The sequence below is a fragment of the Aulonocara sp. 'chitande type north' Nkhata Bay genome, linkage group LG2, assembly GCF_057382095.1.
Source record: "Aulonocara sp. 'chitande type north' Nkhata Bay isolate Kocher_YH1m ecotype deep benthic linkage group LG2, A_spYH_male_GT1.1, whole genome shotgun sequence".
NCBI lineage: Eukaryota > Metazoa > Chordata > Actinopteri > Cichliformes > Cichlidae > Aulonocara > Aulonocara sp. 'chitande type north' Nkhata Bay.
In genome coordinates this window covers 25107747-25223921 of record NC_141345.1, presented here as the reverse complement: position 1 = coordinate 25223921, position 116175 = coordinate 25107747, and the positions used below count along the sequence as shown (strand labels likewise).

General features: G+C 40.2%; 7 protein-coding genes and 3 long non-coding RNA genes across 14 annotated transcripts; 6 read left to right on the top strand and 4 right to left on the bottom strand.

Annotated features, from left to right (window-relative positions):
- The first annotated feature begins 2133 nt into the window (after window positions 1–2133).
- Window positions 2134–5520, top strand: LOC147337907 (uncharacterized). Of its 2 annotated transcripts, XR_015125001.1 has the most exons (6): window positions 2134–2590; window positions 2824–2938; window positions 3029–3148; window positions 3680–4365; window positions 5010–5142; window positions 5314–5520. It is a non-coding gene; the product is annotated as an uncharacterized LOC147337907 (long non-coding RNA). The 2 variants fall into 2 exon arrangements; XR_015124999.1 differs by having other exon boundaries at window positions 3680–5142.
- A 6163-nt stretch (window positions 5521–11683) lies between these two features.
- On the bottom strand, window positions 11684–16941 carry arl3l1 (ADP ribosylation factor like GTPase 3, like 1). Its single transcript, XM_086312705.1, has 6 exons — window positions 16678–16941; window positions 14184–14327; window positions 12979–13095; window positions 12669–12719; window positions 12384–12569; window positions 11684–12161 (listed from the first exon to the last, which is right to left on the bottom strand). The coding sequence occupies exons 1-6, from the start codon at window positions 16693–16695 to the stop codon at window positions 12114–12116; spliced, it is 564 nt and encodes a 187-aa protein (XP_086168831.1). The 5' UTR covers window positions 16696–16941; the 3' UTR covers window positions 11684–12113.
- Window positions 16942–17614: 673 nt separating this feature from the next.
- On the bottom strand, window positions 17615–19746 carry LOC147337905 (uncharacterized). Its single transcript, XM_086263713.1, has 6 exons — window positions 19670–19746; window positions 19438–19543; window positions 19082–19120; window positions 18399–18647; window positions 18165–18263; window positions 17615–17790 (listed from the first exon to the last, which is right to left on the bottom strand). The coding sequence occupies exons 2-6, from the start codon at window positions 19475–19477 to the stop codon at window positions 17708–17710; spliced, it is 510 nt and encodes a 169-aa protein (XP_086119839.1). The 5' UTR covers window positions 19478–19543; window positions 19670–19746; the 3' UTR covers window positions 17615–17707.
- A 2055-nt stretch (window positions 19747–21801) lies between these two features.
- Window positions 21802–35974, top strand: rgs14b (regulator of G protein signaling 14b). Of its 3 annotated transcripts, XM_086312682.1 has the most exons (16): window positions 21802–21828; window positions 21952–22088; window positions 25437–25458; window positions 25618–25769; window positions 25888–25980; window positions 27417–27560; window positions 27657–27830; window positions 28677–28758; window positions 28889–28953; window positions 29135–29353; window positions 29591–29667; window positions 30024–30150; window positions 31113–31194; window positions 32021–32070; window positions 34008–34107; window positions 34822–35974. In XM_086312682.1, the coding sequence occupies exons 2-16, from the start codon at window positions 21963–21965 to the stop codon at window positions 35094–35096; spliced, it is 1788 nt and encodes a 595-aa protein (XP_086168808.1). In that variant the 5' UTR covers window positions 21802–21828; window positions 21952–21962; the 3' UTR covers window positions 35097–35974. The 3 variants fall into 3 exon arrangements, with proteins under 3 accessions (XP_086168808.1, XP_086168798.1, XP_086168817.1); XM_086312672.1 differs by lacking the exon at window positions 21802–21828 and having other exon boundaries at window positions 21916–22088; XM_086312691.1 differs by lacking the exons at window positions 21802–21828; window positions 21952–22088 and adding an exon at window positions 22718–22834.
- A 790-nt stretch (window positions 35975–36764) lies between these two features.
- LOC147337903 (uncharacterized) lies at window positions 36765–43247 on the top strand. Its single transcript, XR_015131609.1, has 5 exons — window positions 36765–36917; window positions 42334–42444; window positions 42521–42598; window positions 42684–42737; window positions 42822–43247. It is a non-coding gene; the product is annotated as an uncharacterized LOC147337903 (long non-coding RNA).
- Window positions 43248–45528: 2281 nt separating this feature from the next.
- On the top strand, window positions 45529–61115 carry slc34a1b (solute carrier family 34 member 1b). Of its 2 annotated transcripts, none has more exons than XM_086263699.1 (13): window positions 45529–45599; window positions 46493–46566; window positions 46641–46820; window positions 47176–47322; window positions 47602–47745; window positions 50432–50543; window positions 50926–51121; window positions 51793–51888; window positions 52349–52412; window positions 52790–52957; window positions 54384–54500; window positions 58873–58997; window positions 59645–61115. In XM_086263699.1, the coding sequence occupies exons 2-13, from the start codon at window positions 46506–46508 to the stop codon at window positions 60221–60223; spliced, it is 1989 nt and encodes a 662-aa protein (XP_086119825.1). In that variant the 5' UTR covers window positions 45529–45599; window positions 46493–46505; the 3' UTR covers window positions 60224–61115. The 2 variants fall into 2 exon arrangements, with proteins under 2 accessions (XP_086119825.1, XP_086119816.1); XM_086263690.1 differs by having other exon boundaries at window positions 45564–45599; window positions 46405–46566.
- Window positions 61116–78980: 17865 nt separating this feature from the next.
- On the bottom strand, window positions 78981–79723 carry LOC147337901 (uncharacterized). The gene is made up of 3 exons (XR_015124997.1): window positions 79564–79723; window positions 79320–79490; window positions 78981–79240 (listed from the first exon to the last, which is right to left on the bottom strand). It is a non-coding gene; the product is annotated as an uncharacterized LOC147337901 (long non-coding RNA).
- Window positions 79724–88667: 8944 nt separating this feature from the next.
- On the top strand, window positions 88668–90012 carry LOC147337900 (uncharacterized). The gene is made up of 4 exons (XM_086263667.1): window positions 88668–88707; window positions 88741–88930; window positions 89165–89447; window positions 89629–90012. The coding sequence occupies exons 1-4, from the start codon at window positions 88668–88670 to the stop codon at window positions 89995–89997; spliced, it is 882 nt and encodes a 293-aa protein (XP_086119793.1). The 3' UTR covers window positions 89998–90012.
- A 2236-nt stretch (window positions 90013–92248) lies between these two features.
- On the top strand, window positions 92249–98059 carry LOC147337899 (uncharacterized). The gene is made up of 4 exons (XM_086309188.1): window positions 92249–92505; window positions 92650–92923; window positions 93051–93449; window positions 97925–98059. Exons 1-4 carry the CDS (start codon window positions 92249–92251, stop codon window positions 98057–98059), a joined length of 1065 nt encoding a protein of 354 aa, XP_086165314.1.
- Window positions 98060–109225: 11166 nt separating this feature from the next.
- On the bottom strand, window positions 109226–111619 carry adra2db (adrenergic, alpha-2D-, receptor b). Its single transcript, XM_086263642.1, has one exon. The coding sequence runs from the start codon at window positions 111241–111243 to the stop codon at window positions 109972–109974; it is 1272 nt and encodes a 423-aa protein (XP_086119768.1). The 5' UTR covers window positions 111244–111619; the 3' UTR covers window positions 109226–109971.
- Between the last annotated feature and the right edge of the window lie 4556 nt (window positions 111620–116175).

The following is a 116175-nucleotide window of genomic DNA, read 5'->3' as shown; positions in this document are numbered from 1 at the left end:
AGCTGAAGAGTTTCTGCCCATTAAAGGTTTATTTAAGAGTGTTTGTTTAGTAGAAAAAGCAATTTTGCTTTTTTTTAAAAAGAAAAACCCCCTCATAAAGGTTTAAACATTAAAAGAAAAAATAAATCTGCTTTGTGTGGTTCAGTCACATGTCGGGAACAGTGAAAACAGTTCATAACTCAAGTCTACTCTGAGCTAGATAAAGTAATAAATAAATAACACACACATACACATTCAGATTTTGTGCATTGATAATTTTATTGCAAACAAGAGGATGATAAAATGAAGGCAGAAGTTTCTCAAATTGGTCTCATCTGTGTTCGAGAGGCGTCTTCCGCAGGGAGTTTGTGTCACATTGAGAGGTGCACAGCCACCAGGCACTGACAGCTGACACAAGAACAAAAGAGTCCCATTCAGACTCAAGGGTTTTGTGCAATTAGGGCGCCTTTAAAATCGTTTGCCCCGCTGGCCTTCAGATGAATCCTTATTGGCAGAGTGAAGAGCTGGAGAAAGCAAAAGCAGCAGTATAAGTACACGTCTTTTTATAGCTTCCCGCTAAAAGCTAAATGCATTAATATTCAGCTTGCAGCCCTGAAAAAGTCATCATTCTGAACTTTTCTTATCGCTTGCAGGTGCCTTGGGGAGGACTGTTGCAAGTCAGTCAGCTGGGGAGGCGTCTTGCTATATAGTGCTAGTCAGTCTGAGCTTCAATCCAGTGAGAAATAATGTATGGGCTTCTGTGTGAGAGTCATGACTTCATCAAGGAGTCTTACGGAGACGATGTGTGGAAGCTGGTCAGAGAGAGCAGATGTCAGGTGGGTACACTGGCATGGCTTTATGCTTTATAGTCATCCATGGACTAATAATATATTTTAGGTCTGTAGTGTGTGACTGCATCCAAGTCAACATGATAGCACTTTTATTCATTGCTCTGTCACTTTTGTCTGAAAGGTCATAGTCAACAGGCCAGAACAGCTTCTTCACCTAAGTCAGAGCGTTTGCATTTGCAGGTCTATATTGAGAGTTTCATTCCCCGGATTGCAAAGGCAGCATGTAGAGTGACAGCAACACCCCACAAGAGGCTGATGAACTCCTGGGGTGTCTGCTTCCTGGGTTTTGTTGAGAAATATGGTTATGACAGGATCCTTGAGGTGAGAAAAGATACAGATGACAAAACTGTCACGGCTGTTGTTCTGCTAGTGGGTGTTACATGAGTGTAATACCATGCAGCTTCTTCCATATCCAGAAGATATCGGTGGGTTTGGAATAGCTTGTGTAACTGCAATAAAGGACTAATAACACTTAGATATAGCTGGCGGACTAAAACATGGACTGTAAATGAAAGATATTCAGAGATAAGATGAAATAACATCAGATTGGATTATTTTTAAAATGGATGAAATATTCTGCATTAAACATCTTAAATGACTTTGTCCCTGTATGATTACTTTATTAAAAAAGTCAGAGTAACATGTGACTAAAGGTGTAATTTCTCTGTAGTTAAATTGCATTTCACTGTATTTTATCAGCTCTTTAGATTTTCCCCCACCTTATGGTAGAGATGTAGTAGGGATTCAGAACAGTGATGGTGAAAGGAAGAAAAAAAAGTTAGGCTTTGTTTCATCATTTTACGATTATTTAGGGATGCAACTTTGATGATTTGTTTTTTCTTGTAAGGCGGTGAGGGAGAACAATCCTCAGAGGGTTTATATTCATATGATAAAGGGACAATCCATCATGCACATCAACATAGTCAGGATTAAATAAAGCTAAAAAAATAAAGATGTAAAAAGGCTAAATTAATCCAGTCCATAATACGGCCTGTGCTCTGAGAATTACAGCTTACTTATGATGTACGATGAGGAAATCTTGTTTTTCAGCAAAATTACCATGAAATTATGCATCACTTAAAACAACCTAGAATGTACTTAAATGTAATTACACTCTAATTTGTTTCCAGAAAAACCTGACTTGTCACCCCCTTATTCTAGTGTACCTACCTTAAAGTATTTGTAGGTAAATATAATTACATTAAAATTCAAATAAAATACAATGAATTTCCAGTTACTTACAAAGGGATTACACGCTTTGTTGCAGGGCACATTACAAAGGGTTTCCAAAGTCATTCTCTCTCCATCCAAGTGCTGTGCCGACACATACGTGACTTTGTCAATGGCCTTGATAACTTTCACGAATACCTGCTACCCCAAGGTGCAGCCGCCGACCTTCTTCTGCCAGGAGGAGGAGTGACCCTCCACTACAGGTCTGCTACAGCAGGGGTGGGGAGGTGGTTGGGGACTGACTGCAGCGTTGGGCTGGGGCAGACAGGAGACATAACAGACATAAAAGCTGGAGTAGAGACAAGGAAATGCTGCGTGGTTAATCTCTTTAGAAAGACATTAGATTTTCTTTGTCTGTCCCCTGCAGGAGTAAGCGATAGGACACTTTGCTAGGGGTCAGCTGAGGCAGATGTGGAAACAATTTTATGACACTGACATCCATGTGGAGGTGCTCTGTGAGCAGATGACTGGGGACTACTCCCATGTTACCATGAGGTGTGGAAACAGAGAAAAACATAGAAGATCAAGTGGTGGGAAGAACTCTTTATTTTCATTTATTGCAACTGGATACTTTTTTTTTTCTGCATGTATTTTGGAAGTGACAGTTAAGATATAATATAAAAACATGAAATCAGTGGTTACCAAATCCTCATGCCCCGCTGCCTTTTTCTAAAGTTAAGATCTTCATGCTTCTTTCAACACAGTTTTTTGAAAACTTAACTTTAAACTTTTAAAAGAAGCACTCATCTGCTTCACTACACAGGCTGAACTTTGATAACTCAGCCTACCGGCACATCATGAAAGGGGATGAGGAAAAGCAGAAAACCTTTCCCATTACTTCTGACTTCTTCTTTGAGGTCTTCCCCTTTAACAGACAGGTAATTATTTTAAATTGCCCCCTCTTTATATAACCGCTGGCAGTCTGGAATGAAATGAAGACACACTCACTGATCCTTTAAATGATTTAGGACATGGTGGTGCAAAATGTTGGCTCGAGCCTGGCTACAGTCTTCCCTGATCTGGATGGAAAGAAGTTCAATGAAACCTTCTTGGTGGCTCGCCCCCTTGTGGAGTTCACCTGGAACATGGTGAGAAATTTCAGACGGCAACAATGTTCTTGTTAACAGCAAATAAAGTTCAGACTAGACACTAGTTAGATTACAATGTAGTCTTTAAAATATGAGCTATTCAGAATACTGATCTAGTATTGTGTAAACAGATAATCTCCAATCCCAAAAATCTGTTTCAGATCATATTCAAGCAGCTAGCTAAGCGAGAGGAACCATCAAACCAAGACCGAAGCTTGTAAACAGTCACAGGGGTGTGTGTCTGATTTAGAGGACTTGTGGTTTAATCAGATATACTGTAGTCAGACACAAAGTAGTGCCTGGCTATTTAAATTTCATTCTTTTAAAGAAGTGTGCAGTTAAACTGTTAAACTGTCTGTTCTTGTGCAAGGGAATGAATATTTCACCTAGAGTGGAATCAAATTTTTGAGGTCCTGCAGTTGCAGAAATTCAACTCTTTGATGTTTTCAATTGACTGAATTTATTTGACCTGATCCAAGCCCGGGTAAAACACGTTCATGAGTCTCAGTGCTTCAGCTTGTTTATCCGCAGATTCTGACTATGAAAATGTCAGCTGCTCTGCTGATGTACATGTGGAGATCATGGCCTACCAGTCTGTCATCGGAGATGATTATAAAGGTCAAGTCCTCTCTGTTATTCGCAAAAATGTATGGCGAGACTCGTTGGGTTCTTCAAAATATTTATATATATTTTCAATACCTCTTTCTTTTCTTTTCAACATGAAACTGGAGCCAGTAGAAAGTTTCTGAAGTCCAAAGGCAGCCCAGAACAAAAGCTGAGACAGAGTCAGGCAAGCTTTCTCTCAGTTAGCGCTTCCTATGCCAAGCTGTTGTATCCAGCTTCACTCTGAACACACAGATATGAGGGTATTATCTGTTTTCATCAAACTGCCATCAAGAAAATTAATAAAACTACTTCCCCAAATGTCAAACTACTCTTTTAAAAAATGCTAAGTCCATTAAATTAAGATGACATTGTTATCACAGTGTGCAAACCATTATCCCCCGCTGAAATGTACTGCTGAGTATCTACAGTTAAAATCTAACCTAAAACACCTCTCTGAATGTTTGCTTTCTCACCGTTTGATTGCCCCTCTTTTAGGCGGTAACAGTGCTAATGCAATGGAGAGCTGGAGTGATGGGAGCTGCTGCCTCAAACTAAAAGGACAAATGAGATACATGCCAGAGTGGGAGTCCATCATCTTCCTGGGAACCCCTGTATAAAGCCTCACGTTCACCTCCAAAGACACACACACACACACACACACACACACACACACACACACACACACACACACACACACACACACACACACACACACACACACACACACAGAAAGAGAACTTTATTAAAAGGCTGCAGTTGAAAAGTAAAACATTCTAAAAAGCAGCAAGAGCTAAAGTGAATTACGAGTGAGAAATAAAAGCCCGGGCAGTGAATCAAATCAGAGGCCCATTCTAACAGCACTTACCATGCATGAAATGAGCTGCTAATTAGCTTGTAATCAGACAGTGCAGCTCTTGTGAGCCTAATGGGAACCCATTTGCAATTGAGAGTGTTTTCCACTGAGTACATTACAAAAACACCCCCCTCCTCTTCTAAAACATTTTGTTTTCCAAGCAAAATGCCCTTATCCCTGTATTGACAAAGCTAGTGAAATATCAAATGCCACACCACACTGCTTACATTATTAATGTTGCAGGAAACTGAAAAAAATAAAAATAATAATGCATCCCATGATCACAGTTTTTATAATTTTATAAGTAATGATAGTATAATTTGATTTTATTACACATAACTACCACTATCATTGTTAATTAATGTATTTTTCCACCTCCACTGTCTTTCACTGCATGTGGAGGTTGGAGAGCCTCAATGTGATGTTTAAGACCGGCTTGTACATCAACGACCTGAGGCTGCACGACTCGAGCAGAGACCTGGTGCTGGAGGGAACGCAACAACAGTGAGAGGAGCTAAAGAGAGCTCTCATACAGGTACTTGGTGCTAAAGTGCAGCTGTATTCTGTATGAGTGATCGGCTCGCTTGTCAACCTGTATTATGCAAAGTTGCTCTAAAGCCCAGCTTTCAGTCTAGCAGAACCAGTTTACCAACCTTTTGCACAAACTAATACTTTTTCTCTCTTTCTTCTCACTGGGGAAAACCAGGAGCAAAGGCAGTCGAGTAAGCTGGAGGAGAGCGTGAAGTTGCTGGACTATGAGATGAAGAAGACTGAAGACCTTCTTTACAGGATGATGCAGAAAGGAGAGCTGGCTGTGAACACTTCGGCTGTTAGAAAATGCTGTTTTTCTACTGTCTGTACCAAGCTAAGCTAACTATTATTGCACACAGGTGGTACTGTCTTTGTACAACATGCTGGGAAAGAAACCTTGAAGGTAATAAAAGGTCATTTGTTTACAAATGTTCTGGTGAAAAATGTGGCTCCATGTCAAAGAAATGTTTCTTCTTCTTCCACAGAAAAAGGCAAGTGAATATATATTACCAGCATAACTTTGATAAATTTTACAATGTCTTCAGCGGACTCAGTTTGCCTCATCAATATTAGGATACAGACGCTGCCCTTAAATACTTGCCTTTAATTGGCTCTAATTAACTCTAAAAGAAATTGAGATGAAAGAAAATGGTCCATCTATAATGAAGAGGGGAGTACTGAGGGTAGCTGTCATAACAGCATGATTTGCTGTGGCTGCGCTAGGGAGTGAAGAAGGCCCCGAGACATGTGTGCTCTGTGCACTTACTCTAACTCACACGCATGTATGAAGCACTTAAAAAAGTCAATTTTTTTTTTCATTACATCTCCAATCTAGCATTTACTAAAGCATAAACTGAGCTGTTTATATTGTGAAGAGTTCCCAGACACTTTGTGTCTTTTCTCCCAGGTTTTCCGTGATGTGACCTTCCGCTTCAGTGATGCAGGGATTTACTCGCATTTGTAGCCACATCACACTGAGGCAGGTGGTCTCCATGCTCAACACCATGTACACCCTATTTGACACGCTCAGTGTGACACAACACATCTTTAACTTTTTTCTTTCTTATTGTAAAGCACTTTATACCCAAGTGTGTTTGGGTAAGAACACTTGTCCTTTATTATGCAGGTTGAGTACAGTGGAGATGCAGACACGGTAGTTGCTGTGACATGGCCTTAGACATGATGCACTCCATAGATCACCTCAAAGACCAATCTAACAGCAAAAACATACCATTTTTTCTTGGTGGGTAGAAGCTGCGTAAACTCCGGTGACAACAATCAAATACAATTTAATACAAGTTATGCTAACTTAAAATAAAGAAATTCTGTAATATTAATTATGGTAGTAGACATATTTATTTATTAATTTTAGGAAGCTTAGGGTAGTTAAAGGAAATATTATTGGAAAATTAAGGGAGAGGCGATAGAATCCCTCTTACATACACCGCACAGCTTTCTAAAGAATGCTTTAATGAATGTATGACAAGCAACTGGAAATGGGTCATTGGCTAGAAGCTATTCATCACTGCAGGTGTCTCAGTCATGGTGGATTGTTGCTAGCCAACTCTTGCAAAAAAAAGATCCACAAAAATAAAAGTCTGTGCATGATAATAATAACTGAAAAAAATACACAAATCAGGTTTAGACTGTACCAGTCCCACAACTTGTCAGTGTGGAAATGTTCCTTGCTCAGTATGTATGTATAGTCAGAATGTCTTTATTTAGTTATTGTTGGTAATTTGGGGGATTTTCTGGGGACTGATGACTCTGTCAATCAGGAGCTGCACATTCAGCGAAGCAGTGCCTCCTACAAGCACCTGAAAGGAAGCCACCTCATGTCTGAAAGGAGGGGCATCGTTAGCATCAAGGTCAGCGATCAAAACTCTCCCCATAGCAACGACACCTACTTCATTTGTTGCGCATAACGAGCCATTACAGAAACATGTAATCCATTATCTATTGCTGTGGAACAAATACGCATCATAGTTTAAATCAATTCAATACAATTTACCTCAAGAAATTGTTTAAAGTAGCAAATGACAGAAATAAGAACACAGGTCTCAAAAAACAGAGGATGAGGCAACGACGTAACAGTATTAAATAGTCTGAATGTTTAGAAAAGTATAACGGGCATGCCTGGATATTGTGGACAGGCCTTATGAGACCCAAAGACTGAGGGTTTCATTTGTGTTAATGGATGCCTACCAGCAAACAGAAAGGATAAACATTTCTGAACCTCAGAAACACATGAAATAATAATAACTGACAATGTTTTGGCTCTGGGGAGTCAGCACACTCAGTATTCACAGCTGGTAATTGCAGTTTGCTTCTTGATTTACTGCTTTATCAGTGAGCCCGACTTTGAGGCTGTACATTCAGCGATAATACCGGCAAAGTGACTCCCAGAGGTTTCTGAGGCACCTGATTACACACACCAATCTCAAGAAAGCAACAGCAATTCATTTTTCATCAGGGAACTAAGAATCTGGCAGCTGCCATTTCACTTCCAAAGCAGAAATTGTGCCTGTGAATCTCTGTCTTTGAATATAAGTTTGTATGTTAGGTACATTTATGGTAGAAACCCCCCCCAAAAAACAACAAAAACCATCAAATTTCTCTTCTTTTTTCTTCCCTTTGTACATTTACAAGGCAATGTTGAAATAGAAACATAGTGGCTGAAAGGCAAAATGGACAAGCATTGTAATGCTCAGGCAGCGTGTCCTCAGTTTGAGACAAGGACCATCAGTAAAGCCATCAGCAAGGCCACCATATTGGACCCTGAGGCCACAGGGGATGAGCAGGGACCGGTAAAGGTTCGGCTGAGACACGCTTGAATGGTGCGCACTCTCATTTGCTTTATTGCCACAGTCATTATCTCTGATTCCTCGAGGCTCTTTCTGTCTCTGCGCTCAGGTTTTCCCACTGGTACCAGGGGAAGGCAAGGATGATGTCAAGTATGTTCGCTCTCATCGTATGAAAATGGAGATTTCAGGCCATTTTCTGGGGACTCGTTGAAGGAAAGCAGGATGGAGGAGATAACTGTTCATGAGTTGAGAGAAAAACTGTGGTGCAGGAATTTTTAAATTGCTGAATTAAATAAAAAGATTTTTTTCTTTTGCTTTTCATATATACACAGTTGAGTCAACCTTGCTGTTTTGTTATTAGGATGATTAAATAACGTCTTCCTTCTCCAGTCTTACTATAATGATGGTCTCCAGGACTCTCACCTTGATTGGGACTCGCGTGGGTCAGAGGACAGAGACGACACTGTGGTTCCCGCTGCTCCAAAAGTGCCATGTGCTCTTTATCATGAATCATAAGATAGTAATGCAATCGAAGCTAAAATGCAGTCACGTAGAATTCAGAATGCTGAATATTAGCCTATAAATGACAGATAATGAAGATCATCTTGTGTTGATGTCTGTATATAAGCTGTAATGCTCAGAATTACTAGTGACCTCATGTGGTGTTGAATTTCCAATATGGAAATAATTCATTAAGCTCCAAAAGTGCACAAATTGATTTTATTATTAGTGTTAATTTGCTTCACGACTGAACAGACAAGTCTCAGTTTCAGCCACTAAAGCTCTGTAAGCTTGTGTCTTCCAGCCAGACACAAGCTCAGTAATTTCCTGCACTCCTTGTTTTTGCTGCATCCAAATGTGATGTCTTGATTCACCCTTTAAACAACCTCTCTCCCCCACCCTGTCCCTTCTCCTTTCTCTCTTTCATTTGTTAGAAACACACAGCAGTGGCACAATAAAATCACCTGTCACCTCAGTGAAAATAAAGCACGATGGCTGCTGGGCTGGGTGCCAATGCATTTATTATTGTTTTTCTTGTGATTCAGTGGCATTCAGACTCATGTGCACATATATTATACATATATTCAACAGATTTTTATTGGACACAATAGCTATGGATCTATGACATTTAAGTGCATTTGGATTCGTCTTACCTAAACTCATGTGAGCTTAGGAGGAATCCTACTAACAATACTGTTTTGGAATTATGCTTTCATTGCACTGCTACTGCAGGAAATTCCCAAGAAAGCTTAATCACAACCACATGACAATTATCTTGGTCTGGCATCACAGTCAGACAACATTCCCTACTGACTGGTTATCAGATGAGCTGCACTTATATGTGGCGTCCTCATGATCTAGGCTGCATCCGTTATCTGCATGCGAGTCTTTAAGCGACGTACTGATGGAGCAATGGAAGCAGAAGGCGTAGAAAAAGGCTGAAAGGAGCAGGACAAAGACCACGCAAAAAATGACCACAATCAGGAGGGTGGATCCTTCTATGTGAAAGCGCTCACGTGGCAGAAGTGCTGTGGTGGTCAGGAGGCTGAAAGCTGTCGGGCTCGCGTCAAACCTGGGATGGGGAGTGAGTGTTGGGAAGGGCGGCTTCATGGAAGACAGGTAGGCGTCTTCTGGCATGATGGATATGTTCCGTCAGTGGGTTTTGGAAGGTTTTGTTGTGGCCTTAAACAAACCAACCAACAAACAAACAACAAAACATTTTAACTAGCGTAAAATGAATGAATCCAAGTGGAGTTTAAAAGCAAGATAAGCATACAGTATATGCAGTGATAAGCCAACCTGTTGAAAAGACAACATTTGGCAATAGAAACAGTTATTTTGAATCTCTATTAATGTAATGACATTTTGTAAATTGTTAACCCTTTCAAATGTAAACATTAGCTTTCTGTTCTGTATTTTTAAACTGGCAGGTTAATGAACACACAGACAACCAAACACAGAAAAAGTTTTTTGATTCCTACCTGCAGTGTGTAGTTGCAGTGTTGTGGTCCAGTTTCTGTGCAGGATTCAGGATTTCCTTGGTAAAGGAGGTAAGGCGAGCTTTGGGGAAATGAAAGAAATGAAGGAAGGGAGAGAGAGAAAGGGCTATACCGAGGAAGAGCGGCAGCTGCTTCTGGACCAGGGATAACAGGGATGGTTGCTATGGCAACACTTGCCAAGGGGCTACTTGCATGAGAGTGACATCATGTCTCTTTAAGATTAAAACACGTTTTATTGTATAGAAATTAGGAGATTTTTACATTTTAAACAATCCAGAGGTAAAGCCACTAAATTGTTGCCCAGTAACCTGAATGAAATACACAATTTATTTTGTATTTACAGAAAGCAATAAAAGCATATGCTCAATCACACTTGACCTTTCAAACAGCAAACAAAATCAGAGGAATTAGAGAGTGTCAGATCACTTATGTGCAAATAGAGGACTCCCCGTCTGCCACAAGAGTGATCCGACCCTCTAATGCTGCCACCTGTGGGCGAAAGAAGCAGCACTGAAAAGTCCATTGCAAACCTCATTTCTCCACCAAAGACTGTACATGAAAAGAACTCAACGCCCTCCCAGCCCCTGCACTGTCTGGTCCCTTTCAGACTGCCATAAGGTTCTTTAGTACAACTTGTAATTGGTCCCACACACCCCTGCTGTGCTCCCTCAAAAGACATTGAATGTTTTAAGGCTTGCTCCAGTATTAGTCACCATGGAGATGACTCACTTAATCAGCCAACATCTAGCGTTTTGTTAACACTTACCAAGTAAACAAACATACATTTAATTTTTCAGAACTACTCAAAAATGTCAGACTAAAAAAAACAAAACAAAAAAAAGGGGTGGGTGGGGGATATTAATTTGCATAATTTAATGCAGAGCAGAACACACGGAGTAAAGCCTGCCAGCTGATGTGATTTTAGAGTGCTTTCAGATGGCTAATTGCAGCTCCAAACAATAGAAACAAAAGATCCATTAAATCCAACTGCAGCAAAAGCAGGGCCAAAATGGCTGAATAGAGGACTTAGCTTACACCAAGGTCAGCGTAAAGGACAAATATGTGGAGAATGACCACAGGGGTAACTGCTCGAGTACCAGGACAGATTAACTGATTCAGGAAGTACCTTTTTTTTTTAACACATCTCAAGACAGAACTTGAATAGTAGATGAGACTATATGCATTTCTGCTTGAATGCCGTGCATTCACAGCTGGATGTGAGATGTGTCATATGACCAACCACCACCGTTAGAGCAGCTAGACAGGTCGCACGCTAATACAAAAGTCTTGGAATTAACATAGAAAACATCTGAAGAAAAAGAATCCCTGCCGAAAATGTAGACAACCCCTCTCTGTGTAATTTCCTTCTCTCTGTTGTTCCGCTGTGACTCAAAGATTTGATATCTTCTTCTGCCACGCAATGTGAGTGTGTAATTGTAAACCCTCTTCCCTCCAACTTCTCGCTTTTCAATGAGCCCCTCACTCACTGTACGGTGTAAGTGCTTGTCATCGTAGAGTGGAAATAAAAGCAAGATGACAGCTGAGCAGGGGCAGATCAGCTCGTTATTGTTCCTCTTGTCACTCAGGAGATGATTTACAGTCACATTTGTGTGTTTCTGTCACTGACAGCTATTATCTGACCCGTAAATGCCTTTATTGTCTGTGCATGCATGCATTCGTGCTTGGACAATCTGATTACTGATGGCTACATTTGATTTGAAAACAAGGAAACACAATGGCAGAAATGACTAATTGTTTTATTTGTTAAAAATCTCATGACACATACATTACACTCACACTGAGCTGGTGTTTGTGTAACTGACAGACCACTACATAACTACACACTCAGCTTTTCCTTCCCCCAAGAAAGCACACAGTTTGAAGAGACGAGGATAAAAGAGGGAACAAAAATATATTTTTTAAGGACGGAAGAATGACCAATGTATGCCTAATTGACTTACTGGGGCTAAAATGTGTCTTTATATTGGCTAATTTTGCATAAAAATGTCAGAAATTGTAAAAATAAACTTGTTTTTTAAATCTGTAAGGGGAGCTGAATCTGTTATAAGTGAAGTCTGGAGATATTACATGAAACATATATATTTTTTAAAAATTCCCTTATGTGATCTCTGCACTGTTTCACTCCGATCGGTTTTGCTTGGGATGATGATTCACTTCTTCTTATTCACAATGTTGTTACAAATCCAGTCCATCCCATCCTAATGGAGAAATGAAGACAAAAGAAAATGATCCAAACGATCCAAGCATGGAAAACAACACAAAACCATCAAATTAATCACGTTAAAGACTTCACTGAAAGAAACAGGGTCTCTGTTTCAATTGATTGTGGGCCCAGTGAATAAAGGAGGGACATGCAAAGCATTTGTTGCCAATTAGATTCCATATGAGGGAGAAATCAATAAATCAAAGTCAGGTCTGACCTGAACTCCCTCGCCAGAAACAGCAGAGCAGGCCTGAATCTGCCACTCGCGGTCCCGATACGTGTGCAGGTTGAGCCCCTCGGCGATCTCGCTGGCCGGTGATGCTGTGGCCAGATCCTGCTTATTGGCAAAGATGAGCAGCGGAACGCCCTTCAAATTCTCCTCGTCAGTCAGCTCGGACAGCTCCTGCACATACACACATAGGTGCAACTTTTGATTCTATTTTGTGCACAATAGCATTACCGTTAGTAATAAGGCTGTTAGTAAAAGGGTTTAGACACTCACCAGCCCCGTCTCTTCAAAACGCTTCTTGTCCGCACTGTCAATAACATAAATCTAAAAGAAGAGACATGTTACAGTGTTATCACATCCACATTTTCTGAAAGTTTACATTTTATTATCTGCAAGAAATTATTGTTAAAAAATACTAGAGAAGAATGTGGTCACATCATGTCCAAAACATCCTTAAAGAAGTGTTTAATCTCTGCTTATATGTGGGATAGTGTCCTGAGGGTTAAAAAGATATTAAAATAACATAAAACTTCTCTACTTTACTGTGTTATTGATTTAAAATGGCTTAAAGTGACCTACTCACCAACAAGTCTGTGTTTTCCAGATACTTTTTCCAGAAGGGCCTGATCTTTCTTTGTCCTCCGATGTCCCAAACGTTAAGTTTCATCCCATGGGAGGCAACACTCTTTATGTTGAAGCCCTTAAGAAAAAACACAGCACCTAGAGTCACTGCCCTGCCTTCAATTTAAAAGCTGTTTCCACCTGATAAGGTAATTCATGAAGTGTCACTGTACTTGATCAGTGGTTACACTCAGTTGTTTATAAGGATATGGTTGCTCTTCATAACACAACACCTCTGTTTCAGTTGGCAAAGTTGTATAACAACTTTATCCCGAGGGCCATCCGAGGAGCAAATCTGAGGATAAGACTCGAAGGATCAAGGTAAGTGTATGTGTTCATGTGTCACGTCTGATTTAGCTTTGTGTCGACTATTGCCATACTGGACTGCGTCCTCCCTCCCTGGTGTCTGATGAGCTTTCACACTTGCCCAGTACCGGACCTGGCAGTACATCAACTCAGTGTTGGCTTGTCTCGGTAGAGTAATACAAGGTCATTAGATAACGACATTAGAGCTTAGATAAATACATCAGAGGGAGATGAGAGAAAAAAAAGAGAAAAGGAGAGAGAGAAGCAGTCATAACGCCAACCAGGATGTTCTCAGAAAATGTGTGGAGAGCATGCAAATCAACAAGGTCATGTCGGGCTACAGTTTATCTCGCGATGAAGGGTTATTTAACAGTGTAACAGCGTGATCTGACAAATCTGGTTAAAGCATGTGTGGTGTGAGGCCAATGATTGCATTTTACTGTGTGGGTCAGGAAAACAAGGGTCATCTGAGTCTCATTACTTCAAATGTGCTCTGATTTAGCAGATATTGCAAGGTTAGACACGATCCTCTCACCTGTTATGATGCTTGGCTACAGTATCATGAAAATACAAACCATCTTCCAATGTTTTGTATTTTTAATTACATTTTATTACATTTATTACATTATATTTAGTATTCAGAAGAGCTTTAATGGTAAACTGCTTATTAACAAAGTATTGATGGAAAACTGCTCACAGACGGACCTTTTTTCACTTGATATACATATAATAATGAGCATCGACTGTTTATGTTAAAATTGAATTGATTTAAACAAGGAGATGAAAACACAATGATCAGCATGTCTTCTAATGTTATAGAGCGGATGCACACTGCTTTTTGAACACATAACTTCCTCTCACCTGCGTTGGCGTGATAGTGTTCACATCCTCAGAGGCAAGGCTTTTCAGCAGGGTGGTCTTGCCAGCGTTGTCCAATCCTAGAAGCACTATCCTGACCTCCTGCTCTGTGGATCCCTTCAGTTTCTCTACGACAGAGAGTAAGCCCTGTGGAGAGGCATGGGGGCAGGAGGGGCAGGCAGAGCAATAAGGCAAAGAAACTGTCAAGCATCGACTCCCTCAGAACTGAATAATAATTAAATTAAAGCATAAAGCCAGCCAACTTTGTATGTAAATGTGAGTAATTAATACAGTCAGGTTATTGAGAACTAAACACAATCTGAGAGTGCATCTTTAGCCTGGGCCAATGAACTGCTTTGTAATTTAAAAGAAAGTAATCCAGACTAAAGTCTAATGGCTTATTCCTTTTCTCCTTTTTCTTCTTTTTTTTTACGAAGTTTGTGAAAATTCAGCTCTGTAGTCTTTACATAATCCTTCTGAAAAACAGGAACCAAATGGCAGCCGTCACATTATTTTGTCCCAGCTCTAACCTTTGGAGGCAAACAGAAAATACTTATGTACAATGCATCCTTTTTTCTTGGGTGCATTGTTTCTCTCATAAAAAACAACAACACTAATCACACTATTACTATCCAAAAAACAAAATTACATGAATAGACAAAAATAGCTTTAGCCTCTCAAAACAAAATCCCACTGACCTCTTTCTGATTTGAGGTCAAAGCTCCCCTCACAGAGGCCTACTTGTTTTTCTTCCTCAGTTTTTGAAAAGACTGTATTGTATGGGCTCAAAATGTGGTCATAAATATTTTGTACTTGTAAATCGGTTTTGTACTTGTAAAAAAGATTTGTATGTGTAAAAAACATTTGTGCATGCGTAGAAAAGATTTGTATGTGTAAAAAAGATTTGTGTGTGTAAAAAAGATTTGTGTGTGTGTAAAAAAGGTTTGTGTGTGGACTTAGCCAAAAAAACCCTGCAAGTTACAAGTACGGATTTTGACCCTATTTTTCTTCCTTTCATCTGATTGGTGAATGTCATGTCAATCACAAATGTAACAATCCAATCAGAGAACAGATGGGTTTGGCTGTCGGAGGGGCACTTTTTTGAACTGCAGGTCCTTGAAGGGTAATTTCTATATAAATACCCGATAGCAGTTAGGTCCCCTTACTTTCAGCAGCTGTTGAAAGGATAAAGTTGTGGTATATCAGTGGTTAGAAATACCATTATTACTTTAAGATTAGTTTAACACAAAGTCAGGGCTGACCCAGGACCATTGCTGTGAGTCACAGCGCGCAGCATAAAAGTCCTTTCACATCGGATGCAGGATACGCTGCTAATGCTAATTGCTGACTAAAAGCAAAGGATCCAGAATTTGTTACGCTGGCTGCTGGGCTCTGTGGGTTTTTGCAGCAGCTCTACCTGTACTAGATGCACCTGCTCCTTGTCGTTTTTATCGCTGACTTTATGTGAACTACAAGAGTTTCTGGTTTTTTTGCTAGTTCTTCAAATGTTCAATAAAAACATGTATGCTAATTCATAACGAAGAAAGCTTTGTAATGAAGACTGTCATTTCCAAAACACTGCCCCCCCCCCCGTGTCCGCAGCGCTGTTGAAAAGGCTGTGGAAGTCCCTGTATTAAACACGTAGACCTGTGACACAAAAATCATCAAACTCGGACGACCACAGACTGTTTTCCTTCGTGGTGATGAAGGAAAACGCTGGGTTGGCATGTAAAAGGGTATTTATTCCCTTCAAAGACCTGCAGTTCAAAAAAAGCGCCCCTCCGACAGCCAAAGCCATCTGTTCTCTGATTGGATTGTTACATTTGTGATTGACATGACATTCACCAATCAGATGAAAGGAAGAAAAATAGGGTCAAAATTCGTAGTTGTAACTTGCAGGGTTTTTTTTGGCTAAGTCCACACACAAATCTTTTTTACGCACGTACAAATTTTTTTTACACATACAAATCTTTTTTACAAGTACAAAACCAATTTACAAGTACAAAATATTTATGACCACATTTTGAGCTCATAGTATTGCTACCACAGACACCCTGTGAGGATCACTGTGTTGCTTTATTTAGAGAAGCACTGGTGTAAAAAATAGCTCCATTCATATAGCTGTACATTAATGTGATTAGTCTGCAGGGTTGCACAACTGCAGACAGTGCAGCAAGGCTGCCATATTGTTGACTACAGGCACCATAGTTTTCAACATTTCATTTGCATTTCTGGTTAACTGTACAATAAAGAGATTCCATTCCATTCCAAGAGATTCAGGAGTAAAATCTTAGTTACTGTTCTGTATTAACACAAGGAGTTCAGATAATCCATCGTGTCTGTGAGCTGCAAAGACACACAACACAACCGCAAAATACTTTATGTCTCATGGCCCACTGTTCAGGTCACAGCTACTTGTAAAACCTCTTTTTTATGCAGACTCATAAGGTTATCATTTGAGTTTGTAAGTCTTGCTGCTCCAAATCAGGTCACCTACCTTTTGAGCTTCTCCCATGTTGGTGTGTTTCCTGTGGCGTGGCTGGAGGGCTACAGCTCCATTCTCCAGTGAAGCTCACACACAGGTGTGTTAGCTATCCAGTCACCCAGCTATCCAGGAAAGGGACCAGCAGCCTCTGTCTTTTTCCCTTCCTTCTCAGTAAACCTGGGTGGGTTACGTGATGCGTTTATGTGATAGTAATGTCTACCTGGACATGAACTGCTCCTCAATGTAACTGTAGAGTTACAAGAAGGAAGAGAGGCAGGGCGTATGGGACTGGGATTAAGAGGCCAGAATTAGCCCTAGGCATCCATGCAAAGGCAACCCCATCCCCCTCCTCCCCCTTCCTCTGTCCATCCCTCCGTCTCCACTTTGCAGTGGCTTTACCTGGATTATCCCTTAGCCACCTGTTATAGAAGGAAACTGAATAAACAGTCCTTCCTGACCCACTCATACATGCGGATAAATAAGTTTTTGCCATATGGCCGGGAGGGGAACCCCCCCAAAACACTGCTAATGCCAGGCACTCTGGCAGCATGAAGACCGAGCTTAACACTTAAACTTCAAATCATTGCATCCTGACATTGAATCGAGGCACCTAACGCTATTACTATGTTCATAAGTCAATCTTCAAATCCCACATTCATCCCTCTCATGGATAGGAGTAGACAGCATTACACTCCCATATATCCATTACATGCAAGCCACTGTAAAGCTGAGCAGTGTGTGCCACTGTGAGTGGAGCATTCAGCAGGATTAGTGCGAGCATGCCAATCCTGTGTGTGGATTAAAACATTTCTAGGTTCTTTTTTTTTTAAACTGAGCAAACTAACAGAAATGCAACGCTACATTGTGGAAAAGTGTGACTTTAACTGATTAAACACGCACACATGCACTCAAAAACAGAGATTAAAGAGTATTTATTCAATTTGTGAGCATTCAAAAGTCTGAAATATCAAAAAGATAAATATATATTATGTTGCATAAGATCAGAATTTATTATATCAAAACATGATAGAATGTTTTCTTTTTAGGACTCTCTGGGTGTGACAGGATATGGCCCACCAGCAGCCTGTCCAGCCTGTCTCTGTCTCACCCTCTCCCTGTGTTTATCTGCAGAGAGAGAGCATTCAAATCAGTCAGATGTGTCATTCTGAGTTCTGATGTGTAGATAGATTCAAGATCATCAACGATATTGTTCAAAGTTGTAACTGAAGGCACCAGCCTGTTAGCTTAGCCTCGCACAATTACTTGTAATGCGGCAAAAACAGCCTGTTTTCACCCAGACATTCATAATAAGCATCAAAATTTGTTGTATTTTATTGATAGTCATATCATGATAGTTAAGTTAGTTAAAACTAGAAAAACTTCTTTCTTTCTTTCTTTCTTTCTTTCTTTCTTTCTTTCTTTCTTTCTTTCTTTCTTTCTTTCTTTCTTTCCTTCTTATTGTTGTCTAATACCACAGACATCTTAAAATGAGCTCTTACCACTGTCTCTTTTCAGCTTACACTTCATAATCAGTCCCATAATCAAAACAAGGGCCAAAGCTGCAACACCACAGACCACCAAGATGATCACAGTGTTGTCTGGACAATGACACACACATAGACAAATACACAGGAAGTGAAGACACATGGTATCAAGGGCTGTTGATAGCATGCCATTATACACATTTCTAAAATCATAACATATAACAGAAGTATACAGATGGATGGACTTACTTTTTACAGACAGTGTGTATGGTTTAGAATCACAACAGTAACGGGAGCAGTTTACTGAGCAGATGTATATGTCAGAAATTGAAAGGGCACTTTGGATAAGAAAGGTCTTATTATTTTCTTTTTGTTCGACCACCTTATTTTTCTTCCACTGAAAAGTCACAGTTGAATTTTCACATTTTTCATTGCATGTGAGAGTGACGTCGTCACCCTCATTTGGGCTGGATGGCTTGCTGCTGATGAACACTTCATCTGATGGGCAGAGTAAACATGAAAAGCGAGGAAAGCAACAATAAATAATGTTAGGTAATTAGAGTGTGCTCTGTTATAATCCATTGCTTCAGACAAAGGTATTCTCAAATGTTACATTCAGTGCATTGTTTAAATGTTGCTCCTAAAGAGAAAAAAAATGAAGAAGAATGAACACTGTCACATTCAGCATTATTAAAAAAAAGAAATTTAAACGTAATCTGGTCGACTTTCTTTACTCTTAAAGATTTAATTTTAGAGATACACAATTATCAAAGAAAAAAAAAGCTTATCAATATTTAATTTATATTTCATTTTAGTGTCAGACACAACCTTAGGCTGTTATCACACCTCTCTACCAGTTGCAGTCTATTCAAGTTCACAGGATTTATAAAAAACAAACAAACAAAACAAATAAAAACAAAGTGAGGACTAACCATTACACAAAGTGCTGTTTTCACATTTCGCATAAGTATCTATGAGAAAAACAGATGAAAAAAAATAACGTCAGGAACATTTTTCCAATGCATCTCATTTTGCATTTTATTGGCAGGCAATGTTCAGGCACATTAGCTGCGACATGACATTTCCAGATGTACAATTTTCCTTTTCCCCCATCTGCCATAGTTTACCCTGTGATGGTACATTTCAAAAACTCAACAGTAACACAGGCAGTCAGTACCAGCTACGATATCAGAATATAGAGCGAATTATTTAGAGCTAAACTGGCACATATACAAACAGAGAACAAGAAAATATAGACATATATACATAAATGTAGGTGAGTGCTTACCAGAGAGGAGATAACCAAGCATGAGATAAATGATAACCATTCTCTACTAGAACAGACTGGATTCACAACCGTTAAGAACAGTCTGAGAAATTAATGTCATTAATATCTAAAAAAAAAGAGCATATAGAAAAATAGGAAGAACAAGTTTCATAGCAATGAAATACTTTAAAACTTTTAGACAAAGCATTAAATATATTTTTAAAGTTATACATATAATACGTAATGCTCTTACCTGGATTGCCTCTGACACACAGACCAGAGTGATGACCCGCTCTGCTTTGCTTAACTGAATAGTCTTTGCATCAGAAGAGGCACGGCAAAACTGATTCTAAACACTGATAGCAATGCAAATATATTCATCCCTGGAATATTATAGCATGAACAAAGCAGCTGTTTGTTGTGAAGGTGCATGTGACGACAACGATGACGGTAAAGCCGCCGCTGCTGCTTTCATGTAACATTGAGTGACGTTTAGGTCAAAATGATGAGATTTCTTCAGCTCTGATCAAAACACCCAAAACATAAGGACACATGCTGAGAGATGGAGCTGTGCTCTAATATAGCCTGTTATCAGGGAAACATTGGTTTACTTAGGCAAACTACCCTCTGCCTCTGTGCACACAGTTTATTATGACACATACTAAGATGAACTTTTCTAAGAATTTGGAAGAATAAATCCAAAATGATTTAGTTTAAAAGGCACCTCAAAAATACATTACTGCCTTTTACTGAAATCATGCATTACTTTAAACAGTGACTTATTCAAACAGTGGCCACTAGAGAGTGCTGCTCATCACAAAATCGTATTCATTTTTTTCTGAAGGGCTCCCGTGCAGCTAAATGGTCTACCATTGCCAAAACATGTTACACACTGCTAAAGCTAAATGCTTTACAGCACATTCAGAGACTGAATTGAATAAAACCTCTGTTTTGGAAAATGCATGCATACAAACCCACACACACACGCTGGACATGCAAATTCCACACAGAAATAGAATGACTGGCTTTGCATTCAAATTCTCTCTGGGCCACCTTAACCAAAGTGACCAGACGGTAAATAAGATGAATATGGTTGAGTAATGTGGCCCGTTGCTGTTTACATTCAATTTGTTTAGTCAGCTTATCGTTAATCAAAAATTTCCCTTACTGTGGCCAGTCTCGATAGATACCTAAACTCATCAAACACAACAACAGAAAACAATAGTTCACGGAATGATGACACAAGGCTACAATTTTGCTATTCCATTTGCCATCAAGCTCTTTATAGTTGCTGATAAGAAATAACAATGAAACGGATTAAGCCACACTCTAATTTTCTTGGCCTTGTACCAAGTGATTAAAGAGAAAACTGACTTGTTAAAAGGAAGCGATGTAGGAGAATGTGAGCAAACTGGTATTTTCCCAGATGTGCTCAGGCTGCTATTTGTGCAAAGTGAGTCCATTCTACATGGACCTCAACAACCTTTCAAATCAAACAGCTTTGGAAATAGTTTTAAATGAATTTACAACTGTTTTTGAGGCAAATATCAGCCTGCAATCTGTGCTCATTAAAGCACTTAAGCAGCTCTAGTTAAAGTCATAACTTTCTGTTTTTGAGTGTAAATTCAGGAAGCGTTACAAACTAACCTTTGTTTCCTCTGCTTATAAATTGCATAGTGAGACCACATGGCTTTAGAAATGTGTACGTTTCCTTTCAGTTTTAATTCTTCCACCAATCAGTTTCACTTAATACATCTCTACTGAAGTTGATCCTTTGCTTTTTATATACTACACATTCACTTAACATGCTTAACGTGATCAAGCTACTGTATAATCCTCAACATTAACATGGTACTTCGGGAAAATTATCTATCTATCTATCTATCTATCTATCTATCTATCTATCTATCTATCTATCTATCTATCTATCTATCTATCTATCTATCTATCACTGGCTGCCTAATGATTCATACACTGACGGCCTACGACATCCTGTAGCGTTTCACAAAAATGCCCTGTGGGACCAGGAGGTGCCAAATGCATGAAATATGCATGAAATTCTCGTGCTAGTTAGTGTAGCATGTTTTTTTGGTATCAATATTGTCTCTTTTATTATATAGCATATATGCTAACATGTTGAGTTGTTTTTCGATAAACCACTCTCATGAGTTTTGCAAAACACTTAAGTGAAGAGTTTTTTTCATGTTATTGTAGCATTTAATGTGTTAATTTAACAGCACTACTAAAACATTACAACTCAAATGTACTATTAGCTACTAAGTACTAATAATTAGTATAGCTAAGTACTATCAATTAGTATGGCTAATGTGATATCATAGCTAAGTAATATAAATTCCAAGCTGCCAAAAAACTATCCCGGGGTAGAGGGCCGCTGATTGTCCAGGGCTGCTTGTGAGCATGTCAGGGCTTAATTAGTTGTTAAGTAGCACCCAATTGGCTGTAGAAAACATTTATACAGTCACGGTAGCGCCTGGCTAATGTTGTCTACACTGTGTTCTGTTCTGTATTTTCTAGTATCGTGAACCATGGTTACTTTCAGCGGAGTGTATAACAGGTTTTCTCGCCTGGCAAAAGTTGCAGCCCAAAAGCAGCAACGGAAATATAACAAACTGTGCGCCATAGCCAGCAACATCTTGGGCAACAACAAGAAGGTATGCCACATACAGTGTGAGCTTTCGGTGCATGTGTGACTGTGCAGTTTTAGCCTGAGCGTTATCTTGAGTCATCTGTTTGCAATAGCGAGAGAGTGGTACTGTGATGATTTTTATCTCTTATCATTTCATTTGAATCTGCGCAAAGCCATGTAACGAGTTTTGCTTTCAGATGATCCAGAAACGTGTTAAATGATACCCTATAGCAAAATTGGGCTTATAGCAAAGAAAGGCTTCTTTCACGAGGCCCGTTTGAAGGGTAAGACTTGAAATGTGTGTGCTTTAGGCCGCAATGAGTTAAAAGTAAAACCGACAGATTCTGAAACTAAGGTCTAACACTAAATCTGCAAAATTGTCATGTTTATTTAGAAAGATAGAAAGCCAAAATAACCAAGCGTTTCATTGACTGCGCATAAAAAAAGCAGAATGACAGTCTGGCTGCCTGTGTACCCACATCACAGTGTTTCTCAAGATGTAGGCTGAGAGCAGTTTGATCATAGTAACCATACTTCCTCTTTTGTGGCTTGTTGCTATGGTAAGACTTCCCTTCCAGGCAGGAAGTGACAGGAAGACCCAAGTGATGAGTTTTGTGTGTGAGTGTGTAAGGAGTGTGCATCAAGTTTGGGTGGAGCACTCTGCTGCGTCCCCTGACAGTGTGCACATCGTAGGACTTCAGCTCTGAAACTGGTGTCTGGGCCATCATGGCGAAGAACAGCAATTCTTTAGAGATCCCTATTGGCCACATGGTGAGTTGGCACCATTCTTGTTAGGTCTTACTTGGTTCTGTGGCCGTCCTTTGGGTAGTAGTTCTTTGATACGCTTGTTACATATACGATAGGAGGCTTTGACCGGCCTTCCACAGTGACTAGTCAAGGCATTTTAGTGTTGAGTGTGTTGACTACGCTTCTTGTAGCTGTGCAGGCACTCTAAATCTCCCTGTATGCTGTTTTGATCTGCTTTTAACGGTGCTGTTACTATTAAGCTGACTTCGAATCCAGAGTATCAAGAGTACGGTTTGAGCAGTTGTCTCGTGCTGGCTTGTGTTTTGCCTCCAGTCTTTGATAGTGCCAGAATCAGCCTGTGTGGCTACACTTGGTTGCTACTGAGAACAGGCTGGGCCATTCTGAGCCAGAAGGAGAAACTGAGCCATGCCTGTTGTCCAATCTGTCATGTGTAGGCTGAGTTGGCTTCAGTGTTCTCGGTGTGAGACCATTGCATTTCTTGAAATGGTTCAGTTCTGCCAAAAAAAGGTGTGAAAATGTATCAACGGATATTAAGTCACAAGAGCAGGATGTTGCCGTAGTCTTAAAAAAAGGGGCTTTCTGTGGCTTGCGTTTGATGTCTGCATTTTGATATCGCTCCTTTAATAGATTTTTCAGAGAGTTAAAAGTGCATTTTACGAGAATGCAAGGTTTACAGCTAAGACAGTGACGAATCGATTGTTTTCATTAGTGTTTAGAAAATGTACTATTGACTATGAAAGCAGTATTTGCATAGCAGAGCAAATAACTGAAGAGGTGGAGTCAGAGAGACTCACACCTGCAGAGATAGACAGCCCATTTCAACCGTATATGGTCAAAATGTAACAATAGACAGGGGCTGTTGTCAAGATCAGTTATTTTTGGTTACAACAACGCACTCTCTGCTTAGAGTGCGTCGATTTATAGATATATCTATATAGATGTATAGATTTATCTCAAATGTAAGCTTGTAGCAAATGTCAAGCATAAAAGGATACAGTGACGTATTAGGAAAAATAAAATGCTAATTTTTTATTGTATCGACACATGAGGAGCTCTACAGCGAAACCCATTGATTCTGTTTTGGGAATTGAGCAAACTGACCTTTGATTAGTGGATGATTTTCTCCTCTTCCTCAGCCTGTGTTGCCTTGGTTATGTATCTGAATTTCACTTTAACTATACAATGTAGATGACCAGTTTGGTTTGTGTTGCACTAATGTAGCTGGGTTACTTTGCAAATTGTACCTTGCAGGACTTCCTAATCAGAGCTAGTTTTAGGATGACAGATAACTTTATCTAGTTATCTATATCCAGTTATATAGATTATAAGTAATGTAACTTCATGATTTAACATTTGACTAAAATTCTGAACTGAAATCAAGATTAACTGGCCATGTTGTCAAAACCTTGATGTTTACATGGCCTTCATTAACAAAATAAACAAATAATTAAGAAGCTTGCCTCAATGACTTAAAAAGCTAGAATATCAAGTACAGATCAGGTCACAAAGGTAATATTAAACACAGAATGAAAATGAAAGTAATCTATTCATAAAAAGTTAAATGCTCTACTTTAAAAGCAACAGTTACTGTGCAGGGTTGTGAAGATATTTGCCTTCTGTAATGTAAAGGATTCCGTTACATTAGTATTATCAGTTAAAAACAACGTGTACTGTTGCTTAATAGTACACTTAATAGTACATTGATTAAAATGGCACTCACAGCTGTCAGTTCTGAAAATGGTACTTTATTTAAAAGACCTATATCCTCCACACACTCTGGGCAAGTTGCTACCACACAGACTATACAGACATGTAGACACACACACATTCACACCTTTGGGCAATTTTAGAATCAGAGCCCACACGTCTGTGAACTGTGGGAGGAAACCAGAGCATGAAGAGGAAACCTTGACAAAGCTCATAAATGTATCCATCGACGGTCTCCTATGGATTAAAACCAAAAATTCTGCTGTGAGCTAATTTGCTGCTGTTTAAACAATATTTCCATAAGCTGAAGCTTTTCTGTGTATACGTCAGATCAGTATCTTGGTGACTTGAAAACATGTTTGTGATCACAGCTTGTAGGTTACAGGTGTTTAAATAGTCTGCAGATTTCATTCAGTTTCTGTAAAAAAAAAAAATGTGTCGGTTGAAGCGAACATTTACAAGATGTGCATTTTGTGTGCTCTGAAAGCTGAATGAGGCTTATTGTCACCAGTTTTGCAACCACTTCCTGTAAAAACAGTCTTGGCTGATTGCGCTACAGAGTTACAGGTTGGAAAAAAAAACAAGAAGAGAAAAATAATGTGCAGCTGCTGTTCGTGTTTCCCTTCCTAAAGGCTTTTATCGTAGTGCTGTATAGTTGTTGCAGTAATATTGAGTTGTAGTGAGAATCTCCACAATCCTGTGTAAACGGGGCCAAAGTAAACTTTCTTCTTTCCTTTTGACTGTGCAGCCTGAAGAAAATATACGTAGGATAAATTTGAATAATATTATCAGTATTATACAGACAATAACAAAGAGTATTCAGTATTAGGCTTTTTCTCAGTTTTAGTTTTAACTGTTGAAGTAAAGTTCTTTGACAGATTGCTCTCTCTGTTCACAGAGCCAGGCAGTGTCAGATGGAGGTAAGCATGAGCAGCCAACTTGCATGCTGCTAATCCTGTACATATCTCAGTTCTACAACGTGAACATGTCTGTGCATGAAAATATCTGTTTCAGTCTCACTCTTGGTCATGCTTTTCTGTGCTGATAAATGGGTGTGTTTGTGCCTGGATATGCTTTAGATTTGAACATGTCCGCACGCGGCTGTGGCGGCAGCAGCACCAGCCTTCCTGGGACTCCAGCCGGAGAGCATGGCCCAGCCAACAGTGTCATGAGCTGGGCCGTGTCATTTGAGAAACTGCTGGAGGACCCCCTTGGGGTCCGTTACTTTACGGTGAGGCAAACTAATGTTGGAATTTTTCAGTTAGGAAAAAGTTCAGGCAGAGTTCAAGTGTTGACATTAACTAATCATTACCCATACCTAATAATGCTGTGTGTGTGTTTGTCTGCAGGACTTCTTAAAGTCTGAGGTGAGTGCGGAGAACATTTTATTCTGGCAGGCTTGTGAAAAGTTCAAGAAGATTCCGGCCACTTCCTTGGATGAGGTACAAACTCTCTCTAAACTTTTCTTTTATGTATTTATCTTTAATTAATACTTTATTGCAGTAGTTCTTGTACTATGGGAGACAGAACTACTGCAGGACCAGATGTAAAGTATGGAGTGAAGTAAATATGATTCTTAAAGGGAAAATTAACAAGAGTTCGATCATGAAGTTGTGATGGCCTTCAACTTGGATCATATTTGATGGGTGTGGAGTGTGAATTTTCCTGCCTTCTGAAGTGGGATATGGCAGGAAAAATATTTGTAAACCACTACCCTGATAACACACATTTGTTAAAACACATGTTTTGTAGAAAAGAAGTGGACTGTTTAGTGGGAATAGGGTTGCCTTGTTGCTGTAACTATGGGTGTCTCCAGCAATCGGAGGATGGCAGTGCGTCAGTAATTCAGTAATATTTTAGTTGCTTTTCAAGTAACATAAGCATTTTTCTGTTGTAATTTTGAGATGATCCCTCCAATAAGTCATTTGGTGCACTTTAACTGCTGACACTAACTTTTAATTGCATCAACCACAGTCAAACAGCCAGAAGCTGTGCATTGTTGGCAAAAAATAGATCTGCCATATGATAATTTTTATGGCTGTTTTTGGAGATTTACTTTGTGAAACAATGTGCAGAAATTGTAAGTATTCAGTTATTAAAAATGAAGAACAGGTTTGGTGGGAACTACTTAATTTTCCATTTTACAGAATGGTTGTTACAGTTACCAGCTGTTGCAGTTTGCTCTATAAACTTCTTTTGGCAAATATATTGGAAAGCAAAGTTATGTAATGCAAGCAAATGCATCATAATTTGGAGGACATTTGTATTCCTCTATAACAGTTTATATTTAGTGGTTACAATGAAAACCTGTGTAAACCCCATCACCAGGACCAATGTGTTAATATCCACAGTAGCTCATAATTTAGAGTATTCAATGGGATATAGTATTGTGTTACACAAGTAAACTAACTTTTACCATTTGACTGTGGCTGACCTGAATCTTTCTTTCACCTCCTGTGGAGATTATTTCCATTGGAGATTGACTGAGGAAATTAAAAAAAAAAAAGTATTGAAAGGATCCAAATAGATCATACATCAGCCATAATTATGTAGGTGAAAGGTTTACCTTATCCTTTAGAAATCTGTATGATTTACATCAGAGAGCCACAGAAAGGTTTCCTTTAATTTATGCTACATAGAGTGTGCTTAACGCTTAAAGTAATACCACCATGTAATTTGGGAGCTTTGCAAACAATAAGTGACTTACTAGAGGATTTAAGAAGGTGAACATTCAAATGAAATCCACAGGGAAATTAACAGAGTGTCTGATCTTACTTGTGCCTCAGCACTTCATGAACTGTAATTAAGAAACAAAGTTTAGCTGATTGCTGACCTTCAGAATAGTTCAATCTGACAGAGCTCTTGCTGTTTTTTCCAGCTGAAAGCAGAAGCTCTCTCAATCTACAGCACCTACCTGTCTGAGAGTGCTCCCTACTCGGTGAACATTGATGACACAGCAAAGACGGAGGAGAAGGACCTTCAGCAGCCTACACCTGACATGTTTAACAAAGCTCAAGCGCAGGTTGGTATGAATCAACCCTACTACTTCTGCTTAGTAATTATGACTCATTTTTGACACACAGATGACTGGGTGCCCCCTCTTGTTGCTTTGCTTCAGATATTTAAGCTGATGAAAATGGACAGCTACAGGCGCTTTGTACGGTCCCCTCTTTATCAGAGCTGCACTTTGGCAACAGTAGAAGGCAAAGGCCTACCTCGGCTCTCCAATGAGTCTCCGCGCATGGGATCCTGGGAGGATATGGCCTCCAAAGTCCCCTTAAGGGAAAAGAAGGTACCGTATTTTCCACACTATAAGGCGCACCTAAAAACCTTTAAATTTCTCAAAAATTGACAGTGTGCCTTATAATCATGGTGTGCCTTATGTATGAATTCTGGTTGTGTTTACTGACCTAGAACCGAATTTACCGAACCGAAGTTAGCAGGAAGTTAGCTTGCTAGTTTCCACCTAAACATGATATAGCATGTTCTGACTGAGAGATTTCTGAAAAAATAAAATGTACAGCTCTGCTATCACTTCTAACATAAATGAAAACACAAAACTAAACAGCAGTGACTTTTATAGGGTTGCTGAAGTTGGGCTAGCTGGTATATAATGCTGTGCTACATGATCGCTAGCGACACAGCTATGTTAGCATAACATAAACACAGTGAAGCTGGAGGATGAACGCTAACTGTTTTCCACTTGATAAAAGTTAATGTGAGGGTTCTCGGTGGTTGGGGACAAATGCAATCGCATGGCAGGACGGACCAAACTTCAGTCAGGAGAACAACTCAGATAATCCATCCACAATACGAGGTTAGTCATTAGTATACTGCAACAACATGGGGATAGAGGAGCTGCAAGAGAATTCAACATTAATGAATCAATGGTACGGAAGTGGAGGATCAAGAAGGATGAGTTGAGTAAAGTTTGACTTATCGGACTGTTTTGTTTCGCTTAATGCGCCTTATAATCCAGTGTGCCTTATGTATGAAAACAGACCCATTCATTGACAGTGCACCTTATAATCCGGTGTTCCTTATGGTCCGAAAAATACGGTAGATGGACTGAAGGTCGAGATGAAGAATACCTGTTTTATTATTCGTTTGACATTTATTTCATCGCTGCCTCCAACAGAGCAAGAAGTCAGACCCTAACAGCTTTCTAGGTGGTAAGAGTGCCTCAGAGAAACAGCGACAGAAACGAGGATCCTGGGGAGGTAATGTGTGCCAAATGACACATCTCATGCTTCTGTGATATCTTATGTACATCTTCTGACTTTATTTATTTATTTTTAAATCTCATCAATAACAATGATTCCAACTCCTATGGCGTGGTTTCCTGGAAAGAGTCCCATTTGTCCATCAAGTCGACCAGTAGTGTGGAGCTTGGCTCCATCTGCAGGCATATGGAGGTCAGTACATTTATAAAGCATTTAGAGTTGGTTGGAATTATGGGAAATGAATGTTAATTTACAATTTATATGATTGGAGGTATACAGTTAACAAAACTAATATTTGAGGTGACAAGTATTAGTATAGAGGAAAATGTGTGATTGGGATTACACTTTTCTCATTTCTCTGTCTGTGATGTAGAATGGTGGCTCGAGTCCCCGCTCCCCTGAGCTGGGGGGTGGAGGTGGGAGTCGTGTAGGGTTGGAGGGGGGATACTGCTGTGTCTACTTGCCTGATGGCAGTGCCTCCTTGGCACCCACGCCTAATGGCCAGCCAATCAAAGACTTGCTGACTAGCCTTTGTGAGAAAAGAGGCTTCCCACTGAAAGATGTTATCATTTACCTTCATGGCAAGGACAAGGTGAGCACGTTTGCTGTGCTTCAGCTGCAACTTTAAATCAGGAGGCATTTTTGAGGAACTTGAGCCACACTGTAAAGTTGTTTACAACAGTGAGCATGACCGACGACTGCCTCCTTCCTGTTCTGACATTTTCGTGCTGTGTTATCTCACCCCCTCAAAGTAACCCATGTTGATGTTCACATCTATAGAAATCCCTCTTGTTTCTTACTGTTTGAAACATAATTTCTCTCTCTACAGCAACCATTATCGCTGGACCAAGACTGCTCCGTACTGAGAAATCAGCAGGTCTCTTTAGAGCTCAGAGTGACGTTTGCGTGAGTCAACTGAATGACTTCCTTCACTTCCTATTTTCTCCTGTCTTTGACACCATAGCAGGCTTGCACACCCCCACTACATGTCCCTTCTTACCATATTAGAGGGAAGTCCTTGTGGTAATATGCACACAAAGTCTAGCTCTCTGAGCATTAATCTTTGTACTCTTCCTTCACATTGACTAAATAAAATTCAAAATGTAATCAGAAATGGGTTTCCTGCTAAGATATCCCTTGCCAGCTGCCCTCGTGACTACAGACATTGTCTGACAGTAATTCTGTACTTCTGTTCCATTGCATTTGATTCAGTGTGAGTCACAGTGTGAGAGGAAAGTTATAGAAATAAGTGTGTGTTTCAGGGTGGACATTGCCTTCACTGGTAAAACTGTGGGGATCATGGTGAAGTCTAGTAAGACACTGCAGGAAGCTCTCTCTGTGGTGCTGCAGAAGCACAATATTAAGCCACAAGAGGCCTTGGTCACCATGGTGAGTGTTGCATATGAGTAGGATTATAATATGTTACCTTTTCTTTGAGTCATTTCCATATAAAGATTAACAATAATGTCACTTTTAAATGAATGATTGATTTTCTGTGGTTGAATTCTACCGACAAAAATATGTGAAATGCCTTTTAACCTTTAATCTATTAGGAAAAATCAATGTGCATGTTTACCTATGTAAACATGTAATTTCAAAGTGTTACACCAGTGATTCTTTTCAATATTATAATATCAATATCTATTTTACATATTTTTCAGCCATGTATAGTCTAGGATTATTTTGAACTATAGGTCTTGCAAAGATACTCAGTAGAGCAAAAAAGCTGGAAATGAGCGTCACTTTTAAGGATGGATTTCAAAATCTGTCACTAAATGAATGGCACACCCTTGTTGGCATTGTCATTGTAGCTGCATTGAAATGAGTCACACACTTGAATGTTTCTCACGTTTCAAAGTTTCACATTACATTTTTTGAAAACTTGCTTTACTTAAAACCTTTATCTTTCTCAGTAATGGGAAGCCAGCTGCACAGAAAACATTTTCCAGCCACGGTTTCTTTCATTTCTTATTACAGGAAAGAAGGCCTCTGTTTGCAAAGCTGCTACATTTTAATGAGTCATCTTCTTTATTTGTCAACTTTCACAGACACAAGTTTAGCTTATTGTTTTAATGAAATTGCTTTAGTAAAATTACTCATTTTAGAAATAATGCATGGTTCAGATTATTAAGATATCATTTTGAAACTAATGTAAGCAGCTTCTGTGTGTCCTTAAGATGCTGGTTCTACTTTTAATAAACGTTACACTAGTTTGTAGTGAGTAATGAGATTATTTTAGTAATGCATTGTCTTTTCTAAGTTATGCACAACCCATTTACTGCAGAGATGATTGATTCTCATAGTACTGTTCAGCTAAGTATGTCTGCATGTGTGTATGCTTTGTGTTTCAGGTTGGAAGTGATGAGCCTCTGAATGTGAGCACCAATGTGTTTAGTCTGGCCAATAAGACGCTCCGACTTGACAAAATCAAAGGTTAATATACTTGACCTTTTTAGAAACCCATAAATTTACCTCAATATGAAACAGGCTGATTAATGTTTATAACATTTATTGTAATACAGCATGCAGCTACCAGAGGAGCACAATAAGCCACAGGATGAAAACAAACCTACTTAGCTGATAAGTAAATGAAAACAGTCTTCAGTGAAATCAGATAACAGCACATTTCATCTCTCCATCAGCTGATTATGTTGACGATACATTGGCCATTATTGTGTGTTCTCTGGTGCTGTCTGTGGCTCCTTATTGATTTAATCGTTTCTTAATGGCTCGTACAAAGTGTTTTTCAGCTCGTGGTGCTCTCTCCCTTGAGGCTGTCTGAAGAGTCTTTTCACTGTCCATTTTGCGGTCATGTTTTTTCTGCATCACTGTTTGCATGTTTCTTTCTTTACTTTGCTTTCCTCTTTGTACATTTCTCTTTTAGCCGCTTTTTTTTTTCTTTTCTTTTAAATTGAAGTTAAAATGTCTGAGTCCATTTGGTTTGTTGAATGCTGTGCCACTTTCAGTTCACTCACCTCTTTTCCTGACTGCTGAGGCTAGATCTGACTTCAGTTTGGATCAGTGCTCTCGGCCTCAGATTCTTTTTATTTTGTTCAGGAGGAACTAAGTAGATTCAATTAGAGTGGTTGTATCCCAGGAGGACCATTTTAATACTTAAGATGTTTTATCTGCCTAATGTCAGTGTTTAACGTAATGGGTATGCTAAAGTTCTGTAGCATCGTCAGCTTTTTGTTGACTACTTGTACACTGAAAATAAGAGTTCTGTTAGAAACTCATTTCCATCTTTGTGTGTATACAGGCAAAGAGCAGACCAGCATTTCCAGAGGCGGCAGTTCTGCAGCCAACCAGGTGAGGCAGTGTTTATTGAAGCGTCAATAAAACGGCAACAAAAATAATTTTACCATCATGAAGAAACTTTGAATTGCTGCTTTGTGATTCTTAGGCATAAATATTCTTTTGTGACTTTTGGGTAACTTATTTTGGAAAAATAACAACTCAAATGAGAATTTTTGTATGAAGCCAAGGCTGAACATGAATAGTGTTAAACAACCTTCATTACCTTCTTAGACAAGTCCCTATGTTGCCCTTTTTTGTCTATTTTATGGGACCAGTCATTTCCCTTTAACAGTATCTATATAAACATGCATTATATAAATCTATGAAAAGTGGTATGTTGCAGTGTGTAAATGGGCCTCATTCACAAACTACATTATGTCAAATCTATATAATCTTTCTGTACAAATGTTTAATGGACTAGTGTAAGCATATACATGCTGGTACTCTGCAAAGAAGACTTAAAACCTCCTGATCACCAGATGGTTTTGGGTAATTTTAACGGACATCTTTGTATTCAAGGTAAAATAAGAATATTGTCAGAAATGATCGTTTATAGTTTTCCAACTTGGTATCACAAAATGTTTACAAAATTAAATGACTATAAGGAATATGTTAGCTAAAATGATTTAGGCCTTAGCCTACATTTTTATCCTTTCAATATGAGGTCTCACCAGTTCAAAAACAATACAGAAGGCAAAGTCTGAGACATTTCAGGCTATATTGCTTTAATGATTTATTTATTCTTATAACTTTTATCCAGCGCACTCCTTCTGGGAAGGCTTTCTACAAGTTTTAGGAGTGTGTTTATTGGAATTTTTGATCATTCTTCCAGAAGCGCGTTTGTGAGGTCAGACGGTAATATTGGACGAGAAAGCCTGGCTCACAGTCTCTGCTCTAATTCATCCCAAAGGTGTTCTATCAGGTTGAGGTCAGGACTCTGTGCAGGCCAGTCAAGTTCTTCCACACCAAACACGCTCAACCGCTGTCTTTATAGACCTTGATTTGTGTACTGGTGCGCAAGTCATGTTGGAACAAGAAGGGGCTGTCCCCAAACTGTTCCTACAAAGTTGGGAGCATGAAATAGTCCAAAATGTCTTGGTATGCTGGAGCATAAAGAGTTCCTTTTACTGGAACTAAGGGGCTGAGCCCAAGTCCTGTAAAGCAATATGCCAAAACCCCCTCCCCCAGACTGTACAATGCAGTCAGACTACCACTCCTCTGGCAACCAGCAAACCCAGACTTGTTCAACAGATTGCCAGATGGAGAAGTGCGATTTGTCATGTTTCCACTTCTCTAGTCCAGTGGCAGCGTGCTTTAAGACTCTGGCGTTTGAATTGCACTTGTTGATGTAAGGGTTGAATGCAGCTACTTTGCCATGGGAACCACTCCATGAAGCTCTTTACACACTCACTCTTGAGCTACTCTAAAGGGTACAAAAGTTAGAAGGGGTGTGTGACCTCTATGCGCTATGCTGCTGAGGTCTCAATAAACAAAAAACATGTCTTTTTATTTGCCATTCTGCCCTTCAGGTGTTGGTCTTGTGCACTTTTGAATTATTTTTGGCACTGCTGCAATTTTAAATTGCTCCCTAGATGTCTTTTTCTAGCCACCTGTATGCTTCAAATATGCCATAAATATACCTCAAACTCCAGCTGATCTAATCCTTATGTTGAGGAGCATCCCTAGTAATAAGAGTTGGGTCTCTGACTGTGAGCCACACACCTTTTCTTCAAGATAAAATGTAAGTTGAAGTGAGACACACTAAAGGAGGTTCGTTTGTACTGCAAGGAGGAGCGATCTCAAACTAAGTCTGGAAATGGTATATGGCTGCACAAGACGCCGTCAGATTCAATGATTAAAACTAGAAATGAAAACTTACTAAGTGTTACTGAGATTTAAACCTTGTGAGCTGAGAAATGGTTTGTTGATGATGCTGAAATCTGTTTTAGTCCCAGGGAGGAGCAGCAAGTACAGGTCCAGAAGCCAGATCACTGAGCCAAGACAGAGCTAAGGCTCAGCCAAGGTCTACCAAGAACCGCGAGATGGACGGTAGGATGACTTGGCAATATCTAGTGTGGTTTGGTTTAAGGTTATTGAATTAGCTGAGTTGTTTTCAATGTGGGGAAATAATTTTGTTATATCAGTCTTTATCTGCATGCCAAAATATATACATGTAGGTAATACTTCATTAGAATATACATGATTGTTGCATCGTGAAGTTGTATGACTATCTTTATTAGCCAACCCATCTAAAAAGGATGGGCATTTTGAGGCGTATGCGTTTTAGCTTTTTACCCCTCAGCTTTAAAAGGCTGATGGGGTATTGTGGTCACTTGCTGGATGGGTGGCATGGACACAGGTTTGGGTATCTGATATCTTGAAAACAATGCCTTGTAGAATTTTTTATAACTGATACCATAGATGCATCCCCTAAAAGTCTTGGATGAGTTTGAATCGGTGACCTCGACCAATAGAATGCAATGGGTACTTCTGCCAGGAGGCTTGGGCGGGGTAGGTAGCACCACTGGCAGGTGACAGTATTGAGGGTTTTTTTTTTTTTTTTCTCAGATGTTTTATATTATTATTGAAATTCTGTTCAATATCAAGATTATTGTCAATATATCAACTATTTAGATTACAAATTAGATTGGATGAAACTTTATTAATCCCTTGGGTTGGTTCCTCCGGGAAATTCAGATTATATTACATTTATCTGATTATCAGAACAAGAGGGCAACAATAACAATGATTTGTCCATGCCAGGGTTCCTGGACATGCTGACGAGGGCTCAGAACTCCAGGGTGGATGATCAGCGAGGTCTTCTCACCAAAGAGCAGCTGGAGGTTCCTTCCTTCCTCCAGCTGCCCACAGAGCAGGTGCAGGAACCAGAGGATCCCAGTATAGCCAGCTCTTCCACTACTGACTCCAAAGCAAAATCTGAGGATAAGAATTCAGCTGAAAATTCAGCCGAAGCAGCGAAGGAAGCCCCCGACTCTGCTAAATCGAAATCCCCAGACATGAGGGAAACAACAGTTTGAAAGACAATCATGTGTTGGATGAACGAAGATGTGATCAAAAAAACTACGACGAACATTTCACAAAACTGTGATATGATTAATTTAAGAAAATTAATGCAAGAAAAAATTAGTCCTATAGCACTTTTTTCTAATTGTTCGCAGTATAAGCTCTGAGAAAGCGGTGTGCTACCACACGCTGCTCTATACTTTTGAATGACCTTCTTTTAAGCCAATTTGTAAATAAGGCAGATCATGGCAAGCATTTATGGTGTCGTTCTAAAACACTACACATCCTTATGGGGAAAATGTTTGCTATGAAATGATTAATTCAACCTTATATGAAAAAGTTATAGGTCAGAATGTCACCCTGAAACTTTAAATGTTTTAGTATACATTTTATTCATCCCCTGATTTGTAATACTGTACAGATTTTGATATATCGTTCACATTTCTTCTGTTTTTTCACAGCTGTACTTTGCAGTAATGTTTTCTTTAAAGTAAGCACAGGAAGGAGTGACTGTCCAAAATGGGTTTCAATGTTTTTGCACGGTTTCTTTGCTTCAACATGCATGGAATATTTGATGCAGATTTATTATTTAATATATTCTTTTTAAATTTGTGTGTTGCATGCTTTAGGTGTGTTGTGTTTTCTTTTTTTTGTGTTTTTTTTTTTTTTTTCTTTTTTCTCTTCCCTTTTTTTTATTTTTATTTTTTTTATTTTTTTAAATTATCCCTATGTTTGCTGTGACTGCACTTTGCAAAGCCCTGGTCATGTCCTGTATTCCTGTTCTCTACATCTCAGACTACAGATCTAGTTCATTAAATGAGTAATGTGATAATAAAAATGAAATGGTTGCAATGATTCTAACGATAATCCACAGGGTGTATTGAAAAAAATTAAAGTGTTTTATAAGAAATTGTTATCCTGTCTGTCTGCATTTATTTATTTATTTATTTTTTTGGGGGGGGGGGTGATGAATCACTGAGGTCAGTTTCTGGCTTGAGAAATGCTACGTGATTGGGTTTTATATGCAGTGCAGTCAGACCCCACAACCCCTGTGGACCAACTGTGTGATTCATACAGGGTAAAGCAAGTCTTTACACATGTAACTAGCATTGATTACATTATTCATTCTTGAGTCTTCTGGTGTATCTTGGTTAAAGGAAAGCTCTTCGAAAATGCTGTCACATAATGATGTCCTTTTTCTTTTTTTTTTAAAAAGAACCAATCACAGCACTGCAATGCTATGATTGGCTCTTTAAGTTGGTTTTGTGGCCAATGACCAGCTTAATCTGTCTGCAGACTTGTTGCTGGAAGGTGGCTTCCTGTTGTATTTGGCTATTGTATGGGTTACAAAACAATCTGGATGAGTCATAGATGGTCTCATCAACATGAATGATGTCAGCATTATGCATATTTCAGAGTACATGTTTTGAAAGTATCTCAGTCAAGCCATCTTACATGCATCATCATCTGGTATAATGTGATTGTCATTGAAATAACCTAAAGTAATGATGAGAGCTGTGGACGTCAGCATTGATGTGCAGTGTACAATACCTGTCTGTCACACCCACAGCTTCCCACTGCCAGCCTGGAGACATTAGCACACAGAGCTTTGAGTGACACGCCTGGTGGTAGTCTTGGATGTGCGTGTGTGAGGGGGGAGGGGGGGGAGCTGGCTGGCTGGCTACTGACTCCATCCGTGAGTGGTGCGTCAGCGGAGCTATGAATGGGCAGAGAGGGGTGTACTCTCACAGACACCATAGCAGCAGTGAGATGAGGAGTGTCATTTACTCCACTGCACGCCTACTGTACTGAGAGGAGAAAAGAGAGGGAAGGAGGTGAGTGTATGAATTAACCCCAGGCATTTCATTTGTCTCATTTGCGATGATTGCAGGGCTCGTTCAGTCAGTAGATGTGGGTGCCTTTTTTTCTCCTCTTTCCATCACCCGCATCATTCATCCTCCACTCCCTTCTGTCACTCAGTGCTTTACTGTGCTTGATGAAAAGTACTGTGCCTCCTTCATTTCCTCATTCATGGAAAAGCACGTTTTCATTCAGACTGTGCTAGCGCTCTGTCTTGTCTCTGTTTTGTTGTTTACAGCTTTCAGTTTGAGCTAAGCTTCATGTCCATTGTACATCTGGATGAATAACAAGCAGGTTCTGGATTTCTAAAATAGTTCTTCTAATGGGAGCTCACACCGCCTTAGAGAGTCCTGCAAAATATGTGTAAGTGCTGTAAAACAAAACCTGTCCAGCCGATCGATGCAGGCACATTAATGTGGATTGAAAGACTGTGCACAGTTGAAGGGCAGTCTTCAATCAGTCTTCAGTGGGTTAAGAATGAAAAGATTATGGAGTCATAACCATGACTCGGGTATCAGGTGAGATACACATGGCTCAGCTGTGATTCCGACAGAGGGCAGTTGTGCTGGTCAGCTACTGACTTAATACATCCAGCTGGGTGTAGTTGGGATGTGTGCATGTCCCACCTGAGTGTGACAAAACAGACAGCACATCATCATCAATTACACGGCATAATGTCCTTGACACTGAGCCATTTTCATGTGCTCTCTTCCATCACTGCTCACATGCTGACCTTGGTGCTCCAGCCATCTCGCTGTGTGTTGTCTGTGGTAAAACAGCCCATTTTATTACACAAATCCTGGCCACGTGAAGATTTGCGATCAGCATGTTTGCAGACACTTGTGTGGTGGCTGAGAAATGTCAGACACTGATTTTTAACTCCTGGTTTGAATCCCTCCCAAAAGACTTGAAACCATCAACACATGGCTGAAGCGATACAGGCATCCAGTGTCATCACTGTTTGACTAAATCAGCGAATGAAACTAATGACTTCTTATTGTGTTTCCAGGAGGGAGTGATTTGGCAGACCTTTAGGTTGAGCAGGAAGAAGGCAGGAGTGACAGTGTAGAGGCAGAACACACATCCACAGGAAACTTATGCTTAAGGAGCTCTTGTCATGTTCTGTTTCTCAGTTAGGGAGTTAATTAATGTTGACCCGGACGCAAAGATAGGCTCTGTGTGAGGTTCTTTCAGGGTTATGGATTCAAACCTCCGGAATAGATTTGCTTCTTACGTAACGCAGATGTGAACAGCAGCGTTTATTAAGGATCGTAAAGGCTACGTAGTCATTAAACTTTTCTGCCTTATCTTTTTCCTTCTGCTGCATCTCAAATTGAGTCTGTTTGTTCATCCCTGCAGAACAAAACTTATTCAGTAGCTTTAAATGGTAAAGATTGCTTTGCATGTGTATGCTCCCATCTGTAGGGGCATGTAAAAGCTTTATGCATGTACATTTCTTTTTATCTATATCAAAAAACGAGACGTGATGATTTCGATGTGCCACCTTGATTGTTGCTCATGTGGACTAATCGTTGGCGAAGTGTTTCTAAAAGCCACAGGGGTTTTTATCTCTGCTACAAAGGAGCTGGACTTCCACCCGCCTCAGTCTAACCTATACGATCCTCCACTTCTTGGCTTCGTCTGCAGTGGAAGAATTTCTCTTCTACACAAAGATGAAAAGACGGTAACAGAGGAAAGCAGGGGTTGACAGAGTGAGGCAAGCAAGCAAATCATTCACATTTAGGTCATTTCCTTCAGCGAGTTGGTCAGAAAGAGCACTCAGGACTCTTTGAATGCCTGCCCTGCCATCAAGCCTCAGATTATCCTCAGCTGTCCCTCAAAGGACTATAATGCACATTTTAAAGTAAGTGCAGAGAGTTCATCATCCCTCCTGGCTGTACCTACCGAACAAACATACATGTTCTGCGGTAATGGAACTTGTATAAAAGAAAGCAGAAACTCCACTGGTACTGACCAAGTGGAGTATTTCTGGCCTCACTGAATATCACATATATTCCACTTCAGGTAGGACTTTGTACCAGAGTTCCCTGCAGCATCAAAAGTGATGCCACCATGATGTCAGCCATCACAGCGAGTGAGTGCGCTCCCGTTGATCATTTCCTATTCATTCTTTATGAGCCCTGGGCTAAATGCTTCCTGTAAGCTTAGGCAGAACTGGAGCCCAGAATAGTAGACTGTTTGACTTCAGTCAGAGTGTGTATGTATATATGTGTGTATATGTATATATGTGTGTATATGTGTATATATATATATATGTGTGTGTGTGTGTGTGTGTGTGTGTGTGTGTGTGTGTGTGTGTGTGTGTGTGTGTGTGTGTGTGTGTGTGTGTGTTTGGCATTCTAGCCTCATCAGTAAGTAATAAGTAAATTGTAATTCCATGCATCTTGGAAAGAGATAAGCTGTCTGTTAGATGTGCTACATTTTGAAAACTCAGCAATGATTGACGCTTTAAAGGCTCTGAAAAAAAAAACACAGCTTTTTGTGAAATGACTCAGTTGCCTCAGTTACATAATGGTAATGTTGCATATGTCTCTGCACCAATCAGGATTTAGAAACAGGTATTTTTTTAATGTAGAAACATCAAGGATATGAAGTTATTTCTGTTACTATCACATCATTTTTCATATTTATTAGGTTGCAATATGCCAAATTACATTATTAATTCAATTTACAGTTATTTTTATACTATTCATTCACAACAGCAGTCACCTCAAGTTCATTTATATTATACCATACCATACCATACCAACTTTATTTCTAAAGCACTTTAACATAAAACCAGAGTTTCACAAAGTGCTGTACATGTTAATAGCATACGTAAAGAAAATTAAAATGAGATACAATAAAATAAATAGATACAATAAATTGAAACATGTTAAAACAAATTGAGTCAACCCCTCTAATCAATGCCAAAGGCTTCAGCGAATAAATATGTTTTAAGAAGACTTTTAAATTCAGAGAGAGAAGAGGCCTGCCTAACATGCAAGGGCAGATCATTCCACAACTTTGGAGCAGCTACAGCAAAAGCACGATCACCTTTAAGTTTATACTTAGTTTTCGGTACCTTAAGGAGTTGCTGATTGGCGGACCTAAGGGAACGGGCAGGTGTATATGGTTGTAGTAGCTCCGAGAGGTAGGGGGGGGCCAGGCCATTAAGAGATTTAAAAGCAAATAAGAGAATTTTAAAAACAATCCTAAAATGTACAGGTAGCCAGTGGAGTGAAATTAAAATAGGGGTAATGTGCTCAAACTTTTTTGTTCCAGTTAAAAGACGTGCTGCAGCATTTTGCACAACCTGCAGGCGCCTAATGGACGCATCACTAACCCCAAAATAAAGTGCGTTACAATAATCCAGCCTAGAAGTAACAAAGGCATGGATTACTGTCTGAAAATGCTGTTTCGATAAGATAGGCTTTATTTTGGCTAATTCCCTCAAATGAAAAAAGCTAGATCTTACAACAGCTCTGACCTGGCTTTCAAGTTTAAGATTTGCCTCTATTTTAACTCCCAGATTAGTGATGACTGGTTTAACATACTGTGCCAGTGAACCAAGATCTATAATAGTGGCCTCAGAAGCGCCACCAAAAACCATCACTTCTGTTTTCTGTTCATTAAAATGTAAAAAGTTCAAAGCCATCCAAGTCCTTATTTCATCAAGGCATCTGAGCAGCGGGTCTACTGAGAAGCCATTTATCTTTTTAAGTGGGAAATAAATCTGGGAGTCATCGGCATAGCAGTGGAAAGAAATCCCATGTTTCCTGAAAATAGACCCAAGGGGTAGGAGATATAGAGAGAAAAGAAGCGGGCCTAAAACTGAAAAACTGAACCCTGTGGAACCCCACATTGAAGAGAAGCAGTAGAGGATACAAACTCCCCTAGTTTCACAGAGAAAGTTCGCTCTGCCAAATAGGATCTGAGCCACTGCAGTGCGGTACTCCGCATACCCACCAACTGCTCTAAACGGGAAATTAAAATATTATGATCCACTGTATCAAAAGCAGCAGTTAAATCTAACAGCACAATAATAACACAGTCACCTGAGTCATTTGCCAAAAACACATCATTAAAAACTCTTAAAAGGGCAGATATAAGGTAAAGACCCTACAATATTAAAGAAACCCCAAGAATTACACAACCTCCTCCGAGCAAGCACCTGGTGACAGTGGGAAGGAAAAACTCCCTATTAACAGGAACAGACCTTCAGCAGAACCAGGCTCAGGGTGGGACACCCATCTGCGGTGACTGGTTGGGGGGGAGGGGAAGGAGAATAGAGGACAGAGCGACAGAACAAATGGCAAATCATAGGAAAAAGAGCCAGAAAAAAAAAATACTGGCAAAAGTGATAGATCCACTTAGATGGTGTTTCTGCTATTCTCTGCAGGATGTAGACAAAAGCATCAGAAAACTACAATAACTTCCTAATTTTAAAGTTTCCGCTTTCAATAATGTTGGTTCCCATGTTCAACCAAGAGCTTTTAAGCTCAAGTCTTTTGTTTGAAATACCTATGACATATTTTATTTCTTCTTTTTGAACAGCAGCACTGAACCACCCCTTCATACCATTAGAATCTCATCGGTGTGCCTGACAGAGAGAAGCAGACATCAAAAGGGAGGCTGATGGACTGTTAAAAAAAGAAAGGGAAAAAAAGTCTCTTGTTCACTGAACCAGACCCAGTGGTGTTTTGTCCCTCAGCCAACAGGGCTCATGACTCCAGCTGTGGCCCTGGCTGTGACTGTTGCCTAGTGTTCTCTGTGGTCTTTCAGTTCTCGAGGAATCACTGTTTGAGTAACTGTGTGTGTCCTTGTTCAGAGCAGTTCTTTTCACGATTTTATTTGCTGTGACTTGCTGTTTTGCTTTCATCCTCTGAGCTAAAGTTGAGCTTCTGTTATGTCAACCGTTAGGGCTCCAACAAGCAATGTTTATATACTGAAATACAATTTTAAAAAAAATATTTGGTGGATTTATGTATAATCAAACAAGGTCAGAAGAATTACCACCCCTTCTTCCCCCCCACCGCTCCTTTTTTTTTTTAAAGTATGCCTGTTTTGCCAGTAGAGAAAATTGAGCCAAGCTAACCTGTAATCAGTCATAATTTTTGCTTCTAGTGAATCCCAAAGCTAAAAACAAACAACAGGACACTGAAATCTGCAGTAGTGTATCTCTGAGTCAGAGACACCCTCTAGTGAGAAGAGCTCATAACTGCACACTCTCTTGCTCCACTTGGATCTCTTGCAGTGGATCAGACCGCTTAGGGCAAGATTAATTGTTTGCATTTTACTGGATATATTAATGACTTTCCCTTGTCTGTTGTTGTTGCGTGCAGTCACGCTTTTTGAAAGTTTCTCTCGTTTTTTCTCCTAACCTTTTAGTTGCACAGCCAAAGTTTGCAAGAAAAACAGAGTGATCCATCCTAAGTCCCCACAGCCCCGAACTTCTAAGGAAAAACTTTCAAGTCAGCCATGGAGCAGAAGACAAATGAGGTACTTAAGAACCCGATACTCTGATACACTAAATTTTAATCATTTGCCGTCTAATGCGACCCTTCCCTCTGCCTAGTGTCCCACCAGCACCTCTCCTCAGAAACACATGAAAAATAGGTCTAAGTCCACAGAGGAGGTACAGCAGTCAAAGAAGGTGAGCCTGCAGCAGCCTGATGTTCACCCTAGCACACTATTTCTTCCCTCACCCTATGAGTCAACCTAACTGTCTTTCCTCACAGGCCTTTTCCTCACAAAAATCACTCCCAGGCAGACCAGAGCTGGAGAGAGTGAAGGTGAGATGTATCACTGTTCTACTGTATTGGCATTAAAGCCTAAAGCTATGTTTAAAACCAGAGTTTTATTTTTATTTGTTGCAGGAATGTCCTGATGGCTCTGAGACACCGTCATCCTCCAGCGAAGAACTGAAATGATGAACAAAGCCAAAAAAAGATGCCATAAAGCTACATCATCATAAACCTGAGACATAAAATGTGCAGATGTACACAGCGGAACATGCAGAATAGTATATGAAAAAAATGCAAGCCGTGAATTGATTAAAAGGAGAGAATTGGACTAAAACACACACACACACACACACACACACACACACACACACACACACACACACACACACACACACACACACACACACACACACACACACACACAAATTCACCCTACCGCTGAAACAACATGTATGTGAACAAAAGGACACCTGTGATGATATTGTTTCATTGTACTGTGAGTGGTGTATACATGCCACCTGAATGTGTAGTAACAATAAAGTGATGTTGCTGAGTGAATCTGTGTTTACTAACCTCCACTAAGCCAACTGCCAAATAATAAGGCTGTCGGAAACAATACAGATAGATGATGGTGTGCAGCAGAGGATGAAAGAAGCACAGCTTAAAATCGAAATCTTTATGAAATCACCCAATAATATGTAAGATTATCCCATCGATGCATTCAATGGCAGTCTCAGTGTATTTTTAAATAAAAATAAATAAAGGTGCTGATGTTTAAGGACGGAAGAGCTGCTTCATCACACATAAATATATGTATCATTAGTTTCAAATGTTCTTTTCACCCTGCAATGTCTCCTGCAGTTTTTTTTTTTTTTTTTTACAAACTTGCAAGGTCCGAAGCCCAATTTGAAATCTGGCAACCTTCTGCCACCCACGCAATCCTTTAATCATAACTCTGATTACTGCATGAAACTACGATGGAGTGTTTTCTTCTCGGTGATTTATTTTGATTTGCTTGTTGAAGTTCTGTTGATTGATTTGCTCGTTAAAGCCGATTCTCTCTTATGAGCTTTACGTCTGCCACCTACGATAAGAAGTCATTTAAATTCCATGGGTTTTATTTTAATAGTTGTGATTGCTTTTTGTTTTTAATTGTAAAATGCGCCTCCTTGGCCAGCAAGCCTGCAGGCCTAACTTCAGCACCCACTAGGGGGCTGCAGCAACCACTTTGGGAATCGCATAATCTGAAACGGAGGCCGTACATGTGGCAGGATTGACGCTTGTTCCTAAACCAGCAGCTTAGGTGCTCAAATCCTGAAATCGAGTTGATTATTTGAGTCTGATTGTTTCAGTTCTGTGAATGTGAAGCTCCAGTTAAGATTTTAGCTCTTGTGTTAACAACAGACATGAAAAACACACAGATCTATATAAAATATCAGAGTGCTTTTTCTTTTTCTCAAAGCGTCATTACTCCCTTCGTGTAGATGACAACAGTGATCAAGATAAAAGAGATTAGTATTAATCTGAATGACTTGTGCTGATTAGTGTCACCTAGCCAGTCAAAACAAGAACAGAGTCTTTAGAATAAGACACACACCTGTGTAGAGATAATTAACTGACGTTTTGTTCATAGTGTTATGGGCCCCTTTGTTAAAAACCCAGAGGCTTTGCTTTATTTATTTTTTAATATTAGATAAACCAAGCAGGACGCCTTGCGTGGCAGAATTTAGCCCCCGTCTGGTTCGGCATGCTGTGCAGTAGCAGCAGCCACCCTGTGACTCGCACATCTGGAGATGGGATTAACTGCAACGTGGAGTGTTTCTTAACCAAAGAGCTCTAGAGCTGCTCAGTGTGTGTTTACGTGATTACATGTGTGTGTGTGCGCGCGCGCGCGTCCATGTGCGCTGGTACATCTGTGCTTCGTTTTTTTTTCTCTCTCTGTATAATTCTGCTCCAAATCTCAAGGATTTCTCCTCCAGTTGCCACCTACAGCAGCAAACCCAGCTCCCTGAAAAACAACAAGGCTGTTATTTCTCTCAGGCTCCCAGATCTCATAACAGATTGGAAAGCAACAACTTAGTCTAAAGGGTTTATTAAGTTCATAGATGCAAGTCTGGCGTCAGCAGGCTTGGGAGATTTGGTTGAGAGCACTGCTGATATGACAGAACCGCGGCTGCACTAATCATTAACAATTACCCCCACAACAACACAGGCGGGCGCTGCGTGTGGATAGTGGTGCATGCGTGTCAAGAGGCTCTCAGAAAATCTCCTTGATAGTCTATTTCCAATCAAAACAGGCTTGATGCTGAGTGCTGGCAAAGTACCTAAGTACCTGAACATTCTGTACAAGTCAAACAGATTACGCTTTGCGTGTCTGAAATACTTCCACTGACTTATCTCGTGGAAGAAGTGATCATTTAATACCCCGGCTTTAATCTTTGCCAAGACTACGAAATGTGATGGAAACAGCCGCATGAGAATGTGAGCGGACTTAAGAAAACAGGAGCAATCTCCCAGGTTTATCTAAAACACGCCACTAGATGTCAGGTTTCTCCTGCATTGCTACCTAAAAACCTCAAGTGAGAAGGGCTGATAAATCACATCAAACAGGCCACTTCATCTTGCAATCTTTATCTGGGGCCCAAATCAGGTGAAAATAGCTGGCTGAACAAACATCATTTATTACCTAATACACAACAGGCATTTAAGACCTATGCATCATTAACTTAAGACATTGTGTAACTAATTAACAATGCTGTCTCTGATGAGAGAGCAAGTTAATAACCGAGAGATCACGTAGATGTTTCCCCCCTGATACCTCCACACTCGGTCTATTTAAAGATGTTTTAGTCTTCAGTTTGATACCTTCCTTTAGCGGGGTCATGAGCAACACCTAAGCCTTTGGACAAGGTAAGAGGCAACACTATTTTACTATATACACTTTTTTTTTTTTTAAATTCCAGCTTTTATTTCGATGTCTCATACATACTTTTAGAAAATCTTGCCAAGTAAGCTGACTCACACTGACAACATTGGCTAAATGCTTGAGAAAAGCCTGCATTTTTCTACAAAGCAAAACAAAATTGCAGCAACACTAATTGAGAAATTATCCATGTGAGTCACAGAGACAGCCTTAAACACAAACTTGCACGTAACGGCACAAGAGCTGAGACGGGAACGGTGGCAGACTGACAAACAGACGAACGGGGCAGTTAGATTAGAGGATAACATTCAGTACACACGCTCACAAAATCAGCTCAGATACATTCAGAGTTTATCCTGCTGCAGTGGGCTGTTTCTCCCACATACAGACAGATGTACATATGTTAACGCAGGCCTCTGCGCGCATCTGAAACCTGCAGCAGGATGACACGCGCGGTGAGGATGATGCAGTGACTGTAATTACTGTAATTTCGGCTGCTGTAATTACTTCCATCCTCTTTGCTTTTAAGAGACATTGGTACTCCCTCCTCCACTGGAGTCCCCGAAGTGGAAGACAGAAAAAAAAGAAGGGTGGGATGGGGGTGGGGGTTTGGGGCGGTGGGGTGGGGGGTGGGGGGGTGGGGGATCTCTTCATAGCTGCCAATTACATAACCACGTGGGCTGCCTTCGCTCTCTTCTAATTGCTTGTCTGTTGATCCCTGTACCTCTGTGAGAGATGGGCTCATATACACACTTGTTGGTCTCTGTTGGCTTCTTTTTCTTACTGCTGCAGGTGGCTGATAAATACATCCACTATCAGATCTGTTCCCTCCACGGTGGTAACATCCTGCGATTTTAATTGCTTGCCTATCTCCACACAGCACTCACAGCGCCATGTCCTCTCGATCTATAACCATAGTGTCCTCTGGACGGAGCACGGAGCTCGGCTTCAGTGGTAACTCATTAGTTTAAATTCCCACCATTCTTGTTTTATGTCTTTGAATTGCCTGACTCCTCTTCTGCTACCAGGGGTGAGAATACACTCGGCTCAGCTCCCCTCACATCCCAAACTCCCACTGGCAGAGGAGGACAGGGAGTCTGGCATCGGCTCCACCCTTGACCTCACTGGCATGGGCTGTAACCAACATACCAATCACCACTCCGACAAACCCTCACTGATGGAGGCAGGCACATTCCCCGGGGAGAAAGGTACAAGAGAGGCATAAAGAGGAGAGTGACACATACATCTCCCACGCTGGCAGCAGGTTTAACCTCTTTGAGGCGGTAAATTACAACAGCAGAAGCGAGCCACAGGCTCATTAGATAAGGACATGCTCAGGAGACACACAGTGCCAGTGGGATCATGTGGCCTCTCACTCAGCAGTGTTTGGCTGCATATGGGTTATGAATGTACTTTGTCAGATGGCTTCTATCTCTACATGTGAGAGGACACAGCTATCAGAGAGTCGAGCAGTGGCCAAAAACATGCTGCCGTTTTGTTTCATCAGATAAAATCCCTTAAAAAAAGATTTCAGTCTAACCGTCTCTTTGCTGTTTTCTCCAGACAGATCTCCTCAGACCTCAGCAGCGAGTCCAAACAAGATCAAGAAGGTCCTTATCAATCTATCCAAGATCCCTCTCCTCTTCCTCCTCCTCTTCCTCTTTGTTTGCTCCTTGGACACTCTGAGCTCTGCCTTCCAGTTAGCAGGTGGTAAGCGCTCTGACCCTCACTGCCCCATCAGCAGGTTCATAGTGACTCAGTCTGTTGATATTTGACAAATAAGTGAGTCACCGAGCACCAGTTCACACCATCCTACTGGGCCCTGCTGCTGTATAATTTACTGCCGAGTTTGATCTGTGACCTTCTTGAAATTGGGGAGACAAACAGTTTGATTTTTGTTTAACATTGCTCTTGGCAACCTTGTGATTCCTAAGACTGGTATTTTTTTATGTGTGTGTTTCTGTGTATGTGGGCGGCATATCTAACCAGGTAAAGTGGCAGGGGACATTTTCCAGGACAATGCAGTGCTGTCTAACCCCGTGGCAGGGCTCGTGGTGGGGATCTTGGTTACTGTGCTGGTTCAGAGCTCATCAACCTCCACCTCCATTGTAGTCAGTCTGGTGGCCTCCGGACGTGAGTAGGCACATAAACGCATGTGCAAATGTGTGAGTGCCAGAATTCAGGTGTGTGCGCGTGTGTGTTTATTGTACTGTCTGCACAGTAGGCTTATGTCTCTGCAGGTTATTATTTTGCATATATAGATAAGTTAATAAACAGAAAACAAAATCCATTACCGTAGCAATAAAACCAGAGAAAATAACACCCCCATGGCGCCTTATTGGCAGCAAAATCAATTTGCAGTCTATAGTTCAAATCGAAATTTTCTGCCTCAAAGTCCTATAACAACCCGTATTCCCTGTGGAGGGTTGAATCCATTATGATCAGTTTGTTATTTGGCATTAAGGATCAAATTAGCAAAAAAAGTTTGGGTTACATTAACAAACTATACCAGAGGATTGTTCTTCAGAGAACAGGAAGATTTGCTTGCACACATTTCTCCACTAACTAAACTAGCAGATGAACAGCTAAGAGTGATGTTTCCTGTCATCTAGCATCTAAACAACCCCTTGAAAAATATTAAAACGAGCATTGTGCTAACTTTTCGCTCCATAACTCACATTCACGGGTTTATTAATCTCCTGAAAGTGCTAGGAAAGTCTATTGTAAATGATTTATTTGTTGCGTGCTACTTTTGGCTGCAGATTAATGCACCGTTGTTGCTTTTATTTTATTTTATTTTTAGCTTTCCACTATTTAGATGTTTATGTCAGTTTTCAAACTTGTATAATGAAAGAATGATTAATGTATAGTACTGTACACAAGTCTTGAGTTGCCCCTCATTTCATTACATTTTGATTCCAAAGATCTACATGTGGTCTTGAGCAATAGTTCTCCAGGTTTTCTGAAGGTCTCTCAAAGCATTTCATTGACTTTTCACTTACTTTCAGGTCAGTCCCCATACCTGACTGTTCTCAAAAGGACATTTTTTTGAACCACTGAACACTGACCTATGAATCATTCAAGTTTAAAAAACACCACCTAACTGAAGGGGTGAACCAGTGTTATGTCTACGCAAATAGAAAGAAACAAATTGCACTTTGTTACAGACTGTCGCAAAAACATTTGTTCTTTTCATTTTTGAATCCACAAAAAACAAAAAATGCCAAAGATAATACAGCTGGACAGGATAAAATAGTAGTTTTCTGCCAACAAAGTAGTTTCCAAAGAGCTGTTAGCTGAAAACTCAGTGTGTCCTTAAAAATTGAGTAACCTGGACACGTGAAGGACAAAAGAAGAAGGCAGACCTAAAAAAAAAAACCCTATATACAGCAGACAAACAGTATCTGAAAATCATGGCCTTAAGAAATAGGAATGTAATCAATCAAAGATCTGACACAGGACCCGAGAGATGCATCTGGCCCTTCACCTGATCCAGCTACTGTTCAATGATGCCTCATCAGTAATGGTCTCAGTGGAAGGGTGGCTGTCAAGAAGCCATTTCAGAAGAAAGGAAAACAAGCAGAAAAGGCTGAGGTATGCAAGATTACACAAGAACTGGACTAAAAATGAGTGGCAACAGCTCGTACGGAGTAATTAATCCAAATTTGACATTTTTGGTTCAAATCCTCATCATTATATCCAGATGAGGTCAGGAGAGAAGCACAAAGATAGAGATTAAAACACAGTAAATGCTATGTGATGGTTTGGGGCTGATGGAGATCTTTTTTTTTTTTAAAACTGATGCAATAATAAACAAAGTATTGTTGATTTTGATCCAACTCAACATTATTGAAGCAGTCTGAGAACATCATGACAGACCAACATCCAAAGAAGAGCTTTAAATGTCCTGCAAGAGCCCAGAGAACTATTCCTGAAGACTGCTTAAAGAAAGAAACTCTGTTTTTGCCTTATATGTGTATATTTGCATGTTTCAATTAAACACTGCACCCATTTTCTATTTTCCTTGCAAAATATAAATAAATGAGAGGTGGCTCAAGACGCTAACTGAGACCCATTTCGAGATTCCAGTACTGCAGTTGCAATTTGTAAAAATGATGTAAAATAAGTGTAGTCTGACAGGGTGAAGTAAGATTAGAGGGGCAATCAAATCCAACCTTTCTTACTCTGGGTAATGTCTCATCATCTCAGTCAGCCTTGTGTAAGACCATTATGTGGTAAGGTTACAAGAAAATGTCCAGGCTTTTGCATGTAGGTCTTCCACGTTTGCTCTGGGTAGTTAAAGTGAATTACATCAGTATGCAGGAGTTGCTGCTCTGCTTCCAAAGATTTGTTTTAAATAAGAGAGCCATGAGGATGATTAGAGGTAATTACTGGAGACTGAAAGATATGGAAAGGCATAAATGTTTGTCTTCCTGACGTCTGCCCTCTGGGTCATCGCCATTAAAGGCGTATTCAAAAATAACCCATCTCCAAAGCCGTCTCACTTAGCCTAGAATTACAATCACCTCTCATTTCCATTAAAACACGTTGCATCAAAAAAGTACAAGGCCATTTTCATTTCCATTAAAACACATGTTGCATCAAAAAAGTACAAGGCCATTTTCTGTAATTATGTATATATATATATATATATATATATATATATATATATATATATATATATATATATATATATATATATATATATATATATATATATATACATATATGATGCATTACCATTTGCAATGGTGTTTATGCATTTATAATGTTTAGTTTTTTTTGTAACATGCTTCTTCATTTTCGCCTCATCTCATAGTTTTAGAAGTCAGGTCGGCTGTTCCAGTCATCATGGGGACCAATATTGGGACTTCGGTTACAAACACCATAGTGGCCATGATGCAAGCGGCAGAACGAACCGAGTTTCAACGGTGAGTGACAAAACACAGCAAGACCGAGGAGGAGAGTGGAGGTAGAATAGGGTGGGGGTTGAGGCAAGAAGACACTGAAATGGAAAAGTGAAGTGGATAAGTGGTTAGATGGAGGGAAGAGGGAAAAAGTGTTAAGAGAGCAGAGGAGAAAGTAGAGGAGGATGATGAGAAAGCATCAGCAGCTGTAGCTGCAGCTTCACACTATAATAATGGCACCAGTCCACACTAATCCTATACCAGTAACCAGTGCCCCATTACATCACTGCCAAAGACCAAAAAAGCAAAAGTTGAGCTGTGAAAAGGAGATTAACAAGCAATCACTCTGAGTAGTTTATGATGCTCCTGGATAGCTAACACAGAAAATGACTGTGATCCACGATAGTGCTTTTGCCGGAGCAACAATCCATGACTGCTTCAACTGGCTGTCAGTCCTGGTTCTGTTGCCCCTGGAGGTGGCGAGCGGGTTCATGACTCGGCTGTCTCACCTGCTGGTCACCACTCTGAGGCTCGAGCCAGGGGAGGAAGCACCCGAGCTACTCAAGGTCATCACGGAGCCAGTCACCAAGCTTATCATACAGGTAAAACCATCAGACGCCATTTTTTCTAATTTACTGTTTACTAAGCCCCTTCATTGGACTGCAGCCCTCTATGATCTCAGCTTAGTAACTGTGATGTTACTCACAGCAGGTCAGCAATGTTGTGATTTATTTGTAATTTATATTTATTTTCTTTTTCTGTCCAAAACCAAACATCACAGAAACCAAAATGTAAGAAATAGATTAAACACAACATGGTAGAAGGCAATTCTGAGCACATAATTGATGGGTGTCTCTGTCGAAACACCATAACTCAAAAATCTTCAAATAAATTCTGATTAAGCTTTGTAGGGGTGTAGAGTCAGGTCATCAGCAACCCGTTAAAATTTGGCTTATCACAATTTTTCTTCTACTTATAATGCCTGAACTTGACACTACACAGCAAAACAATGGTAAGGTTATTTCAACATCATGAAAAAGTAAAGTATAAAATAAATGATGCACGTCATATTTAGAAATATCTGGAACATGTTTTCAAGTAAATAGTGAAAAATGTCACCTCAAAACCATCTCATGTATCATCTAACTCGTTAGCTGAGGTCACTGCTGAAAACTGATAAACTCGATCAGCAATTCAGCTGCCAAGCAAAAAAAACAAAACAAAACAAAAAAATTGTGGTGAAAAATGAATGTACATCTTCTTTCACCCTCAGCTGGACAAGTGTGTGATCACAGGGATCGCCATGGGGAAGGAGGGCATGAGGAACAGGAGCTTGGTGAAAGAATGGTGCCAGACCAACCTTGTTATGGTAATGTCTCATCTCTAGCCCTGTCTCCTTCACATCGTGGGGCGATCGTGGCTCAAGATTTGGGAGTTCGCCTTGTAATCGGAAGGTTGCCGGTTCGAGCCCCTGCTTGGACAGTCTCGGTCGTTGTGTCCTTGGGCAAGACACTTCTTTGCCTACTGGTGGTGACAGAGGGCCCGGTGGCGCCAGGCAGCCTCGCCTCTATCAGTGCGCCCTAGGGTGGCTATGGCTACAATGTAGCTTGCCATCACCAGTGTGTGAATGTGTGTGTGAATGGGTGGATGACTGGTTGTGTAAAGCGCTTTGGGGTCCTTAGGGACTAGTAAAGCACTATACAAATACAGGCCATTTACCATACTGTGTCACTGTGTACTGGCGCCAAATGGAGCTTGTCACTGATGCCAGTAAAAATGGCCTGGCTAATGTCTTTCTTTCTTTCTTTTATCTATCCATAAATCCATAGTCTCATCACAACGTGAGCACTGAAAGCTGTGACTCCAGCCATGACTTGCAAACACACGTGAAGTGTAAGTTAACCTAAAGTCCTATCTGAATCTGAATCAATCATATAGTAAGCCGGAACCAATCTGTACAACCTCATATCCAAAGAAGTTAACATAATGCCATAATGTTGGAATACAAGCAGTGTGTTCTGGATAAAAGGCTTCCCTTATTTCAACAAGAGAAGGCCAAAACTGAACTTGTCTTCTCAAGAAATTTTTATTTACATAGCAAAACAGTCGATACAAGTATAACTAAACAGTAAGAGAACATTATCAAAAAATATGGCAAACTAAATGGTGGTAAATTGAACTTCAAGTTTTGTCACTTTCCATAGTGTCTCAACTCATTTGGTAAGGTATAAATGCAGTCAAATATCCTGTTATTGTGGCTTTCTTTGTAGGTAGACATTTGTTTGCATCTGCTGAGATGTCAGACCTCACAGTGGGCCTCATCCTACTCGCCACCTCGCTGGCTGTCCTGTGCACATGTTTGCTGCTTCTAGTCAAACTGCTCAACTCTCTTCTTAAAGGCCAAGTAGCAAAGGCCATCCATAAAGTCATCAACACAGGTTAGTCTAAATTTGAGCTACCAAATGAATAAATAAAAAATGAATATCTTGACTTGTTAGGAAACAAATAATGGATTGCATTTATATAGCGCTTTTCAAGATCCTCAAAGCACTTTACGATTCCACTATTCATTCACACACTGGTGGAAGGCAAACCACAGTTGTAGCCACAGCTGCCCTGAGGCAGACTGACAGAAGCAAGGCTGCCATATTGCGCCATCGGCCCCTCTGGCCATCACCAGCAGGCGGTAGGTGAAGCGTCTTGCCCAAGGACACAACGACCGAGACTGTCCGAGCCGGGGCTCGAACCGGCAACCTTCCGATCACAAGATGAACTGCCAACTCTTGAGCCAGGATAAACCCATCAACCCATCAGCACTAAGTAATACAGATAACCCATCGTGTGTTATTTGTATTACTTAGTGCTATGTGTAGCTCCAGGAAGTCACTGTACTGAACACTGTACTGTAGTTGAAAAAAAATGCTCTTTTCTCTCTTTCCACCCACCTCTTTATAAAGTGAGAACCAATATAACTGTTACTGCAATGTTATTACTGAAATTAACACACTAATACATTCCATTATTGCATCACATAAAAATGTAATGTGATTGCATGAAGATGTACTTTCCAACACTCATAATAACCCAGGTTAAACTGCTACAGTTACTAAAGGAGAAAAGGCCAGTGTAACTAAGCTGGAAGAAACTGGTGTGAGAAGGCACTTGGAAAAGGTGCAATGGGAGTGGAAACCTCTGCAGGGATATACTAACAATGGGCAAATTTACATATGCACATGGATCGTGTTCAATTCAGTAATGACCAAAATCTCTATCAAGAGAAGTGCAGATTGGAAGTGCAAATTTTCACCCAGATTGCTGATGAATTTTTGAGAAACACCATCAGCAATCTGGGCAAGCATTGTGAGCTGTCCATGGTACTGAAATGCTAAACACAATGGTGAATTTAAGCTTTTTTTTTATTTTATTTTTTTTAATTCTTATTATGTGTCAGTATATTATAATTATTTGTTTTATATGTGTGAGGGATGTTGTGAAGCCTTACAAAATTCACACAAAAATCATTTGAGAGTTTATTGAAGCCCTGCCTGACTTCTTGATTTGAAAAGCTTCAGAGCTCAAGTGAAACTTCCAGCTCATATTGGCCAGCTCCAAATATGCGTTTCCTTGCCTTGTTAACCCATAAGAGGGAGTTCTCAGAATGAGCTTTCAGGGTCCTGGTAGGTGTTTATGACTGCCTTTGATCAGCAATTCTTCTTAGTTTTAGCATCAACGGGCAGATGAGTGTAGAACTGACATTTTAGTTTTTAACATAGATTTTTAACTGAAGGGGGTTACATGGAAAATGTAAGCACTTTATTCTTTAAAGTTAAAAATGATTCAAGTTTCTCTTGTGCATCACTGCAGACCTTCCCTATCCATTTGGGTGGCTGGCAGGATACATCGCCATGTTTGTGGGTGCAGGTGTGACATTTGTGGTGCAGAGTAGCTCTGTCTTTACTTCAGCCATGACTCCTCTTATAGGTGAGTGATGTATGTTTTTGCTCTTTTGAATGTCAAAGTCTGCACACCATGTGCACAAATCTTTGCCAAGCTTCGTGGATTTTATCTGTTTATTCTTTTTTAACTTTAGTCGCCTCAATCAATTCGGGCTGCATGATTATAGGCAAAAATCACAATTAATTTGTTCAATATTGGTATCTATCTATCTATCTATCTATCTATCTATCTATCTATCTATCTATCTATCTATCTATCTATCTATCTATCTATCTATCTATCTATCTATCTATCTATCTATCTATCTATCTATCTATCTATCTATCTATCTATCTATCTATCTATCTGTCTGTCTGTCTGTCTATCTATCTGTCTGTCTGTCTTTGAGAACAGAGTTTACAAAATGCTTTAGCAGATAGTTAAAGGTCATTCAAGGGTCAAAATCCATGCATATTTACAGGCCATATTCTATTGAAAAAGCTTCCTTTACTCTGCCAGCTAATGGAGAGGGCCAGCAGTGCCCACAAATCCTCTTACAAAGCTCCTATAATAAGAGGCTTGGCCTATGAAACTCTAAACTTCCATTTGATTTGTTGGAACAGGCCACTCTTAAATTGTCTCCTTCTACAGAGATTGTTTAGGTTTATCTCACTCATGCTGACCTACAATGAGCCACTTGTTTGGTTTAATTGGATGATATAATTGTATTTGGTCATACTTTATAAATAGAGTATACTTAAAATATATAAAAAATGCTTTATTGTTGGTGATCAGCTTTAACCTTGTAGGAGCAGCTTGCTAAATTAAGTGCTGAGGAACGGCATGACTAACGCTATAAAGAAAACGATCAATCCTAGAATGGGGACATGAATGTTTTCCAGTGATCATCACTAAATTTCCTATAGATGGCACATAAAATAATCCTCACCTCACTAACTTGACACAAAAAACCTTGAGTCACCATGAAGCAACTGAAGGACAGATTATGACAATAAAAACACGTGTTTTCAGTAAGTGGCTGTTGCATTGGTGTCAGTTTCATTTTCAAGTGAATCCTGCCTAAGTCAGTGTCACCCTAACCCTGGCGCAATAACTGTCTCTGGCTCAAAAATATATCAGGAAGGTTACGTAATGTCCCTTTGTCCACTCTTTGCTCAGAGATTCGCAGATCATACAAAAGGAGATGTAACAGTCTGAAGACATTCTTTGAGGCTTTGATGCAGGAAAAAACGGATTTGTTTGCCTCCAGTTTTGACTTGACGCCTCATATGCAGCAATAATGTGGAAGTTTTGTCTGGGTGGCAACATGCTATTTATTATAAACAATTAATGTTTCATAGTACTCAGACATTTTTTCCCCATGAGAAGATATTAACATTTTCCAGAACAATCAATAATTTCCTGTAAGTTAGTGCTGCTGCAACCCACACAAACAGTTATACAGGATACTTACACATGGCAAATCACTCCAAAAGCCAAGCCACCCACATGAACAGACCTGCAATTAACCCATGCAATATAATAGAAACTTTAAAGTTGTCCCTCCTGCTAAATTACATTCCTGGCTATCGACCTTTCCCACATATTAAAGCACATACACATAATATATAGCTTGGGTATCATGGAGATACAGTGTTAGACAACAGGAGAGCAATACAGGCAACCTTACTGGTCTTAAATGTCTTCAGGAGGCAACAGATCGCCCTTCCTAACAGTGGAATAACTAACTGTCTTCATTGCCACTGACTCTAAACAGCAGTGGATACTACCATCCCTCCGGACCACACAGCACAGCCTTTAACTCCCCAATGACCCACTTTTAACTCTTTTTAGTGTCTCCCCCTCACCCTCAATTGCCCACACCTGTCCCCCCATCAGATTGTCTTTCTCATGAAACCAATCACCTCGATATCTGTCATGTTTTAGCCTTCAATTACATCACAGAGCTTATGCCATACTGTGAATAGATTAAAGTGTATAGAAGGAAATCTAAAACATTTTATAAAAATACCAGCATTTCATGGCAGACCTATTACTTTAACTTCCGTCATTTTGACCATTTGGAGGTCAGGAACAAGCAGCTTGTTAATTGCTGACTTTTTACATACCTTTCCTTTTAAGTGGGTGTGGAGGAATAAAATCACAGTTCAGAGGTTTTTGAAAGTGGCCAAAGCTTTTTGAATGGCCAGAATAGTGAAAAAGCAGAACATTGTCCATACAACTGAGAAAAAACCCTTTAAAAATAAACCTTCTAACAGTGGTGTTAATAGACGACACATTTGTAGTATTTCCTCCAAGTGGAACTCCCATCAGTGGAGCTTGAATTAGATGCAACCAAAGACACTCTAACCACTGAAACTTACTGAAACAAACTTTCCAATAAACAAATAAAGGTATGCATGAAATACATGTTGCAAGAGAGGTTTAGGAGAGGTTAAAACTGAGCAGTGTTTGTTTTTTTAAGATTGAGGAACTGCTGAAAATTACTTTTTATCCACAAATATGCCAGAACAGTGTACCAGTGTAAAGTTTTTACACAACTTTGTTTTTCAGTTGTCACAACAGGGGACACATACAGAGAACTCCACTGATAACAACACATAAGAATTACTGTTGTGTTCTTGCCATAAACTGCACTCTCCCCCCCAAGGCCAGTGGTTTCTCTACAATATAAATTCTAACACTGCAACCTCTATCCACATGTTTATGGTTATCCTGATAAACTATTAATAAAGGAACAAAAGGTTTGCTGTATTGCTGTTTAATTTGTTTAATTTTGTTTAATTAGCCATGTTATTACCTCTGTGGCTGCTTAAATTCATTTATCTTCTACTTGTCTTTCCTGTGGTATGCCACAAGGTTTCAGTTATATCTATCTACCTATCTATCTATATACATATATATAGCCCCAAGATATTTCCTAGTTACCTAGTTGCGCATCTTGTTTTCGTCCATAGACTGTTAAAAGTTGGACAGCAGACTGTTTCCTTCAATTTTATGAGACAACAGAAGCCCTAACAGATTTGTGGTCAGGGTAAGGGTAATTCTAGGTTCTTTTCCCTTTTTGCTAAGTCTTCTGTGAGAAGCTTTGGTAACCCTTGAGTCGCATTAAATCTCTGGTTTGCTTTTGTTTTTTCAGATAAGAAATGTTGTGAAGTTGAGTTCTATTGTCTCATGCACTAAATTCCAAATTCTTATTCATACCTTCTGGATTATTTTAATTTATTATTTGCTTGCTTTAACAAAGCTTTTTTGCATTCTTGGCAGATTGTTCAGAATGCCACTATGAGACTTACATATCAGTCTGATGCTCATTCATTTCCGGCTTTCAAGTAAATTCAGTGTCCACTGACTACCAAGATTTTGTTTTTGACTTTTAGAGCACTACATGAACAAGCGACAGCATAGATCACTGAACATTTACATCCATACATCTTGGGGGTCCTTGAGGACCTGCTGGCTGTCCATCATACTAGACAGAGAACTATAAAAAAAAGCCCATATGGAAAAGATATATATAAATCTTATAAAGTTTTTATCTGTCTTGTATGAAACTTGTATGAAAAGCATACAAGAGTGAAAACACATATAAGATCCCTTGAAAAATTATATAATGAAACTTGTATGTTTTGTATACTTACTAAAAAATATATGAAAGTAATGAGAAAGTGGCTACTTTCATGAGTAAATCATGTAAGCCTTATATGATTTATATATGATTTACTCATGAAAGTGGCCACTTTCTTGAGTAAATCATATATGTTTTTACTATTTCTTTTCCATATGGGAGAGTTCACGGCAATGGCCTCCATAGACTCTGGAATGCTTTCCTCTTAGCCTGACAACTGGTTTCTTTCTAAAGGCAGCTAAAGCTTTTTGTCTTTATATTTTTAGCATTTTTGTTGTGGAATTTTGGTGCTTTATGAGTACAATTTTTATTTACTTGCTTTACTTATATAAATGTCTTCAGCTTTCAGTTGTGACCTTCTTTTGGCAGTCACTAATCATCCTATCAGCCAAAGATGTAGTTTAACCTTTATGAGAAGGATTTCTTTAAAAAATTAAAATACTATCTGGTGTTCTCAAATGGCACGTACAAAAATATCTTTCTTTCTTTATATCCGCGATGTTTCCCTTCGACTATCTCAATAAGTATTACGCCACCTGGAGAACAATTTTCATAACTTATTGGGTTATTACTGCTAGTATATAAACAGGGCTAATTTCTGAGATCTATCATAGATGGCATTTGTATTTGTCACAAAACATCTTAAGAACTCTCCGTATAGCTTAGTGGTGCTCTATAAATATTTCAACAGGAACAAAACACTAATTATATTTTCTGGTAAACCAATACGATATGCTTTACAGCATTTGGCTTTGTCATCTTCATCAGGTATTGGTGTAATCAGTTTGGAGCGAGCCTATCCTCTCACTCTTGGGTCCAACATTGGCACAACTGCCACAGCCCTGCTGGCAGCTTTGGCCAGTCCTGGGAACAAACTTGCTGCTGCCATACAGGTAGGTTTTGTTTGTTTTTCTGGATACAAAGGACATATAATAATAATAATGATGATGATAATGATAATGAAAATGATAATGATAATGATAATGATAATGATAATGATAATGATAATGAAAATGATAATGATAATGATAATGATAATGATAATGATAATGATAATGATAATGATAATAATAATAATAATAACAACAAAAATTTCCAGAGGGTTGCTGTGGAAAATGTAATTTAAAACAAAACAAACATCACATGTTTAAACTGAAAACTTTGATTTTGCTTTGTATTTGCTGTGTTTTGACTTCATGGCCATAACCTGCTGAATCTGAGCTTTGTATAAGTAATCAAAATCAGCCATATACTGCCAAAATAACCCTCTTTTTGCCTAACATATGGTAGCCGTTTGAAACATGTAACCAAAACATAGCAAGCTATAGCTAGGCTGTAGACTCCGCAGTGTGAGGTATTTTGTAATGTAGTGTTACAATAAGCTACTCATGAAAGCTGCGTTGCATAATTGGAATATATTTATGATATCAGTGTGACATTATAAGAAATCAGTAGACGCTTTCTACTGGTATGACTTTGAGTTGACATCAATACACATTAAGCATTTGAATTCTTAATTATTAGGTCTCTTGTCTTCTAGATTGCTCTGTGTCACCTTTTCTTCAATGTTTTTGGCATTCTGTTGTGGTATCCTTTCCCATTCATGCGTCTACCGATAAGGATGGCTCGTGTTCTCGGTGAGCGCACTGCCAAGTACCGCTGGTTTGCAATCTTGTACCTACTCCTCTGCTTCCTGTTGCTTCCATCACTGGTGCTGGGCCTCTCACTGGCTGGTTGGCAGGTGATGGCTGGAGTTGGGGCTCCTTTCTTGGGTGTAACCATCTTCATTACCATGGTGAATGTAATGCAGTCCCGCAGCCCCCATCACCTGCCAAACAAGCTCAAGAACTGGGACTTCCTGCCCAAATGGATGCACTCTCTCAAACCACTGGACCACCTAATTGCCAAAACAGTTCTCTGCTGCAGCTTCTCTTGTGAAGACAGACAAGAGGAAGAAGAAGCACCAATATCTCCAAGTACAACCTCTTGCAACAAACACACGGAGTTTGCTCAGCTTGCTTACAACAACCCAGTCATGGATTACCTGCATGAGAGAAGACCAGATGTACCAGTTCTTAAATTAAAAGGTTTAGAGAGGTGCAACAGCACTCCTCTGTAATTCATCCAATAATGAGGGTTTTTGACAAAATGGAAGAAAAATTCCATTTTGTCAAAAGAGTAGGTTTTAGAAAAGTAACTTTTAATTTTTTGGAAATAAACTGATTTGTGATTCCTGACTGACTGACTTCGTTTGAAATGGAAAGCAATTTTAGGATGAGATGTGAGTTCAGACTAAGAATCAATGAGGAGAACAATTTTTTTTTGTTTTTTGTTTTTGCCAATTTTTAACCAACGATTCCCTCATAATGAATGTCTATACTGACCTTTTAAATACAAATCTATACAAAATGTATGACTAGCCTAACTGACGTTAATAAATGGATGATTAATCCTTAAAAAAGGTTTCATAGAAGAGATAGTGTTTTTTTTTTAAATTTTACACTCATTTCTTGTAAATTAGTGTTTGTAAAATCTACATTATGATGCAATGCCATGGCCTCTCTTACCTATTAAAACATAATGATTTAAATATAAATTATTTGAGGTAAAACTGGGAAAAACATTGTGAAAGTGTTGGTATTTATTATGTAATCATGCATAACTATTTAGACAGACACTTTCATCATAAAAATCAACCTTATAATAAGATTGCATAATTATCCATATCTAGATTATTATAACAAAGCACAAAACTTAAAAAAAATGCTTACTGCAAACTAGTTACTGCATTCAAAGCAGTGGTAGGAAACTCCTACAATCCCTCTTTTGATCTCTGTTTTAATTGGAGTTTTTAAAAAAATGATTCGTATTTCATTATTTTGAGAATTTCCTACATTTCTATGACATGTTCCTGGTCTTGTTGACCACAAAAATCACTTTTTTACTACAAGTAACATTGTCTGTGTCTCAGTCATCCAAGTCATGGTCATTTTAGGAGCGACCTGACTTCTTCATGTCATGAAGACATTTCACCCAAGAGGCTTCTTCATTTCCTGAAGAAATTAGGTGGAAATACAGACAGTCTCAAGGTCCCTCTTCAACTCTGTCACAACTGTCCCACAAAAAATACACACAGATATGATATGTACAGTTTCACAGTTTGAAGATTCCCTAAAACTAAGATTTTTCTTGTGCATCTAAAATCCAGCCTCCATGTAGCACCTGTACCTGTTTTCTTTTTTTGGGTCATATTTACTGCTGTCAAATGTCAACCTGTGTTAAATTTGACCCAAACAGTGAGGATTTACACACAAACATCAAGGATTCCACAAAGAAACCAAATAATTTTATCCAGTTTAAGAATATTTAATAAATTCATTAAAAATAAACACCACCATGTGTAGGAATGCCAGAATGAGTACATAACAATAACAATTATTAGGCCTTATTTCCCACAGAATGCAGAAATGGTTGAGGAAGATATTTATTTTATCTTCTAGTTTTTGTAGAAAAATCAAGAAAAAGAAATGAGCGCTGTTTAGTCCAGAGTTTAATAAAACAATCATATTACCAAGTGGAGAAATGTTTGATCATTAAGTGAAAATACCATGTACTCACTGGTTATATAAGTCTTAGTGGGCGACTGAATACACAGAGACTCTACAAGGAATTCAAAGAATCACCACATTAGCTGCTTGATGTTGTCTACAAAGAAGTGCATGAATGTGGCATGAACGTGTTGCGGGCTGTGTGTGTGTTGTAGTTTTTGTGTGTGTATGCTTTTCCAAGTGGGTGAGTATGCACACTCGGGAGGTGTTGCTGAAAGTGTGAATATGTGGAGCAACCATTAGCCTGCCAATAACTTTTGTTCAGAATTGTCTAAAATAAGAGTTTGTTTATTAAGATTAGTCATCTTTGGTTTCACAGCTCACCTTTTCTTTAACGAAAAGCATCGTCTTGTCTTCATGTCTCTCTGATAGTGTTTCGCTTTGATGTTCAAAAGTCGCCAATACACATGCCAGTCTGCACTGAGTTTACACTGTCTTGCTGATTCATTTGAACCTTGAAGGCATCGAAGAGCAGCATGAGAAGAGAAACTACCACGAGTCCTTGAACCTCATTCTTACATCCACTCATTATAAAATACACCCAGCTCTGTTCCTTCTCGTGAGAGGTGATGTGAGTGCTGATAATCATTTGTGTGGGTGCAGTTTGGATCAATGCTGGAGTCCAGCAGGGCAGGGTCACTCCAGCCAAGCCTTTTTGAGTCCAAGGATTCACAGTGAGGACCTGGAGCTGCTAGGACTTTCTGCTGTTTTTTGTTCAGTCTCTACAATATTGCAGAGAAAATAACACGATCGTTCACACATTCACGCCTCTGAGTGCCCTTTCTCTTCACTCATCCACGATGTGTAAAGTGTTTCAATCGTTTTTCCATTTCTCCCAGTGCGATCATTGTGATCCCATTAACATGGAATCTGTTACTTCCTACCTTATGCTCTCTCACACTTATTTACTCTCTATGCTCTGTGCGAGCAAAGCAAAAGAAGAAACCAGTCCACCAGACTCAATTAAATTCTGTTTTATTTAGCGTCAAATCACTGCAGCAGTAGCCTTAAGGCACTTTATATTGTAAGATCAGTGGGAGACCTGTGCAGCGCCAGTGTGAAGAAAAAACTCCCTTTTAACATGCAGAAATCAGACAGAACCAAGAAACACTGGAAGAGAGCCAGAGATTAATAATAACAAATGATCAATTGCAGATTGGTGTATAAACACATGGTGTGTGATGATGAAGTCATGCCACACACATTTCAGCAACTGTGTTCATGAACCCTTTCAACCCTCAATCCTTCCAATTTTGCTTGCAAGGCATTATGCTTCACCGCCCAAGTGCTGATTTAGCAATAATCTGTCATCAGCCTTCTCTCACTGTGTGATGAGAAGGCATTACAACATACTTATTCCACATAATCATCCAGGGACATCATTACTGAAAAGGTGAGGGCAGAAGAGGTGTAAGGAAATAATGATTCTGAAGTCATCTGGTGTTTTGGGTTCTGAAGCAGCAGTCAATATATTATTATTATTATATCAGAGTGTATGAAGTTAAAACGAATGAGTGATCTTTTTTGATTCCACAACATTTCCGGTGGTGTTAAAATTGCCTCTTTGATTTCTGATACTCAAGCGCAGAGTTTCAGTTTAGCATTTAGCTTTGGTTCATGCCTTGAGTTCTATTTGTTAGCAATAGTCGGTTTAGCATTCAGCTTTACCCTGTGAGTCTTGTTGCCTCTGGATTAGAAAAGTATCTTTTGGGTGTTTCCTTTTTTACCTTGACAGCTGGTTTAGGCTGTTTGTCTGATAGTCTTACCTTTGCCTGTGTCTTGCTCCCAAGCAGTTATCAATGTGTGTGTGTGTGTGTACATATATATATATACATATATATTTCTGAGTTTTTATATGTTTGTACTTTTGAGTTTAATTAGTTACAGCAATAAAGTTACTTCTTCCACAGATGCTCTGACAAATATATATATATATATATATATATATATATATATATATATATGTATATATATATATATATATATATATATATATATATATATATATATATATATATATATATATATATATATATATATATATATACGTATATATATATATATATATATATATATATATATATATATATATATATACGTATATATATATATATATATATATACGTATATATATATATATATATATATATACGTATATATATATATATATATATATACGTATATGTATAGTCCTGTATTGCTCTTTGTGTTTGTCAGAGCTGTAACTAATTAAACTCAAAAGTACAAACATATGGGATTACGTGTTTATCCAAACTAGCAGAAGCTTCTGCACTTAAACAGTTTGCAGTTCTGTTTCAAAACAAAGGTACTATTGTCCGACTATTACATTATCAATAAACGGGCTGGTACCAATCACCCTCTGTTTAATTACACTTTTCTTCTAATAACACGTATAACACGGACACAGTCCTTTGTTGTTTTTCTGATTGATCAGTAAGCCTGCACACGATTTGTTGAAATAATGAGTCTAAATATAGTCAAAACACAGGTGTACTGCAATATCTATAACTCCATAGTGTTTTATGGGGAAGCACAATTATAGAGCATACATAGAAGCTGCACAGTGCAGTCCAGGCCACCTCTCACTTGTCCAACACCTGGAAATAATGGTACATGTTAAACAATGTCCAGAAGTGGAAATTATCACTGACAGCTTCATTTCAGGTAACTGTGTTAATACAGGAAGTGTTAAAACTGAAGCTGTGCAAATGAGTTATTACTGTGTGGGCAACGTTCACACACTGTAAGCCACTGCCACAGGCAGGTAAAAAAATTCTCTGCCACAATCTAATATAGTCTAATGGTAGCCAAACTGGAAGTAGTGGTTCTGGGCTCTTATCTGCTTAGGGAGCCCCTGGGTGGAAAGTGGACAACCAGCCTGTGCCATTTAGTAACATTAGCATACAGTTTCGACTCAGTACTTTCAATTTAAAAATGACCCTTGGATTTTCATATTTTCCCCTCCCCACTCAGAGAAATAGGGAGAGAGAGCGAGGAAGAGAGAAACAGATGTGAGTGTTTTTGGGGGGGACTGGCTCTTTCGCTGCTGGACAAGGTGGGTGGTTGATTTGAAATATTCAGTGCTTTCAGTGTTGATGCTGATATTGTGTACAGGCTTGTCGTGAAAGTTGTTTATACAGCATGTTAGGGGTTCCTGAATGCTGGCTGATGCAATGATGCTTCACTTCAGTTACCTAGCATGCACAGAATGTGTCATTTATTCCTGTTTAAACGGCAAAACAAACAGCGTTATTATTCTTATTCAGAGCCATTTATGGCAATCATTTTACACGACGCGGCTTTTTAACGACTGCAATTTCTGAAATGTTTTGATAAGTTGGTTTGCTGTTTTGATAACTTACAATTACATGTGTGCATGTGGCTGGAATTATACCAATCTCAAGGTCATACTCAATTTATATCCCGCGCTGAAATATTTCAAGCTCCACATTCACAGTAAATCTTGCTGTATCTGTTTTATGCATTGGTGCTTTCCCTTAACTCCATCTGGGCCAGGGCTTTCAATCATCAGTCAGCATAATAATGCAAACAAACAGGATGTTGCAATGCAGTAGAGACAGACAAGCGAACATGTTGTATAGCACTGTGAACAGGATGCATCTAATGGCAAAATATAAGGAAATGAAAGCAGAATTTGTGAAAGCAGGAATAAGAATGAGCTGCAAAGTAAATATGTGCATTAAAGAAGAGACTGAAATCTGATGTCACCAAAGCAAGGTGGTTTCTATTTTTAATCAGCCAAAAGCCATGTGTTGCCTGGTCCTCATGACATGCATAAAGAATATAAAAACAGCTGAATGTAAATTGCAAGATTGGAGGGAGTATATTTAGCTTCCTGTAGACTTGCTAATGTGACACACACACACACACTCTGAAAAGTATGCAATGTATAATGTGTTTTTTATTTCAGTATTTCCTCCATATGCTATTTTCTGTTCTCAATTTTCTGCCTTACTGTTGCTTCATGTGATTTATTCTGTACACTGGTACACTATTTGTTATATAATATTACTATTATTTTCATTTATTTGGTGATGTGTGACCTAATATGTCCATACACATAATGTCAGTATGTCCATAATATTCTCTATATCTCCATAATTCACGTGTTTATGGAGTGAAGGTGGAAGCTGGATCTCTCTAAGCCCCAAATCATGCTTCATAATATAGCTACCCCCCCTGATTTACTCTCACTTGGCCTCCCTTCATTTACTTTGGTTGCAGCTGAGCGTGTTTGTCACAGGTAGTATAAAGTCAGTGATTCAGTGCGTATCTTGTCGCTTGCCTTGTTTTTGGAAGTGTAAGTTGGCCGACTTCTGCCAGAACCCCGCTGTTGTTCTGCCAATCTAATCCAGTGTCCATATGAAGTCACTGATGCAGTTTTGTTTAAGTCTTTTGCCTTAATCTGCATTGTTTTTCCCAGTTCTGCTTTAATTATCATTATTATTATTATTATTATCATCTCTCTGTATTTATCTTAGGTTGGTCAGGCATTTACTATGTAAGTGGAGCGTCTGATGTGCCACTCAGCTGTTTGGACTGGTCATAGTCTATGCCAGCTCTCCCTTCCAGAGCTGAACCACACCCTGCCACCAAACTAGATTATACCATTTCATTTGAAGTGAGGAGTGGAGCACTGAGTACCTATGTGCACTCCTGGGCTCTCATGAGTGTACTGGAGGCTGTTCTGTAGGTGGTTGTGGTGGAATTAAGGCACGATGGGTCCAAAGATCATAGTTTTGAGCCATCTTTATTTCATGTGGCTGCAGCTCTCAAGCTGCCAGCCGCAAATACACCACACCACAATACACACCAACCCCTGAGTCCCCGTGTTTATACCTCGGCGGGCGTGATTAAGGATGCCGTGCAGGTGCGTCCGCCCTCCCTGCACGGCACCGCAGACCACGCCCCACCACAGTGGTCTTCACCTAGTTTCCTCGTTTTTCTTTAAGATTAATTAAGGCTGATGGTTTTTACTCTTTTAATGTCCATGCCTTTTGATTTTCTGATTAGGTCTTTTTCGATTATAGTATCAATGAAGTAGGATTTTAATTCCTTACTTGTATTTGGAAATCTGCTTTGTGGCTTTTCTTCTCCAGCAGCTCTGTTCCCCACACATTTGATTTGACATCCTTGTCTCAATATAATAAATCTTTGTGTCTCTGTTAGTTTACAATATAACTGAGAGATTTTATTGTATGTTAATATTTTCTGGGGTGCAAACAGCACTGAACCACAGCACTGTTTATTTTGTTAGTATTTATTTACCAAGGCAAGCTGGAAAGTTAAAGCTGTGCATCAGTCTCTTTGTCATAAAAATATATGCCAATAATATTGTGTAGTATGCAACGCAAAACAGCAAAAACATAATATGTTAAAATATGTGCAGTTACTGATGATTTACAGTAATGTGTATATCAGCCTTAAAAAGTGCACCATGATGGAAGTTTAAACTGGAAATGAGGAGGATTTGTCCGATCACAAGGTGGCTCTGTCTTTCAGTCTGGCCCGTGCTGAAATAGAGCAGGTCTTTGTTGCTGTCCATCAATCTAAAAAGGGGATATGAGGCTGTTTCCAAACAATTTGAAGTCCATCATTTACTGTGAGAAAGATTAGTCACAAGTGGAAAAAACTCAAAACATTTTCCAATATTAAATACAATGAATGTCCCAGCACATTCGCCCCAAGTTAAGAGAAATTACAAAAAACACAAGAGCTACATCTCAGACTCTAAAGGCCTCAGTTAGGTTGTTAATTGAATTAAATTCAAAAAACATGGAACAATTTGTTTGAAAGCGTTGCTGAAAAAAAGCTTGTTCTCTCTAAAAAGGTAGCACAGCTTAGGCTTGCAAAGACACGTTTGGGCAAACGTTTGGAGCAAAGGGTTTTGGACAGAGTGGAGCTGTTTGGCTATAACGCACAGCACTGTGTTTGGAGAAAACCAAACATGGCACATCTGTACATGCCAACTGTCAAGCACGGTGGGGGTGGTGGTTGGTGGAGGTTATAAATTGTGTATTTTTTTGTAGCCACAGAACCTGAGAACCTTTGAGTCATTGAGTTGACCACAAGCCCTCCTGTTTACCAAAGCATTATATAGTCAGATATGAGGCCATCTGTCCAGCAGCTAAAGCTTGGCCCAAATCGAGTGAAGCAACAGGACAATGATCTCAAACACAACAGCAAATCTACAACAAAATGACTGAAAAATTAAAAAATCCAGGTGCAGCAAAGTCCACACCTCAACCTGACTGAAATGCTGTGGGACCTTAAGAGAGCTGTGCATAAACAAATGCCTACAAAAGCTCAATGAACTGAAGCAACAATGTCAAAAACAGTGGGCCAAAATTCCTCCACAACAATGTGAGGTTGATAAAGTCTGCTTCAAGTTATCGCTGCTAAAGGTGGTTCTACAAGCTATCAAATCATGGGATGTATTTGGCTTTTCCTACACCGCTTTTGCATTTTGGCCTAGTTTTTGATAAATAGATAATAACTAGAATAATATGGCACGTGTTGTGGGTCATCTCAGGTTATATTTACCTAATTTTAAGACCCGGTAAATTATTTTTTATTATTTTGTTATTTGTTACACAAAAGTAATAAATTAATTGTCTTGTTAATTAACAAGATTCAAGTATTCTGTTGGAGTAAAGCAGAGGTTGAGGTGGCGATAGACTGTGGCTGAAGATAGCAGCTAGTTACGGGTTTCTTATAAATGAGGACTAGACAGAGAGAGCCAGTTGGCTGAAGATGTGAAGAACACTGAAGCACAGTGAAAGAAAGGGTTTCACCAGATAATGCAAGAGTTGCAAGTGATGATTCTAAATGTTACAGCTCCAGCTGGAAAAATCTGGCTGAAAAAGGTTGAAAGAGCTGGCCAATATGATGAAGCTGGAGGTGATTAGATTATGACGATCAAGTGCATCGTTCAGGAATTCAATGGGGAACTGGCGAGCAGCCTCACCTCTGAAACCTCACAAGGGAACAAGCACACACTCTCACAGAAAGAGAGAAAGAGAAGAGGAGGGAGTAACGGGGGTAGGTGTGAGATGTTGGACTCCATTAGAAGCACGAGGAGTCAACGGGAAATAATTACACGTTCCTTTTGCAGCTTTTTTTCTAAAGCATTTTTTATGTCCTGTCATTATTATATAAAGCGGAGTAACTGTTTTGTTACAGGACTACTTCATAATGGACTCTGATATAGCTATGACCTTTTCAACTAGACTTGTTTCAACAGAGTGTGTGAATGGGAGCTAATAGTGCTAGTGATAGCTCAGGCCACTCTTGTGCTCTTTCATGTCTACCTTTCTTGTCTGAGGAGCTTTTTTCTTCCCCATCTGAAAGCTCACTAGTTTGGTTTTGTGAAAGAAAATGGCATGTTTGAAAAATGATTGCAATATAATAGGGGTGGCTGTCAGCAAAAGAACAGAAATCTTGGCAACACAATATTATGTACAGAGTATCTTGCCAGTATGTGATAACAAAAGCATCAACAAGTGCCAAATGTTTTCAACAGACACTGTAAAATTACTACACTGGTTAGTTTGGAGATATTCTGATATATTCTCTTAGTTTCCGAATAGATTTATCATTTTTAAAAAGGCACTTTTGTATCATTGTAACCCCATGCAGTCTTCAGCTGTACAAAAAGGACTTTATTTCCTACCTTTATTTGGTGTTGTGGCCAGCAGTTATGGAAATCTTTGCCTGAGCTCATTTGTTTTTGTTGATAGCCTTCTTTTTTTTTTTTTTTTTTTTTTTTGCCTGTCCCGTTTGGCTCTTTTGCCATCAGAATTGTTGTCTAAAGGCAAAGAAAGATGCCCAACGGATTTACTTTACCAAACTGACCATCCCAGCCTTGCCGTAATGGTCCATTTGATTCACCTTTTATTGTTTATTTTATTTTCACTTACTGAATACGGGACAGACTTGACTGGGGGAAAGAAGGGGAGAAAGAAAGAGGGAAAGAGAAACAGCTGAGAAGAGGGACGGGGGAGAAGGGCAAAAGACAAAAACCAACAGAACGGGCAGAGAAAAAAAAATGCATATATCAATCACCTGGATCACCTGCTGAGAAAGAAAAAAGAAAGCAAGCAGAAGAGAACAAGAGTAATAGAATAAACAACATCACAATGATATATGGGAATATGACAGTAAATACTAAATGTTAAACATTATTGTGCAGCACATAAGATCAACAGAACACAGTGTGCTTTGAGGTAGGAGCCAAAAAGGGTGTAGTTTGTGGGTGTGATCACCCGTGTGTACACCTGTGAGCATGGACGCGCTTGTTTTTTGTTTTTTAAAAGGTTCCTTCATGTAATAATCTGCTAGAGGGTGTGGGGGGGCCACAGCCCCGTCCTCCAGGACATGAAGCAGGTGTGGATGAGATCAAAACTCCAGACATCCAGAGGCCCCCAGAACACAAGAGACCAAGGAAGACTAACAGAGGGGCAGCCGCGCCACTGTCCCGGAAAGAGCTGAGGAGAGTCCCAGATGAGGGCTCACTCAGCAGCCGCGGAGCAGAAGCCAGGGGGAGTTGCAGTGACGCGCCCGTGAGCTCCGCCGGCAGCCAGCTGCGCCTGAGTGACCGAGCCCCAGGCCGAGAGGCCGGGGGCACCCCACCTCCGAAGTGGCCCGAGCGAGCCCCAGGCTCCAGGCCCCGATAAGCGGCCGCCAAGGAGTGAGCCGGTGTGTACCTGGACGCCCATCCCCGGACACAAAGAACCACCAACGCACCGATGTCTGAGGGGGTCCGCCACTGGCAGGGGAAGTGGTGGTAGGTGGAGATAGGCCTCCAAACCTTGGAGGGCCTGAGATGTCCCCAGAGAGGTGGCGCCTGACACCCAACCTGACATATAGACACAGACATACAGGCACACACAGATACAAACATCCATTCCCACCCTCATGCTCTCATATGCACTTACTCCACACTCAACCAACGTGGAGACAGACATAAAGAGACGCTGTACACACGATCACACTCCCCAAGCGTACTCTACAAACCGGGTCTAGGTGCCCCCGCCCCTGGAGGGGGGAACTGCACCCAGACCCAGGTGGTGTTTCCCTTTTCCCTGCGGTGGGGGGAGGCAGACCGCCCCGACTCCGCAGCAGCAGGAAGGCTCCACACTCCAGACCGCAGTCGGACGGCCAACTCCTCCTCCTAGTCCTAGCCCCCCTGCTCCAGCAGGTCGCAGAGAATGGGGGTGAGAGAAGACTCCAAACCTCCCTCCACCCGCTCATTGTAATGTTGATGCATGTGTGTTCTAAGGTGCATTTAAAACCCAGGAGGGCTTGGAGCTACCTGCCAGAGAGCAGCAGGTAAGCGCATAGTCCCTCCTGCTAGCCCTCAATGTCTACGTGTATTTAAAATTGAGAGGTGGGCAACGATGCCAGGGGTGGGGTGTACACCCTGATGGTACTTTGGACTCCGTGTATCGTGCCCACCCCCAAGATCCTATATGTATGTGTAATGAGAGTGTGAGTAATGTGAATGTCTAAGTTGTGGGATAAAATTGAGGCAGAGGCAGCCAGAAGGGGACAGGGGGGGGGGGGGGGGGGGGTAGCCTCCTCTGCACCCTGGTGACATACCCCTACTCCAAGGCCCTGCATGTGTGGGTGGTTGTGGTGGAGCGGGAAGAGGGAGGCAGCTGGAGATGGGGAGGGAAGGAAGGGAGGGGCAAGTGACCCCTCCCTGGGGCCAGCTCCCCCGCTGACCCCAGTAGGCACCCCCATACTCCGCGACCCGCCAGGGAAAGGGGGCCCAGGCCCATCCAGACCGGGCCCAGTGCAGCAGCGCCGCCCGGCCCCACAGAGCCCGGGACAGTCCACCCAACCCCACCACAGAGAAAACTGCACCCACCCCACCATCCACTCATCTTCCAGACTACATAAGACAATAAACACCCAGGCTGAGATCTTCCTCCACCTCTCCTGTATCTCCCCCTCCTGCAGAGGCAGCTCCTGAGGAGAGGAAAGCTCCTGCAAGATGTGACAATCTCCCCCACCAGTTGAAGAGCCCCCCAGGTGGCTCGACGCACCGGCGGCACCCTGCTCCAGGGCTGGGCCCCCATGCACCCACCCGCCCACAACCCCGGCAACACACCAACCAGGACCCAAGCCCCCGAGGCCCGGTCCGGGTCCCAGCCCAGAGACGGAGCGCCCCCAGAACCTCACGCCCATCCCGGACCCACCCAGGGCCAGCCAGGCTACCAGGTCAGTAACCCACGTCCGTCAGCACAGACCCTCCCCTAGCCCCGCTGCACGCAGCCGCGAGGAAACAGTCACCTGTTGATAGCCTTCTAATCACATGCACATGCTCACAATCAAGCATAGCCAAACAAGGGAAAAAAATACAGACGCTCATGCAGCACAGCTCAAATGAGCCTTTAAAATGCTGAAAAGAGAGCATTGTATGTGCTTGTTTATCCTCTGTGTCTTAACCCTGGAGAACCCATGGGGTCAGAGCCGACCCCATGGGTTCTCCAGGGTTAAAGGAGAAAACATACAATTAAGAGCAATAAATAATTAGTTCAGCGAAACTTCTGTGTTCAGTGGGTGGTAAAGCTGACTTCCAAGAACAAGGTACGAAGATGATGATGAGGCTCATGTGCAACCCTCACACAGATTTATCACAAAAGTTTAGACATAATGAGTATTTTTTTTCATTATTAGTATTATAATTTTTTGCAAAGCGATGAAACGAGCATTTGCTCACTATATATAATATGTACAAGTAAAAGTCACAATCCTGCTTAAGTAATACAAATGTTCAAGTGTTAAAATCTGTTCAAACTATCCATGATGAAGAATTATGTACATGATGTTACCGGATCATAAGAATTGATTCATTAATGTTGCGCTCACTTTAATGTTGTAGCTGGAGATGATCCCCTTGGGGACCTTGCATAATTTATTATACATTTAGATTTTAAATTTTGCTAAATTTTAAGTAAGTAAAGTTTTAAAATCGAGTATAGAATTAGTACAATGTTTCTATTTAAATTATAAGTAGAGGTAGAAATAGCCTAAAATACTTAAATAAGATACAAGTGAAAAGAAAGCTGTACTTCAGCATGCTGGTTTTATCCATATTGTCATGCAGTGGTGCTGAACATTGTAAAATCACCAATAAACAATATTACTCTCAGAGGAGTAAATGTTGCCAATGATGCCATAGAGTCTTAATTCAATTTAATTAATTCAATCAGATGACCCCCTATGAGCAAACACTTTGCGACAGTTAGAAGGAAGAACACCGGTTGAGGGTGAGGAGAGGAAGATGTGACAAAAGACACACTGTGAGAGAGGGCCAGAGATTATTACTAACACAATTTATACATAGAATTGTTGGATTATTAAAAAAATAGATGTTACCAATGGTTTGGTAATGCCCCATAGCAACATGGTTCTACTCAGGATATTAAAAGTAAAAATTTAAACCTACCTCGAGCTGCATGTCTTCCAGCACACCCTGAAATGACCCTGAACAGTACATATCATCAAATAGTATCAACTGGAGGTTTCTGAAAGCTGGCCAATTTACACAGCTGATTATCATAAAGACATAATTTCTTCAATACACACTGATTGCTTTTTCCATGGTTTCAAGCCTCTATGTGATGCTCTACATAAATAACTGTGCACTCATCTCAAACGTTTCTCTAAATCACAGACTATTTATAAAGATGGATATAGCCACCTGTGATGCCTCATGTTGATTTGCACTGGAGCAGGTTTGAAGCTGAGAGTTGCTGTTTATTGTTAGCATCATCCTTTTCTGAGAAGTTCAAAGAACTCCAAGATTAGAAGTCACAGAGTAAGAGATGAAATGCTGCAGTTGAGAATTAGGAAAACATTCTAGTCTCATTTAAAAATATTCTTTTAGTAAATATAATTCTTTCTTTAAAAAATATTTCCAAAGAAATGTAGTTTGCAAAGAATCTTTCAGATACCATCTAGGATGCAGCATGTGTGCTGGAAGACTTGATTACACAGATTTATCATACGAACAATGTGAAAAGCAGGAGCACACTCAATGTGATTCCTTTCTCAAGAAAATCACTTTGTGAAGAATCGTTCAGACACCATCTATGACGTGATTAGAATGTATCACATAGCTGTGAGTTAATATTCAGCTCATTTGTAGTTTTGCATCATTTAGGTTTCTCTTTTTATTTTTTTGCACTGTTGGAATCAGGAAGGTTGCGTCCTTAAGTTGTAAGTTTAATATTGTGCACACATATTATTGCCCTGCTAGCTACAAAATTTACTGTGGAGCTTCAAAAGTAGGAAAATCCTGCATTACTCTGCATTAATGTGCATTATTTTTACATTTAGAAAATTGTAATCATGTTCCACTTGAATAATGAAGTATTGAAAAGTAATGAAATTATTATTGACAGTTTAAGTGCTCTTTGACCGTAAATCGTGTGGCTTTCTACTAGCTTAAGTGCTGTTTTTCCAGCAGAATGTGAAGTGCTGTTATGTCATTCAGTGTCTGTTAGTGGCTCTGTAAGGAGACTCCTCATTCAAATGGACTGGAGGCGAGACCCATGTTTTTGAATTCACAAAGTCAAGAGGATCTGCTTGCTACTCTCACTCACTTTCATCCAGACACAAAGAAAACTTTACAACTGTTACAGAAGCTGAAGGCATGTTTCGGTATGACAAGCTGAATAAAGATTAAAGGTTACGCGGTCTGTCATTTATTCCAGATACTCACACAGGGCTTTATCCTCACCAGCCACATGACTAGATACCAGCAGATACACCTGTTTAGCTGCTTTTTAGTGCAAATATATAATGAGCCAATCCAATGAAAACAATGCACATGCTCATGATGGCATGCTGAAGTTCAAACTGTGAGAATCAGAATGAGGAAGAAAAGTGATTTAAGGAGATATTTTCTTGGCACACTTAGCAATCTACTTTGTGCTCCTGAGCATGATTCGCATTTTTTATTTTTTTGCACTGAATTTGGGAAGGTCGCCTTCTTAATTTGTACATTTTGTGCTAATGGGTACAACGTTTGGATCTTCAAAACAAGGAAAATCCTCCATTAGTCTGCATTAATATGCCCAGTTTTTACAGTTAGAAAATAATAATCATATTCACTTATAATAACCAAGTATTAAGACAGTTTTAGGCAATTTTGAAGACAAAAAGGTCCGTCAAGGTACAAGGTTAGATACACCTAGTACAGCAAGGTGTACCTGACGAAGGCAATATACAAATGAATTGTCCATTCATGTGTACAGGTTTAAAATTCAGTTGAAGATATCTGTGAATGAACATATTGAGAACCGTTCTTTTGATTTATCAAAGTTGATCAAAGCTAATCAAGGCTTACAGATATCTGTCATTTTGAAAGCCTAGATGACATTACGGTATCTTTACATTAAAACCAGGACTGTAGTCTTCAGTATGAGTTGTCAGTTAGTTGGTCAATATGCTCTCACCGACACTGAGACAGTGTGAGACAATCTGGACAGTCACTGGTGTTACTTTCATAAGTAGAAAAGCGCTGCACCTGTGGCCTTTTATTATTATTATTATTATTATTATTATTATTATTGGCAATGAGAAGAACCAATGCAAGAAGAAAAAGGTTTTTCTAAACACCTTGTATTTTGAGAACTTTGGACTTAACAGAAACTGATATGGTTTCTGAACATTTACTAAGACTAAGTTCGAAAGTAACTTTTTACAAAGTTTACTTTGAGTTTGGTCATTCAGTGCATATCACAGCTTAATAACCAATATGGCACACTGTCTAAAAACAGTAGGCTAATTGTGTTAGGATGACTTTTGTGTCTTGAGTGCACATAATTATTATTATAATTATTATTTTATGTTTGGTCTAATGATTGTTTTATAACAGCAGCTTCCGCGCCTAAAAACAATGTTACATCACTGAGGGGAACCACCTTAGTCAAATTCAGGTTGTGATGCTGGCTCCACTTAATTACAAATGAAGACAGGCTGTAGACAGGTCGCTGCTGCCTTTCTGTCTGCGATTTCCATGCAGATATGCAAACAGACAGATGGAGCGAGAGATGTGAGCTTTTCAGTCCAAGCATGTTGCTTTTTTGGGTCCCTCTCTCCCTGTTGTTGACAGGTTTTTGGCAGCTCTGGCTTTACAGGGAATTTCATTAATTTTGCCAAAAAAGAAAAACACAGATGTCACAGGAGAAAGTTTCCCACTCATTGATGGAAATGATCTCAGATACTCATTTAACAGTTACTTTTTTTGCTCTCTTTTTTTTCAAATTTCAAAACATTTCACACACTTAGTGTGACGACTATAACAGTTCACTAAACTTGTGATCGTTGAGAATAAAAGCTGTCGTACCAGTGCATAATTATGAGGAAGTTAACATGTGCTGTACAAAGTTATTATTAAATAATTTTATTGCACCTTGTAATTCTTTATGTCAACTACAACCCATATTATTATTTAACAGCTTATTTACCATCTTTTGATGTTGGTATGACTAAGTTTTCAGTAATTCTGTTGTATTTGTATGATGAAGTCAGTTGGCTCATTTTGACCCCATGTAATTAAATTAGGAGACAGAGACACACTTGCCAGCCCAGAGATGAAATCTCCCCAGTGTGTCCTGGATCTGCCCCCGTTTACATTGTTAAAAACTTCTCAGCCTGGAGGTGCCCAGGAGGCATCCTGGTCAGATGCCCATACAGTCTCAACCTTTCCTTTCAACGTGGAGGAGTAGCGGCTTTATTTTGCACCCCTCTCAAATGGCTGAGCTCCTTACCCTAAGGGTGAACACACACGCGCACACACCATTCGGTGAAATCTAATTTTTGCTGCTCGCATTCATGATCTCATCCATTCAGTCATGGCATAGAGCTCCTGACCATAGGGAAGGATGAGAATGCAGAGCAACCGATAAATTGACACATTTACTTTCACGCTCAGCTCTCTCATCACCACAACATCTTTGCAGCATCCGTATCTCTGCAAAGGCTTCACCAATCTGCCGGTCAATTTCCTGCACCACTTTCCCCTCACTCATGAATAAACCTCAAGATATTTAAACTCCTCCACTTGGGGCAGCAACTTATTCCAGAATGGGTAATTTCCAGAAAACCATGGCCTCAGACATCTTGTAATTCTTCTCCCGACCACTTTACACTCAGCTGCAAACAGTGCAGGGCTGGAGATCATGGCTCAATGAGGCTGACAGAACCACATCATCTGTGAAAAACAAAGGCAAGGTCCTGTGACTATTAAACTCAACATCCTGCGCCCATCACCGTTGGGCTGCACCTAGAAATTCTGTCCATAAATATAACGTTCAGCATAAGTGACCAGCAACCATCTGAACAACTCTGACTTATTGATGGAAACTTTCACTATAGGTGTACATGAATCAGAACTAAAAACACACCACAGGGAGTTAGAGCACACAATTTGCCTCATGCTATGCTCAGAGCATGGTGCCTATGACAGGAGGATCAAACAGTTGCTACCCTCCTGTCTGTGCTTAAGGAAGAAAGGTAACACCTTTTTCAAGTAGCTTTTCCAGCCAAGCATCAACAGATGGAGGTTTTCTCACTCCCAGGAGGGTCATTGCTGCTTGGAATGGACTTTGCAGCATCAGTTTTTCTTTTTATGTGTGGGATGACCAAAGCATCTATTTCAGGTACATCTGATGATGTTGCCAAGATTCAGATAACTTCCAGAGTAGGAAGATCCCCATCCAGATGATAAATGTACCGATGGTATCTGAGCTTTTCTTCTTTAAAATGACTGACAGAGTACTCCTACTTTTCATACTGTGAGATGCTTCAATTTAGTACCCATAGCAGACAATAACTGAATAAATCATTCAATTTAGGAAAACTGTCTGGGAGGCATTAGGGGATTTTCACTGGGGTCCTCCTGGCAGGGCTGGACTGGCAATCTGGCATACTGGGCATTTTCCCGGTGGGCCGACGCACTTTTGGGTCGATGGGGCAGCTTGAAGGGCCGCTGTGCACCGGACTTGCAAGTACTGACAGCAGCCCATTCATTCACTTTCATTACTGACACTGTATTGGCCAATCAAGTCTGTCTAACGGCCCCTCCCCTACCTCTGCTGTGCACTCACACAGCTTGAGTGGAAGAAGTGTGTGTGTGTGTGTGTATATGTGTGTATGTATATATACACATACACATATATACACATACACATATATACACATACACACATACATATATACACATACATATATACACATACATATATACACATACATATATACACATACATATATACACATACATATATACATATATATATATATATATATATATATATATATATATATATATATATATATATATATATATATATATATATATATATATATATATCCAACAGCATTTGTAATATGTAATTAAAACAATGTTCCTAAACTATCATTTTTAACCTTTTGTTTCACACTTAGCAGCTACTACATTGTGTATTTGGATTCCCTGATGTCACTCCAAGTGAAACAAGCTGCCAATTTTAATTGCTTGGTTTTAATTGGCTCTCTCAGGGGGTGTGGTGGAGGTTATCAACTTCACGAACATTGACTTCAAAATTTTAAGATCATGTAAGTTAATGAGTGTGAAAGATGAATTCAGTCAATGAGGTCCATAAATGTGGTGATAACTGATCACATTTTTGCATCAAACACAACTATTTGCTACTGCAACTGCTTGCTCACTGTTGAAACTTAATTAGAAACGTATAGTAATAAAAAACAAAAAATATTAAAATTATGTGTATTCATTGTAAAATATATATACTTAATAATTAGAGAGATTTATGTTGCACCCACAAACTCAGTTATTCTAAAAATGTTGCCAAGGTAATGCTCCTAAACAACACAACTGAGAGGCAATAAACAATGATCAAGATAAGGAAATGAGAACTGCAATAGAAAAACAACAATAGGCAAGATCATTACAATCCTTTAAACACACACACACACACACACACACACACACACACACACACACACACACACACTTTTGTTTCCTGTTTCACTCCCACTCATTTCCCATGACAGAGGAAGTTTTCAATTTTAAGGGGGTGTGCATCCATGAAAGTGTGTATGTGTGTTCCTCTCTGTGTGCCCCAAGAAGCAGAATTGGGCATTACAACTCCATCTTTAGCTTTTCAGCATGTCTAATTTTTTTAAATGCTAACAGAAGATTATTGTTGTTTCTGTCACGGCTCAACGGCACGAGGGAACAGGGATGGACACAGGCGCAGAAACCAACCCGGAAGCGAGGTGACAGAAAACAAATGATTTATTTCCGCCCACAGGTAAACAAAGGTGAAACACAAAGCGACGCCACCACACTAGTGGCGCGTAGGATTCGTCGGTGATAATGAGGGCGACCTAGACACCTCTAGGAGACGGCTGAACAGCGGGGACAGCGGGGAGGTAGAAACAGGACTAGGTAGGGGCCGGGGGCACTGGAACAAGAGGAGATCACGATCAGAGGGATCCAGCAGACAACCAATAATCCTCCGCAGTTGAATTGAATTGCCTTACTTGGTTTCAGATGGAGGGGACAGGTGGAGCGGAAAACCCGGAAGCGGTCGAGGCGTGGGGAGGCAGGCAGGTGAGCGGTGGGCCGGCAGGCCACGTTGTGTAAGCAGCTGGCGGCCCAGGTCCAGGAGGACGGGAGCGAGGGGAACAAGATCTCCACTCCGGGTGCTATCGCTGAGGACAAGAAAAGACAGGTCAGTCATCACACGGCGTTAAGACAAGGTTTAGGATGCTCCACTGAACTAACATGGGAATAGCAGATACTCAGGCGATGAGTGGTTGAGAGCGCAGGTCTGATATACCGCTGGCACGATTGCTCACAGGTGGTCAGCCAGGGAGGGGCAACCGGACTCCGCCTAAAGGAGGAGGAGCCGCTGTCTGAGACCTGCAGGTGCCCAACCAGACCATGACAGTTTCACTCATTTATTTTAGTGATCCGGAGAGAGATGGTCAAGTTGTAAAGCCCTCCAAAAAAGACATCAGAGCATGTTGGTGTATGTAGGAATTACCATTGGAATTACAGTTTTTTACAGCCGCTAGGACACATTTCACAATACTTAGGTCACTTTTGCAAAACTCTTCACACAATTCTCCTAACTGACCTTCAGCTTGGCAAAGCAGTTCATTTCACATTCAAAATGCACTACAACTACCAAAACAATGACCTAAAAAACACTAACAACATGTAGCATTACACAGTGTTTTCTTGTGTAAAACAAGGACACATCTCTGTTTATAATTTCAATATATGTTACTGGAATGAATCAGACATCATGCAGAATTCGTTAATATTTGTTTATGTATTTTTATTTTTTTGCACTAAGTAATCCCAAAATACAAGAATTTGTATACACACCATCCACTGATACACATACAATAGTAATGCTAATCTACTCCATTTCTGGCTGGGTCCATGTTTACATCACAAAAAAACCTATTCAGCAGTTGTCTCCTTTTGTAATGAGATTGAAGGAGTAACATCTGTGTAGATGTTCATCTACAATGAGAATCAGCTGTGGCTGGTTAAACTGCATTTTTAGATTTAAAATATGTTTCACTAAAATATTGCTGTTGAATTTTGCTGTCTTTTTAAGTTTTGCATTGTGTTATTGTTTTGGCCACAAGTTTAACAGTTTTGAAAACAGTATGTAAGCACATGCAAAATGTCCTGTACGTACAAAGATTTTTGGCAGTTGTTGTGTCTGAGTGAGAAAATAATTCATGAAATTTGAGAGATGTAGTCATTGAATGCATTTTGTGCCAAAACAATGATAACTGGTCCTCAGTTTAGCCCACATAGACTTCTGTTGTGCTCATTGTGTGAGGAGTTTTGCAAAAGTGACCTAAGTATTGAGAAATGTGTCCTAGCGTCTGTAAAAAACTGTAATGTGATTCTCATATTACATCAATAAAGAGAAGGCAGGAGATGATGGATGGGGGCAGGGTCAGAGCTTGGTCCCACTGGGAGTCATTTTTACTGGGGAGTCAGCACTGCACAGTTACTGTGGAGAAAGCCGTTTTCAAACATTTACTCATTTCCATTAATGTGATGGGATCTCAGTGTGTCAGAAAATCCTCTGACAGTTTCAAGACCGTGGCCTTCTTTTTTTTCTTTTTGCCTGTCCCGTTTGGCTCTTTTGCCATCAGAATTGTTGTCTAAAGGCAAAGAAAGATGCCCAACGGATTTACTTTACCAAATTGACCATCCCAGCCTTGCCACAATGGTCCACTTGATTAACCTTTTATTGTTTATTTTATTTTCACTTACTGAATACGGGACAGACTTGACTGGAGGAAAGAAAGGGAGAAAGAAAGAGGGAAAGAGAAACAGCTGAGAAGAGGGACGGGGGAGAAGGGCAAAAAACAAAAACCAACAGAACGGGCAGGAAAAAAAAAAGAAAGAAAGAAAAGAAAAAAAATGCATATATCGATCACCTGGATCACCTGCTGAGAAAGAAAAAAGAAAGCAAGCAGAAGAGAACAAGAGTAATAGAATAAACAACATCACAATGATATATGGGAATATGACAGTAAATACTAAATGTTAAACATTATTGTGCAGCACATAAGATCAACAGAACACAGTGTGCTTTGAGGTAGGAGCCAAAAAGGGTGTAGTTTGTGGGTGTGATCACCCGTGTGTACACCTGTGAGCATGGACGCGCTTGTTTTTTTGTTTTTTTTTAAAAGGTTCCTTCATGTAATGATCTGCTAGAGGGTGTGGGGGGGCCACAGCCCCGTCCTCCAGGGCATGAAGCAGGTATGAAGGAGATCAAAACTCCAGACATCCAGAGGCCCCCAGAACACAAGAGACCAAGGAAGACTAACAGAGGGGCAGCCGCGCCACTGTCCCAGAAAGAGCTGAGGAGAGTCCCAGATGAGGGCTCACTCAGCAGCCGCGGAGCAGAAGCCAGGGGGAGTTGCAGTGACGCGCCCGTGAGCTCCGCCGGCAGCCAGCTGTGCCTGAGTGACCGAGCCCCAGGCCGAGAGGCCGGGGGCACCCCACCTCCGAAGTGGCCCGAGCGAGCCCCAGGCTCCAGGCCCCGATAAGCGGCCGGCAAGGAGTGGGCCGGTGTGTACCTGGACGCCCATCCCCAGACACAAGACCGTGGCCTTTTAACATTTACGTGTCACTTTTAACATGGTATAATCTGAACTGGATGTAGTTGCATTACAAAACTGCTTTGAAAGAAAGAAGCTCAGTTTCACTAGTGTGGTAAATGTCCCGTGAGAAAATGGGGAAAATGAATGTAAGAGTGACCAATAAATGACAGAATGATGCTGTGGTAAATATTCCATGTCTGAAAAGGGCTTCAGTGTCAAAACACATAAGGGATGTAGCCACACTGCTATAAATGCACACACTGCGTGGGTCTGTGGCACTGTGATTGTTTTTTCATATGTACTCATGATGACATTATATAAACCCCTCTCCCCTCTTCTCCTGTCCCATTAGCTCTCCTAATCCCCAACCCTCTGCTTTCTCCAACTTTTGGAGTTGAAGTAAGTGCTCAAATGAAATCATTTTAATTGACAGGTTGCAGTTGCACTCTGGTCTGGCTATGTGCAATGGGTAATACATGAGGAACCCTCCTGGTTTGGTTTCCAATGAGAAATGACACTGTTAGGCTGTGTGTGTGTGTGTGTGTGTGTCAGTGTGTGCCTGTGTGCTTTGTGGACATGCACATGCTCAGCTAATCCAGCACTGGCTGGGCCAATTGTCCATCAGATGACAGCTTGCATGTCAGAGTCTGTGTATGGATTAATTTGGCTTTTATTGTGTTCTTCAGTGGGCAGAGGTCACGAATAACATCATTTGCGGAGGCACGTCGCTTTGTATCTGGAAATGATTTCCAAAGCATTGGTCTTAATCAGTGGAATACAAATAGATTACAGATAAGCAGACATTTAAATGAGGCATTCATCTGTTCTCCACCAGCAAGGGAATCGGAATTAAATCACCTCCTGTTTAAAAATAAAGACAGTCATAAAAAAGGATATTACAGTTTTTGCCCGTTGCTTGAACACATTTGGCAAAACGTCGCTCATTGTGCCAAAACTCTAAACACAAGTAAACACGACACAACACTGGGAAATATACCATACACATCTGTGCCAAAATGAAACTCCACTCCCAAAACCTAAACTCTGCTGTCAAAACCTAACATTCCTTTGTCAAAATGTAACTCTGTTGACAAAATGACACATACTTGCATCATATGCAAACACTTACAGATCAGGGGGAACACACTAGTCTTCTTTACACAAAACACTGCAGTCCTTGATTTCCATTGTGTATTCAGAAGGCACATTTACAGGAGACACATTTCCAAACAACCAAAAACGCAAATAGACCTACTCAATAGTGTACATCGCAGTACCATGAATTCAGATAAAGCAAAAAAAAAAAAAACCACAACACAATAATACTGCAATAGAAAAAACACTATACTGTAAACACAAAAAACCATGACAATTGTGCATAAGTGGGCTCATGGATCCCGCTGTCTGTTGGGGTCTGGCCACAGGACCTCATCAACATCGCAAGCAGTGTCCTCTCCCGCTGGGCACCGGGGAAAATATCCTCTTGCATGTCGAAACCCTGTCACTGTTCCTCTCGAATGGGACTCTGTAGAGCTGCTTCATGGTGATGCTGAGTTTACCCAAGACGCGTCTGATGGTGGTGATGCTCACATGGTCTATGTTGCTGAACACTCGCCTGTCTGCAAGTATTTTCCGTCGTAGCTGGTGGAGACGGATGGCATTGTCTGCCCTCACTAGGTCCACAACGGCAAGTTCCTGCTGTTGTGTGAACAGGCGTTGCCGTCCTCCCCCAGAAGGTCTTCGGGTCATTCTGGAGGAATACAACCACATATTGTCATCGGTTTGCTTATTTTTCTTACAGTACTTTACTGTATGTACTGTGTCATCCACTGTACAACACTGTACTTCAATATGAGGAATCAGCCACTTTGGCTGCAAAAGGAGCATTAGCACCCCGTACACTTGATATGGTAATGTGATATACTGTAGAACAGTGCTATGAAACCATCTGAGTAGAGCAGAAGGTATGGAGGTGAAGACAGACCTGTTTTCTAGTCGGAATGTTCGTATTACAGATGCCACTGTGAAGCGGCTTAGATGTGGGTGGACTCTCTGCCCAGCTTCCCTCATAGTCAGGCCATGGTTGATGACATGGTCCACCAAAGTTGCTCTTATTTCATCAGAAATATGGGTCCGTTCATGGCCTCTTCGGCCTTCTCCTCCTCTTCCTCCTCCTCCTCTACCTCTTCCTCTTCCTCTTGCTCTCCCTCCATCCATGCTTGCAAAGTTCTTGAAATGGCTACGCTGAGGGCTTTTTGTAGTTGGCTAATTGCTGTTTGGTTTTGCAAGTACGTGCCTTCAGGTGTGTATTTGAGTGGTTGCAATTATCCGATGTGTTTGTATTTTGGATACATGTGTTTTCCGAATGGCACCCTGAGATTTCATTTTGTGAGCGAAGTGTCTTATGTATGAAATAGAGTGTAGCATGCAGGACCATGTGTGTTGCATAAAGGGGTAGGTGTGTTGCATAAAGGAGTAGGTGTGTTGCATAATTGGTACTGGGGTGCAAAGCAGCGCTTTTGTTTAAGGTATGGGTACATGTGTTTGAGGTATGGTAACAAAAGCTTCAGGTTGTGTTACTTTAGTCTGAGCATGGGTTTATAGTGTTCAAGCAACGGGCAAAAACTGTAAGATAAGAAGGAGCGCAATGAACAGCATCACACTATTTCAGCACTATTTAAAGTGATAACTGGATGCCAGTGAGATCTGAAGATCTGAGCTTTTTCTCTCTAAGCTATATGTAGTTTTGAACCTTTTCATGAAAATTCATTGGTGTTCTGACGGTGGCGCCTACAAAACAACAACGAGAAAACAGTAATGATAACTGCTGAAAATGGCACCAAAGACAGCTAATAATCTGGCCCATAGAAGAAGAGCTGGAGGAGATTAGAAAATCTCTCCATGAAGGATGATCTCAGTAAAGTGACCAAACAACAAGATGTGTTGACTGCACTGATAGACGACATTAAACAGCTCAACAAGGCTGTTAAAGAGCTGGGAAAAAAGCAAAGTTTATAATATTTAGTCAGTCATAAGTCAAAATTATAATAAACAAAGTTGACACAGAAAGAGTGCGTGAAACTAAATTTTTGAGTGTGATAACTGACCGCGTAATAACAAAAATGCCAGAAACCATTTAAGACATATAAATAGGCTGGAATACTATGAACCAATCAACAGACTATTCGTTAAACTAAATGCCTGATAATTTTACAGTTTAGATCTTTTTAGCACTGCAGTGATAAAGTACAAATCACAAGATAATCTGTTTGAAACAAGAGACATAAAACATGAACTCGGAGGAAAAGGAAAGTTCAAAAAATCAAAGGTCAAAGTTCTGTATCTGTCAACATTTGTAATCGCTGCGATAAGGAACTGAGGTTGTGCACTTCATTATGCACATTTTTTAAAAATGTGGTGATAGGTGTGATCATCACTGTTATAAAAAATTAGGTTTTTGTTTAATATTTGTTCGTAAATTTTTTTTCTTTGGTCTTTGTTTTGGTGAAATGTGGTTTAATAAAAAAATTGTTGGGTGGGTGTAATTAGCTACACCTTTTTCACTGAATAACACCTATTTGATACAATCCTTTCCGGTTAACATTTACTTTATGGACATTTCCTATGTGTTTTATGAATTAAAGATAAGCTGATTCCGAGAAATGAATCTGTAAAAACAAAACTTACCTTCTGTCATTTTCTAGATTTACTTTGTATTTGTTTGCAGGTTTTCAGGTTGCGAAACGTCAGCTTACATAATTTAGTGTTGAAACAAGCAGGGATGGAGCTTTGCATCACAGCATCTCGCATATTACTGTGTACCTAATCGTACCATCATGTCTCAGACTGTGGTTCGCACACATCTTGCGCAGCATCTCAGCTGAAGAATAAGCTGAGGTTTATTGGGCTGTCAGCGCTGAGCTTGCAGAGGACCGCTGATAGAGACATGAGATATTTGAAATCGTACAATACAAGGGCTAGAAGTGCACTGCTGGGAGAGAGAAACACTTTAAGAAAGCAGGATATAGAGGTCGATGGTCGGAGATTTAATGACACGCACCCTGTGAAGTGCAGTTTTTCCCTTAAAATGAGATTTCTTTCAGAAGTAAGAACCCTGATTGCAATGGGGATTTATTTATTGTGTGTTTTATTGGGTTTTCATTCATTACATCAGAGGTTTTGTAAAGCAAGTCGTTCCTTTTTTTTATCGCATACGAAAAATCGAGACTGCTTCAGAATGCAGTAAGTTTTCTTTTATCACCGGAATTTCCAAACATACGAGTGTGATTTGGTCCGTGTTTAAATCTCATTCATATGAAAACAGCTGCTGTAGCTAATCTCAGGTTTTTTATTTTGTTCACCATAGATTATCTAAAAAAAACATCACATTTTGAAAAAGAAATGTCATTATTTTATGGAAAATTTTGAATTTCGTGCCAGTAACATGTCTCAAAAAATGGGGATGGGGTACAACGAAGGATCATGCATGAATGACCTACCTCGTAAGAGGTTGTGTGTTTGTTGGGTTGTGTGTGCTTGTTTAAAATATTGTAGTGAGCTATGACTCACTCTTGATGGCCCTGAGCAAAACAGCTCCCTTTAACTTCAGAGGAAACCAAGAGCAATAATTTATATTTTTCCCGTGACACACACTGTACACATATCCACCCGTGCCCCTCTGAACTGTATGAACTTCGCACACAGACACCAGACAGTAGCTGCAGTCGTATTATCATGTCCATGTGGGAGCGCTCTCAGTAAGAGAAGGTCTGTGCCCTGATGTAAGCTCCTCTCTGCTCCAGTCTGCTGAACCTGCTGCTTTGTGGCTCTGTTCATTTCCACTGCGACGGCCAACAAGCAGAGCAAAGCTGATTTACAGGCTCTACTGTCAATGCAGAGACCGACATGTTTATGAATTCATTGAAATACAGTTTTTAATGTACTTGGTTTATTTTTCAGATTTGATGAGCTGAAGAGCTTCTTATAAACTACATCTATGATCTTAATGGTCTTTTCTTAGTAATGCTGAATATAATGGCTAATAATTCTTTGTTCAGATGAAATGTTATGACAGACTGAGTGTGATAAATAATATATTTTGTTTGTTTGTTTGTCTGTACAACTGGATCTTGATGACTCCTAACATTGGAAACACTGAAAATTTGTCATGACAAATAAAAAGGAATAAATATAATTCCATGTACATCCAAATTGTGTGGTAGGTGTCTGTATGTAAACAGAAAAGATTGGACTTTTTCTGACTGAAAACATGCAATTTTGTGTCTTTTCCTCTTACAGTTTTTGCCCGTTGCTTGAACACTATAAACCCATGCTTAGACTAAAGTAACACAACGTGAAGCTGTTGTTACCATACCTCAAACACATGTACCCCTACCTTAAACAAAAGCGCTGCTTTGCACCCCAGTACCAATTATGCAACACACCTACTCCTTTATGCAACACACATGGTCCTGCATGCTACACTCTATTTCATACAAAAGACACTTCGCTCACAAAATGAAATCTCAGGGTGCCATTCGGAAAACACATGTATCCAAAATACAAAACACATCGGATAATTGCAACCACTCAAATACACACCTGAAGGCACCTACTTGCAAAACCGAACACCAATTAGCCAACTACAAAAAGCCCTCAGCGTAGCCATTTCAAGAACTTTGCAAGCATGGATGGAGGGAGAGCAAGAGGATATTTACCCCGGTGCCTAGCGGGAGAGGACATTGCTTGCGATGTTGATGAGGTCCTGTGGCCAGACCCCAACAGACGGCGGGATCCATGAGCCCACTTATGCACAATTGTCATGGTTTTTTGTGTTTACAGTATAGTGTTTTTTCTATTGCAGTACTATTGTGTTGTTGTTGTTTTATTTGCTGTACCTGTATTCATGGTACTGCAATGTACAGTATTGAGTAGGTCTATTTGCGTTTATGGTTGTTTGGAAATGTGTCTCCTGTAAATGTGCCTTCTGAATAAACAATGGGAATCAAGGACTGCAGTGTTTTATGTACAGCAGACTAGTGTGTTCCCCCTGATCTGTGAGTGTTTGCATATGGTGCAGGTATGTGTCATTTTGTCAACAGAGTTACATTTTGACAAAGGAATGTTAGGTTTTGACAGCAGAGTTTAGGTTTTGGGAGTAGAGTTCCAATTTGGCACAGATGTGAATGGTATATTTCCCAGTGTTGTGTCATGTGTACTTGTGTGTACAGTTTTGGCACAGCGAGCGGGGTTTTGCAAAATGTGTTCAAGCAGTGGGCAAAAACTGTAATGCTGTGAGACTGTTTTAGCTATTTACCACCTGAGGAGGGTGCCAAAGTGCTTCACAGAATCAATTACAGTTTTTGCCTGTTGCTTGAACACCGTGAACCCATGCCTAGACTAAAGTAACACAAGTTGAAGCTTTTGTTACCATACCTCAAACACATGTACCCCTACCTTAAACAAAAGCGCTGCTTTGCACCCCAGTTCCAATTATGCAACACACCTACTCCTTTATGCAACACACATGGTCCTGCATGCTACACTCCATTTCATACATAAGACACTTCGCTCACAAAATGAAATTTCAGGGTGCCATTCGGAAAACACATGTATCCAAAATACAAAACACATCGGGTAATTGCAACCACTCAAATACACACCTGAAGGCACTTACTTGCAAAACCAAACACCAATTAGCCAACTACAAAAAGCCCTCAGCGTAGCCATTTCAAGAACTTTGCAAGCATGGATGGAGGGAGAGCAAGAGGAAGAGGAAGAGGAAGAGGTAGAGGAGGAGGAGGAGGAGGAGGAGGAGGAGGAGGAGGAGGAAGAGGAGGAGGCCGAAGAGGCCATGCACGGACCCATATTTCTGATGAAATAAGAGCAACTTTGGTGGACCATGTCATCAACCATGGCCTGACTATGAGGGAAGCTGGGCAGAGAGTCCACCCACATCTAAGCCGCTTCACAGTGCAATCTGTAATACGAACATTCCGACTAGAAAACAGGTCTGTCTCCACCTCCATACCTTCTGCTCTACTCAGATGGTTTTATAGCACTGTTCTACAGTATATCACATTACCATATCAAGTGTACGGGGTGCTAATGCTCCTTTTTCAGCCAAAGTGGCTGATTCCTTATATTGAAGTACAGTGCTGTACAGTGGATGACACAGTACATACAGTAAAGTACTGTAAGAAAAATAAGCAAACCGATGACAATATGTGGTTGTATTCCTCCAGAATGACTCGAAGACCTTCTGGGGGAGGACGCCAACGCCTGTTCACACAACAGCAGGAACTTGCCGTTGTGGACCTAGTGAGGGCAGACAATGCCATCCGTCTCCACCAGCTACGACGGAAAATACTTGCAGACAGGCGAGTGTTCAGCAACATAGACCATGTGAGCATCACCACCATCAGACGCATCTTGGGTAAACACAGCATCACCATGAAGCAGCTCTACAGAGTCCCATTCGAGAGGAACAGTGACGGGGTCAAAGGACTTCGAGCTGAATATGTACGGGTACGTGTAACTGTCCCTTACATTTACAATAGAGTATTGGTGAAGTCCAGTAGCAGCTGAATATGTACCATATCAGTACCACATGGATCTATTCTGAGAGCTACACAGGTACCTGTGTGATGGGGTGAGGGTGCTGTATGTGTAGCACTGTAGTACAGTGATATGTTCCCCTTTTTTTCAGAGAATCTTGGCCATGGATGGAGCTGCACAGCCTCATGAATACATTTTCATTGATGAAGCTGGATTCGACCTGAGCAAAACAAGACGACGGGGTCGTAATGTAATTGGCCAAAGGGCAATTGTGCACGTCCCAGGGCAGCGCGGGGGAAACATCACATTATGTGCCGCCATATGCCTTCGAGGGCTTCTGCACCATCATGCAACACTAGGTCCATACAATAGCCAACACATACTCACATTTCTAGATGCTCTCCATGATAGTTGTACAGAACAGACCAGATCAGCCCAGGTTTGTGGTGATATGGGATCATGTCAGTTTCCATCGGGCTGCTCTGGTCCAGGCCTGGTTCTCCAACCACAATCAACTTGAAGTGGTATACTTGCCCCCTTACTCACCATTTTTGAACCCTATAGAGGAATTTTTTTTCGGCTTGGAGATGGCGAGTATATGACCGCCAACCACATGCCCGCATGCCTCTTCTGCAGGCAATGGAACAGGCCTGCGGCGACATTCAGGTGACAGCAATCCATGGATGGTTTCGACATGCAGGAGGATATTTTCCCCGGTGCCTAGCGGGAGAGGACATTGCTTGCGATGTTGATGAGGTCCTGTGGCCAGACCCCAACAGACGGCGGGATCCATGAGCCCACTTATGCACAATTGTCATGGTTTTTTGTGTTTACAGTATAGTGTTTTTTCTATTGCAGTATTATTGTGTTGTTGTTGTTGTTGTTTTTTTTGCTTTATCTGAATTCATGGTACTGCAATGTACAATATTGAGTAGGTCTATTTGCTTTTTTGGTTGTTTGAAAATGTGTCTCCTGTAAATGTGCCTTCTGAATAAACAATGGAAATCAAAGACTGCAGTGTTTTATATAAAGGAGACTAGTGTGTTCCCCCTGATCTGTAAGTGTTTGCATATGATGCAAGTATGTGTCATTTTGTCAACAGAGTTACATTTTGACAAAGGAATGTCAGGTTTTGACAGCAGAGTTTAGGTTTTGGGAGTAGAGTTTCAATTTGGTGCAGATGTGAATGGTATATTTCCCAGTGTTGTGTCATGTGTACTTGTGTGTACAGTTTTGGCACAGAGAGCGGAGTTTTGCAAAATGTGTTCAAGCAGTGGGCAAAAACTGTAAGTGCAATTACAGATACAAATACAAATATAGTGACAGGTGGGAAACATAACTATCCAATATACACCAGGCACAGTAAGCACACAATAGGCACACAGTAGGCACAAGCCAAAGGCTGAAGGTTAAATCATTATAAATTATAATCAGAGCAAAATGAAAAAATACAGTACCATCACACATGCGGGCTCTAGGAAGCCGGAAAGGCTAGGCTAAAGAAATAGGTTTTTAATTGAGATTTAAAAGATTGAATTGAATCAGACAGAATTGGGTAATATTATTCCAGAGGTAGGGTACAACAGAGGTCACCTCTGGTCTTAAGCCGAGATCTCGGTCACACCAGGAACATTTGGCCTGCTGATCTAACCTACCAGTCCCAGTTAAGACACACGCAGCAGCATTTTGAATGAGCTGCCATTTGTGAATAAGGGCAGAATGTAGACCAATATGAAGGGAATTACAGTAATGTAATCTGGAAGTAACAAAGGCATGAATAAGTTTTCAAGGTCTTTACGTGGTATGTAGGGCTTGGCCTTGGAGATAAGACATAATTGATAGAAACTGGATTTAACTACAGAGGAAACATGTTTGTCCAGCTTAAAGGGACTGTCCAAGACAACACCCAGGTTCCTCGCAGTATCAGAAAGAGAGTCAGCAAAGGGCCCAAATATACTAGTTAGTTCAGGCTGACGAATGGGACTATTAAAGATTACAGTTTCCGTCTTGTTATCATTCAGAATGAGGGAATTGCTCAGCAGCCAGTTTTTAACTTCATTCATACAATCGAAGAGGTGTTGCAACGATGGTGTGACAGCCTCAGCCAGTTCAAAATAGATTTGAATGTCATCTGCATAAAAATGAAAAGAAATATTGTATTTTTAAAAGATTTGGCCCAAGGGTAACAAGTATAAAGAGAACAGCATAGGACCCAGTACAGACCCCTGGGGGACACCAGAGGTAACAGGGGCAATGGAGGAGGAGTAGGTACCAATCGTAACAAAAAAGGACCTTTCATTGTGTTCAAAATGTCATTGAACACAATGAAAGTGATAATATTAAAAGCTTAAAAAAACTAACAATAAGACAGTATGTTTAGCAGTACGTTAATACAGTTTTTCTCGATTGCTTAAACACTATAACCAGGCCTCTAAACTAAAATTTCAAAACCGTAACGCTACTGTTCAAAAAGCTCACCCATTTCCCTGAACTATAAACACTATTCCCTGCTTTGACACATGATTCAAATTTGGTGAACTGTTACTGCAAAACTCTACACACAAATCCCTACATTTTACAGTGCTTACACCATGTAGTCATTTAGAAAGATCTAGCATGCAATAATGTTAACTTAAGTCAGCATAGCTTGAGCTCAATTAGCACACAATTAACCAGGTGGAAACACTAGGAGTCAAAATTTAGCACACACCAATCAGAACCTGCGATAGATAGATAAAAGGGCCAAAATCAGCTCATTCAGGTTTGAAACAATGGATCCAAAGAGATGCAAAGGAAGAGGACGTGGTGGAGAAAGAGGACGTGGTGAAGGAGGTGGAGAACGACGGCGACAAGGAAGGGGAAGAGCAAGGGCAAGAAGACAGTCAGTCTCGGATGAAATTCGAGCCACTTTAGTTCACCATGTCCTTGTCCATGGGATGACTATGAGGGAGGCTGGGCAACGAGTACAACCAAATTTGAGTCGCTTCACTGTTGCCTCCATCATCAGAACCTTCAGGGAGGAAAACAGGTAGGTGTACTTGCAGTAAGACTGCTTTGTACAGTAACGTTTAAGTTACTGAACTTATGTGTCTTGAGTTTCAGTATGTTTCCATTATTTGCCTGTAAAATGAATGTGTGACAGTTACAGTAATGAGTGCTTCTATTTTTGTAGGACACAGAGACGACCACCTGGTGGAGGCAGGTTAAGGCTTTTGTCGGAGGAGCAAGAGAGGGAACTTGTAAACATGGTAATTGCAAATAATGTAATCCGCCTGCAAGAGATTCAAAGGAGAGTGATTGAGGATGATCATCTTTTTCGAGGCATAAATGCCATCAGCCTCTCCACAATTGACCGAAAGAATCAATTCCGGATGAAACAGGCATACCGAGTCCCTTTCGAACGAAACTCTGACAGAGTGAAAAACCAACGTGTGGAATATGTTCAGGTATGAGTTTTGATACTGTATAAAGTATTGTGTACCATCACAGCATGGCAGTTTATGCTGCCATTTCAGCACTCTTGAACTGTGGTTCAGGGTACCGATTGACTCTACTGTGTTATGTGTTTTGCAGAGAATCTTTGAGATTGAAGGACGGCCTGTTCCCCATGAAATAATCTTTGTGGATGAGGCAGGTTTTAACCTGACCAAAAGAAGGAAAAGGGGGAGGAACATAATTGGCCATCGGGCTATTGTAAATGTCCCTGGTCAGCGTGGGGGGAATGTCACTATGTGCGCAGCCATCAGCCAACGAGGGGTACTCCACCGCCATGGCGTACTAGGACCCTATAACACTATGCTTCTCCTTGCTTTTCTTGATGGTTTAAGACAACATATGTTCCAGCTGGACTACAGGGAACCAGCACAGCCAGAGCAGCCTCACTACGTTGTTGTGTGGGATAACGTCAGCTTCCATCGCGCTGCTCTGGTTCATGACTGGTTTACCACTAGAGATTGTGCTACAGGATTCACAGTTAGTGTTTAGGCATTCGGTAAAAACTGTAAATATGCCAACCCACTTACAGTTTTTTCTGAATGCTTAAACCCTAACTGTGATTCCTGTAGCACAATCTCTAAAACTATTCAGACTTATAGCAAAACCACTCACTGAGTGTGCAAAACTAAAAGCACAAAAACTGCTTTGCACTCAGTTTGCAATTTTGTAACACACACTTTGCAAGACTGTAGGCACAATTCACTGCACAACACTCAATTTCCAAATTTCCAACACACTCCTAGCAAAAGTATACACATGTATGGCTATCATTAACACTAATTTGCCAACTGTCTGGCACACTTTCACATGTCAAAACTTTTTTAGATAATTAGTTCACTTTGCAATCAGCCTAAGCACTATAATACAGGTAAGCTGTGTGTGCGGAGTACAATGGAGGGAGCAGAAAGAGTGAGAAGTAGAGGAGGCCGAGGAAGAGGACGTGGAGGTGAAGAAGTAGGATGAAGAGGACGACAAGGACAAGGAGGAGCAAGAGGAAGACGAGGAGGGGGGAGAGGAAGCATGTTCACTGCAGACCACGTAACCCATATAGTCATTATGGCGATTGCAAATAATCCTATACTTGGAAATAAACACTTGTGTTTGTTTTGATGTGTTTGAATAAACACCAGTACTTGAAGTTTGGATCCCTCTATGCTTATGGATCTATGACAGAAGTATGAGCTCAAACTGACATAGCCTACCTTGTGCACAGAGAAAGCAAAAGCCAGATGTGTTTTGTATTCATACCATCGGTGTGCAGTTGGCGCATTGTGTGCTTAGTAGATGATGGCTTGTGTGTACTGTTTGATACGGAAACACCATTTTTACGAAGGTGTGAAGAGTTAATCTAGCTGTGTTCGCTTTTGCAAGAGAACTACAATGTTTTAATTATTGGGTGACAGGTTTTCTTATTTGTGTGAAGAGTTTTGCAAAATTAGCCAATAGTTACAAAAAATGTGCTTAAGCATTCAGAAAAAACTGTAAATTGCATTAGGGTGTGGAGTTATGTTAGAAAACACTTAATGGATTGCTGCTTGTGTGTCCAGGTGTTTCTGGTGTGTTTACATTTCTCCAGCTGAGATAATTTTGGCTTTAATTATTGTCCCTGATAGCTTAGTTACATCAGTCAAAATTGCACTTTTTTGTGATAGCGATATGTTACAATCACTGTTTGTTGTGTTGGGAGACAAAATGTGTTGTTCTAGTAACAGGGGTCTCAGCATGAAAACAACAATTACAACCTTACTATAGTAAGGTAAGAGAGCTAAAGCTTACATCAGGGAGTAAGTACACGTTAAGTTGGAAAGAATGAGAAAAAAACCGGCCTAGCCAACATCATCTATTGGCTCGAAATTTGGAACACTTACTTCCTTATATAGTATTGAACAGAATAATTAATTCACAGGAATATTTGGAGGCAGTTTAGACTTGGTGAGAATTCCTGTCCGAGAGCCAGTTTAGGGTCCTGTAACTCAGCGCACAAGAGACCAAAGACAAGACTTTTGATATCCAGAGAGCAGAACGATGTCCGCACTGAAAAAGTTCCTGTCATGTTATGTTTTACTCCATTTAACACTCCCCTTAACTGTGACTAGACTGCACGTACACTTTATGAAAACCAGACTTCATTATGCAGCACAGAGACGGAGCAGGTTGTGTGTTTTAGATTAAAGTGCTCTCTCACAGTAAAAACATGCTTGAAGACAGATGCGCTGCAGATGTTTAGCTGCTCTTGAACTTTGGAGTTCCGATAACGCGCGCTGCCACTGAAAGCTTCCTGCTAATTGAACGCAGATGTTTCAGTGCAACGACGGTTGTGTGTTTTTGAATGAGGTGGTACGAGAGGATAGAGAGGTGGAAATTACAGGGAAATACAGAAGTTTGGGCAAATTTAATACCCAAGAAAAAGAAAAGGTCTCTTTTTTTAGAAGTCAAATAAGATTATGTTCTTTTAATTCTTCATTTTTTTAAATTCATTTTTTATTTAAATTCAATTTAAAATATAAAATTAAATACTAAAAAAAAGTGAATGGATTTGCATTCTTTGACATGGATCATGGCCACACTGTGAGTTGGTATTTGTGTGTCTATTCCTGCTGTTGAGGCCCATACACTTGTTTATTTTCATAGCTAGCAATTAGGAAGAAACGCTAGCATTCACTTGATGTAATAAGCTTGACCTTTTGGTCAATATGTGGACTACTTTTAGCTCTGGTCCTCTGTCAACCAATTCCCATGGGAATTATGTGACGTTTTATTCGTTAAATGCTCATCAGCTAATTGCCAATTTGACTTGCAGGGTGGTGCTGGTTAGGATGGTTGTTACAATTAGGCAAACGGTGTGAGGGGGGGTGGGGTTTTATCTTTGAAAGTCTCCTTCTACATCAGAGTAGACTAGAGTGTAAGTTTCTCCATTGTTTATTTACAGATGCTAATTTTGTCTCTTTTAAAAGAAAAGCTCTTCCCGAGTAACCTTCGTTCAGCACTCAATCTGTGCGTTTGCTTTCCGATGCTTTGGCTCTCAAAAGTTGGTTAAGTGGTTTATACAATCAGCATTTATTTGAGCTGAAGAGAATTCATAATTTCCGTCTAACTAAACGCTACAGCAGGTGAGCCCATTGATAAGCCTCCATCCCCCAGCTGATTAACATTGTACTTACCAGTCAATCTGAATGCTTTTCATGTTCAGCTGCAATAAAAGCAGGCCTACCTTGGCTTGCTGACAGAGATTTCACATCTATTCTTCTTTTTCTCCTCCAGGGCCAACAGTTTGTGTGTCTCTTTATTTATTTTTACTCTGGAGAAGCAGTGACATTTTGAGGAGGTGGGATGGCAGGACTGAACCCTTGTGCATGATAGTTCTGAATTATTTTAGCACTATCTTCAACCTGTTGCCTTCTGTCTCTGTATAAGCTGCCTGTGAATACCACAACAGAGACATTGGTCTTAAACTGTAAATTTAAATGGAGGTAAGTGTGTGTGTGTAAGTGGGGTGCTGGTGCTGGTTCCACTTTCCCCACCATGTTTTTTTTTTCCAATAAATTTCATCATGAAAACGACACTCCAGTCCCGATGAGGTCCTCAAGCTGTAAACAGCATCGCTGTTGGAGGATTTTGAACTGAATTGGTACTGGAAATAAAATGCCACATATTTCTACAGTGCTGTCACAGTCATATATTGTACTCTAAGCTATTTGAGTATTGCATAATTCATAGCCATAGCACAGGGACACATCATTGTAATAAGCCACTGTGACACAAATCCTCACCTCAAGCTGTAATGAACAGGATGACATGTAAAAGAAAATCCACTCAGAGGAGCTGACGAGTTCGGTGTGCTTTGAGTGGTCATGTTGAGTGTAAACACACAGGAAGATCTTTACAAGAGCAGAACATGTACTTTTTTTGTTACGCTTTGAGAAAACTTTGAGAAAATTATCAGACATCTTTGATTTTTAACCAAAACAGTAGTGAGATCTGGGTGTTAGGAATGTCAGTCTGACAGATGAGCCGTCATTTTAGTATGAACTGAAATTTCTGACATTCACTGTGAATAATGCTAGATAATAAACCTAGAAGCGCAAACAGAAGGAGAGAAAGTTTTGGGCCCAGTGGGAACACAATAATTAAAGCTGAGAATCCATAACTGATGTTTGACAAACATCAAAATCAGCTTGCTTTACCAATCAAAATGGATACACGGGCTGAGAAAAAATTATCCAAAGGCAATATTCATCATACTCTTAAAATCAGCATCATATCCGAGACTCAACTGGTGAGATTTTGATAAAACAAGCACAATGGTGAAGCTTTAGGAAAACAACCGATTAAGCTTTTTAAAAGTCAGATGCAGGGAAGAAATACGACTTGTGCAAAGCACTGCTGAGACAGACCCACTGATGAGGTACCACAACTATTTTCACATTTTCTGTGATTGTACCTTAGAGTAGGACTCCACTTGCATTTCCCTGCACATCATTTTCACCATTTTAATGTCGCATGTCAGCATGGTGGTATTTGCCAAAAGAGACAAAGTACTTGTGGGGCTAATGGAACTAATGAGTTTTCTGGGTATGGGGTCATAAACCAAATTAGAGAATAAATTAAAAGTTTGACATATTTGTGACTCCAGATGAATCAGAAAAGTTCAGAGTCAACATATGCAAAAGTTTGCGTGTTCAAAAGTTGCATAAATTACAGGAGGTATCATTTGTAAACATCATATGACTGCCCAGATACGTTACATAGACATAAATGTATTCCTCTTTTCTCTCACATCCTCTCACTCATCATCTGACTGGTATCGGTTCATTTGTCATTTAATCCTTCCTACGTGTCTCTCCTCCTAGGTTACTCCAGCTTGTTTACCTGTCTAGGTGTCTGAGTGTGTCGCCAACCCCATTTCTCTCACTATTTCTCTTCTCTTTTTCACAATCCGCTCTCTGGCCCAGGATAAACCCTATTCCACCATCTGCTTGTTAATCGAGGCGCGCAGGCTGTCCCCTCCCTGCACCTGTTCCCCCTTCCAGGAGCTTCGTTCCCAGAAGCAGCAGAAATACTGCCCACTCATTGAGCAGCCAACATAGCACTTACACTAAATAAAACAAGTTATTTGTCACCTGTGTCTTACCTGTGCTGGAAGGCCTCACACAGATGATTTGTGTTGTATGTAATTGGATGAACAACAGGGTGTGTACTTTGAATCTCTTTCTGTCATGAAATGTAAAGTTTTGAAGTATTGCTTACATTTTAAAAGCTGCTTTAAAAGCCCACCTTTTAATTAAATCACGACACATCTCCTGAGACCACATGCTGAAAAATGTACATAAATTGCAGTAACTGGACACCACGCTGTGTTGATATTTGATTTTATCCAAGTCCCGAGGCTACAACTGCAGGTAGTTTGTTTTAATTAACTGAAAACAACTGCGTGCGCTCCCTTGGGAGGTAAAACAAACACTAATCCACATGGTAATAACGTAGGCTGGAGGGCTCGGCCTTGTAACAACATGCATCCACACATGTACAAATATGGATACAAGAACACACACATGTGATTCATTAATCCGAAACATGTGCGAGTCATGGGACTGCTTAAAGTTCATCCTATCTAACTTTCCATCTTATCAAATGAATCAAAAAGGAGGACTAAAAACTATCCAAGGAACAATCAGAGTCACTTGGGAGTTGCACTGGCTTCCTGGGTTATGTAAGCACATATGTAACAGATGAACATACATATATAACATCCAGAACCATAAATGTGCCAGTATAAACATGCATACAGATGAGCCACATCTTCCTCTTAGTTTCTCCCTATTTTAAATGACAGTGTTTCACAGTGGCAGTGGGCTAATGTGCATGTGGGTCTGTCTGTGTGACACTGGGCTTTGTGCTTATGAGAGGTTAACAGACTTCTGCATACTCTTGAATCAATACTCATTGACACCCTATGAGCCTAATTGTCCCGTGGCACATCACTGATACCCCTGACATAATCTAGAATAGCATTTTTCGGCCCATTACCATTACCTAAATTTAAAATGCCGAGGGCTTTTGTCTGCTGTGTCTGAATGATGGAACTGTTTTTAGATAGAATAATAAAAAAAAGCAAAGAGATACAGGGGCCTCAAAGATTAATAATTCTCTACAGTGTAGACCTGTGGTGTTACACTGAACATCTGTGTGCTGACACTGCCGCAGAAGAAATATTGAGCAGAGAAATAAAATCTTTAGAGTTTAACAGAACTATGACCCCGGCAGAACACTCAATTTTTAGCGGATTAGGTCGGGACTCTAAAGTTGACTTCTCAGACATTTCGTGGTTAAAAAAGAATTTAGTTACTTAAATACTAGACTGTAGGACAGCAAAATTGGCAGATAAGACGTGACTTAATAAATCTCCAAGTAAAGGACAGGTTCAAGCAGTGAAGAAAGCAATGTGGATACCATGTAACCAGTAAAAAGGCAGATATAGAAATATCCAATAACAATTCTGATTTCTGCAAATCAAATGGGGTCAGCTCAATTTAGGCATGTAATCAAAATATTGCCTGGTCTGATCAGTCTGCATTTCTGCTGCCAGATTCAAATGTTTGAAGAATTCGGATGGTCTCCATTGTCACAACAGCTCAATAGAGGAATCTTTTAACAACATGGACCCTTACATAGGGCTGGGTATTGTTTAGGTTTTATCCAATACCGGTGCCAAACCAGTACTTTTGAAACGGTGCCGGTGCTTAAACGGTGCTCGAACCGGTGCTTAAAGAATGGGGAACACACACTTTGTCCAAAAAACTCTCATGTTTAGCTGTTTTTTTTGTAAAATGTTAGCCTTTTCTGCAGCTATAGGGCATATATGGTATCACTCTTGGCTGGGAGCAGTGCTTAAACAATGGAAAAAACACAAACTTTGTCCAAAAACCTCTCATGTTTAGCTGTTTTCCACTTTTTCTTTGGTCATTTTAGCCTTTTTGGCCAGGGTGAAGGGAGCATCTGCCATCAAACAAGAAGACAACCGCATGTAACTACGACGGGTACGTGCATTAATGTAATAACGTGGTTAGCCTACTCAACATAAATTACACACGAACAACATTAAGCTACTCACGCAGAGAAGAACGGCTGCTGCTGCATCATCATCCGTCATCATTTCTGCTACACTGGCAGGGCTAGGGGCCAGGACTCTCCTCTTCAGGTTCTTGGGGGATGTTACTAACTCCGGGTCCGATAACAGGCAACCCACCCGCAGTAGATTTGCTTGGTCTTGCAGCAAGCTATCAAATACGGTGCATTTCTCCGCTTTTAAAAAAAACGCTATGTGTCGCCAGGTGTTTCATCAGATTCGAGGTGTTACCTCCTTTGCACAGTATCACCTTAAAGCACTTGTTGCAGGCTGCTGAGTTTGCATCTTTTGCTGTGAAGTACAGCCACACTTTTGACTGCTTCGCCTTGGGCATTTTTAATTTGTAGCTCTGCTCTAAAAGAACGTACGTACCTGGGCCCGCCTACTATCCTTGGAAAGGTAAAATGATTGGCTAGAATCCAAAGTGTATGACATCTCAGGGGAAAAAAAGCACCGAAAAAAAAGCACCGAAATGTGCGCTGCTTTTCGGTCTGGTTACTACCGTTTATGTCAGAACAATGGCAGGTGCCAGGTGAAGTGAGGTTACTGAAATCACACGCTGCATCCTACTTTGGAGACCAGTGCTGCTGAAGTTCAGCTTTTGTCTGACCCACTTTGCTGGAATGAATCCAAAACTGGAGAACACGTATGATATTGAGGTCAGTGTCAACACATGGCCTCCAAATTTACCAGGTGTTATTGTTGTCAGATAAATTTAATAAAAGGCCACTGGCCCTGTAAGTGTGGATAGTTTCATTCATGCTCAGAGAAAAAGAAGGTTTCACTACTATTGTAATAGACTGGCTATAACTGCAATTGCTGAAACATTGAGGTTTGTGGTGTCACTGAAAAAAAAGTGTTTTATTATATATCCAACAAGCAACTTTTCTTTTAAAAAAAGGAAATCCAAGCAGCAAACTGTAATACTGAGCTCACCATATATTAAATACACATGAGCTATGATACTTTGCTGTTGTTTGCATTCAGGCTGCATTTCCAGTGAATCAGGAAAGACTGATGCCCTGCCAAACCAAACTCCAAAGAGAGATAAACATAAACATATGCGCATCTTCTCCTACATTCAACACTCAGTTCCAGGTAACACTTGAAAAATTACCCCTAGTAATACACAATCACATTTTCCAAAGTCCATTAATGAGCTGCTGTTCATCTGGGAATTCCTTGCATAGCTCTCAAATACCAGATATCTATAGGCTGGAAGTTTACCTCTTGAGCTGGAGTGGTGGTTATTTTTAAAGATGAATTTCCTCTCAGAGAGCTTGCCAAGTGCGAGGTGATAAATCTCATCATCTACACCCCGATAAAAGTAAAGTCTGGGTCAGAGTTAAAATTCCATGAAAGGCTTCCTATTCAGTATGGTGTGCACTTCTTGACAAAATAGTTATGAGTAATAAGAGCTTTGCTTTTGAATTTCGGTGCTATTGTGTGAAATGGTAATGCACAAGATGATATATTTGCGAGTGCAGCGTAAAGTGCAAAAAGAACTAACAGTTTTTTCCTGTGTTCTCACACGTCCAAACTCTTGATGCTTAGAATAAGTTCCATTTATCTCTCTTCCAATACAGTCAGAAGGTCCTGGAATATGAACCTTCTCTTATTTTGCAAGGCAGATAGATGAACATAGTAATAGGGGGGCGACCGTGGCTCAGGGGTTGGGAATCGCATCTGTAACCGGAAGGTCGCCGGTTCGATCCCCGGGTTCTCTGTCCTGCTCGTTGTGTCCCTGGGCAAGGCACTTTACCCTACTTGCCTACTGGTGTTGGCCAGAGGGGCCGATGGCGTGATATGGCAGCCTCGCTTCTGTCAGTCTGCCCCAGGGCAGCTGTGGCTACAACTGTAGCTTGCCTCCACCAGTGTATGAATGTGAGAGTGAATGAATAGTGGTATTGTAAAGCGCTTTGGGTGCCTTGAAAAGCGCTATATAAATCCAATCCATTATAATAAGCAAAGGGAGATGGAGGCGAATCGATGTGGTGGAGAAGCGTCAATGTCATGGAAATAAACAGTCCCCTTGTTTGGACTGTTTTGCCTTGTTTTCACAGCAGGACATTGGTCTATTTCCTCAGAGTAACGTTTCATTACTCCTGCATTTTTCCCCTGCCCTTATTTTGATGCCACAGTGGAATTGTGACAATCTCCATTACGTATGAACAGCTGCTATGTTTTGCAGCTGTGCTCTCTTCAGCCATCGTCTTCAATCAGCTTCTTGCTTTGAGTTATTACTTCCTGCTTTTCTTAGAATTTCTGAATTTTACTAAATTGTCTATATATTTTCAGTTTTTACACTCTAGCTCCAGCTTGGGAACGCTGACCAACGTTCTCAGGGAATGAGATAAAAGAATGGAAAAGAAAATGACTGTAAATCCTATGCTTGGTTGGTGTTGGAGAGGTTGCAGGTTGTATTTAAATGACCCAAGTGACTTCTTACCCCTCGGGGAGTGACGGGTGAATGCTTGAGTAACTATTCCACAATCTTGGATTAGAACTGTTAAAATAACACACAACCTTAACAGTGGACTTGACTATCAATGCACAGCATGATAAATAAGTTTATGAAACTGATGCATAACATCCAAATTTTTATGGGTGATTGTCTTGTGGAATGAGCGTGTGGCCTCTTCAGTACTGCGTTCAGTTCTTGGCCACAGGGACTGAGGTCAAGGGTAAAACACCCCTCTTCCACCCTTCCCACAACTTCCTTCACTTCCTCTCTGAACAGCAGGATTTTCATCATACTATTCATAATCCACAATCTCTCAGTCAGGGGGATATTTGTATGGAGAAAATTATGTGGGGAATATCTGACAAAAATGTGTTTGCCTCAGACATCAAAAGTACTTTTCTAAATAAAAGGGTAATTCACTTTGCCATAAAATTATTATTTTACCAGGAATAAACCTGGACCTAAAATATAACTCCAATTCTCTTAAAATGTGCAAATGACAAGGCTGAAAACAAGTATCAGATGCCTGTGAACTTCTGGCACTCAGGCAGCACTGCATGATTTGTTCATAGCAATCGCCGCATGTGCTCAGGAACAAATCATTGAAATCATTTTCAGTGAGCACAATTTCTTGTGCAATCTACAAATGCAGGTTAAAGTTCTAAGATGCAAACATACGCAATTAGTTAACATAATTATAAGCCAAAGCTTATTTAAAATGGACTGGGGGAAAGTGGAAAACTGTTATGTGGTCAGACAAATCAAAATGAGCCTTTTAGCTTATTTGCTTATTATTAGTACAGAGTTCAAAAGTCTGCATTTCTGATGGTACGAGGTGCATTAGTGCCTCTGAAATTGGCAGCTCGCACATCTGGAAGCGTATCAAGAGTGCTGAATTCTATACACAGGGTTTAAACCAAGACATCCAAGATATTCTCCTATCTGGATGTCATCTTTTTAAAGGAGGCCTTGTATATTTTAGCACTGCAAAGCTAAACCACATATAAAACACTGCTGCAGAGTAGAAAAGTCTGGATGGTGAACTGGCCTCGCCCCATTCCAGACATTTCTTCACCTGAAAACACCTGAAATGTTGTGAAATGAAAAATACAAGAAGACGACCCAGGACTGTTAGCTGTTAGCTAGAATCCTATATCAGACAAGAATGGACATTCCAGCAACTGGTTCCCAGAGTTCCCAGATGGTTCCCACACTCATGGTAAATGAAACGTTGAGTGGTAAACACTGCCGTCTTTTGAGATATGTCTCTTCAAATTCAAAATGATCGAATTTTATTCATAAATTTATATTTTTTCTCAGTTTCAATGTTTTACATATTTTCTATGCTCTGCTATGAATAAAATGCGGGTTTATGATGTTTCCAAATGATTACATTCAGTTTTTACTTATGTTTTACACAACTTCCCAGTTTTGTTTAGAATTGAGGTTGTAATAATCTGAATAGTAAAACCTTCATTATTTGGTTTCTTGGGGGCAGAGCAAAAAGGTGATGTAAGAATAGCTCTCATGTGTTGTTATTACATGAAGCTGTTCTGATAAATGTGCTGGCAACACTTCTCAAACTACCCAGCAGCCATGATGCAACATTATCAACTATTTGGAGTTGTTGCTGCCGACCATTTGATGAATCAAAGTCCAATTTCTACCCAGCTCCCAGCTGTGTTTTGGTGTCATTTCTTTGGGGAAATATTCGTGTCTTTAGCTGCTAAATGCTAATCTGGTTTCATCAATCTGCAAGTAGTTTAAATTTATCTGATGTTTGGTGTTGGAGCTGTACCATACAAGGCGGATGAAAGAATATCATCAAAAACCAAAACAATAATCCTCCTTCAGGCATGGGGAAACTATACAGTCACACGATAGTCATTTTCTTTTTGAGATCTTTTTACATTATAATTAAAATGCTGATAAATGCTGCTTTAATGCTTTAATGGATTTTCATTTTTTTTTCTTGAAGCTAAAACAACAAGTTTTGCTAAATTCCTTTTCTATTTTCTCTCTTTAAACCCCTGAAATATCAAATATTATGGACAAGGCTATGTGAATTTGATCCTTTTAGGGACAGGAGTAAAAGCGTGTTATCCTCTTCTTACTGTAGCTTAAGAAAGTGAAAAAAAACATCCTCTCTCTTATGGGATTAGGAGAGCTGAAAGCCTGCACCGGAGTATTGCAAGCACAAGCTTGTGAGTTTTTGAAGGCTATGTTTGATATGCTCGACACCAAAAGAAATCTTTCATGATCACTGCACACATATATACGCTGAGCAAAAGCAGCCTCGGTGAGTTACTTGTAAGTCATTCAAGAACTAAATGCAATCAATACTGTTGAAGAAGTTCTTAAAGATTACTTTTATTTGCCACTTATTTAATATCTTCAGTAAAATAAAAAGAAGAAAAACATGCATGTGAACTCATAATCATCAGCATTTACACCCATCCTTCATATCCATTTAAACTGGGGAAGAAGAGAGTATGCGCCGAAGTGTTGTTGTTGCTGTCGGTGGTGAAAAACAACAGAGCCGATCCCTCCTGCCTGAGGAAATAACACAGACTTTATTTCTATGCACATGAAGCTCTTTATAGTAACTCCCATTTTCATTATTTCTAATATTCATCCTCCTTTTGATACAAATATTAGTTAGCAGAGTGTTATTGCTGCAGGTGCCGCCACAAAAATTGTTTCAACTTAGAAAACCACTGCAGGAAGCGACCCCTACTAGTGCTTCATAAAACAAGCCTTGAAAGGAAAAAATGGTTTCATATGTGCTTTTATGAATCTGGATGGTTGGTGAAATATAAAAGGGTCAAAAGGCAGGGAGGTTGCTGTGTTTCAGACTACAGTTATTTTAATTAGCAGTGAGTTATGTGTTGTTTAAAAGTGAACTAACGATATTCAGAGTGCAGTGTCCCTGTTGTGTGACAGTGACATACCTTTGCTAAACAGCAGGTCCAGTTCATTTCCTGTTTTAAAGGTGAAAGATCCTATCTGGGCTATCATAGGCTTTAAAGACTATGTAGGCTATCGCAGGTCACAAACATCCTCTTAATGCTTTACTTACTCTCCCTGTATGTGTGAAACAGACGAGCGCCTGGCAGAGAGCTGAGAGTGTGTTTGTCTTATGTGTGTTTACCGGTGATGATAGAAATAAATAATAATCAGTTGGCAGAGATGCACCATCGTCCAGCAGAATGCATAATCAGCCCGAGTAATCTGTCTCATCACAGGAGTGAGGGAAAGCACTGGAGCGTGTTAACAACAGTCCAGATTGTGAGAGAAATGTAGCAGAGATTTCCCCAAATGAAGCAGCTGCACAAATGTTTTGTTTGAGTTTAAATATTGTCTGAGGATAAAAAGATTTGGTCTCTCATGAATTGTGTGCAATTTATGAGACACTGTGCATGAATGGATGCAGTGTCTCTCACTCACTGATGTGTAAAGCCAGTTAGCAGCAACACAGCATTCAGAAGGCCTTGTTGTCCACTTTCTATCTGGATGGTGCAATACTTTAGACCTGTAGTTCTGGAGGAATTCATGAATATAAACTCAGAGAGGTGCAAATGTCCCTGAATGTTCTGAATGTAGTGATGAAGAGTCCGTTACTTAAGTATCACCTTGTATTACAGCTGTGTGGGGGTAATAATATGGTAATAACAAGTTATTACCACTCTACAAAAGTAATGTCAAATAACCAAGTAATGTGTCAACTATCATCATACCTGAGTGATATTTCACTGAAATTTATATAAATGGGCAATAAATATTATTACCTTTTTTCCACCTTATTGCATCATTATTACATCATTACCTCATCACTACCAAACATTTAAATCAGAGATAGTTTGGAGTTAAATGGAGGTAAACTTAAGTTGTCTCCTAGAATGACTACTCATTACTTTTTGAACTATCTTTGTACCTAATCCTGGATAACAAATAATAAGGCAGGTACCAGAGCAGAGATAACTCAGATTACGTGTCCTAGTTGGGTCTTTGGGGACTAAAACATTTCCAGCACAGTCCAAGTCATTAGTCACCCCTCAGACATGTTTTTTTTTCTGTATGAGAACATACAAGGGGGAAAATAGTTTTGTTTTAAGGAGTTACAGCCACCGAGCATGATGTAAACGTTCAGTCCAAATGAGCGACATTGTATCAGTTATGACTAATTACATGGCTTACATATTTCTCTTTGTTTATACACATTCTTTATTTGTTGAGAATCAAAGGAATAAAGCAGACGATGAATCATAAGACAATTTTAAAACCAGTGATCCAGTCCACTTTCTTAAACTTCCGGCCACTGTATTGTTATTCAAATTGGAGTAGATTGTGTCATTTGAGGATAATTTATGCAGATTTAGCAGCAAACTCGCCGTGCTACAGATTTTCCACAGCAGCGGGGAAAGTGTTTGCTGGACTGGCTCTATCTAAACAGTGCCCATGTTCACCACAGTGAAGGGAAATGCACAATAATATTTTAATTTCCAAATCTCTACGGAAAATACAAAACATAGTATAGTAAATAGTAAATATCTTAAAATGCAATATGAACGTCACTGGGATTCAGTTAGTAAAATCTGCTCTCAAACACAGATAATACCACTATCATCTTTAAATTAGTACGGTGTGATTTATATTGTCGACTCAAGTCACATAGTGGTTGCGTTTAGCAGGGCGATATATCAGAACACCCTGGAGACATGAGCCCAGTTCCACCCTCGCTCAGACATGAAACCAGCTGATTTACACTAATGACATACTGAGGTCTCCTTCTCTGAGATTGAGTCGAAATTTGGCCTCACTTGCCTCCAATCTTTATCTTGTTAGAGACAATTGAAAAAAGCAATTACCTGCAGATGCTCCGTTGTGTGATAAACAAGTTAATGTAGCAGACGACAAGAAGCAACTGCTCCCTTCTCCACTCTCTCCCTTTTCCTAAGACGCTCACTTTTCTCTGCGGCGCACCTATCTTGAAATATTCATTACTGTCTCTTTTCTGACTATTAGGACTGCAAATAACCTTGCAAAATTTTCTGGCTCTAAAAAAATGTTGTTGTTTTTTTAACTCCAAATCTTCACTCTTCTTCCCCTATTAAGAGGCTCGAGTGGGGCTTTTTTTGTCAACAGTCCACATCAGGAAATGTTTTGGCTCTGTCCAGTTGTTCTGTTGCTCTCATTAAGTCTTTAGAAGAGAGTTTAGGAGGTCAAGGGTCACTGCAGCTCTGCTTCCCTTCCTGAGCCAGTCGCCAACTTTGTTTACATTCTGGGATAAGGAAAAGAGTTTGTGGATTGTTGTGCAGACTGTAGAGCTTCAAATCTGCAAAACACAAAAAGCCACCACAGGCTTGGTTTTGAATAAAAGTTGAGCTATCAGAGCGTTTATGCGACGACTGGTGAAGGACTATGAAAATTCTCCATGTTTTGCTTTGTCATACTTTCCTCCCGGGTCACCAAAGGAAAATAACAGCACTGTAATGTAATATTGCAAGCGCTCGCTTTCAAAAGATTTAACAGAGCTGCGCTGACATTTGAAGAGACTTGCCTGGAGGAAGTGCACATGAAAGCGTCAGAAAACACTACAGCTAATTAAAAGTATTGTGCCCCAATCCTGCTGCAGTTGAGCAGCTGATTACAAAAGACAATTGAATTCGGAAGTGTGATTTAACAAGGGAGTTGGGTGTCTTGTCAGCCACGAATCAGTTTACTATCAGCAAATAATTTAAATATGAGTGTTTCATTTTGAGGTAATGAAAAATGCACTTGTAATTTTGTTCTCTGGAGAAATCAGGTTACATGTAACATGTGTACAGCAACATCCCATTAAGTCACAGATAAATAAGCATCAATCCCATCCTGCTAAATGTGATGAAGGAGCAAAGCTAATTACACCGACTCTTACAAGTGCGACTTGACCCAGACGTTTAATTTCTTTCGAGAGTTTGTGAATCCCTCTGAGATAAAGTTTCCTCGCGCTAACAACACTCCTCTCGGACTTTCTGATTCCCTTCATAAATAAAATGGTATTTCACATTAAAAGAAAAGAAAATATGCAGCCATCTTCACCCTTGTTTCTCCTGACAGTATTTTAACAATACCCTTGTGAATGTGAGCATACTTCACAAAAACTGCTTTCATTTTTTTTTCTCTTTTTCAGCATGACATCCCTCAGACAGGGTGATTATCTTTGGCGAGGGGCCAGTGAGCAGTAGGAGTGCTTTGAAGACATTCCTAAGAGGATATAAATAGTGTATTTATACTCAGCGCGGTCCTTCATGATATATTCACCATATGACATACACGTTGTATCCCACATGCATCAACAACCGACCACAGTCTGATGTTGTATGGAAAACAGTGTTGGGAAGTTCAAATACAGTCTTCTAATAACACTCCCATCCTATGTATGCGAGTTGTACCAATGCATTAATCATTTTTTAATCACATACTGAAGAATTGTCCCTTATGAATGATTTCTTCTGCAGATTTTTCACTATATTAAGAAAGTGGTAATCTAACAGCTTTATAAAGCTTAGCATCACAGTGTGAGGCCTGACTTATAGATATTAAACTCTTTTTTTAACCAAAGAGATTAAACCAGTCCTGAGATCTTATCAGAAATGTTTTTACTTTTGTTATTTTGAGTGTTCTTCTTCTGTTTATTCAAGAATATGTCAAATCCATCAGGAGGCTTTTGTCTAAGACTTAAAAACGATATGTATAGTAAGTTGGCACTGCATGTTTAACAGCATCTTAAAATATTTAATGACAAAATGTTAAGCAGTTGCAGGGAAATGAAATACAGAGACGTGTGCAATCAATTCTGCAAATGCAGGCCTCAGCTCGGCCATTGTTCTGGTCCTGAGGTGGTGTGATAGCATGGCGGAGGTGTGAGATTACACTCTTACATAAGTTTAGGGGTTCACTGATAAGAAACAGCTGATAACCTTGCTGTACCTTTAACTGCAGCAAGCACAGAAAGCTACACGAATTACCTGAAATAATGCCAAACATTTCATCCATGCAGAATTCAGCACTTTTTTTCCTCTTCAATATCACAAAAAAAGTCAAAATCTCCATGCTGGAGATTAATCTTCTATTTATCTCGGCACCCACAGTGACCAGCTGCCAACACTCAGAGTCCAGCAACAGACGTGACCATGACTTCCCCTTGCCCTGAAATATCTGAGCTTGCTGCAGGAATGGTCAAGTATATATAATGATTTATTTCAATTATAGACAATTTAATGTGTACACAACACTGGATATTTTTAATATGCTAAACATTACATTTAAATGATGGAGTAGCAGAATAGTCAGCCAAGATCAATAAGTTATAATACTATGATTTCTTCCCAATGTTTCTGAGAGCCAGAAAATTATTTTTCAACCTTTCATGTGCGTTTTGATGTCCTGCATATGATTTTCTTAAAAGCTTTTCTGAAATCCCTGTTGAAAATGGTGTAGATTATGGGGTTCACAGAACTGTTGCAGTAGCCAATCCAAAAGAAAAGGTTGAAAAGTGCGGCGGGGATGTAGCAGCTCTCTCTGCAGATAGCATGCAGGCTGTAAGTAAAGAAGAAGGGGAACCAGCAGAGCACAAACACCCCCATCACTACCGCCAAGACGAAGGTGAAGCGCTTCTCCCGCATCTGGGCCACTTTGGTCTTGTTGGCTGCGGCCAGCTGTTGTCGCCCAGCTGGGTTCTTCTGCTCCGGGTAAAGTTGTAACGCCCGGGCTGAAGCCCAGGAAAGTCGGCAGTTCTGGGGTGGACAACTGTCCGATCCCTCTACTTTCCTTCGCTTGGTGAAGCGATGGTGTCGGGGTTTCGTATCCGATGCACAGCAGCTCTCCTCCAGGTCGATGTCGTCCAGCTCCCCTTGCTTTTGCGGATGGCTGCCGGAGCTTTGACTGCTAGGGCTCTCCATTTCGAACCGGTCCTTCCTGACAAAACAGGTCTCTGACTGAGAGGGCTGCCTCTCCAGGCCATTCTTAGCCACGAACACGGTGGAGGAGCGCTGCTTGGCAACTTTATAAATTTTACAATATACCAGAATCATAATGAGACCGGGAGCGAAAAAGGAGACCAGGCAGGATGAGAGGATGTACCAGGTTTCATCATTTAGCAGACACTCCCGTTCATCGTGTTTGGTCATGAGGAGAGGAGGGAAGGAGATGATAGCAGATATTATCCACACTACAGCAATCATGGACTTGATGCGCTTAGGTGTCCGTTTCAGGTTGTAGCTAACCGCCTTTGTTACTGACCAGTATCGGTCCAGGCTGATGGCGCACAGGTGAACGATGGATGAGGTGCAGAACAACACATCCAGAGCGAGATAGAAGGCGCACCAAGTACTTCCAAAGTACCAGTAGCCCATTACCTCGTTGACGAGGGAGAAGGGGATCACTAGTGTGGCCACCAGGATGTCCGCCGATGCAAGAGAGACCAGGAAAAGGTTCTGAGGGGCACGGAGAGCCCTGCTAGTAAGAACCGCTACAATCACCAACACATTACCAACAATTGTGACCGAAATGATCACTGTAACCACGAGGATGATGAGTGCGGTGGCTGCCTCTGTGTGTGGCAGAGCGAACGGTGCGTCGGTGGTGTTTTCAACGTTGGAAACATTTTCCAACAAGAGGCTTAGCTGGGTTAAATCCATTCTGTCTGCAAAATGTCCGTTTGTATCATCTTTGTTATTTCACCCTGTTCTTTTTCGAAACATCTAAGGTTGAGTGCGCTGAGCTGTGTTGCTAAAGCATGGGGATCGGCTGCGCGTAAAGCTCCGGGTCACTATCGAGTGCAGCCCACATAAGACACGGGGGCTGCAGACGTGATCTCCTGAAACAGCAAACTGTTTAACACACGTCCTTTGGGGAGATCCGACACGCACATCAGATGTCGACTGTGTGAGAAAACTGCGAGAGGAGCAGAGTTCACAATCCGCAAAGACTCCGAGAATAAACTCGCTCCTGCGGCATCCATGTCATGCGTAATGCTAGTTGCGTTAGGGTGAACCGCTTCTCTATGGAGACGAACGGAAGATGCACACTGTGTGGAATAAATGTCCACACAGGAGCGAGGTGACATCACCGAGAGAACCAGCCCATTTCTAAACTGAGAGAGAGAGAGAGAGAGAGAGAGAGAGAGAGAAGAGATATCTTTAAAACTTTAAAGTGTTTCTCTACATGTAAGTTTGCTTTTTGTCCTTAATATTTTTTTCTTTCTTCATATTTAATGTCTCTGCTTTACATGTTCAAACCAAATCGCCAGTAGGAAAAAATAGACACGTGCGAGTTTTTCCTTCATCCTTTAAAATGAGGTTTCCTACCACGCTGTTTATCAATATATAAGTACACTGCTTGATCAATGTATTATTATAAAAAAAACAAGGACACGCAAATATTTTAGAAATCTATCAAAAACTTCAGAACTAAAAAAAAAAATGCTAAATTCACATTTTTTGAGCTGGCACAAGGGACTACTCTGAGAAGTCAGAAATGAATCAAGCATAACATTCAACCAGATGTGGGTGAAACATTATTCTGGGTATAGGATTGGGTGAATACATTTGTTAAGCACTGTATGTTGCATCAGAAATAATTTTTCTTTGAAAAACCTGAATAATTTGTGATGGCACCATCATTAAGAGTCCCTGATGGAACAAGAGGTAAAACAGCACAGGTGGAGGTTTCTCTGAACTTTATCAACCCTGCAGGTGATGAGTTAGGAGGGCAAAGTGTTCAAATTAAAATAGCTTTAATGGAAGCAGTGATCACTGATCAGTGCATGAATTTTGTCAGTGAAGCATAGATGCCCATCTATCATTGTAAACTACTTTTGTGAAGGCCTAACTTGTTTATGTGCAATTGCACTCATCCATTATTCATGAATCATAATCTGGAATTGTTCTATGCTGGCACAGTGAAGGTAATACCTGTTGCTGCGGTGCTTCCATCTGTTTGCTCTGGAGGTTCAGTTATATAACACATATGCAGCTATGTTAGGCAACCAGACATACAGCCAGGGGATGTTTATGAAAAATGTACCAGCCAAACAGAAAGGTGCACACAAGGCCAGAAGAGGGGTCACTTTGAAGTACTCTGATGTACAGACTGTAGCTTTGCCCAACACATAAGTGCTTCACTTATTTGGGATTTTAAAGTATATGAGTAAATACCATGTGGCAGAAGCCTGTCATTATTGGATTTCCAGTGCAGGTAAACCTACACGGATGCCAACATAAAAGCTGCTTTTAGGTGTACGTTTGTGTCCACGCTTGAAGGCTCAAGAACATGAACATGTTTGTTTCCCTGACTCTTTTCCTGCTCACTCTCTGTAACCTCTCTCCACAGTATGAAAATTTAAAAAAAAAGCTTTAAAGAGCAGGGCAACTGTCACCACATATCAGTGGTCAGTGGTAGATGTACCCTAAAGGGTCTACCTGCTGAAAAAAAAACAGGAAAAACACTGACCTCAGTCACCAGCACCCTCAAACAGCCTTTACAAGCAGAAAAAACAGTCTTTATTGCACCTCATTTTTTTTCTTTAAAAGAGAACTGCCTACAAATTACCATTATTATAAATGAGCATTATTGGTTTTGCAATTCTGTGATGGAAGATGCAATTAAATATCTTTCTTTCTCAGCTTTCTAAACACTAAAGGGACAATAATGAATTCATATTAAGTTTGCAAAGACAAAAACACAAAGACAAGCTGTTCAGGTTAGATTAGACATCTTATTTACGAGGTGTTTGCATTAATATTCCAACAATATGTTGCATATTCATACAGTGGTTTTGCAATGTATAACCAAATGCTACTATTGTTTCTGCATCTTTAAACCACAGGGTGAAAAGAAATGATGTAACTGTTTTGACATCTTCTTCTTGCAGATGTTGATAAAATCTAGTCTAATCAGCACCGATGCTTGTGAACTAGCTTTGCTCTCTGCAGAGAACATTGCAGACAATTTTTCAAAAGAGAACAAATTCTCATGACAACAGTTTTGTCTTCCCATTTCTGCACTTTGCTGGTTTCAAAATGAACAATTATATAATTTTAAATTCTGTCTAAAGCTGAAAGTCACTGAACAAGCTTGTCAATATATTCTTTTGTGCTATGAGATAACACAATTCACTCACTCTTCTATACAATAGCATGACATAACAAGCTAAAAAAAAAAAACCTAATCAGAACATTATCGGGTGAACTTGGGAAATCTATATATAAAAAACACTTACAGACATGTTCCTTCAAGCCTTCCGTAATTTCTATTCCAAGCAGTGCAACAATACCCAACATCCTGTCTCTTTGGATACAGCTTCCTGTTATGCTGCAGTCATCGGACATAGTGAGGTGTGCATATAAATGCAAAGCTATCCTGAAGTCCTGAAGGTTTCTCCCCAAATTTGACACAAATCTTACCAACTGGCTATTCAGACAATTTCACTTTCCAATTCAAAGTAAAATCCATTACCAAGGAGGCAAAACTAATAAGCTGCTTAACATGTTACATGCTTGACATCTCGGTGACACACATGACAACTCTGTAATGCAGATGCCAGATTCATTTACTGTCATGGTATGAAATTTTAGCTGGTCTCCGGAGCTGCAGAGGTGTTAGGAGCCAGTGTGTTCCCATGGGAGAAATAGCACGGCACTTCAGGCACATTCGATGTGTGTGCTTGCACATCAGAAGCCTCGAGAAGATTTTCTGGGTCGAGGTGCTCTTGCAGCAGTGTGTTTAAGACTATCCTGTCCACCCTAGCTGTAATTCTGATGCATCAATCTCTGCTGAAGTTTGGAAAACTGTTCACATCATGTTCCAGCATCCGTACCGACTTTAATCTCATCAGCTCATCAATCATTGGGTGTGCACCATGATTCAACAACTTCTGTCCTTGCCAGCAGGTAATACTTTGAGTAATGTGTTTTTAGTGATAAATACTGCCCACAGAAAATATTCATTAGCTTAGCAGTGATTATTAACATGCTTGCTGACCATAATTTCACTGCTGAATAGCTGCTGTGTGTACACTTATCAGTTTCGTGGGCGCTTTCCAAGGTAATCGCTAAGGAAATTTAGCAATCAAGGAACTGGACCACCACACTGGTCTGATGTGTGTCCAAGCTCACAGGAAACCAACATGATGAAAAGCAGTGCAGAAGCATGTTATTATGACATACAGTAACGTAGATAACATTGTTTATGGGAAATACAAGACTGTGTGAACAGTCAGGGCTCAGTACATATGCAGGCTTGTAGGGCATAAACATTGCATCATGCGGTTTTTTTCTTTAAAGCTAAACTATTTTTTTCTCTTTTGGACTAAACCATTAGCACCTTTCAGCGGGTAGGAGATACATCAGAAGCTCCAATACTGCTGGAGATACAATAAAGAGTAAATCAAAGTATTCATTCAATAAGCTAATCGTTTGTTTACTGTGCCTAATAATGTTACATTTCAGAATTACCAATAAAAGTGCTTTTTTTTCTGGATATATGATGAGGCTGTGATTATTTACCTCCACTATTCCCCACCTATCCCCCCTGGGATGCCCTTTTATGTTGATAAAACAGAGAGATCCCTGGGAGGGCACCTTATAGAGGTTGCAGCTGATGACTGTGTTTTCCTTGCTGCCTCAATCCTCTTACCTTCCTGTTTTCTTATAAAGAGGCTTTTTGGCTGAATGCAAGCAGAACCCACTACTGCGTTATGTAACGTTCCAGGAATAAATGGCCCGAGGTGGCGTGTGAAAAACTCATCTCAGGCTGCAGGTGATTTGTGATAGTAAACACTTTCTTTGGGGAATTCAGTCTGCAAAAAAATCAGCCATGACCCGGTATGATTACTTAAATACTGTACAGTCTATCCATCTTAATTTCCATGTGTGATTACAGGATCCTTGGCTCTTTTGGATGTGTCTGCTTGTAGGAGATAGCTCGGGTGTGGGAAGGACTATGTGTGTCACAGCTACACTGTGATTCACATGTCTTTTTGTTTTTTTCCACAGATTGCACATCTTCCACATCTCCCACCTTCTTCCACTGTCGCTTTTGCTGTCGGGAGCCCCGGCAGGTCAGCAAAAAATACATGACTGCTGACCTTTGTTGTGTCCCAAACAAACAAGATCTCCCTCACATTTTTCCACAGCTTTGGACAAAACCGCCCTGGAATGCAAAAGCGTGACCAGATTAATGAATCCTTGAAGGTCATGCATGTCACCACATTCCCTGAAAGAAGTTTCACCTTGAATTATAAGCAATCAGCTGAAATTCAGGATGGCTTTTTGTTAAGAAAGCTGTTGATGCCAAAACGGCAATAAAAATATCACAAATTACATCAATTTCACTGCAAGAAAAAATAGAATTGGCTCTTTAAAAAAAATAAAATTAATTCAAATAATTAAGCAGGCATGGCATATTTTTTGCAGATCATTAAACTTACTTTGAATATATTCAGATTAGCAACTGATCAGCTTGTTTCATCAGCTGCTCTGTGAATCGAAACGAGGCATAAAGGGCTACATCTTTGATAAAGAGCTTTAATGGTTGTGTGCACAGTAGAGGAAGGCGCTTTTAAAAGTCAC

Bases quoted from the DNA above. Each gene is read 5' to 3' on its own strand.
- arl3l1 (XM_086312705.1), bottom strand. The intron at 12,720-12,978 runs GTGAGTAGGTCA...CTCTTCTTTTAG, and splicing joins TGGAAAACACAGACTTGTTG to ATTTATGTTATTGACAGTGC. The intron at 12,570-12,668 runs GTGAGTGTCTAA...GTGTATGTGCAG, and splicing joins GTTTTGAAGAGACGGGGCTG to GAGCTGTCCGAGCTGACTGA.
- LOC147337905 (XM_086263713.1), bottom strand. From the start codon at position 19,477: ATGGTTATCATTTATCTCATGCTTGGTTATCTCCTCTCTG. The intron at 19,121-19,437 runs GTAAGCACTCAC...TTTTTCTCATAG, and splicing joins GCTTGGTTATCTCCTCTCTG to ATACTTATGCGAAATGTGAA. The intron at 18,264-18,398 runs GTAAGTCCATCC...GTCATTGTCCAG, and splicing joins ATACACACTGTCTGTAAAAA to ACAACACTGTGATCATCTTG.
- rgs14b (XM_086312682.1), top strand. From the start codon at position 21,963: ATGGTTACTTTCAGCGGAGTGTATAACAGGTTTTCTCGCCTGGCAAAA. The intron at 28,759-28,888 runs GTAATGTGTGCC...TTTCCTGGAAAG, and splicing joins GAAACGAGGATCCTGGGGAG to AGTCCCATTTGTCCATCAAG. The intron at 32,071-34,007 runs GTGAGGCAGTGT...AATCTGTTTTAG, and splicing joins GCAGTTCTGCAGCCAACCAG to TCCCAGGGAGGAGCAGCAAG.
- slc34a1b (XM_086263699.1), top strand. From the start codon at position 46,506: ATGTCCTCTCGATCTATAACCATAGTGTCCTCTGGACGGAGCACGGAG. The intron at 47,323-47,601 runs GTAAGCGCTCTG...ATATCTAACCAG, and splicing joins TGCCTTCCAGTTAGCAGGTG to GTAAAGTGGCAGGGGACATT. The intron at 52,958-54,383 runs GTTAGTCTAAAT...GCATCACTGCAG, and splicing joins CCATAAAGTCATCAACACAG to ACCTTCCCTATCCATTTGGG.
- LOC147337900 (XM_086263667.1), top strand. From the start codon at position 88,668: ATGGATGGAGGGAGAGCAAGAGGAAGAGGAAGAGGAAGAG. The intron at 88,931-89,164 runs GTCTGTCTCCAC...GTATTCCTCCAG, and splicing joins ACATTCCGACTAGAAAACAG to AATGACTCGAAGACCTTCTG. The intron at 89,448-89,628 runs GTACGTGTAACT...CCTTTTTTTCAG, and splicing joins TTCGAGCTGAATATGTACGG to AGAATCTTGGCCATGGATGG.
- LOC147337899 (XM_086309188.1), top strand. From the start codon at position 92,249: ATGGATCCAAAGAGATGCAAAGGAAGAGGACGTGGTGGAGAAAGAGGA. The intron at 92,506-92,649 runs GTAGGTGTACTT...CTATTTTTGTAG, and splicing joins ACCTTCAGGGAGGAAAACAG to GACACAGAGACGACCACCTG. The intron at 92,924-93,050 runs GTATGAGTTTTG...TGTGTTTTGCAG, and splicing joins AACGTGTGGAATATGTTCAG to AGAATCTTTGAGATTGAAGG.
- adra2db (XM_086263642.1), bottom strand. From the start codon at position 111,243: ATGGATTTAACCCAGCTAAGCCTCTTGTTGGAAAATGTTTCCAACGTT.